The 144179-nt window shown below is 34.9% G+C and overlaps 6 protein-coding genes and 1 long non-coding RNA gene across 17 annotated transcripts in view; 4 read left to right on the forward strand and 3 right to left on the reverse strand.

Moving 5' to 3' along the window:
• Nucleotides 1-16544: 16544 nt before the first annotated feature.
• Nucleotides 16545-23430, reverse strand: LOC126827112 (sec1 family domain-containing protein 2). Its single transcript, XM_050556313.2, has 9 exons — nucleotides 23410-23430; nucleotides 22339-22466; nucleotides 21520-21735; nucleotides 20707-20800; nucleotides 20119-20182; nucleotides 18961-19063; nucleotides 18127-18282; nucleotides 17528-17660; nucleotides 16545-17288 (listed from the first exon to the last, which is right to left on the reverse strand). The coding sequence occupies exons 2-9, from the start codon at nucleotides 22455-22457 to the stop codon at nucleotides 17202-17204; spliced, it is 972 nt and encodes a 323-aa protein (XP_050412270.1). The 5' UTR covers nucleotides 22458-22466; nucleotides 23410-23430; the 3' UTR covers nucleotides 16545-17201.
• A 6868-nt stretch (nucleotides 23431-30298) lies between these two features.
• LOC126827100 (putative methyltransferase C9orf114 homolog) lies at nucleotides 30299-40136 on the forward strand. Of its 2 annotated transcripts, none has more exons than XM_050556297.2 (11): nucleotides 30299-30402; nucleotides 32852-32891; nucleotides 33040-33165; nucleotides 33577-33671; nucleotides 34266-34336; nucleotides 34590-34729; nucleotides 35589-35719; nucleotides 36784-36853; nucleotides 37287-37488; nucleotides 38621-38768; nucleotides 40039-40136. In XM_050556297.2, the coding sequence occupies exons 2-11, from the start codon at nucleotides 32858-32860 to the stop codon at nucleotides 40111-40113; spliced, it is 1092 nt and encodes a 363-aa protein (XP_050412254.2). In that variant the 5' UTR covers nucleotides 30299-30402; nucleotides 32852-32857; the 3' UTR covers nucleotides 40114-40136. The 2 variants fall into 2 exon arrangements, with proteins under 2 accessions (XP_050412254.2, XP_050412260.2); XM_050556303.2 differs by lacking the exon at nucleotides 30299-30402 and adding an exon at nucleotides 30421-30528.
• Nucleotides 40137-41210: 1074 nt separating this feature from the next.
• LOC126827048 (selenocysteine-specific elongation factor) lies at nucleotides 41211-44526 on the reverse strand. Its single transcript, XM_050556222.2, has 2 exons — nucleotides 42944-44526; nucleotides 41211-42382 (listed from the first exon to the last, which is right to left on the reverse strand). Exons 1-2 carry the CDS (start codon nucleotides 44430-44432, stop codon nucleotides 42357-42359), a joined length of 1515 nt encoding a protein of 504 aa, XP_050412179.1. The 5' UTR covers nucleotides 44433-44526; the 3' UTR covers nucleotides 41211-42356.
• Nucleotides 44527-44572: 46 nt separating this feature from the next.
• On the forward strand, nucleotides 44573-56244 carry LOC126827132 (probable RNA-binding protein 18). 5 transcript variants are annotated; one of them, XM_050556382.2, is made up of 8 exons: nucleotides 44573-44838; nucleotides 45325-45372; nucleotides 50544-50609; nucleotides 50983-51080; nucleotides 51616-51742; nucleotides 52710-52793; nucleotides 52972-53045; nucleotides 53541-56244. In XM_050556382.2, exons 3-8 carry the CDS (start codon nucleotides 50595-50597, stop codon nucleotides 53746-53748), a joined length of 606 nt encoding a protein of 201 aa, XP_050412339.1. In that variant the 5' UTR covers nucleotides 44573-44838; nucleotides 45325-45372; nucleotides 50544-50594; the 3' UTR covers nucleotides 53749-56244. The 5 variants fall into 5 exon arrangements, with proteins under 5 accessions (XP_050412339.1, XP_055957141.1, XP_050412318.1 ...); XM_056101166.1 differs by lacking the exon at nucleotides 44573-44838 and having other exon boundaries at nucleotides 45272-45372; XM_050556361.2 differs by lacking the exons at nucleotides 44573-44838; nucleotides 45325-45372 and adding an exon at nucleotides 48810-48902.
• Nucleotides 56245-58372: 2128 nt separating this feature from the next.
• On the forward strand, nucleotides 58373-64033 carry LOC126827155 (uncharacterized). 2 transcript variants are annotated; one of them, XR_007682591.2, is made up of 5 exons: nucleotides 58373-58540; nucleotides 60481-60611; nucleotides 61525-61616; nucleotides 62571-62766; nucleotides 64019-64033. It is a non-coding gene; the product is annotated as an uncharacterized LOC126827155 (long non-coding RNA). The 2 variants fall into 2 exon arrangements; XR_007682590.2 differs by lacking the exon at nucleotides 64019-64033 and having other exon boundaries at nucleotides 58375-58540; nucleotides 62571-62777.
• Nucleotides 64034-64611: 578 nt separating this feature from the next.
• On the reverse strand, nucleotides 64612-118453 carry LOC126826959 (choline transporter-like protein 4). 5 transcript variants are annotated; one of them, XM_050556128.2, is made up of 24 exons: nucleotides 118285-118453; nucleotides 116735-116802; nucleotides 84928-84976; nucleotides 84525-84598; nucleotides 83959-84037; nucleotides 83356-83443; nucleotides 82876-82986; nucleotides 81984-82044; nucleotides 79360-79489; nucleotides 79030-79080; nucleotides 76322-76405; nucleotides 75146-75258; nucleotides 74416-74532; nucleotides 73064-73163; nucleotides 72463-72555; nucleotides 72011-72143; nucleotides 71427-71479; nucleotides 70572-70748; nucleotides 70142-70270; nucleotides 69113-69182; nucleotides 68829-68902; nucleotides 68359-68518; nucleotides 67635-67719; nucleotides 64612-66943 (listed from the first exon to the last, which is right to left on the reverse strand). In XM_050556128.2, exons 2-24 carry the CDS (start codon nucleotides 116772-116774, stop codon nucleotides 66837-66839), a joined length of 2178 nt encoding a protein of 725 aa, XP_050412085.2. In that variant the 5' UTR covers nucleotides 116775-116802; nucleotides 118285-118453; the 3' UTR covers nucleotides 64612-66836. The 5 variants fall into 5 exon arrangements, with proteins under 5 accessions (XP_050412085.2, XP_050412084.2, XP_050412083.2 ...); XM_050556127.2 differs by lacking the exons at nucleotides 116735-116802; nucleotides 118285-118453 and adding exons at nucleotides 96952-97052; nucleotides 103278-103510; XM_050556126.2 differs by lacking the exons at nucleotides 116735-116802; nucleotides 118285-118453 and adding exons at nucleotides 88315-88446; nucleotides 95717-95828.
• A 20419-nt stretch (nucleotides 118454-138872) lies between these two features.
• Nucleotides 138873-144179, forward strand: part of LOC126827015 (probable chitinase 10) — a 10110-nt gene continuing 4803 nt past the window's right edge. The window contains exons 1-4 of the mRNA XM_050556171.2: nucleotides 138873-139652; nucleotides 142184-142204; nucleotides 143357-143457; nucleotides 143647-143714. Of these exons, the coding sequence (XP_050412128.2) occupies nucleotides 139565-139652; nucleotides 142184-142204; nucleotides 143357-143457; nucleotides 143647-143714 (278 nt within the window). The 5' untranslated portion in view covers nucleotides 138873-139564. The remainder of the gene's footprint in view (nucleotides 139653-142183; nucleotides 142205-143356; nucleotides 143458-143646; nucleotides 143715-144179) is intronic.

Consider the following 144179-nt stretch of genomic DNA (forward strand, 5'->3'; position numbering starts at 1 on the left):
TGCGTATCAATGCGTGTCGTTGTGTGCCATGGGAATCCACTTCAAGCGGCAGACATGAACAATACGCGAACAATACTTAACCTATGAGTAAACAAGTAGTGCCATTACGTCTTAATGCCTACCAAATGTGATCCTTTCTTGACCACGCATAGACTGTGCATAACTTATGCGTGTACAATGCGCGAACGGGGTGCAAACACAGCTACCACAGAAATGGTACATTAATTAAGCCAGGCTGACACTTGCACGACTTTTGACCACGATTTTGTCGTGCCAAGTCGTGCCATTTTGGGGCACGAACTGGGAGGCTCACGCACTGTTCACGACTAGTTCACGCATAGTTCACGACGAGTTCACGAATGCGTGCCCATCAGTGTCCACATTGACACGGACTGGCACGACGAGTTCACTCATAGTTTGCGTATAGTTTGCGCATTATTTACGCACTTCCCACATTGGCACCACGAGTTTGCGCAATTCGGACGGTGTTGTGCCGACTTGGGCACGCCCTATAAAAAGGGAGCCTCCCAAACCCCTGGTCATTTTTGGATTGGCTGTGGAAGAGACAACATGCTGAATGTCAGAGACACAATCATTGCAGGGAAGAGAAGATGCCTATACCTGGCAGCTGCTCTAGCCATTGTTCAAGAGCAGCAGAAAAGGCTGGAAGAGGCAGAAGAGCAAGAAAAGGCAACCCCACCTCGAAGAAAGACACAAAGGAAAGTATGGGTCAGGGAATGGTTGACCCGAAGGCAAGAGTTTGAACAGTATGACAGTTTACTGACTGAACTCCACAAGGAAGATCAAAGGGGCTACAAAAATTACCTCAGAATCACACCTGACCTGTTCCAATAGATGGTTGAGAAGTTAACCCCTCGCCTCCAGAAGCAGTCCACCTTCATGAGGGAACCGCTTCAAGTTGGACTCAAGCTAGCTGTCACCCTTCGCTTCCTAGCCACTGGAAATTCCTATCCAAGTCTGCAGTACAGCTTCAGGGTTGAAGCAAGTACCATCTGCAAGTTCATACCCGAGGTGTGTAAAGCCATCATCGCGGTCTACAAGGACGAAGTGCTGCGCTGCCCCAAAACTGAAGAGGAGTGGAAGGAAGTTACTGCCAGGTTCAGCTCCAAATGGAACTACCACAACTGTCTGGGGGCTGTGGACGGCAAGCGCATCGCCATGAAGAAGCCACCCAATGCTGGCTCTTACTACTACAACTACAAGGGCTTCAACAGCATTGTTCTGATGGCAGTGGCTACCTACAAGTTCCTCTATGTGGATGTTGGGACAGAGGGTGGTGCGTCGGGTGGAGGAACATGGAGTGACCGTTCCCTGCATGATGTTGTAGAAGAGAACAGAGCTGGAGTGCCTTAACCAGAACCACTCCCTAATGATGACCAGCCAGTGCCCTATCATTTAGCGACCGGGTCGTGAACTATGCGCAAACTGTTCGTGAACTATTCGTGGTAGTTCGTGACAGTCGTGGCATGGCGCGCACTGCCACGCACTGGCACGCATCCTCCCGCATCGTCCCGACGAGTTCACGAACAGTTTGCGCATAGTTCACGACCCGGTCGCTAAATTTTGTCGTGACCAAAATTTTGAACATTTCAAAATTCTCGTCCCGACATGGCACGCAGTCACGACGGGTTTACGCACACTTCAGGCCAGTTTACGACTAGTTTGCGCACTGGCACGACTCGAGTCGTGCCAATGCGTGCCACGGAATCGTGCAAGTGTCAGCCTTGCTTGAGTCTTTACCCCGACGCATTGCGTGGCATTGCGGTGAAAAAAAAATTGTGCAAGTGTCATGGTGGCACAGACAACTTTATAATGCGCTCTCGATAAAATAAATGCTCAGTAATATCGGGGCTAATTAACATTCTTAGCTTTGTTTACCTGCTTAATAATTCAAGGTAAGAAATCCCGATTGAAATAAAAGACATTGTAGCAAAACATTTAATTAATTTAAACTACTACACATAGTTATAGTTCGTCTGGTCCTAGTTTTCATCTTAGGACCATTTGAGTATAGTTAATGATTTACAATTCTCTAGAGGAATATGACCGTGTTTACCTGAGAACGAGTGGAAAAAATGAATAAATGAAAAACAATTGATCGAAGAGAGCTAAGCAACGGAATATGGAAAGAAAGAGGAATTGTGACTAAGACGGATAAATATGTCACGTTATTACTGTAAATGTCATAGAGGTTGCTATTCTCTATGGACGCTGATAATTCAGATCCTAAATTTCGTATATGGTTTTTGGGGCTTTTTTCTTATAGAAAGTCATTAGGCGTCTACTACTAATGAATTTCATCTTATTTAATCAAGTGTGTGGGATAGTTTGTCGGAAATTGTATTATTTAAAACAGCTTGTTAAAAAAACCAAAAAGATATATACAGGGTGGCCTGGGTGGGCCAAGAAAAAGTTACCCATTCCGATTGTACACTACTTTTTTTAAAATTTGAATACATTAATAATTTTTTTTTTTTAAAAATGGCACAGAAGCATGAAGTTTTTATTGGATACTAATAGTCTCCTATTTTGTCACTATTTCTGAAGGGATGTGGTCATAATTGCCCTAAACCATAACGGCCAAAAATGGTTTTGGGAAAAACGGCCGCACTTTGGTCATAACGGGCAAAATATTTCCTCATATCGGTTAAAAAATTATTAATCATTTTCATATGGCGTAAATGAAAGATGCTCGCCTTCAACATGGTTGTTAGTTCTTATGAAATTTAAAAACAGAATGGTCCATCCATTAACGTTGAATATACTCCATTAATTTGATCAAATCGGGAGATCGGCTATTGGAACACTTCCAATATATGTGATTTGAGGAGAAATGGCAGACTCATCAGTTTTCTCACAAACTCTGACGTGACTTTATGGGGTTTGTATTTTTCTGAATTAAAAAAAAATAAAGCAATAAAGCACATTACAAAAAGTACAATAAAAATATTTAAAATCATGACCAATATTATGACCAAAAGTTTTGGTCGTTATGGTTTAGCGCCGTTATGTCCATAACCTCTTCTGAACACGGTTCAATAATTCCATGCACCCCTTCTCAGAATGGGTAACATTCGTTTTCGCCCACCCTGTATTTAATAGTTTACTTACTGTACTTTAACAAAATTTTGGTGGAATAAAACGCTCATTATATCAATAATGATGTAGGATGAAACCTGACATACCGACAGACGACCCAACCCTACTCTTGGGATCGATATTTATCTCAGTGGCGGTAGACCACTGACTCACGCCGTCGATTTAATAAAAGGTCTATTTTTTGTAGTTCGGCCTCCCCAAAAAGTAAACACCATTGCAAAGTCAGTAATGTTTAGGCGCATAAGGTACAAGGGAGCCTCCTTGTGTATTTTAGCAGTGCCAAACTCCGTAATTTAAACAACAAAACTCTAACATTTCTTAAATTCTTTAATACCGGTAAATAACCAAACACAATACGACTAATTTGATATCCAATTGTACAAGTTACCATAATTGATGTGACTCATTTCCAATCAGTTATTTAAAACAAGAGTGAAGAATGGTGAATAAATCAAGATGACGATACAAGTTGACAGAGGAAACTGATGAAATTTGTATATAAAAGCAAGGAAAGCACATATGTACAGTAACGATTTGAAAGTTGATAGGGATGGACGCCGTTTAAACGAGGCAGGATGGTTATTCTTAAATTGTTTCAATGGCAATAGTAATTGAACTGGAATATACACGTCACAATTCTATGCCGTGCAAGAATATCATCAACACGAGGACACACAGATAACATGAATCCATTCGGATATGAAAACACAAACCAGCGATGATGACAATATTATATAATTATTTTGCAACTAGGCGAAGCAAAATATGTTCTTTCACATTAACAATTAGTGATTAATATTTAATAATCGCCTCCTCATTATTTAAGATTAAAAATCTATATTATTATGATGCACAGGATTTCAATCATCTCTTTTAAAAATGACATTTAATAATAACATTACTTTGCTTTCCAGAACGTTAGGTCTATAGAGTGGGTGTTTAGGCGAACAGCGATCACTCGTTATGTCCGGGTTGCTGCATCAAATGCTGTTGAAAATGACGTATTGAACCAATATTCGGACGGAGGAAATGATATTTTTCCATTGATAGGTTGGTGTCTAAGAATTTTGACAGCATTTGCAGGCTTAATGTTACATTGTACAGATTTTAAATGGGTTATATCACGCATTTGTAGACAGCATAGATGTACAAGCAATAGTATTTCTGTTTTTGTCGTAATTAAGTTCAAGGAAATTATTTATCATCAAGCCTTTCACATATGTTACACGTGTTTCCATTTTCACATATGAAGGTGAGTAACTTATTTCGAAGAAAACTGGAAATTATTAAAAAGCGTTCGTACCGTCTGTCCGCCTTTTTATCTGTCTGTCGCGCGTTTTGGGGCATAATACCTCTGATTCTAATTGAGCTACAATATTCAAACTTAGTGTGGATGCTGATTGTGAATGTTTTGACTGCGTTTAGTGTATTATGCTAAGGCAAAGCAGATGTCCTTCACACCCTTTGGAACACAAAAACTATGCTTCAAATTGAGGTACAGTTTGTTATATGAATGTCGTTGACCGAGTTGGATGCTGAACATTTTCCGCTTCTTATTAAAGATACAGTATGGGAGATTAGATAAAGAGCTGAAAGTTCTCACTATAATAGCTAAAAACTAGATGTAAAGGGAATTTGCTGAAAATTTCAGTCAAATTGATCCACTTTGAACCGAGATTTAAGCGATTGAATTTTTGGCCTAGCCTCGATCAGTATTACTAAAGTCAAACGATAAAAACATAGTCTCGATTATCCATTTCATGATTAAATTAAGAATGAAAGTGGAGCAGCAAATGGTATCCTAATCCAGTAAACATCCCAGGCTAGCGTTGACATCGAGAGTTGATTATGGTCTGGATACGTTAATTTAATGTCTACTTAATAATTTAGATAACATTTCCCGAAATCCCAATTAATGCTCTCGAGATCCACTAATGATTTTCTCGAGATTCTCCCATCCTGTGTTAACAATCTAGAGATTTCCAACTCTCCACGACCTGTCATTCCGAAGTTATCTCCCCTTTGCCGGAAACCTTGTTAACACGACAGAGGCTACAGTTTTTAACAGATTTTTTTTCAAATTTGGTGTGAAGCAGTGGTGCCACGAAAAGACGACCCTTGTCGATTTTAGCACTCCGCTTCGTTCCGGGGCTACCCCCACCCTTTCGAAAACCTTTTTTCAAATGTGGTATGAAGCATTGGGGCCAATCTATTTTCAGTAATTGGCAAACTTATGTTCCAGAGTTACCCCCCTTGTCCGTGATCTTGTTAGCGCGATTGAGGCTGCAGATTTTGTAGAGCTATTCTGCCAAGACCTGTTTTCTTAAATACACAATTTTATTGAGAGCGTCGTGTTAAAGAGGTAATAACGTGATGAGAAATATTACATTGTGATTGATGAGTCTGATCCTAGTTCGTTATATTTGTTTTATAGAAATGAAAAAAGGAATGTGCACAACTTTTTCATATTACGAACAGGGAAAACTATATTTTGACATTACAAGTATTCACTAGAGTGTTTCATTTTATATATTTTCAGAATTATGATAAATTCCTAAGAGCTTGGTATTACTTTTTAGAATTAGCGATTATATTCGGTTTATCTATCCTGATAATACGCTATTACGTCGGGCAATCTGCTTGAATTTGCTTCATAAATTTGACCAAAATCCCTCTCTCTCTCTGCTTGAATTTGTTTCTTAAATTTGACCAAAATCTCGCATGGATTAAACATACATTATGCAAGAGCTAAATCTGCCTATTGCAAGTCTTTATTTTGGCTTCAGATGTCATAGAAATTATTAAAGATACATTATGGGAGATTGGATAAAGAGCTGGTAGTTCTCACTATAATAATTAACCAGCGGCTGCCAGACCATCTTCAATAGAAGGCCTGATCTCGCTTTAACTACGTACATCTTATCAAGGCCTTCACGTAATACCCTGCATATTGCGGCACTAATTTCGATTGGGTACAAGCCCAACTTGTGAGCCTATCAGATTCCTCGATCGTCGCGAATACCAAGTCTCGCGCTTTCACGCTAAAATGTCTACCTGTGATAATCGAGTTGCAAAGTTCAAGGTTCATTCAATGTCAAGGTTTCCGTAGAGGTCGCGATGTCACAACCTCTGATTGTACGCTACTGCTCACGTGTCTATAGATAACATAGTTCGGGAATTATAACAAGCAACGGACAGATGTTGTGAAACTCGCAGTCGTTGCTTCAGGAACATACTGCCAGGCCGGATACGCATACATTTTGTAAGAGATGGATAGAGAACAAGCTAAAAACAAACGTGATTTTTTTGTACAATCAGGGGCAATAATCCAGAAAGTTTTGGTCTGAAATGCGCAAATATCGAAAGGGACTGCGATCTTTGGGATATAAAGATATGTTTTAAGTTTCATCAGAATCGGATAAACATTGTGACCTGTAGAGGGTCCACAACCTTCGTATTGCATACTTTTACACCATTTGCGTACAAAGAGCAGCCATTTTGTCGGTCAGTTTCATTTTGATTTTCCCGAAATTCGAATTCAACCTTCAATATGGTAGAATCGTGAAATATTTAAACGGTTTTTAAAATCGGAAAAAATATTGTGACCTCTAGAGAATCCGCAAGCTAAAAATGCGATTTTTCGAACAATCAGGAGCCATAATCCAGGAAGTTACGTTCGGATATACGCGATTATCAAAAGGAACCAAGATCTTGGTGTGTAATGATGATATATTCAAATGTTTTTTTTTTAAATCGGATAAAAATTGTGACCTCTAGAGAATCTGCAAGCTAAAAAGGCGATTTTTCGAACAATCCGCAAGCTTGATATACCAGATGCTATACACTATTTGCGTACGAGGGGCGGCCATTTTGTCCGGCAGTTTTGGCCCGATTTTCACACTCAATAAACAATAAACTCAATAAACATTACGGTGTAACAGTGATATATTCGAACGTTTAAAAAACCAGCGGCTGCCAGGCAGGATACGCCCACATTTTCGAGAGATGGATAGAGAACAAGCTAAAAAGAAAGTGATTTTTCCTTCAATCAAGGGCCATAATTAATGAAGTTACAATTCGATATGCGCAAATATCGAAAGGAAACAAGATCTTTGGGTTATAAACATGCATTTCAAGTTTCATCAAAATCGGATTAAAATTGTGACCTCTAGAGCAGTGATTCTCAACCAGTGTGCCGCAAGATGATCTTAAGTGTGCCGCGAAATTTTGAACGGCACACTAAGAAAATATAAAAAAAACACGTGATCACAATTGATAGTTCATAACTGTGGTTTTCTTTATTTAGTTTGAGTCACTCTATGTTCATAACTGTGGTTTTCTTTATTTAGTTTGAGTCACTCTATGTGTATAGTCACTAGTCCATGTCTACGGTTGTATTCCGTCTGACTTATCATTCAAATATGTTTCATGTATAATATTTAGCCAGGTGTGCCGCTGTTTTTTCACGTGTTCCAAGGTGTGCCGTTGGCAATAAAGGTTGAGAAACACGGCTCTAGAGGGGCCACAACATTGATATACCATATTTTTACGCTATTTGAGTACGAGGGGCGGTCAGTTTTTGGTCCGATTTTTACGAAATTCGAACTCAACCATCCTTAGGGTATGACGGTGATATACTAAAACTTTTTTTTTAAATCGGATAAAAATTATGACCTCTATCGGGTCCACAAGCTAAAAACGCGATTTTTCGTACAACCAGGAGCCATAATTCGGGAAATTACTGTCCGATATGCGCAAATATCGAAAGGAACCAGGATCTTTGGGTTATAAACGTGCATTCCAAGTTTCAACAAAATCGGATAATAATTGTGACCTCTATAGGGTCCACAAGCTAAAAACGCGATTTTTTGTACAATCAGGGGCCATAATCCATGAAGTTACGGTCTGATACACACAAATATCGACAGGAACCGAGATCTTAAGGAGATAAACCTATATTTCAAGTTTCGTTGAAATCGGATAAAAATTGTGACCTGTAGGGTGTCCACAAACAATTGTGGTCGGCCAGACAGGGGCGACGACAATATACGTCCACATGAAAATGTGGGCGTATACAAACTAGATACTGTAAAGGGAATTTGCTGAAAATTTCAGTCAAATTGATCCACTATGAACCGAGATTTTAGCGATTGAATTTTCGGCTTAGCCTCGATCATCATTACTAAAGTCGGTAGGATAAAAAAACATAGTCTCGATTATCCATTTCATGATTTAATTATAAATGGAAGTCGAACACCAAATCGGAACATAATCCAATAAACATCGCACGCTAGCGATGCCATCGAGAGTTGATTATGGTCTGGATAAGTTAATTAATGTCTAATTATTAATTTAGATATCATTTCAGGCCTAATGAAAGACCTGCAACAGGCAGATTTAGCTCTTGTATATGTATATTGTATGTTTAATTAGACCTTTATTTACACGACAAGCTCAAAATCAACTTTGTACACCCACGGATGGCTTGGATACAGTTTGGATTTAAACAGTCGTCCATTTAAAATCAAATCAATAAATGGCGGACCAAGCTAACGTGTACCGTTAGTCGCTGATGTCACTACCGGAAACTGGTGATGAAATGCCTGACAAGTGCGGCTACCATAGTCATTGAGCATGTTACTTGATAATCGAGAATATGTGGGTGAAGTTATCGTCTATCAATCAAACGATCGCCAATTCTCATAGACCGTGCATACACAATTGATGCTTATTTCTAGTCCAAACTTCCAACCGTGACAATTCCGTTGAGTGCAAAGTAATTTGACTGAAATATTCAACATTTTCTTTTATTATCATCTATTTTTGAATTATTATAGCAGGAATGGCCAACTCGTTATAAAACTCCTAACTAATGTATCTTTAACTTTGTGCTTGAATACGACCACCTTAGAAACGCCGTGCTATATGTATGCAAATCGATGATTGGTTTCCATATGTAAACTGTGTTGTGGTTTTATTAATTATAGAACGCGGGTTTCTCAGCTAATCATAATATTGTTAAAGTTCAAGCTAGAACGCGACTTTTAACATCAAATTCACAGATTTATTTAGTCAATCCCAATCCTTTCTTTTTTTACATGACTCGATCGCTTTTATTTAGAATCTACATTGTAAATGAAATGAAATGAAATGGGGTTTAACGTCTTACTGTTTTGCTCCGAACTGGGCTAATGAAGACGGGCATACGCCATACAGTGTGCTATGAGGGTAATTTTGCCCGGACAGCGGTACTACGGCCTACTCTTATATCGAATTCCAACTGTCAAGGGATCTTTTACGTGCACGCCAATGTGTACACGGGACCTCGGTTTTTCGTCTCATCCGAATGACTAGACAGCTGTCCTTGTCAGGCCCTCCGTCCTGCATCACTGACAAGGGGGAACCACGCCGGAAAATCTGGATGAACTTTCTCGGCCAATGCAGGGATCGAACACCCGACCTTCAGGCTAGCGAGCCAGCGCCTTACCCACTTAGCCACCGTGATCCCGAATCTACATTGTAGTGTCGAGGCAGAGTATGCTTACCCCTTTCAAGTATGAGTTTTTAAACGGATATTGTCCATTTTCGATTTGTATAGTCCAATTACTATTGTAATTATTATTCCTTATTATTCTTCTACTACTACTATACCAAAATAACTAACTTGAATGGCCACGCCTACGTTACAACATTGGATCTTTTCAATATCATATATTGGATATTTTTTAATATCATAATTGTTTCCGTTGGTTGCTTTGACAAGATAGCCCATTTGGGTTTTTATCTAAATCGGACCTACTAGTGACCACATTACATAGTAGATTGGGTATTACAAAAATGTCCATTATGTTGATTAATTAACGAAGATTACGTGCTAAACAAACATGAACGATTTCCAACTTCCCGTCAAACTTTCAACTTGAGACAAAATAAAAGAGGAAACACTGGGTGTCATTTAGTCAAGACGTAATGCAAGTCCAATCAACTGGCGACGATCAGTGTGTTTACTCTGCTCTTCAACATTGACGTTAGTTCTAACTATGTGTCTGTTCTATTCTAACATATTGTCTTACCGAGATAAATAATATAATTATGTCTTATAATACCCATTGATTGGAATTTTCTAAACCAACTGCTTCTCTATCTTTATCACATATCCAAACATTTATTTTTCTTGAAATAATTATTAACACTACGTAACATACTTTTAAAAAAAAAAACACCCACGAACTTTATCATAATGATTGAAGCAGTTCTATTAGATATCAGGTTTTATTATGTAATAGTAATAGATTGAATAGATTCTACAGTTACTGTGGTTAAATAAATAAATTAAAAATAATGAAATTATTTTCCAGCATGTATAAGCTACAGTAATTAAATATCACCGTGTAACCACTTTCTTGTTTTCTATTAGATTTGTATTAAATATCATCAAAATAGATAATTGATCAAGCAGTATCCGCAAGTACACTTATTGCGCCCTTCGCATTACATTTCAGTCCGTATCACATCTGCATAATATCATGCACTTTCTTGTCGTTAAAGGCAATCAGAAATTACCGATCATCTAGAAGGAATGTCTCTTGAAATCCGGTTAGTTGGAAGTCTTACTTTTGTGCACCAAACGGGATAATTAAGACGGGCCTGCGTCATGCAGTATGTAATAAGTGATAGTTTGTCTGTGATCATTTCCAAGTCAAACATCTTGGCCAACACCAGGATCGAATAAGGGACCTTCAGGCTAGAGAGCCAACGTCTTACTCACTGAGCCACCGCGGCTCCCTTAACTGAGAATAGATACGATACATCTCTATAAATAAAATCAAAGTTGTCTGTGTGTATGTTCGCCTAACACGCTTCGTCGCCGCGATTCACCATACACCTGTGAATGTTTTAGATCATGATTCGGTTTAATTTGGGTCCCGGGCAAAGCGGGGTATCCCACCTAGTACAAAATAAAGCACAGAGGAAAAAACTATATTACAACGGAACTGAGTAGATCATTGTTAATAGTACATATAATAGCAATGAAGGTGGGATTCAATGAAATGATCATAAACACATTATTGGTGTATATACTACTGACGATCGTGATCAAGAAAGGGAAAAGAAATGTGGTCCAGCGGCTTACTGTTCCTCACAAACTGGTCTAATGGAGACGAGCATATACCATACAGTGTGGTATGCTGGGAATTTGTCTTGCCAGCGGCGTTATGACATACCCCAATCTGGTTAAAACACAAATCCTATTTCGTTTCGTTTTTATAGTTCAAAATTTCGTTTTACTTGTCTTTACTACACTTGGATCTGGAAGAGTTGTTATTTAACTCGTGTTCTGAATGGTGTCAGGGATAAGCCAATGAAACGGTCTGTTACGGCGAGCTTTAGGCGTGTTTTGCACGGAACTGTGGGTAATCCACTAGTAACATCAATGCTGATTGGTTATTCAAATGTCTGACATCATAAGGTCATAAGTCGGTCTTTTGACCCCTGACGTGACCTATCTCTATAACTTGTCAGATCTTCATGTAGGGTAGGCCATCGAAAGTTTAAAAAAACGAAATGAAATATAGAGCTGTATTTTAATCAGATTGGACATACCCGTACTCATATTACAAATTTCAACGTACAGTGGATAATCTTTAACGAGCTGCCAAAGGAAAAGGCCAGGGTCCCTGTTCTCAAAGTTACATTGCCGTAAATGAGATTTAGAGCACTTTCCTGTGGGTTTAGAATAAAGTTTAGATACTGGAACCGATGATTTCGTTGTCCAAATCTGTGGATAAAAAAATGAAATTGTGTTTGCAGTATTATGTATAAGTCAGCATATCTGAATGTCATGCAACCTAAAGTATTCCACATCAAAGTGCCAAGTCGTTCATAAAACAACCCACGTGCTGCATAAAATAATGCTTGTTATCCATAAAGCATCGACCACCTCCAAAACAACCTCCTCCTCCATAAAACAGCACCGTCTGTACACTAGAACCCCTGTCGTAAATGAACTCTCGCCCCCTCAAAACAGCCATCGTCCACTATAACATTCCCCGTCTTTCATAAAACACACCAGATCTCGCACATGTACGTAGCCTAGCCTTTGAAAACTGTATATATATAGGCATTTAAAAGGGAATTCTGTAAACTGATTAATCTATTAACTGGACTGAGGTTAACACATGACACAATTATATGGAATACAAGTTACTTGAAGAGTTTATTTCAGCGACGTTTCGAAGAGGATTCTCCCGTCTTTATCAAGCAAATAATGACAACCATAGTACAATGAAGATAGGGGGGTCACGTGGCTAAGTGGGTAAGACGCTGGCTCGCTAGCCTGGAGGTCGGGTGTTCGATCCCTGCATTGGCCGAGAAAGTTTACCCAGATTTTCCGTCGTGGTTTCCCCTTGTCAGTGATGCAGGATGGAAGGCCTGACAAGGACAGCTGTCTAGTCGTTCGGATGGGACGAAAAACCGAGGTCCCGTGTACACATTGGCGTGCACGTAAAAGATACCTTGGCAGTTGAAATTCGATATAAGAGTAGGCCGTTGCGCCGCTGCCCGGGCAAAATTTCCCTCATAGCGCACCGTATGGCGTATGCCCGTCTTCATTAGCCCAGGTGAACAGTAGGACGTTAAACCCCATTTCATTTCATTTTACAATGAAGATGTATACAAAATATATACTGAGGTTATTTTAACTGTTAAACTAATACTCACTAAATACAGATTGTTGCTAACAGTGTTCATGTTCAGATCTTCAGGACTTAATCCTTCAACCAATTGTCAGTGTACGGTATGTAATGGCTCAGATATACGTCAAATCAATTCTAACATGTCCGACAGAACCAAAACTTTCCTGGTGCTGCCCCTCTACCTACCTCCTTGATATGCCTACCCTCCCTCGGAGCCCCCAGCACGCCCCGTGACAATCTGCGCCGTTTTGAAGCAGATCCTGATAATTTTTTAGCCAGATTTTGTAAGTATGGATGAAACCTGTTTCCAAAAATGAAAAAGAGTCGGTCGTCATTTTCCTCATGACGTCATGTCAGCTGTGAACGGTTTTTTTTTTAGGGTGGCTGAAGAAAATTTCTTTCTGATCGGCATCCACACCTTGCAACATCGTTGGCAAACGTATGTACACCTCGAAGGGGGCTGTGTAGAAAAATAAATGGAAACCATCGACTTTGTGCAGGTCTTTCGCAGATAGGCTTAGAACTTTTCAGCCAGTCCTCTATACTCAATTTCTGAAGGACTTGAAGCATAGTGTACAATGTGCGTGCAGTCTTCCCAAACTAACAAGTTTTCTGGCTTTAAATGGATTTCGGTGTTCCATTTGCTTCTGTTTCATCTGTCATTATGGTTAAAACACGTCCAGAAAGGTTTACTAATACAGGGTCGACAACTCCAACAGATTTACATGGAATTGATCATATTAGATTTTTATCGTCAGCTGTAATCTCTTAATCTATAATTTAAAAGATCATAGATAACATCATTATCAATTTGTTAAGATAAATAAATTATCGAATGAAAAATAGAAAATAAATAGACCCGTGTTATCTCACAAATCAATCGGCCATTTCTGACTATGAATATTTAAACTTTAGTTTAAAGATATTTATTTTGTTCTTCCTAGAAAAAACAAAAGAATTATATATATAGATGTAAAACATAGAGAATAATTGGTAAATTTCCGTCATCAATAATTTCTTCAGTCCATCCATGGAACAATTATCTTTAATTCTTTTAACCCAGCATCTATTTATATCGTCCTATTTTCTCCTTCCTGCCATCTTAATATAGTTTTACTATTTTTATCTACAATCCATTTTTACTTGTAATGTCTTTTACCTTCTTCTAATTCAAGACGAATTGTCCAATGTCCAGGTAAATATTTGACAGCATTAATGGCACAGCCAGCTTGCCAGTTACCTAAAAACCCAACTATACCGATTCTTTCATTATAGTTTAATACTATATAATGTGTAGTGACTTGAACAATACAACCATTATGTGAAACAGATGATGATATGGTCAAAGCGCTGGACTCATCGCGACATACAATTGAATTGAATCAAAATCGGAAATGATGAAAGTTCATCTAAAAGTTAATTCCGTTTCTTTTTTGAAAATGAAGCTCTACGTAATCATCTGGCATTTGGTCTATTGAGTCTCTTAGGGATTTAAACCATGTCAATAATAGTATATGTTACAGAAGGAAATTTGCCGTCAATTCTTGTCGGGACTGGAAGCGATTTCAACACAGGTGTAATATGACAGAAAAATTTATTTTAGTTTATATTATGTCACAGCAGTTTTGATTTCGTTGGTGATGTTGATATTTCAGGCGAATAGATAATAAATAAGCTCATAGGCGTAGGAGCCGTTTAGAGAAAAAATATAACTAACTTATTTCTATGAGATCCACACTGCCCGAAAAGTATTTTCTCGTCTTTTTCTTGTCCACTGCATATGCCCGAAAATATGCCCGAAGCTCTCTTATGATAGGTATGCCCGAAAAAACGGTATTGCCCGAAAATAGGTATTGCCCGAAAAACGGGCATCGGGCCGGAAAGCGGCAGAGGAAACTAGCAGTAAAACGCGTTTGCGACCGTCAAATATTCCAAAATTTTCTTGGCGGGTCATTCGCCTCTCAAAGAAAACCGGCGCCGCTGTCTATAAATCCGAAATTTTTCGGGCATTTCTAGTTTTGCTTCCCTAACTGTCATCGAGCCCTAATAAAACACTAATTTTACTTTTCTTGTAATTGAATATCACGAATTTGTACTGAATTGACTATGGATTAAAACATTTTGTCTGGAGCCACTCTGATTTGTGCGACATTTTTCAGGCATCGATTATTATTTGTGAATGCAGATGCAACAGTCTGATTGGATGGTTAGAATTAGAGTGGGATTTCAGTTACAAAACCATTGGATACTTTTGGAGTTGCTTACACGGGCTAGAATAGCAGAAAACGCATTTACGGTGATTAAATTTTCAAATTTTTCTCCGGGAGGGTGAGGCCTCCAAATACCGCGCGACGATTGATTGGTTGTTTGGAATTCGGGTCAGCCAGGTAGGCTATATTGGACCAAATTGAAGTTGCTGTATTCACAGACTGGAATAACAGGAAAACGCGTTTGCGGCAGTTACATTTTCCAAATTTTCTCCCAGCGGTCCCGTCTTCGTTGACTGTAAACGATTGATTGGAATTCGAGTCAGCCACCTTAATAAGGCTATAATATATATTCGACCACTTTGAAGTTGCTTTGTTCACCGGCTGAAATAGCAGGAAAACGCGTTTGCGACAGTTAAATTTTCTCCCAACGGTCCCGTCTTCGAGGACTGTAAACGATTGATTGGAATTCCGAGTCAGCCACCTTAATTAGGCTATATTAGACCGCTTGAAGTTGCTTTGTTCACTGGCTGAAATATCGGGAAAACGCGTTTGCGGCAGTTAAATTTTTTAAATTTACTCCCAACGGTCCCGTCTTCGAGGACTGTAAACGATTGATTGGAATTCCGAGTCAGCCACCTTAATTAGGCTATATTAGACCGCTTGAAGTTGCTTTGTTCACTGGCTGAAATATCGGGAAAACGCGTTTGCGGCAGTTAAATTTTTAAAATTTACTCCTAACGGTCCCGTCTTCGAGGACTGTAAACGATTGATTGGAATTCCGAGTCAGCCACCTTAATAAGGCTATATTAGACCACTTTGAAGTTGCTTTGTTCAACGGCTGCAATAGCAGGAAAACGTGTTTGCAGCCGTCAAATATTCCAAAATTGTCTTTTGGGGTATACAAGGTCGCTGCTGTCTGTAAACCCGAAATTTTTTCGGGTATTTCGGGTTCTGCCCCCCTAACTGTCATCGAGCCCCTACGCCTATGAATAAGCTGCTAGGATAATCATAGTGAGATGTCTTATGCTTCAAATATGGTTTATGTGGGAGAAACATTTGGAGAGAGATCATCAACTTGTTGAGCCATTTTTCTTTTAAAAGAAAGTGAGAAGTTTATTGTTTCTGAACCAGTTTTAAATTCATCTTGGGTTGACACGTATTTTGAGAGTCGAGATCTTGGACCAATAACCACTGCCTCAGTTTTATCTTGATTTAGTTTCAACATATTATAGTTTAAGCATAAAGTCGTGTATCTCTGCATAGAAATGGTGATCAAGTGATAAAGAGGCCCCAATATTGCCCAGCTGCTTGGTATACACATAACCTCTAACAGCTATGTCTTATTTCTTTTTCATGTTTCACTAGTGACTACTTTTCATGATCTTATTGATTTCTCCAACCAAGCCGATCCCCCATAATTCTTTTCCCACCACTCCACCCAATTCGTAAAATATCCTTGCGAAAATGTGACAAACATTATGGAGAACATAATTATGAAAATAAGAAAATTGAATAAAGGTATATAATTGTTTTATTATACATGTATTTACAAAACAACTCTATAACAAATTCCATAAACAACTTTTAAACATGAAACTTTGCACATTTTCCCTCACACCAAATATGAATTGCAGATTTAGAAAAACAGTTCTTCCACTAGAAATAATTATTTAATTTTTTCATCTTCATTATTGTTACAACAATTTGCTTCATTGGGAGAGAGAGAGAGAGAGAGAGAGAGAGAGAGACAGACAGACAGACAGATGGTGTTTAACATCCACTGGACACAAACTAGGTCATTTCGGGAGTAACATATAGTTTAATTTTATTTCAATAATTCGCTTGCGCGTAGGGGTCTTTAGCAGTGGGAGGAAACCGGAGGACCCGGAGAAAACCCACGAGGTTGGACAGGCTTTTTTTCATTGAAATACAACTCCCAGATATTTTACACAGTGGATGGATAAATAATTCTTTAACTTTTCCAGATGATGTGTATTAAAATTAGTGGTTTAGTTGAGACTATTCAATTACTGACATAAAGACAGTATTTTATTAAGTTTGAAATGTAACATTATCAGTGGATAAATAATGCTTAAACTCTTCCAGATGATGTCTATTAGTGGTTTAGTTGAGAGTGTCAACTTGAGACTATTACAACTACAGAGACAGTATGTTTTTAAGTTTGAAATGTGACATTATCAGTGGATAATGATGATAAAATGGCGTCTGTATTTCTCAGTAATCTTGTACTACCAATAACAACCTGAAATAAAATATAATTCATAATTATTTTAAAACTAGATTCAAAATAGACTGGAACAATATTACCTGCAATATATCAACTGTATATTCAACAGATTAAACACAAATATAATTCAAATTTAACTTATCAGTATATCAAATGTAGATTTAAACAATAAACATAAATTATAACTAAAACTTATCAGATCTAACATTATATTTTGCTATCTCAATACTAGGCAAATGAAATAATTGTCTCACCTGTATATGTGTTTTAGATTTATGAACTATATCTTGTATATGTTTAACTTCTGTAGGTGTTACACCTCCTACTATATATAGTAATAATAATGGATGATCACTTGGTCGTGGTTTACTTACATTCATGAATAACCTAATAACAAACAGAAAATAAATACTACTCCTGTTCATTTCATGATATTTTTATAAATACGGAACCGAAGTGAGTCATGTTTCAACAGATATTTTTAGAGGGTCATTTTCCACAATATAAAAATCACTCAAATGATGGTTAGCAGCTTCGATTAATATTTTCTAATTTGTTTTTTTTTTCCAAAATCCTTTTTAGACCAGTCAATCTAAGTCTTAGGAAAGCCAATGGAGGTGAGAATTTGGAGATTGGATGAAAAAAACAGGTGACAACAACTTCCCTTGTAATACATGTAGTTTCAAAAAGTCTGAGCATGACCAGCTAGTAACATCAGCTTTGATCTTATAAGACCAGGCTAGGCTGGTGGTAATATCAACTTAATACTAAAATCAAGATTAAAGACAAATTCACTCAAATCATTTTTCAATTCAATTATAAAACGTTTCTATTGATTCTCTATTAAACTTACCCAAATCCTGATTTAAGAAGATCTTTCATACCACTTTGTTTATATTTAATATCTAATATTTCTCCTTTAGCTGGATTTAATATTTCTTCTATAATTTGATTTAACAATGGTTTACATTCTGTTGGAGCCATTATACCTCCTCTTTCATATACAGAACTAACAAGGGGAAAAAGAACAAGTTACATATTTGATGGAAATAATGAAACTAGATCTATAGTAACATTATTCCCTTTTTAAAAGTACAGAAAGCAGTGGCATCTTTCCCCCTTTCCGACATATTTTAAAAATTGAAAAAAAATATATGTAAAAAATATCAGATTCTTGTAAAAAGATTTTCCCCCTTTCCGGCAGATTTTAAAAATTGAAAATAAATATATGTAAAAAAATATCAGATTCTTGTAAAAAGATTGAACTATATAAAGATGTTGTGATTAAATCTTTTGTAGTTACAACTAGGTAACAAATCTGTAATGCATTAAATAATATAATTTTTAGATATACATATTAATAAGATTAGAACAGCTTTTATTTCTACGGTTCTATATATTAATTTTCAAATGTATTATTAAAGAGTTAAATAGGCATTATGTAAGAGCTAAATCTGTCTATTACAGGTCTTTATTTTGACTTCAAATGTTATATATATTATTATTTAGACATTTATTAACATAAGTTAATAATCAGCTCTCTACACTATGGGATGGCAGAAATTTAAATGTTAAAGTAATACAAATTAAATTTTCAATATGTTCATTTTTTGTTATCTAGTTTTGAACTATTATGGCAAGAACAGCCAGCTCTATATCTAAATCTTACAGTATGATTCTTTAGTACCTGAATTGTTGTAAATTTTGTCTGGCTGTACCTATTGCAACCAGTTTACACCAGATATCTTCTACTATAGCCATAACTATACTTCTATTTATAGTATCTCCAACTACAAAATATACACATTTCATCAAAATATACACACATTTCATCAAAATATACACACATTTCATCATAATCTACACACATTTAGTCAAAATATACACATATATCATTTAAATATCACAAATTATATCGGCAAAAATAAATGTTAGCTTTCTTCATGTTACATAACACACCGTCTACAAAATCAACTTATCCATAAAATTTGGGTCCTGTATAATTTTAAACTAGTAAAAATATTATCTCTCAAGCAACCTCTACCTAGCCCCTATTAGTCTGGTCACCAAACCCAATATTTCGAGTGAACCTGGAAATTGTATACAAAGTTTGTTTTTATGATTGATTTTAGTAGCCTATGATGTCCTCTTTCAGAATCTGCCCGGCGAACCTCAGTGACCCTTGAGTGTTTTGTGAAATTCAAGATGGCGTCCAAGACGGATGCAATTTCAAATAATCCCCTATAACCCCTATGGTATTTAGTCTTGGGTGATAATTTTGGTTTCTAACCATATGTTTCTGCGGTCAAGTAATACACTAAAATCGTTAAAATGACAGACAATATGGCCCTTTAACTAGTTAGCGGACGCTCAGGGCCATTATTTCACCTAACCAAACTATATCTAGAGACAAACTATATATTTCTGGATAATGGAGCATATGAGTGATATGACAACACCACATACATGCCTATCAGAGTTTCCAGGGCCACATGGGTCAGCCGTGAAAAGAGAGGGGGGGGGGGGGGTGTCAGGCTGTTTTGTGAACATTTAAAAAACCAAGTTTTACCTGCAAAACACAAAAATGTGGACGTATAAAAAAAAAATTGTGTCTAACTTTGTCCCTTCAAGCCACCCCTGCCCTGGCTCATTATGGCTAATAAATTTAGTTGAGCATGCTTGAGGAAATCCATCAAGCAGTTTAAGAGAAGAAGTAAAAAATGTATGAATTTGCCCCTGTGTGGTCAGTGTGTTGAAAATGTATAAATTTGCCCCTCTGTGGTACCCCTGTAAAAAATGATGAACTGTTCATAACAGACAAAAAACTAACTGTAAGATATCTTACTTATAGCTTTCAGTACTGGGGGTAAATCTTCTTTTTCTTTTATAATGACTTCTATTAAATCAGCCTGCAATAATAATAAAATAATTGTTTCAGATTTCAATCTACAATGTAGGATGTCTACCATTCATAACATATACTAGCTTATGTGTCTTCCATCATTATTTCCTACAGAACTACAGCTACACATTTGTAAATTTATGTAGTGAAATAGTCATAGGCATGTACCTGAATAAAAATATTGTTTTAAGATATTGAAACAAAAACGATTTATACCCTTTAAATAGTGCAAACTATCAATTCAAATGGATGAAACAGACTAATCGAGAGTACATTAAGGGTATTAAAAAATGTCAACATATGACTGGTTATGCTAAACAAACCCAATTAATTATCCTTCACAAAATGTTTTACCTTTACCTTTACCTTAGTAGATTAAGTTAAAACAGTTTGTAACAGATATATTTCTCATCCAGTGTTTGACCTAGGACCCTAAAATTCTTAATCCATCCATGTCTGGAAACTATGAGATGTGATATTAAGACAGAATGGTCTCTGACCTTGTCCTATCTTTCACAATAATTAACATACCTGAAATTGATTTTCTTCATCTTCACTAAAATCAGCACCAGATAAAGAATAACTAAATATCAGGAGTGATAGAATATCATCTAAATTTAATATTCTGAAAAATATATATGATGTATAAATTACAGTACATATATGGTCAACGAGGAGTGGTCAAGTGGTAGCTGGCACTGGCTAGTTTTGGGATCCACTGTGGGCCAAGAAGAAACTTTAGGATTATTCATACCCAATTCTCACTTTTCAGGGGTGGCATCTGAGTGGGTTAAAAGGAAAGAAAAGGAAAGTGTGCCTATTCATTCAGATCCCTTTGCAGTTAGAGTTTGTATTTTTAGTTCATGTATTTTCCGGCATGGTTCCCCCTTATCAGTAGTACAGGATAGAGGGTCTGGCAAGAGACAATGTATACTCATTTGGCATTTGGAATTCAATACAAGAGCAGGCCATAGCGCTGCTGTCCAGGCAAAATTTGCCTCATAGCACACTGTATGACGTATGCCCATCTTCATTAACCCAGTCGTATGCCCATCTTCATTAGCCCAGTCGGCGCAGAACACTAGGACGTTAAACCCACAATTCATTTAATTCATGTAATTATCTACAAATACCCTTACTGACTGGATGTTCTGATCAGTAAAAACCTCAATGTTCTTCTTGATCAATGTTAAGATTCAATTCTGAACATTCAGGTTGAGTCCTATGTCCTCACCACAGTATCCCATGCATGGTCTTATAGAAAAGAAAGGTAATAACCTTATCTATGTAAATGTACACCTGACAAATGGTTTTGAGTTGTTTAAGTTTAACATGGACATTTACCTCTCTGATATAGGTTTTTGAGATTCTGTCTTCAATATTTTGGTTAATTCGCAAAGAATACTAGGACTGTCTTTATCGCCCACCATTTGTAAAATTTTCTTTTCAACACTAACAATATTATCTAAGTTGCCATGCTTTTTGTGTGATATAGTTTGTGCTGTTGCCATGGCTACTTGTAGAATATCTAAATTAGGCTGAATGGCAGAATAGTTTGCTCTGAAATAGTAAATAGAAAAACATACAAACATGTCAACACTGTTCATATAAGTTAGGTGACAGTTTACATTTGAGGGTAATAATTTGTTTAAATTAATTATACTTTAGGCAGACTGGGGTTCGTTTCAGGTGTTGGCTGAAAAAGCGCCTCTGATTTTCCAGCCTGGTTTCCCCTAGGCAGTGATGCAGAACAGGAAGCATGGCATGAACGGCATCTAGTCATTCGGATGGGATGAAAACTAACACCCTATGTATACCATCATGGCAGCACATTAAAGATTCCCGAAATAAAAATTTCACAAGACACAGGGTTGGTACAGAAAAGTAAGATACGAAATCAGATTTCATATCATTTTATATTTTTGTGCAGTCATCCTGCATTGTCAATAGCTTTATTTCATATGTTCTCAGGGCTCTGTAGCAGTGTGAAGAAACCAAAGATAAACCTATTAGGTTAGATCAGCGCAAGGTTAGACCAGCTCATTGCCATGTATAATCGTAGTATAAAACTTGCAGCTTCCATAGAGGACCTGTGATAAATATCTGAACCAATAGCCACCAGTCATGTCATTTAGTATTAGTAAATATAATATAACTGAATACCTGAATAAATTTAATGTATCATATAATACATTAGGTGTAACACGGCCTGGTTTACCACTAAGTTTTACTGGTAGTTTTACATTGGATGCTGATTCTACTAACTGTCGATTAACATCCATTAATCCTTCCTTTAATAAACAGTGAACAAAATAACATCATAACTTGAAGGAGAAATCCCAGATATATGTGTCAGTAAATAAAACTTGTTAATTCTATATAATATGCAAAGCTCTTACAATCCTTTATTCTAGTCTCAAGTAACAATATGAAATGAAATGGGGTTTTAAGGTCATACTTTTTTGCACCAGGAGCAAGTAAGTAAGACTCTGGCTCGCTAGCCTGGAGGTCGCGAGTTCCTTGGGATTTTCCGGCGTTGTTTCCCCTTGTCAGTCGTGCAGGATGGATTGCTTGACAAGGATAGCGATCTAGTCGTTCGGATGGGATGAAAATTCAAGCTCCAGTGTACACATTGGCACGCACATAAAAGATCCCTTGGCAGATCGAATTCGATATAAGAGTGGGCTGTAGCGCCGCTGTCCAGGCAAAATTATCCTCATACACACTGTATGGTATATGCCCTTCTTCATTACCCAGCTGGAGCAGAACAGTGGGACGTTAAACCCCATTTCATTTTTTGCACCAATCGAGCTAAGGAAGACAGGCATACAAATTACAGTGTGCAATGACGGAAATTTTGCATAGACAGCAATGGAATTCCAATTGTCAAGGGTTCTTTAAAGTGTCACCAATGTTTACACAAGACCTTTGTACCATCCAAACAACTATTTGCTGTCCTTCCCAGACCCTTCCTTCCACATCAAGGACAAGGGGGAACCACGCTGGAACATTCTGATGAACTTTCTCCTCCACATCAGGATTGAACACCACCAGTGAGCCAAACACAGCACCTCCAGCTAGCCAGCACAAGCTCATTTACCACAACTCTAGCATTTTCATATTGTTGGAGCTTAGCTGCTTCAAATGCCAGAATTGAGATATATATATGGCTGGCGCAGAAAGATAAGATTCCATTTCATTTATTCTTCAGGTTAAATTTTTATACTGATTAACCTTGACTTTTGGTGTGACTAGTGAATTAATTTACCTTGACTTTTGGTGTGACTAGTGAATTTATTGGTGAAGACTGGGATAGAGATTGACTACTTCTAGCTAAACAACCAGCTTCTATAACAGTTTCATCTACTTCACTAAAATATACAAATACACTTACAATATTTAAAAATAAATCATATTTCTCCTATTGGTTATGGAGCAGAATGCACAGCATAATTCTAACTTTTAACCTAGTAAATAATAAATATAATATGCTTACTTCTATGAAATACTACTTTTTTGACAAATATCTTACTACATACAAATTTATATACTCGCTGAAAAAATATTTCAATAGCATGTTCAGAAGTGTTAAAAGATATGTCCAGCAATTGCAGATTCTTTATTAATCATCTAGAATGGAAATATGGTTTCCACAATTCTCAACCCAAAGTACACATTATTCTATAATTAATTAATAAATAAACTTGCTGTCTGTAACTGAGTAACTGCAGTATAGTGCGATCATCTCTTTTTGTTTATAAACAGTAAATGACAGTTACCATCATAACACTGTAGTTGGCATCTTCAGAAATTATTTGTAATTAAAGTTCTGTAGTATGGAAACTATTTTAACACAAGAAATTAGAGAAATAAAATATACTCGTTAGACATATGCATGTCAATTAAATATTCTTTCTAGAGAACTGAATATCAACTTACTTTTTAACAGAACAGAGACTACTCATATTTATCAAGGTATCATTGTTATGTCCAGGTAACTTAGGTAAAATGTTGATAATTTTATCTAATAAACAATCATACTGATGAGTGACAGGTGTACATAGATCTAATGTTCTATCTATGAATACAATAGATGCCTTGCCTTTAGCTACCTGTAATATGAAATGTTTAAAAAAATGCCTGAAAAAATTGTATAGCAAAATTGGATATTCATTTTTATCCAGACAAAGAAAATTAAATGAACTCGGATTTCTTAACTTTGTAAATTTTAAAGTGCTTAGTACATCCTTGTAATACATGTTTCTTAAAGCACTTGATAAAGTCATGTCTTATATACAGACTCTCAGTCCTATTATTCTTACCACAAATTAGTACTAGAATCTTGACTAATGTAGGGTCAATGTTTGGAAATTTTTATGAACAAAAATTAAAATGTCTTACTAATAAAAAGGTATTCATACTTAATGTCTTAGAAAGAAATAATTTACCTTCCTTCTATTACGAGCAGGAGTATATAGATCTAATTCATTAGCCAGCCAACGACTGGTATGACCTATATAATAAATATCTTCTTTTACATCCAGACTTTCGAATAAACCATTTAATCCAGAAGCAAACATCTACAAAAGTGAAATTCACTAAAATTTCTTTTAATATAAAAACAAGAATACTTTTCTAGGTGGTTCCATGCAAACTGATTATTAATTAAAACATTCATAATCTAAAGGGCAACACTAAATATTATTTTGAAATCAAACTACTGGTTTTGTTTTTCATGATATTTGTGACGTTGTTTATATTCAAAAATTCACCCTTTTAGTCATGACTTGTTAGATATAAAATTACTTTACCTTTAGCAGTGTTAAATAACTTTTAGGCAAATGGTTATTTTCAATATCACTTGGTTCATCAAATGTTTTCTTTTCTGCCTTTGAAAATAATGTAAAAAAAAATGGCTTTCACATTTGGGACTAACATGGTATACCTTTTTATTTAATAATAACAAAGATATGAAGGCCATTTCTAACAAATGATTTTGTCCTTTCTTGAAATATATATGTAAATTCAATCATAAAGTTATATAAACATGGTTCAAATTTCAAAAGAAGCTTTTATCAAATTTTCAATAGTTTTTACCTTATTTAAACAATGAGAATTGTGAAGTAATTCAACCCGTTTAACATCTGTGGCAAGTAGTGGAAATAAACTGGAGAAAGCTGGTGTTACAAAACATCCACTGCTGATTTCAGCAGTAAATAATGGCAGTATCATTATTTCAGCTGTATAATTCTATAAATATAAGAGTTACATAGAATAATCACATATTTATGTTTGTATACCTGCAATGCCAGTATCTATCTGTAGGAGAACTGGTCATACATTTGGAATTTCTACTTTACATTGCTATACTGAAGTTAAAACACTTAAGATAAAGCTATTTTTTTTCATTTGCATTTATCATTGATAATTACACAGATTAATCCACACTTAAAAGTATTTGAACTGATTATTTAACATTTATTTAAAGAGCACATAAGGTGAGCAAGCAAACTTTTCTGTACTTATAGCCAGTGGTCACTATATACACTTTACGGCAAGCTCACAGCAATCTGATTAAAATTATTTGACATATTAATGTTTTCGTATCAGACACCTGAAAACACTTTTCAATTTTTCAATTACAGCCTTAATCCGGTTGATTGGCCGGTGACCGTGCATACAATATACACTAACTATTAAAGTCACTATCCATACACACCACCAGTTGACTAGTGTGTATTGATGGTTCAATTAACATACTTACTGACCTAATCATTAATTGATTATAACTATCTACGTTTAAGCTACAAATCACTATAATTCAAAGCATTTTTATAAGCGGACCTTTCTCGTCTTGAATTGTAATAAATTACATACTTGTGACTGGAAATTGTTAAGAGTGAATTTTAAAATGCCATATTATCTTTGTGTTGTTGAGAGTTGTGGAAATTCCAGCAAAGAAAAGGTACATAATGTGACGTTGATTCTCTTCCGTCCAAAGTAAAGACATTCTTGATCATCAGCATACTGCATACTGCAATCAACATGAATCACCAACTAACTATATTACACCCAGCTATCAATTTAGAAGGGAAAGAATTCCAAGTCGATTACATTGCTAGTGTCAGATTAAATGAGAAAGGTATAATGGTGAGAGGAGACGGTTTGACAGATACACCTGACCACAATTAGTCCAGGTAAGTCTTAATTTGTATTTATCAAGATGCAAAGTCAAAAAAATAATATCACAAGGTTTGTGTGAACCTATTTCTTTTATTTGGCCAACATACAAAAGATAATTACCTAATCAGCCTTCTTAATCCCGCCAGCACTCATAACATCGAGGCGTTATTTAATTTATGCAACTTTTAGTTGGTATTGATTAATCAGAGATTACCGACATGAGTACACTAGCACAGACACTTGTATTAATATACAAATATATAGTCAGATGCTTTTTTTTGGTGTGAACTTGCCTTAAAGTGCATAAAGTGGCTATAAGCACAGAAAAGTTTTTTCACTCATCTTATGTGCACTTTAAGATTTAAGAAAATAGAAATAAAATATCAATGTAAGAAACAGTTTCGATTCAGTGTTTAAAAAAAAGGTCCATCAAAATATAGATAGCTGCTATTGGTTTGTGTAGTACTATGGTCTTTGCGACCATACTGTATCTTTAACTAATTATTGGGTTCACATACATGTATTGTAGAGAAGTCATGTCTCATGTACTTAAAAAAAAATGATTGGGTTGTTGAAGCCAGAATATCATGTTTATCACTTGTGTTGCAAAATTCCTATTGCATCATTTGGCTTAATAACCAATCGTTATATTAATTACGTAATATTTGTCCAATTAAATAATTGACAGAGCTGTCTCAAGGACACTGTCAATGTTATAAAACTGATTTAGGTCCTATAGATTTTAGACAGCTGCTAAATTCAGGAGAGAACGCCAAAGTTCAAGAGACACCAGCCGGATGGAGTGGACCCCATTGATTTGTAGGAGAGCCATATGATGTTGGCATCCGCCAGTAAACTTGATCTGCAAATTAGGGGGTGGGGAAAAAGACAAGTTAATTTTAGGCATTGTATATATTGTAATCTATGCTTGTAACTTAAGTATCCTTAGCTTAATATAAAATGTAGAAGCGAACTGATGCATTGTTATTCCTAGTAAGACAAACGTCTTAACTACTGAGATAGTAAGAAGAATATACACAACGTGAGTCCTAAGAAGGGAATAAGAAACAAATATAACCAGAGGCAATACTAGACGATCTCAAGGCTATTAAAATATGTAGCAAAAGAGAGTATATATGTGTCACAAGTCGGCTGTGGGGAGTTTCTATGTGTCTGGGCTTTCCACATCTAACCACAGACACATAGCATTTGGCATAGTAATACATGTGTTTATATCATCTGCACAGGTTGAATGTTGGGAAATTATAAATTCACCATACATGTATCTATGTAACTACTAAACAGAATTGAACAATTTTTGGGTTCAGATGGGACAAAAAAACAAGGTCCTGTGTACACATTGCCATGTACATAAAAGATCCCTTGGCAGTTGGAATTTGATATAAGAGTAGGCCATAGCGTTGCCATCTGGGCAAAATTTCTCTCATAGCACACTGTATGGCATATGCCTGTCTTCATTAGCCCAGCTGGAGCAGAAAAGTAGAACGCTAAACCCCCATTTCATTTCTGAACAATGTTTGGATTGATATTCCTTTCAGAGATTCAAATTTCACAATATTGTAGTGTGCAACAAATTCAAAATCCCTCAAATCACAATGAGCACCTTTAACATTTTAAGTTTTGATGATTAGCCTATGACAGATCACATGTTATTGCTTCATGTAATTGATGTGACTGATGATGGGTCAATTTAACACATTAATCTTTTGCTCACATAATTAGTTTCCTTATTTATTTGCAACAGAATAATTACCATATTTCCCATCCATTGTAAAAGTTTTTCTTCGTACTTCTCCATAATGGCCTGCTCATCTCCTTCAGTAGAACCAGTTTTATTATATAGATGAACATGAGAACCAACAGTACTAACAACTATTACATACTGAAAGTTACTAGATGTTATGATGTCTTTTATTATATCACCACCCACATCATATAAAGGTGTACTTAATATAAACACTCCTTTCATCTGAGATTTACTGCCACTCTGAAAAAGCAAACATGGGTTGTCAGGCAAACGAAACATACATCCACCAAGGTCAGTCATCCAAGCAATTATGTGTGAAACAAGTCATATAAATTTCAGAAAAATCAGATCATAATGAAAGACTCTAAGTGCTAACAAAATTTCATGACTAAGGGGAACAACTCATTGAAAATCAAAAGGGTTCTTTCTTTCAATAGCATAGACCACCAACATAAATTCAGAAAGATTAGTTAATAATTATTTCTGCCTATAAAGTTCTAAGAGGGTTTTTAACAAAGGCTTCTGTTTAGAAATTCCAAAGCCAGTTTTGATTTCGTATTATTTGACATAATATGCCATTGATTTCAAACTCTTGTCTTTTAATCCCCATTTTTTTTTAGATTTTGTACTTTGGTTTAGGGTATACTATATAATTAAGACATATAATTTTGATGACATCAATTCCAAACTCTTGACTTTAATTCTCAATTTCCTTTCAGGCTGTGAGATTTTAACTTGCACTGTACTCTAGTATATTATTTACATGTAATAGTACTGCAGCATTGCAATCTGACATATCATACCTCAAATGAAGAAAATTCCCTGACATCTTGAGCACCTGCAGATAAGAAACGGTTCATTCCTCCATTCCAGTGAAGCAGTTCCGCACAAGCATTGTCTATAAATACTACACCATGGTTTAACTTAGTTTCTATTTTCTCCCACAATTCTCTGCTACACTGACCAATAGACTTCATTATTGTTATTAAATATTACAGGTCCTCTAGAACAACAATCATCAGGTACAACCTAGGATTTCAGCTTATGTTTGGATATCTACAACAACCTAATATAGAAAAAGGTTTTATTACAAGATTGTTCAAAATTATCTTCCATGACGGAGGGTGGGGGGGGTAGCCTACAACTTAATTGTTTCTTCTCGGGATGCTCAGCACGAATTACAAGTAGGCTACACCCTCATTAACTGAGTGAAAACAGTGTCTATAACTCTTCCATAAAACCTTAGACTTAGAGGACACTAGTGCCACATATCTTATATCAATCGAAGCATGAGTACTGACTGGTAACATAGGGTCTTTATTTTGGCTTCAAATGTTATATAAACTATTATTTAGACATTTATTCATATGACAAGCCTATAATAAACTCACTACACCATCGGATGGAGCAGATTTAAACGGTTTAAAACGGTCACCATTTAATGATTTAATCTAAAAATGGTGAGTTTAGGTTATAATAAGTCTCCAATAACAAATAGGCATATCATTGTTACGACAATAAACAATTTATGCCACATCTTGTCAAAACTGTGATAACTTCGCTCAGAATAAAGTAATTTGAAAGAAATTTTCAATATATTATTCATTTTGCATTATCTATTTTTGATCTATTATTATTATAGCAAGAACGGCCAGCTCGTTTATCTAAATCGTTCATAATGCATCTTTAATGAGTTTTTAAGTCAAAAAGGCCTCCAATCGACTTTTCACTTTTGTCAAAAAATGGTGCATGTGATAAAGTTTAGACTTTAAATAGTCAGGCCATTTCATCTAGTTCAGATCCGGGAGAATGTGAATTAAAATTGGTCAACGATCAGGCCTGTGTTACCATTTCATAGGCCGTGTAATTTACTAATTATTAGACATTACCGGTAGTATAAGTTAGGCCTATTTTTATTTAATTTAGATGAGGACTATTACAACTTACAAGTTCTAGCTCCTGCTTTTATTAGTCACAGGATGTTCCATATTTATATGCTTATTATGCGATTGACGGAGGGTAGATTTACCACAGACGTTTGAACGTTTCCCTTTTCATCTGTAAAAAGACGAATGGGGTGTTTGATGAACACTTTCTAAAAAACTGATTTTTGGATTTTTGCAGAAGAATGAAGATCAGAATACTTCGACTTTTTCCACGTAGCATAGAGTTATCTTCCCTTGATGTGAGTTCTCTAAAGAAGTGAGTTGTATATAGCCATTGCAATACTAAGGTGCTTCTTTTCGGAAACGCTGTCCTATATTTAAACCCAATTGGTAATTAAGAATTATAACTTGTATGTATGATTAGGTGGACATCCCCGACCTTTCACAAATGTGACAAAATGCTGCCTATAGTGTCAAACACACAATAACCGTCCTTGGGTCATTTGGAAAGAAAAGGCAAGTGCATTAACGCCGGCAAGACCTATGTGAATGCACAAACAAATTATACTATTCAAAAAAAGTAGGGGATATTTGATTTTTAAGTGTTATTAAAGTCACCTAATGAAACTGACGAAGAAACAAATGACAAAATGAAATGAAGTTCACATTCATCGATTTATTCCAAATGATCGTTAGACTAAGTAAGGCACAGACTGACCATTATAAGGGTAAAATGATACCCGGGGTCAAACAGCAAAGTTACCACAGCATCACAACCAAGTCAGTAACGGGTAAAACCTCCTCTGTTTGCCAAACAAGCATTGATCCGACGTGGCATACTCCTAATGAGACGTCTAAGGTCATTTTGGTCCAGATTGTCCCATTCCTGTTGCAACACAGCAGCAAGTTTTTGGACATTGGCAGGACGTTGTTGACGTTGACGTAACCTCTGTCCAAGCATGTCCCAGACATGCTCGATGGGGGAGAGGTCGGGACTCAGTGCTGGCCAAGGTAATGTGGTGATGTTCTGTTGTTGGAGGTAACCTGTAACGATCCTGGCCCTGTGACATCTTGCGTTGTCATCCTGGAAGATGAATCGGCGGCCATGACGTCGTGCGAACGGCACAACATGGACTGCCAAGATGTTGTCCCGGTAGTACTGGCCTGTAACACGCCCTGCAACAACATGTAAAGCCGTTCTTCCAGCAACAGTGATGCCTCCCCACACCATAACAGAACCACCCCCAAATCGATCATGTCTGATGACGTTAACGTCTTGGAAGCGCTCGTTTCGACGACGCCACACCCTCCTACGTCTGTCCAAAAAATCAACAGTGAACCTTGACTCATCTGAAAACATCACATTGCTCCAGCGTCGATTATCCCAGTGTTGACGATCCCTACACCAACGACGTCTTGCCTGGATGTGATGATCTCTCAAACAAGGGATCACGCGAGGACGTCGGGCGCGAAGGTGACCCCTATGCAGTCGATTCCGAATCGTCTGGCCACTCACTCTCACACCAGTGTCTGTTTGAAGACGAGCGCTGATCTGATTTGCTGTGATGACACGATTTCTCAAGGCCAAGGTACGGATAAATCGATCCTGGGCTTGAGTTGTCGCCCTTGGTCGACCTGAGCGTGGTCTGTCCTGTACAGATTGTGTATCACGGTATCTGGACCATAGCCTGCTTATGACAGACTGAGAAACATTCATCGTCCGCGCCACAACCGCCTGTGTTGTGCCGATCTGTAGCATGCCAAGGGCACGTAACCTTTCATTTTGGGTAAGCCGACGCATATCAAAATTTGTTTTCTGGTCACTAAAACAATTAAACTGATGTTTCCACCCTGGAATTCAATGCCACAATGACTGTAACATTCAAAGTCAGAGTCGTGCAAATCTTGGGTTGGACCCCCATGATGATCCCAAGCATCACCTGCATTCCATGCGGTAGCTATTGGTGCGTTTGGGCGTCACATGTAACTGGAAATGTTTCTTCTGTTAGGTTCTATAGTGACTTTTTTCGTAGTCATTTGCATATTTTAGTATTATGCCCCCAAAATCAAATATCCCCTACTTTTTTTGAATAGTATATAAATTACAGTCACTGACTGTTGGAACCTTCGTAAATTTTAAACGGGTATCTTCGATTATGGACAAACTACTTAACTTTGGTTTTTATAAACATACCTGCATTGAAAAATATAATTCCCATTCCAGTAAAATCTCTGCAAAATTTATAGCTTTAGCTTTTTGAAATATTTTGGTTTTTTATAATCATATTTTTGGTTTGAGAGTTGGATGGGTGAATTTTCTTTTGAACACAAATGCGGCACAAAAACAATGACATTCGTTTTACAGGCCTTAAATTTTACCCATGATTCGCCATGAATATCTTTAATATGATATATAATATGATAGATTAAATGTATATGTACAGGGTATACATTACAATTATGGGGTGATTTAAGAATTATTTACAAGAAATTAAAAGATAGTTGATGATAAAGAATATATTTACATTATGAACAATCAAATATTGCACCATATCACAGTACAGTCAAAACTGTCAAATCTAGAAGTGATTGCGCACTTCTTACGAGGTCTTACAGGTTGTTTTTTTTAGCATTATTGGATTGAAAGAATGATATCAAATTGATGATACACTTGGAAACTTGTAATTGTCTTCAGTTCATATTTTTCATTGCCCAAACTAAAATGATCGCACTTTGTTTTGATTGCAACACAAGTTAAAACAATAAATAGATGGAATTAGGAGAAAAGAAATGTGATTTAAATTTCTTTCATTCTCTCTATTTAATTTTTTATTGGCAGGTAAATATGGAATCAAAAAAGATTTTATCCTGGACTGAAAGTAAGTATCAGACATACTGCTACATTCTGTGTCTAATTTGAAAGGCTATTTATGACTTCTGGTCATCTCATTAAATCTACAATACACTTTGCAACTCTGGATATAGTTTTGTGAAATTTGTCTTATTATTATTTTTCCTTGTTTCTAGAAAAGGCTTTGAAACGAAAAAGACTTGAAGAAAAGTTGGACAAAGATATTAAACAGAAGAAAAAAAGAGACCAACTTGTAAAAGAACAAGAAGAAAGAGTGAACTCTAGAGATTTGAATCTATCAAGTACCATTATAATGTTGATAAACCATATAAAAAGATATTCTGGTTCTCAGATTAGCAGATGATAGACGAATGTTGAGTGGAGAAGTCCGATCTTTGTTAAAATTCATTTAGGTACACTAAAAAATAAAATAAAAAAAGTGCAAAGAACCCCTCTCCTGTATCACATTTTTTGGAATGATTGTCTGATGACCAGAATATATTTTTTATGGCCTAATTTTTATTACTATAAACATAAAATCCTTTCTTACTAAGACCAGTTATCCAAGCTGCATAACAATATTATCTGTTAAGATGTATCTTGGTGTTATAGTAAAGAGATATCCTTTGTAGTGCCCTAGTGCTAAAACTGATTAATTGAGAATGAATCGTGTCTAAAGTGGATCTTGTAGTGAGATAACTTGTATATTTCAGGTAGTGGCCGACATTATACCATCTCACTAGCATTACCAGGCTCTATTTTAGAAAATGCACAGTCTCGTGAACTACGAACATATTTGGCTGGACAGGTAATTTTGTAATTTAGTAGTGAAATAAGAAAGTAACTATTTTCTTTAAAGGGAGATAACCTCTATGTTCGGAGTCCAAAGTGAAGTTTGACAGATAAAAACAAATCTTCTACTTGATCACTTGTCAATGCATATTCTCAAAATAGTAATATTAGATCTAAAATGGTTCAGGTTAAAGGGGCTGTTACAAAATGGATCAAGCCAGTTCTGTGTGGAAAACTTTTAGAAACCTTTATTCTAGTCCTGTAACTATCCTCAAATTCTACTTTATTTCCAAATAACTGGATAACCATTTTTATATAATTGCTAATGTTCTGGTAAGTGATTGTCTCTATTTCCAAATCCCTCATACAGTCACTTCTGAACAGCTCAATATTTTGAACTGAAATTTTCAGACAAGCTAATTGGGCTATTTCTTCACATTTTTGCGCCCATTTATATCAAAATCTGGGACTGGTCCTTTAAGAAATTTAAAGCCTTAACATCAGATACACTATGTTAAGTATAAGGTCATGTCCATTGGCTAAGTAATGTGTAAGTTTATAATTTATTATGCATTGCTAACAATTTATGTTATACTGTTTGTATTTGTAGATAGCCAGAGCAGCAGTTGTATTTAATGTGGATGAAATAGTTATTTTTGATGAGTCTGGTGCAGGTTTAAGGTAAACTCATCTCATATACTTTGTATCTTTCTCTTTTTTCTATACACCCACATTTTAAAGATATTTGTCATATGTGGGTACCTGGTTTGTGTTGCATAGACAAACCTTGCATAGGTGTTACCCCCTCTCTTCTCTGTTGAACTCTAAAAGGTTTTTGACAATAGCACCATCAAGTTTACAGATTATGTTCTTTCTTATATAGTATAATTGCAGTATATATATTATTTTGACCTCTTTTCATTTTTATTTATAGTGAAAAAGATAGTTATGACAATTCTAGACTTAAAAAAGGCAAAGGAAATGTTCAGATGGCAAGAATTCTTCAATTTTTAGAATGTCCTCAGTACTTACGTAAAAACTTTTTTCCTATGCATGAAGACTTGAAATATGCAGGTATAGTATGATATTTCAAATAGAAGGATAGCCAGTCATGTTTCTTTTAGTATGTACATTTAGGATGCACTGGTAAATAAACCTAAAAATTTCACTTTATAAGACAATGCTTATCATTAAATTTTTTATTTAAAGAGCCAATGCATATGTTGGTTTCTTAAGAGTATTGAAAAACATCAATACCTTGACTAAGTTCGATAACGAGCATATTCTGCTCAGGTTAAGCAAAGTAATAAGCAATTTGATTTTTAAGTGCTTTATAAAAAGATAAATGAGTTATCTATTCATTCTTTGGATTGAGTTGGGGAACATCAGCATTACTGGTGACTTGTAGTTGAAAACTCACTAGAATAGTTTTGACTAGTAATATCAAACTGTATCAAAATATATATTTCCACATCAATTATGTGCAGCCATTGCTCTTGTCAACAAGGGGGGTTGGATGGCTGAATGGTTAGCACGTGCATGCTGTATCATAAAGTCTGTCATTGAGCCTACTGGCGTGGTTTCGAATCCCTGGTTGTACGTGACAAGGAGTAGGGTCGCCTCTCCAACCTCGTGGGTTTTCTCTGGGTCCTCCGGTTTCCTCCCACTGCTAAAGACCCCTACGCGCAAGCGAATTATTGAAATAAAATTGAACCGTGTGTTAGTCCCAAAATGACCTAGTTTGTGTTGAGTGGACGTTAAGCCCCATTGCTCTCTCTCTCTCTTGTCAACAAGAACTTGTAATTAAAGTCAGGGTTATTAAAAGTTTTTTTTTTCAAACTTACTGGGATTCAAAGCTTCAAAAAATTAAACAGATTTATAAACATCTGGATTGATTAAAGTTGTAAGTCACAACCTGTCTTTATATTTGTAGGGTTATTGAATCCATTGGATAGTCCACATCATATGAGGGCATCTGATGTTGTAGAATATCGAGAAGGTGTGGTATTAGATAAACCTCCAAAATCTGGAAAATCTTTTGTTAATGTTGGATTATATCAAAGAGTAGGTAGTGTTATTCACATTTTATTAAACTTCTTTGTAAATTAGTTGGCAAATATATTGCAGTCAGATGCACACTGACTGTCAAATTATCAAATGGTCATGGGGATGGATTGTTAGATGCACATTGACTGGCAATTAAACTTTCCGATGACAGGTAGATTGTCAGATGCACATTGACTGACAGTAAATTTCCGATGACAGGTAGATTGTCAGATGCACATTAGTTGCATTTACACTTGGCAGCGATAAAACTGAAGATGTTGAACTGGTTACATTGCTATACAATAACTGTTCCTGGCACACTAAATGTGGAACTCTTCACAGAAAAGGTTACCCCGATGAAAACAAATGTGGGTGATAAGGTTACATTTATTTGGCCCATTCATTTTCTGTATTATTGAGAATTATGGAAAAAATTCCATAGAAATTAGTATTTTTCGAGCGACTTGATGCTCATCTTGAATGTGTTAGCAGTCTCACTAAAATGATATCACCCTACGACAGCCTATGAGAGTAGACGAAAGCGAATAGTCATATTGTTTATAAATAGCCTGCATTGCATTGTTAGCAGGAAATAGGTTCCAAGGGCCAAACTTGATATTCACCCATGGACAGAAAACTGTTCACAGAAGAGATACCATTTGCACTGCAAGACCATTTCACTTTGACAGTCCAGCTTGGAACTTTTCTCAGAACAGAATACTTACAATTGACCAATTTACACTACTAAAAATTTAAAAATGGTAATGTATGTGAATAGGGTTTATGACAGCAAAATGGTCCTATTGAGAACCCTGTTTTGTGACTTGCCAGCTCGTTAGTCTTGCATAATTAATGAAAATCTATGTACAGTATAAGAGTAAGGTATTATGCACTACAACTTGCAATTAAAATGACTGTATCTTATGAGTATTGTCTGAAAATTTTACATACAACCTAATTTAAACACCCTTGTAAATGTGTAGTTAAATCATGTCAGATCAAAACTTACTTTTTACCCGAAACCAACAAAAAAAAGTCTAAAGCACTGATGCCAAGTACTGTAGTATGTTTGATATTTCTAGGATGTATTAATAGATAGACAGCTAGAAGCAGGTGTTCGTGTAACTATACAGTTAGATTTAAATACGTCTGGTATGTACTGGTAATTTATTACTGTAGTCATTTCATTGATCTAGTTAGAAAATTAAATATCAACAATCAGAATCACTGGAAATTTGGTAAAAGATTGGTACTGAATTCATACCTCAAAATATTCTACATCTGCTTACTTTTTCTAGAATACCTGTCCAGATACCACTTCTCATTTAAGAAGTCCAAATCGGCACACAATTTTGCAAATTTACCTTCGCAAAAACAGATTTACAAAGTATGACTGAATACATATGACCTCATTTGAATTTGAAAAAGGGCTTCCCTTCTCCTATTCTCCTAACACCCTGCAACTAAAAGCATTAAGCAAAATTTGACAATATATTTGTGTTGTGAAAAGCAAGATGATCAATACCTTGCCCTAGAGCTACATATTCTGGGGTTATAATAAATACTGTCATTTTGTACTTTGCAGATGAAAAACTAATAAAAGGTAAAGTTGTGTCTCCATCTACACCTAGAATAGAATCTGGGCTTTACTGGGGTTATAATTTACGTCTAGCAGCCAATCTGTCATCAGTTTTAACACAATGTCCACATAAAGGCGGTTATGATTTAACTATTGGAACTTCAGAAAGAGGAGATTCGGTTGATGATTTTGAACCGCCTACGTTTAAGTAAGTTTTTTGAATGCCATTCTTTTTGTTCTCAAATCAAGTGAATGTAGTATTGTCTTATTTACCAATATGGCAATACTGTAAATCAAGGAAACATTAGTGCATGAAAAGAATGTAAAAAAGGTGACCGATCATAATATTGCATCTCTGTTTTTTATTTCCTAGTACTGGTAAAAATAAATTTATAGTCAAAAGGACAGCTTTATATTCTGATTATCACCATTTTAATTTAACAAAGCATGGCTTCAAAGTTAAAAGTACTCTTTAGCACCATCATCTCCTATATTGGTCCAGCGTAGTGTAGTAATCAGTCATTACCAAGCAGTAGTCATTTTGTGTGGTGGGGATCACGTGGCTAAGTGGATAAGACTCTGGCTCGCTAGCCTGGAGGTCAGGTGTTCGATCCATGCATTGGCCGAGAAAGTTCATCCAGATTTTCCATCGTGGTTTCCCCCTTGTCAGTGATGCAGGATGGAGGGCCGGACAAGGATAGCTATCTAGTCATTCGGATGGGACGAAAAACCGAGGTCCTGTGTACATATTGGCGTGCACGTAAAAGATCCCTTGGCAGTTGGAATTTGATATAAGAGTAGGCCGTAGCGCTGCTGCCCATCTTCATTAGCCCAGTTTAGGAGCAGAACATTTCATTCCATGTGTAAGGCTACTAGTTTTAGGGGAGCCACAATGGCTAAGTGGGTAGGACGCTGGCTCGCTAGCCTGGAGGTCGCTTGATCGATTCCTGCATTGGCCGAGAAAGTTCATCAGGATTTTCCAACATAGTTTCCCCTTGTCAGTGGTGCAGGATGGAGGGCCTGACAAGGACAGCTGTCTAGTCACACATTGGCGTGCACGTAAAAGATCCCTTGGCAGTTAACTCGATAGAAGAGGAGGCTATAGTGCCGCTTCCTGAGCAAAATATCCCTCATAGCACACTGTATGTATGGCGTATGCCCATCTTTATTAGGCCAGTCGAGCAGAACAGTAGGACGTTAAACCCCATTTCATTTCATTTCTACTAGTTTTAATTGAATTGATTAAGTTTATGGCCTATCAGAATAATTGGACATATTATGAATGTTTGCTTAATGTTTTGGTTATTCTCTAACATTGTATTATAACGTGTTATTTATAGGCATGGTATTATTGTCTTTGGAGGAGTTCAAGGTTTAGAAACTAGTCTAGCAGCTGACAGTACACTCAACATTGATGATCCTTCATTATTATTTCAACATTATCTCAACACATGTCCTAATCAAGGCTCTAGAACAATTAGAACAGAGGTATAAATCATTCTATTTATCAAATGTACATAGTTTCCCATAGTAGATTCTTTAGGAAACTTGACTGAAAAATTTGAATTAGACCTTACTTACAAATACTGATATCAAAAGCATGATACATTCAGAAGTCATAAGAAAACTATTTTTTGAAAATTCACCCTTACTTATCAAGACATTTTATGTTATTTTTTTGGTGGCTCGGATTAGCTATATAAATCATGTGATTTCATTGCAGTCACGGTTGTCCAACAAATTTCTTATAGCATGCCAGCTTGATTTCTGCTTATGGTGTGGTGAATATCCTTATAGTGTGCTGGCTTATAGTGTGCCAGGTTGATATCGGCATATTGTTGTGAACGTAAACAATATGGCTAAGACTGATTTGAAAACTGTTTTTTGATTGCTTCGCAGACTTAAGCTACGATCAAGGGGAAATAATTTGAATATGTCAATACCCCATAGATTAACCCAGGACATAGGGGACTAGCACGGAATGAGACAACTGGGGATACAGAGAATGAACCTGATATTTTACTGCAGTCATTATATTGTAGACATTCATTGGCTAGCACACTAGGCTCACTAGCCAATAGGGGCATATATCAAAAATACTGGTCTTAGAATGCACTGGTTCAATCAATCTGATTAAAACACAGATCCAATTTCGTTTCGTTTTTTATAGTTCAAAATTTCGTTTTTACTTGTCTTTACTACACTTGGATCTGGAAGACTTGTTATTTAACTCGTGTTCTGCTTGAAATGAGGGGTCAGCCAATCAAATGGTCTGTCGAATCGAGCGTTTGACCTTTTTTGCGCGGAACTGTGGGTAGACATTACCAGCGATAGAAATCAAAACAAAGCAAAAGTAGATTTAAAAAAGCATGGCGGTCGCTAATTGGTTAATCGAATGACTGACGTTATCGGGTCAAATGTCACTTGCTTAGTACCTGACGTCATAGAACGTGAACTCCCACTATAACTTGTTAGATCTACATGTAGTGTAGGCCATCGAAAGTATAAAAAACGAAACGAAATATAGATCTATATTTTAATTAGATTGTGGTTCAATTGAGAGCGTTTACATCTAGTCCTCGTATTTGACAGATGCTTTGACCCATTCAATCAATATCCATTTCTTTGGAGCACCAGACGACATTGGATCGAAGAAGTAATATAGGTTTAAGATTAATATTAAAGTCACAAATCAGGTTACTTACGTATGTATGCCTACATGTACATAAATGATACGCAGATTAATTTTGTTTTTCAGGAGGCCATCTTGATAACCATGTCAGCTCTGAGACCAAAACTTATATCATCAGGTTTTAAACCAGAACGCTCTTGACCAATAAAACTTTTAAATATTAATTGAGCTGTTGAGTTATATTAATAGAAAATGAACATTGTGGCTTATTGATTAGGTAAACTAAGATTTCCAGGCAACGGAGACAGCCCACCAAGCAGCTTAAAGCCCATCCTTTTTTATACGCCCACATTTTTATGTGGACGTATATTGTCGTTGCCCCTGTCCGTCCGTCCATCTGTCCACAATTGTTTGTGAACAGTCTACAGGTCACAATTTTTATCCGATTTCAACGAAACTTGAAATATAGGTTTATCACCCTAAGATCTCGGTTCCTTTCGATATTGGCATGTATCGGACTGTAACATCATGGATTATGGCCCCTGATTGTACGAACAATCACGTTTTAAGCTTGTGAACACTGTAGAGGTCACAATTTTTATCCGATTTGTTTTAAACTTGAAATCTATGCTTATAACCCAAAGTTCTCGGTTCCTTTTGATATCCGCGCATATCGGAATGTAACTTCCTGAATTATAGCTTGTGGACCATATAGAGGTCATAATTTTTATCCGATTTAAAAAACACGTATTATTATATCACCGTTACACCCTAAGGACGACTGAGTTCAAATTTCGTGAAAATCAGGCCAAAACTGAGAGACAAAATGGCCACCGTTCGTTCTCAAATAGCGTAAAAATATGGTATATCAAGGTTGTGGACCCTATAGAGGTCACAATTTTTAACCAATTTTGTTGACACTTGAAATGTAAGTTTATAACCCAAAGATCTCAGATCCTTTCGATATTCGCACATATCGAACCGTAACTTCCTGAATTATGGCCCCTGATTGTACGAAAAATCGCGTTTTTAGGTTGTGGACCCTATAGAGGTCATAATTTTTATCCGATTTAAAAAAACGTATTATTATATCACCGTTACACCCTAAGGAAGACCGAGTTTGTTTTTTGTGAAAATCGGCCCAAAACTGACAGACAAAATGGCCGCCCCTCGTTCTCAAGTAGCGTAAAAAAATGGTATATCAAGGTTGTGGACCCTATAGAGGTCACAATTTTTATCCGATTTTGTTGAAACTTGAAATGTAAGTTTATAACGCAAAGATCTCGATTCCTGTCGATATTTGCGCATATCGAATTGTAATTTCCTGAATTATGGCCCTTAAATTGATTGTAGGAAAAATCACTTTCTTTTTAGCTTGTTCTCTATCCATCTCACAAATGTGGGCGTATCCTGTCTGGCAGCTGCTGGTATTTTATTCTAATAGTTTCGAAGTGGAAGTCATTTTGCTTTTAATTAAAATATTAACATGTCAGCTTTGATGTATGAGAAAACTGTAGCATAAAGCTAGTTATATACAAGTAAACATGTGGCTTTTGTTTGTTTGTTTATTTACAGCAACTCATAAGATAAAAGCAAAATGATTTGTACTTTAGATTTTACAAACTAGATCATGAATAATATATTAAATCAGCTTAGGCTGGAGTTCTCCTTTAGTCTCATCTACTCTTTGGATGACATAACATTATTCAGCCAGTTTTTTATTCTTTGCTATGACTTTCTAAGAAATCTCATCCAATTTACTAAGTTGTAAGGGTTTGCACATTAATGTGACAATACTTATTATCAAACCTAATTCGATTGCTTGACTTCCTAAAGGTACTAGTAAGCTGATGATTAATTCAAACAAATTTCTGAACTCTGGTATGTAGAGGATTGGGAGGTGTGGGGCAATAACTTTTAAGTTCGAAGTTATAGTTCTTTACAGTTGACAAGGGCTAGACTTAGCTTGTGTAAGGCTTTCTCAGCATGAAGCTGATCCAGATACATGTAGCAATAGTGCCTGAGCATCATAAATTGTCATAGCATAGCAAACACGAACAAGGAAGAGGAAATTGTTTTAAAAAAGGAATGGAAAATATTTGTCATGATTTACAAATAATATTACCCAGTTTCCTGGATAGTTAGCAGGTAATGTACATGTAAAGACCCATGCTTCCCTCAGTTTTCTATAAATCACTTTGCTGCCATTTTGTAAAGAAGTCTGTGACAGCTGATTATATTTTCTTACAAGTACTGTAGTCTTAAACATCGGTCATCATCCTCAGCTTATTTCTATTGTGTTTAAAACACATCTTCCTCTAGTCTTAAACATCGTTCGTCATCCTCAGCTTTGCTCTATTGTGTTTAATATACATGTCCATCTTCCTCTAGTCGTGAGGGTTGAGTAATCACGGGGCCTCATAATCAACTTGCGATTATTTGATTCAATCTATTCTGCTATTGTCACAGTCTTGCAGATGCAAACAAAAATGAAAAAATTTTGATTCAATTAAAATTGATGAACCAGTGCATAAAGGGATTGGCTTTGCAAGATGGGTAACGATACATGTAATTTTCTACATTTAAAATTTTATATTTGTAGATTGATACAACCAATTTTTCATTCCATAAGTCCAAAATAAAAAATTAATAGACTGATAACCAGACATTTGTTTAATATTCCTGAAATGAAAATTTAATCTTATAGAGCTTGTCCTATCAATAACACACAAGAAAAATCCTAATTAAACAACACTTTATTTTGACCCAAATTATATATTAAGGTCTTGCCGACCTTTTCGCCTTAAAGGTATATCAACAAAAGGGAAACGCATATATCAAGTTTGATACATTTTTTTTTCATTGTCATAAATGAATCGCTTAAATATAAGAAATATTTTAACCGGTTCCGTATCTTTTGGATCATTTTCTGGTTCATTATCACCTTTGCCCTTTCTCGACTTTTTTGAGCCTGAAAACCTTTGTATTACAGCTTCAGATATACCGTTTGGTATTCTAATTTTAACCTTACCACTTGTTCCAAAACTTCCTTCAATTGTTCCATTTTCACCAGTGGATAGAACAACCTTTAAATTGGTAAACAAATCCATATTTGTTGTTTTCTTAAACAAATTCTTTCCAATAATTGAATATTCATCTGCCACCCTATCAATGCCTCCTTCGCGCTTCTTAATTTTAAAAATCTTGAGTTTGGGTAACGATTCTTCTGCATATTTTGCACTTGTAAATATTTCTAATAGTCGACCATAAAATGCCAGGCGACAGGTATTTGCATGAACGTCTGTGTCCAATTTAGAACCAATCACAAGTGAATTTATGGCACATGTGACTGGTTTATCCAATTCGATTAAAGCATATTGTTTTATAGGCATCATTCTGTCGTCTTGGCCATCACACATATCCTTAGTCAAATAACTATCTTGATACCTGTATTCCTTTGAAAAATCAAACTTGTTGTCACCACTGTCTTGTTCACATCCAAAAACAGTAATTTTTCCCATAACTGTTTCGTGTCCTAGTGTTATATGAAACTTAGCTTTTGTGTTAATGTTACCTTTAAAGAAAGCTATTTTCTCAATAGACACAATAGCTGCCATTATGGTGGGCAAGGCCCCTGGTGTACAAACTAAACCCCTTTCCATAAGCTTGGCATCAAATTGTGTGACACATATTCCAGCTCTATCTCCCTGGACTATCTTAACAGCTGGCTTTTTAAATATTTGGATGGATTTTATTTTCTTTTGAACTGAAAGTGATGGAATTTCTAGCGTATCGTTGATTGAAATGGAACCCTGCAAGCAGGTGCCAGTCATTATAGTGCCTTGACCTCTGATTGAGAAACAGTGATCTACTGAAAATATAAATGGTCCTATTTCATTACGATTAGGTAAATAGGTATGATTTTGAATGGTTGTGATCAAATCTTCTACTCCAGCAGAAGAACCACTATCAGCATCTGAGCCTCCAGGTTTGGCTGATGTACAAACAATTGGGCAGTCTGCAAATCTTGTCCTTTCTAATGTTTTCAGCATTCTTTTCTTCATTTTTTCAATTGTTGGCTTTCTCTTTTCTTCTTCAATTAGGTCTGTTTTATTTAGGACAACTATCATCTTTTCACAAAGAATTTCCCCAATGATTAAGCATTCAGCTGTTTGTGTCTGCATTCCCTTAACAATATCTACAACAAGTATCATCAAGTCTATGATGGCTGCACCACCAATAATTGTTCGAATCAGACTTGCATGTCCAGGACAATCCACCAACGTGTACTGAACCTTTTCATAGCTCCCCAATTCATTTTTCAAGTGAGGTGGAATATCAACAGCAAAGGATGAGAAGCCTAAATCAAGAGTTATGCCCCTTTCCTTACTCTGTGGATTTTTATCAAAACTCGCCGTACTTGCCACTGTACTTAATGCCTTTGATAAACTTGTTTTTCCGCTGTCAACATGGCCAAGAACTCCAACATTAAAATTAAACAACTTTGCCTCGATGTCCATGATAAACAAAACAAAAGAACGATGAATGAATAATTTCAATAAACCAAAGTCGTGGGTTGCACAACAACCGGGCTATAATTGAAACCGGAAGCTACTGTTATCGAAGGTCAAATGCCCCAAGAAAACGAAAACAAATCGAAAGTAAAGCGGGGCGTTCTTTTGGAGAAAGTTAAAATTGTAAAATTGGGGGGTTTTCCCCCCAGACTATTCTCCTGCAGTTTTATTGTTCCGGCCAACACTGTCTTAATTTTAATATGTATTATGCAACAATTTCACTGATTGAAAAATTAAACAATTTTCATAAAGATCCGATCTGAAATGTTTACAAGATTTGATAGTATTAGTAAGACAAATGATCTTCCCTACTTGTGCCGTGGTAATGCTGTAAGATATAGCCGGGAAAATTGTAAGCTTCTTCTTTTTACAAACTGAACATATTAAAAAGGCAGGTCACAAACTAGGGGTAATCCACTCTGGGTGGTAGATGGACGTTCACCCAACAATGCTTTTGTCACAGTTGTTAAATGAATTTAGGTAATATTGGCACAGTTAAAAAAGGAGCTGTCTGGATAGAGTTATTTATTGCTGTGGCCAAAACATTATACATTCCTTTTGGCACCAATAAAAAGATCCTGCAAAAAGACTGTGGAACATAAATAAAAATCTTTAGATTGCATTATCTAAAGATTTTGCATTTAAGTCTTCACTGGACTCGTCTACGCAGATATTTTCAACTACATTTGGCAATCATTTACTCTCATTTCCTGCCTTATTTTTAGCTGGAACAAAGTTTTGGGGAAACAATACTGTTTAGTGTGGTTTCATAAAAGTATACATGTACTGTTGAAACATAATTTTTTCTTTTTTTTTTAAAATGTTATAATTTGTTTAGCCCAGATGGATGTAATAAACCTGATTGGTTAAAAGAATAAAGCACAAGGTATTCAGATATTAAACATATTTATTTGCTATTTTCATTTTCTACTCCAATGCATAATCATACCGAAAATATTACATGCATTAGAAATATTGTTAGTGAAACTTGTTGTGCTTGTATAATTATGAATGAATAGTTATTAGTCCTGCAACCTTTAAAATGATTTAATTATCAAAGACTATATTTCTTTAAATATTATTCAACATAATAATACAATATTATAATGAAGACAGACATTACACAAAATTTAAAACTGTACTTAATTTAATACTAATGGATTCATTTTAATGGGAATCACTATAAACTGGCTTAAAATCTGGCCAATCTGAACTGTTATTTTAAAATGAATTCACCTCTTTGATTTGGGTAAAATAAAATTGTATTTTTCATTGGATTTAATATGTTGATTTGTTCTGTGGAAGGAATGTGTGTCTTGGTTCAATTGACCCCAATACTGGCCATTACTAACTGAAATAATACATCAGATCAACCCTTCAATATTCTACTCTGACCTAAATCAAAGAGGTCTAGTCATTTAGAATAAAAGTGGGTGGGGGAATTCTCTCCTGCCTTTTACAAATACATATAAAATACGTCAACAATTTAAAGATATATCTCCTTAGCAATCGCAAATCCTAAACAATCGATTTGAAAACAAATCCACGACCAGAAACATGTATTGTCACTAAAAAATATCGCATCTTTTGAGAAACTACAAGAGGAGTTGTTTTAGACAATCTTCACATTCATTTTAATGAAACTACCATTATGTAGAACACATGTAAGATGATGAATGAAACAATCGCTAAAATTACTGAGCAATGTGGGAGTAATGCATATGCCTAAGTTGATGCTCTGTAATATCTGACTTAACTGAAGGCTCATTATGCATTTTCAGTTTTATTTTGTCATCATTAACACAAATATACTTTCAAATAAAAGTAACCTTAGAGGATTGAACATCAGATGACCTAATTATATTTGAGGGAACACATCTTTAAATAATTACAATTTAATTAAACCTATAAAAAGACTATTTAATTAAACCTATAAAAAGACTATCTCCACAATGTCAAGGTATAAAAATTTATTAAAAATATAAATAATTGACATGGAAGTGTTAGATTAGAACACTGGGGATGAGTTCCACGGTTTCAGATTCTACTCGCTCTTTCAAGCCTGATTCCAAACTTTCGGTGGGTAACTGCCAAGTACCCAACCTGGAAAGTGTTATTTCGATAGAGAAGAAAAAAATTAAACAGATTTGGAGTGCACATAAAAGATCAGTATTTGAAGAAAAGATAAAAAGTTCATGACAGTAGAATTCTCCCACCTCTCACATTCAATATTTAACCATTGCAATTACTGTGTGTTGTGACTTGAATGGTTTCCTTGAAACTGTGTATGACTGCCATATCTTCTTGTTTTTATAAAGAAATTTATTAGCTTCCCTTAAGTAAAACTTGTTAATCATTAGTTTTAGAACATAATCTATCTTGTTTGAATGTTTTAAATTTCACACATGTATGCTACAATATCATAAAATAAAAAAGATTCCAAAATGTACTAGTTAATAACTCTTTCTACTGCATTAAGTAAGGATCACATATCTCCATCCTGGCTAATACTATTTCTGTTGTTGTATTCTATCGACCGTTTTACTATCAATTTTCTATTCTCTAAAGTATGATTTTCCTGGGATAAAACAGCCATGTGGTCAATTTCATTTTGAAATTGTACAAAACCGTAAGGTTGAGGAAATCCAGTTTTTTTATCAAATGGAACAGTAGCTACTCTGACACGGCCAAACTGGGAAAAATATGTTCTTAGCTGTTTGCTACTGACAGTCCATGGTAGATTTGAAACCATGATCCTTAATCTATTTGCAGACATTGTAAATTGTGGAAACTATATCTGAAAAAAAAGAAAATTTTTGAATAGTGAAGAATTGGTTAATTTTCTTTCTGATTTACTAATCAAACTAGCCTGTACATTATATACAGTGCCCCACAGCATATTTTTTTTATTAAATTACAAGTTAACCCAGCTATCTATCAACTCAAATATTGGCAACTTGGTAAAAGCATGGACCCTATAATACATAGGGTCTATGTTAAATGAGTGTTTATTTGCCTAAAAATAATGTACAATTATATTCAATTAATTATAATATCCATGTTATGGCTAATTTCATTAATTTTATAACCATCATTTAAATTTTAATTATGCAAATAAGTATGCTACTTTTGCCAAAACTTAAAGATACATTATGGGAGATAAGATAACGAGATGGCAGTTCTCGTTATTATAATAGTTAAAAACTAGATAGTGTAAAGGTAATTTGCTGAAAATTTCAGTCAAATTGATCCACTATGAGCCGAGAAAGAAGCGGGTGAAATTTTGGCATAGTCTCGGTCATCATTACTAAAATCATTAATTAATATAAACAGCTTAGTCTCGATTATCCGCTTTTATTGATTTAATTATCAACGGCCGTTAGCGGCATGTAGGAATCTAATCCAGCCAACATCGAAGGCTAGCCTTGACATACAGAGTTTATTATGGTCTGGATAAGTTAATTAATGTCTAATTGATAATTTAGATAACATTTCAGGCCTAAAGAAAGACTTGTAATAAGCAGAATTTGCTCTTGCATAATGCATGATTAAGTTATGTATACAATAAAAATATCTATTTATTTTGTAAAAAAAATATCAATTGCAGGCAGTCCGGTAACTATTATTAGGCTACATTTAGTATACATGTACTCATGTAGTGATGTAACATGACATTTATTAATTATGAGTTAACCTGTTTTAGACAAATGCCCCGTGTCATAGTCCATACTCAAAATATAACCTCGGGCCTTCTAGACCATGCTTTATCTTAAAACTCTTTTACCATGTATACATGTGCAGGGCTGCACAGCTACACGTAGTTCCTTTAGGAACTGTCCGATCAGAGACAGTTCCTAAAGGCAAAGGAAAGAACTAATAAGGTACACGGACCGAAATGCTTGTGGGCACAGATAGACTAGAGGAGATCAAATTTTAATTTACCTTGCGACAGTCTCTAATTAAAAGTCAACTGATAACAAACATAAATACCTATGACAATTTTTTAAAGAGAATTTTCCAATAGGCCTACAAGTATTTGTTTGAAGTATTTCAAGGACAAGCATGTGCGTTCAAGGGGGGTTACTCTAAAATTACATCGCATGTTTTATCTACGGTAAGGACGAGAACAACAGATTTTTATTTTATTGTTTTACAAAAGTTCTGTTCCCAGTATCAAACTTTCAAAACCTCTTAATTTAGATAATCATCAATGTTGGGAAATCATAAACGTGGCATAGAAAGGAACCCTATGAGAAATTAGGTACGGTATTTGTATCCTCTAAAATCCAAGTTTGAATTTTGGATTATCTGAAGGAAGTAGCCTATATTAAACAGTTCTCTTTTTCTTCTGCGATTGCTGTAATTCCAATTGACCGTCTTCAGATTTCTGGAATAGAAGACTTAGATTTTATGATCGTAATAATAATTCTACTTCATCTTGTGTAATTAAACCATTTCATTCCTGTAGGCTCATCGGTTCTCGATAAGATTCCTAAAGATGATTCTAATTTCTAAAACAAACTGAAAATATGAACAACCTAATCAAATAGATGATACTATTACTTATATTTATATGTAAACGCATTATGGTACACGATTCGTCTTAAATATTGTATATTAGATGCCCATCTTTTCCCGGTAAGATCACAACATCAATGTTGATTAAAACTGGCAAATAATTCGTGTTTTCATTGTCGAAAGTTTTGAAGATATTGAGTTAGAGACTTAGCTACTTTAAATTGCTGTCTGGCAAGATCTAAGAGTAAGAATAAATAATGCAGAAGAACTGCAAGAAATGGTAAAAAATTGGAAATATAATGAGCTATATTACTTTTAACTTTAGTAACAGTGCCAGATGAATTGATAGAGGCTAGCCCCTCACTCAGTCTCACCGTTACTATCTCTCCTTATACCCATTTAATATGAAAATAACGCTTTACACCACCTCAGTTCGAAGGCTATTTTGGAATCCCTACCATCTATTTTTCACTGTGATTCTTCTTTGATCGCCAAAAGGAATCATTTCTCGACACAAATTTATAATAATTGAAAACTATATTCAAGTAGAATTTTGCGATTCAAAAACACAAATAAATTCCTTTGAATTGATCTGCCATGATCAAACCTGCATTTGTGCAGACCAGAGGTCACAGGTACAAAGCTATAGTTAGCCAATTCAACATCTAGGAATAGAATGTTAGCCTCTATATATAGACATTGTTATTAAAGTAACTAGAGCTATGCCAAACTGTTTGGCGTTAAATTTTTCTTTGACCCTTAAATTCACTGAGAGGATGAAATACATTACACCATTCATTAGTGCTAATGATGGAGCTAGCAATACTCAAAATTATTCTGAAACTATTTTTAAAATTATTATTCAATATAAAGATATGATGTATTTTAAAGTAGATTTAATTTGAAACAATACTGGAATTAATAAAACAAATTGATATGGTGTTAGGTTGGGCCAGGATATTGTTACCCCTGGAATGTTTGTCCTTAAAGTGAAAGAGACAAAATGGTTGTCTAAAATCATTGAAAGGATAATGTATTTATTTTTTTATTTTTTGAGAAAATTGTTACATGTAAAAGCCTAAATTTAACTAATAATTATAATCTTCTTTGAGCAGTATTTAGCAATTGACATGTAATAAACACAAAAACATAATATGGAACACAATTATAATGTTCTCCTTCAGAGTTCAGAAAAGTAGATTTCGATCTACACCTGTTCTTTTAACTTGATTTAAGATGCAATGTTCTTTTTTTTTGTTTGTTGTTTTTTTTTTGTTCATATTATTATCAAACCTTTGAAGGTTTTTGTGTTTTTTGAGAATTCCTCAGAATCTTTGAAGGTTCGGAAAAAAAGAACCCAAAATACCTTCTGATTGCTCTGACCTTTCCTGGCCATTAACCAACAGAATAGTCATCAATGAGGCTATATAAAGTATCCTGTCATTTCAGACTAATGTCATGTGTCACTTCTAGATCTTTTATTTATAATTAAGGCCAAGTTATAATATATAAAATGTATGTTGTGTTTCATTCTTTCAGGTCATTACAAATACATGTATGAAGTATTTTTATTGAACATCTCATGATGAAATGGCCCAGTCAGAGGTAACATCAACTTATATTTATAAGCATCTAATTAGTAATTATGTTTTACTTAATTTAAGATTGATTTCTTGTTATGATTGTTCATATTTCTCCGATGTATTTTAGATTGTGGACCCTCTGGAGGTCACAGATTTTTTATTTTTATTTTTGAAACTGTTACACCATAATCATGGTTGAGTTTAAATTCCAGTCAAAATCTCAGCTCTCCATTATGCAAACTGTGGAAAAACCAAACTTGTGTTAAGGATCAAAAAATCTTGGATGAGTTTGATTTGAGTGCGCATCTTACGTTTTCATTCTGGAGTTATGCCCCCACGTTATTATTTTCCATCTGTCTGTTATATACGCTCTTATTTTTATTTGTATTTTAAAGATTGAGAGAGAAGATTTGATTCCGGTACCAGAAGATCCTTATCCTCAGCAAGATCAATGTCGTCTGTGGATAGGAAATATTGACCCAAAAATAACAGAGTAAGTGAATAAATTGTATATTAAGAACATACATGTATATACATGGTTGATAGATGCTATATAATTGAAATCAATCGTGACTTTTTCACTTCATGATTTTAGTTTTGTTAGTTTAAGTAAGTTTTTTTTTTCGAATAAAAACAAATCTGATTAATTCCTTTGACCACAATCCACAAAATCTATGCTTTTTATTCTACAGGATCATATGAAAAAAATATAGTACATCGATCCTAAAGTGCAATCAAATTTGAAGTCAGTAATGACAGTAAATACAAAATTACAAACCTGTATAAGTGGTATGTGCAGTTTACCACTAGAATGTATCAAGAGCACAGACTTTCCATTAAAAAAAAGTATTAGCAGGTCTACTGGAAAGAGGAAGCATACACTGTTTTGTGCACAACACCCTACCTGTATATATTTATTCTCTCTGGAGAAGGAGAGTTTGGAATGCTAATAGATTGAAAATTGAATAGTTAACCAGACTTTGTAGTGAGGAAAAGATGTTTTGTATGTGTTTGTATGTATTTTTCAGATTCACCATTTTAAAATTGTTACAGAAATTTGGTCAGTTGGTCAGATTTGATTTTTTATATCACAAATCTGGGCCTGATAAAGGCAAGTCAAGAGGCTATTGTTTTGTTAGTTATAATACCAAAGAGGTAAGTTTTGTTTTTGTTATGAATGGAAGGTCATTATAAACAGTGGTCTTTCATAAATTTGGAAAAGGAAAAGAACACCTCTGAAATATTTGGCATAATTTTGAAGAGCTCTTTTCCAAAATGAAATAAGGGCTAGTCAAACCTTGCCTTTTTCAAAACTAATTTCATTTTCCTCTGACCTGGAATGAAACAATTGGAAAAGTCACTTGGTCTGCTACTCTCAGATACCCTTGGTAATAGTCAGGCTAATTTATGTATGTGAGTCATGGACAAACTTGGTGTTTGATTTGTTTCTGATTACAAGTACTGAAGCTGTTAGCATAGTATTTAGGCTTGATTAGCTCGATCATCATAAAGTAATACAATAGAGTTGATAGTTGTAGTCTAACAGTCAGCTTGAAATTTACCAAGGGAAACTAATTGTACCAGACCAAAATGTGGCAAAAGATACAAATAAAACAATGTTTTGAATTCTTAATATAGCTTCATTCATTAGTATAGGAATTAAAAAATTATGCTTGATCTGTTGCCAAATTCTTGAACCTAACCTAGGCACACAGAGGGCCAGGCTCCGGGTTACCTATTTAGGGTGCCAGTCTCTGGGTTACCTATTTAGGGTATTTTCCGGTATTTAGTGTGTTTTCCAGTATTTAGGGTGTTTTCCAGTATTTAGTGTTTTTCCGGTGTTTTCCGGTATTCAGTATAACATATTGTTTTCCGGTAGTTTTCTGGTGTTTTCCGGCATATAGTATTGTCGCCCATTTCTGTCCCCAAGTCCAAGTTTGTAACCCATTTCTCAGCCCGCTTCAAAAGTCTTTGGAAATCACATAATTTTATTTGAGGACAAATATTATTGTTCCAAGATTTAATGAAAAGCTTATTTGTCCACCAAAGTTTGAAAAACATTGTACAATAATGGGAATAATCTATATGGATGGATATACGTATAAAACCTTTTATATTACAGGAGGCTACTAAGGCTTTGCGTAAAGTAAATGGTAAATTTGCCTTAACAAAGAAACTTGTTGTCAGATGGGCCCATATTGAACCAGTAAGTTACTTGTTTCTTACTAATTTAAATGGACTAGTTAGGCCTACTCAATTAATGACTTTTATTTTGAAAAAATCAGCTTTTAAACCTGAATTTGACATCTATTTTCATTGTCTGAACATATTGTTGTTTTCTATATTTAATATTTTTGAGGATAACAGCACATATTGTATTTCAGGACACCAGTATTGAATCAAAGAAGAAAGCACCACAGACTGTGGTAACAAAACCAATTGAACATGCAGAAGTTAGGTAAAAATATTTGGTTCAAAACATTGGTTTTATAATAAGCTTTGTTTTGAAGGTGGTAAAAAAAACACCCTTATTAAATGTAAGCTAACGGTTACTACTGTATTCAGGATTAAAAATGATACTGAGGTATGACCACCTAAAAAAAGAGACAGAATGAGCCCATTAATTATCACACTTCGAACTCACCGCAGAAAAGATGTTTTGAACTAGAGATTGGACTGTGTCTGGTCTCAAAGACAAGAACTTACATGTTCATAATCCAGACACTTGAATGGTCCCACACTGCAGCCCAGCAAAACATACGGCAAATAGTACACTATCCCAGCACAACAGTTTGAGTAATCTTGAAAATGCTGCTTTCCAAAATTCTACTCACTCTCAATGCATACATTTCAAAACAAATCTCTATTTTAGTCAGAAATTTACCTAAGTCTGTTATTGTTGACACATTAAACCAAATTCCATTTTCTAATTTACATGTCTTTTATATTACAGCATTCATAGTAAAATAAAGGAAATAGAGGCCAAACTACATTCTATGAAAAAATCACAAAGTGACTTTTCAATATCAACAGAAATTAATGCAGTGCCAGGAACAAGCAAATTAAGTGCAGTGAATGTTATATCGAACACTAAGAAAAATCAAAACTATAAACCCTATGATAAATCAAGTAGTCGTGCACATCACAATAGGAAAAGATGATAGTGTTATTGGTTTACAGTTTAATATATTACATATAATACATCAATTAGATTAGATATGATATTTTCTGTGAAAATCATACAAAATTAGACAAACAGTGATCTGGTTAAGAGTAGAATACCAAACACAAATTTTCTTCAAGTATGCCTTTTCTAGGATAATAAGAGTATCAACCAGGCCTTGGAGTCTCACTTCCACTTTGGTAACATCTGTAAAGCTGTGTATACACTAGCCAAATGATTCGGTCGAATCAATCGGCATCTAAATTCGCCTAGTGTGTCCACTGTCATACGGACGAATGATTCTCCCAAATCAAATATGTTTGATATATTCGACCGAATTTTCATTCAACCGAATTATATTCGTCTAGTGTGTCCGTTTCGATGAAGCATTTGCACGATTGTAAAATTCATTAGCCAATCACCACTCATCATTGCCTCATATCAAGAAGTCATGTGATTGTTTGAAGACACGTTCTCCGCCATGTTCAATCATGTGTCGGGAAAGGTGATGCAATCAACTGGTGAATTGGGCGAATGATTCGTGTAGTCTGTCCACTCATTCAGACAAATAAAATTCGGCATTGATTGATTCAGGCAAATGATTCAGCTAATGTGTCCACCTCTTAACATATAAATTTTGTTAATTATCAAAATTGATTTCAACTAATATTTAATCTTTCGAAAACCTAAACAGGTGTTTTATAGTCCGCATATTAGAATGCTTCTCGCTTTGGTGGATATGACAATCCATACAACTAAAGCTAAAACTAGAGAAAAACGGTTGTGTTAGATACCATTAAAAAATCATAATTGTCCAATTGATGAAATATTTTACGCATGTATTTATTTGTTGATATTATAAGAGATTATGTCAATTTTCTTGTGCCATGTGACTATGAGTGTGATCTGTAAAACTGTGACATGTTTATGTAGTGTAGTCTGTATGTTTTAATGTTCAGTTCCAAAATGCTACACATTATTTTTTTTTATTTTTTCATATTATTGTTACATTGGGAGCCTCGGTGGCTCTGTGATTAAGATGTTGGCCCGATTACCTAGGTTCTGTGCTCACCAATTTGATATAATTTCCTTCATAGCACACTGCATATCATATGCCCGTCTTCATTAGCTCGGATGGAGCAGAAAAGTAGGACGTTAAAGCAAATTTCAATTCATGTTTCATCAGACTTTTCTGGAATTTTGATATAATTTCCATTATACCACGTAACCACACTGCATGGCATATGCCCGTCTTCATTAGCTCGGATGGAGCAATAGAGTAGGACGTTAGAGCAAATTTTATTTCATGTTTCATCAGACTTTTTTATTTCTTTCATTTCTTGTATATTTATTGTATTAAAGATTAAAATCAAATAATATTGTACGTATTTACATGCCCACATTTAAATGTGATCTTATATTGTTTGTCTTTTGGAGGGTTGTTACAGAGTAGTGTAACTATTGCCATTTAGATCAAATGATCTGTCATGAAGTGAAGTGTCAAGATTTGCATGTGACAAGAAGTGAACTTTCTCCAAGTTCTCTAGTTTCCTCCCACTACCTAAGAGCATTGTTCACAAGTTTGACTGACACTGACTGATATTTTTAGCCAAACAAGTCTAGTAAGTTTGAAAAACAAGATCTCAAATACTCTGACCTGTTAAAGCGAGAATTTCAAATTTTCTAAGAAAGTCAAAACATAATTATTTCTAGGTCTTTTGCTCAATAGGTTATCAAATCACTATTATACGATCATGGGCATTATTTCCCACCCTTAAAAATCTATGACACAGGAAATAATAACACAATTACCTCTCCTGTTTTGCTATTGACAACATGGGGCAGCCATTTTCAAACGTTGGAATTTGAAGTTAAAAATGATATTTTTGCCAATTTCTCAGCTGGCAATAGCGAATTATAGGATTATTCTTTAACAAGGTAGGACTGTTTATGGATACCATCTATTTTAAGGCTTTATTTTAATATATTTTAAAAATATAACTTGAAAATTTGCAATTGCAACTTTAAGCATTTACTAAATACAAGGTTTTGGTGACAAGAGCATATATTTTGTATATTGAGGTTGGTTGCCTTTTAGCATCATTGTTGCTATATTTTTGCAACATTCTCAGAGCTGTGTATATGTCTTTACCTGGCAGCAATTGTTTAAATTTTTAGAAATTGAATATAAATTACATATACCACTTATTGCTAATATGTTGCAGACAATACAGAAATACTGCTCAACAAAACAGTGTTTATTAGCAATTGATGGGGGACCGTACCACACACAAACAAAACCCATAAAACAAACCTGCGAAGATACAAAAACTACATAGAAATTGCAAACAACAAACATATATATAAAATCAAGTGAATGGATCCATGGGCTAAACAAATCATTGGAGGATAATTAGCAGTCAAAACAACACTAGTAATTTTGTTAATACAATGATTTGTATAATTTGAATTCTAATAAAAGTGGTTTTCCTGATATATATTCCATTATTCATGTTTCATCAGACTTTTCTGGAATTGATATAATTTCCATTATACCACACTGCATGGCATATGGCCCATATTTACTTCTTTTTAAGACCATTTCGACCATTTTTAGGGTTCATTTTGATTAAAGATATATTATTATGGGAGATTAGATAAAGAGCTGGCAGTTCTCACTATAATAGTTAAAAACTAGATAATGTAAAGGGAATTTGCTGGAAATTTATGTCAAATTGATCCACTTTGAACCAAGATTTTAGTGATTGAATTTTCGGCCTAGCCTCAATCATCATTACTAAAGTCGGTATGATAAAAAAATATAGTCTTGATTATGTAATTTTGGATTAAATCATCAATGAGCGTTGAGCAGCAAATCGGATTCAAATCCAGTGATAATCCGACACATAAGATGGCATCGAGAGTTGATTGAACCATATGTTAGTCCCTAGTTTGTGTCGAGTGGACGTTAAACCCCATTTCTCTCTCTCTCCCATTGTTTCACATTGTTGTTAATTAATAAATCGAAGAAGTCTGATGAATAGCATCAATTTCAGTTATTAGTACTGGAGTTATGGCCCTTTTTTTCACTTTGTTAAACCTTGTGAATGTTCAAACGACAAAACTTATCATCTGTATGAAATTTATGCATAATTTAAATTAGTGAAACAAAGAAGCCTTTTGAATTTCAGAAATTTCTGTTGATTGTGTCTAGAGTTATGCCCCCTTGTATCACCTTGTGAATGCTCTAACAACAAATTGAAGTTATGATCCGATCTGGGGGGTGGGGAGATGGGACTAACACATGGTTCAATTGTATTTCAATAATTCACTCGCACATAGGGGTCTTTAGCAGTGGAAGGAAACCAGAGGACCCGGAGAAAACCCACAAGGTTGGACAGGCAACCCTTATGATACAGCGCGCACATAACCATTCAGCCATCCAACACCCCCATCCATTCTGTATGAAGTTTATATGCTTAATTTAAATCCTTGTGGGTTTTCTCCGGGTCCTCCGGTTTCCTCCCACTGCTAAAGAATCGTATGTGCAAGCGAATTATTGAAATAAAAAAATTAAACCATGTTAGTCCCGAAATGACCTAGTTTGTGTCGAGTGGACTTAAAACCCCAATTCTCCCTCCCTCTTTATTTAAATTAGTAAGACGAAAGAACCTGTCAAATTTGAACAATTTCTGTAAATTACTTCAAGAGTTGGGGCCTTTGTTTCAGTCTGTAAAACCTTTGAATCCCCAAACGACTGAAATTATAATCTGTTCTGTATGAAATGGTCTTGTAAATGGCCTACAAATGAATAAATATGCAACAACCCTTGTCCACTACCCAGACGATTTAGCTGCTTTGGGCGTATGTTTTGTTGTCCCGCATCCTATCTTTATGAAATCATATCATTATAGCTCCAGAGATATATTAAGGGTTAATGATAAATGATGATTAGGTATGGACCGTGGTTTAGGATACCATGGAATACCATAAGGTCGATGATATGGAATTCCATGATTTAACATTACATTACAAATAAAAAAAAGAACTACATGTAGCTAAGTGATTAATTTCTTTCAAAGTTATAATGCAATCAAATTCAACTGCTAAAGGGTTAATGATTAATGGAGGCAGACCACCATTAAATTTCAGTTCGTCTATTTATAGCAATTCTCTCTCTCTCTCTTTTCTCCCCTTTTGCATGCCCATTTGTGTTGATTTTTTGGTCTAGAATGGACGAAGAGGGTTTGAATTAACATTTTCTGCCAGGTTTTGGTAAATATTCATGATTTTGAGGCGGAAGGATAAGAGGGTTATCAGGTTAGCTACGGCGATATGTACGGCAACTAGTTACATGTTTTTAGTATGCTTCTTCAAGTTTGTGTATCTCAAAATTTTGGTGGTCAACCTCATACAAATTTTAGTGCAAAGACATGACCATTTGTTCCTCTGTCTGTAGTGAAAAGCATTCAGCCCAACGAAAATTTGGGGAAAAGTTGGAGGTGGGCAAAGAGGCCAGAATTAACATTGAAGTCAATGGGGAAATTAATGGTGGTCTGCCTCCTAATATCGTTCGGGAGTTACTGGTTATTTTAGTTTCCCGAATTTTCCACCAGACGGCGCTGCTGATTGTGTCATTTCTTAACGTAAATAGTAAACACGTGTTTTTTTGTTGACGAAAATATTTCTGTTCCTTTGATTTAATATTAATCTAATTTCCATTTAGACATCCGTACACTTTGTTACGGTAAACCTACAAGAGCATGTTTCATACCATCAGAAAAGTCAAGGTTTGTTTTACATGATTTATGAGAAAGTGTAATATTTTCTGATGCATGAAATTCTGTCTGTTTCACTTTCAGTGTTTGTGGTTGGGGAAAGGGGAAAGAAGTATTAAAGTAGCTAAGTCTCTAACTCAATATCATCCAAAATCTTCAACATTGAAAACACAAATTATTTGTCAATTTAAATCAACATTGATGCTGTGATCTTACCGGAAAAAGATGGGCTTCTTCTGATATCCAATGTTTAAGACAAAATAAACATTTTGCCATTGGATTGGTATACGAATCGTGTACCATAATGCGTTTCAGCCCCAGTTGTAGCAAGAGACTCGAGGAACGAGGCTAGACATATTGCACCAAACCAAACGGTGTGTGTACACTGGAATAACAAGACGCTAAAAATTTGCATTCGATTGAGACTTCGGGCTTATTTCGTGGAACATAACTGATTTGAAATTAGAGTAAAAACGGAAACCATTGAATGTATATCAGTTTATATACATTCATATTACAGTATGATATGGGTTTTGACCCACTTGTGTCAATTTCTAGGTCCTTAATGTTAGCGATTTAGCTCCTTTAAGCAAAATTAAATATTGAAATATTGAATATTATTTTAATTATTCAATTAATATATACCTGAAGTTTTTATATACTATATAATATACAAAAGTATAGTAGATGCCGTATATGGTATTTGTGCAATAGTGGCTGTCAATTTAGATTAATCAAACCATGGACCTTATGTTATTATACCTTGTCCATATGATCAAACCAGAAGGGATGTGGAAAGAGTGGTTTATGATAATGTGTGCTGAGAGCATAAGATCTGTTCTTAAAGGAGCTAAATCGCTAATATTTGGGACCTAGAAATTGACACAAATGGGTCGCAACGCATATAATAATGTAATGTGAATGTATATAAACTGATTTACATTCAACCGTTTCTGTTTTTACTGTAATTTCTAATCAGTTATGTTCGGCGGAATACGCCAGAAGTCTTAACTGAATGGCAATCTTTAGCGTCTGGTTATTCTGGTCTACACCGATGATATTTATTGTGCATGCTCTCCAGATAAGAATATATAGCGTCACCTTTTGACATGACTTGCGGAATATGTCTAGCTGCGTTCTTTGAGTCCCTTGTATCAAAAGGCGCAGAAACGCATTATGGTACACGATTCGTGTACCAATGGTAAAATATTTAATTTGTCTTGAATATTGGATATTGGAAGCCCATCTTTTCCCTGTAAGATCACAACATCAATGTTGATTTAAATTGACAAATAATTCGTGTTTTCAATGTCGAAGATTTTTGATTATATTGAGTTAGAGACTTAGCTACTTTAAGTGGTATGGTTTGGATGCCAAGCTTGTACATGTAAATGTATGTCACAAACATGTCAATAGGGTCGACAGCCCAACCTCATGTAGGCCTAATATGTTTCTTGTGCCTTCCAGTTTCCTCTCACTACTGAAGACAGACCCTACCACTACCAGAATTGATTTTCCTTTATTGAAATGAAATTATTCCATGTTAGTTCCGAGTTGACCTAGTTTGCGCCAGGTCTTTCTTTATCTGCGCTTTATGTCTCACTTTAGTCTTAATTAAGAGACTTAAACTATGTTAGAGGACAATATCACTGTTAATATTATACTCTTGCTCTATTCCCAGTAGCAATTATTTATCCCCATACCTTTGAAAATTAAGCTTGTTGAGCTCTAGTCAAATTATTTCAAGATGATCAATGGTATTATCCAAAGAAATAAATATAATTACTTTTGAATCAAAAATAGAATCTTACTCCTACCGAATTAATCCATATTTTATATTTTATAATTAACTCAACAATGGACTTCCACACTTTCAGATATATATTTATCAAGGGAATAATTACCAATCACAGTTGTATTGTGTGTACTATGATTTATGATAATTTTTTCAGAAATACAGAAAACTTTTGTTGACTGAAGGTGTAAGAAAACGAAAGAAGAGACGAGGAACAATAACTAAAAGAGATTTTGTTGCCTGTGCAGATCCACAATTTCTTAGTAAATCACAAATTAGAAATAGAAAGTATGTGTCTATTATAATTAGCTTGTTTTTCATGGAATGTATTGAACAATATGGGAGCCATATTTGCTTGGGATTTTAACCTGATCTTGGCATTTTACTATATATATTTGAGTGAAAGAAATTGCATTATATTGGGTGGAAGACTTGTAGACTTTTATCCTGGTACTGTACACCTACAGTGTATTTGAAGCTATCTTTGGAAGGAATACAAACTTTCATTTTCCATGTGGGCAAGGGTAATAACCAAAAATTCTCATATTCATACTGTGTAAGTGCCTAGATAACCACCATGTGTATATACTATAAAATCTTTGTTATCAAGTTACTAATACATGTATAATTGATGAATGAAATTCCTGCTCAGTATTTTGAATGGCAAAGTAAACTATCTATATTGTGGCATTTGGTTTACATTAATAAACCAACTTTTGTTTATAATGTCTTGTGAAATCTAGTTGGGACTTTCCCTTTAAATGTTGTATTGTATATGATGCCATGATGAATACTATGATTAAACATACATTATGCAAGAGGTAAATATGCCTATTGCAGGTCTTTCTTTAGGCCTGAAATGTTATTTAAACTATTAATTACACATTTATTAACAAAACAAGACCATAATCAACTCTGGATGGCATCAGATACTCGCGATTTTAACTAGATTAGAACGGTTCGCCATTTAAAAATTTAATTTAAAAATGGGAAAGCGAGGCTAAGTCGTGAATATACCAGTGCGCTAGTTACCACTATGCACTCATCTTGTCAAAACAATAAACAGTGATAATTTGGCTCAGAATGAAGTAATTTGGCTGAAATTTTCAATATTTTCTTTTTTTTCATCTATTTTTGAATTGTTATAGCAAGAATGACCAACTTTTTATTAAACTCTTAACTAATGTATCTATAATTTTAGAATAAATAGAAGTGTTAATGTTTCTGGTAAAAGAAGAAGAAGGATAATGAAGTTACTAGGAAGACAGGCTATAGTTAAAACATCAAATACAGGTACAGTTTATAGTTCACAGATCAAGTAGAATTCTTGTTAATTTTAATTAAAGTTATGTACTCATATTTCCCGATGATTTTTCACATCTGGTTCCCTCATGTCTGGGGAAGTGTGCCTGCTCATTTGGTGGAGCACAAACTGTCATCCAATGATGAGTAGAAGGAAACGTCACCGTCTCGGCAGTGACCATAGAAACAAACTAACTCTATTAACAGAATACTGTTTTGGCAAGAGATTAAATTGCATTCAGAAGGAGCATATTAAAGTAGCTAAGTCTCTAACTCAATATCATCCAAAGTCTTACATGTTGAAAACACAAATTATTTGTCAATTCAAATCAACATTGATGTTGTTATCTTACCGGGAAAAGGTAGGCTTCTAATATCCAATATTTAAGACAAAATAAACATTTTACCATTGGTACACGAATCGTGTACCATAGTGCATTTCATCGTCATTTGTAACAAGTGACCAGAAAGAGCGAGGCTAGACATATTCCACAACTCATGTCATACGGCGACACCATAACTTATCTGGAAAGCATGCGCAATAGACTGGAATAACCAGACGCTAGAAATTTCTATTCGGTTGAGACTCATGCTGTATTTCGCTGGACCGAACTTTTGTTTGACATATTAAGAACAATAATTGTTAAATAATCTCATATTTATATCTATATATATACCTCATACCAGCTCACGTTATTGGTAGGGTTATGAGTAGTCATTGTATTTCATTCCTTTATAATCTTGTCAACTTTAATTGCTCGAGTTTTCAAGCTATGCAAGTGTTTGGTAGATTCCATTCTTAGATCTTCTTCACACTGTCCAAAGTATAAATACGGATATACATGTATACACAATCTTGAAAAGTTTTTAGTTCAAAGTTCAAGACATCTACAATAACACCTGACTTATATGCCAAAACATAACTAACATATTTTATCTTTCTAGAACCAATGGTTACAACCCAAACAAAGAGTCAGAAAAAGTCTAAGAAGAAAAATAAAATTGTACCAGTAGATTTATCAACACCAGAAGATAGTGAAGAAGATGTTGAGATGGATGATGAAGAAGAAGAAGAAGATGAGGATGCTGGAGTTATTGATGAAGTTAAAGCTGTATAAATTATATCTCTATACAATAAAATGTAAATATTTATTATGGTAAAAATATAGTTATTCATACAACTTAAAAGGCCAGATTTGCTAAACTATACATGGGGGGAGCTGGGATATTTGTAAATATGAAACAAGATTATTATTCTGGATTGAATTCTTGCGAGAGGAGATAAAACCTTATATGTCGAAAGTTAAATTCTCTATTTTTTCCTGATTCAGTTTTCTGCGAATGTCGGCAGATCATCTGCGAATTACCTTAGATAATATGGATATACTGTATGTCTGTGTGATGGCTCCATGGTATATTCCTATAGTCTACACTTATTTGGAATTCTTAGTTGGAAGATCAGAATTTGCTACATTTTTTTGAGTTAGAGGTCACACAAGAATTACAATCCTAAGATCATTACCCGTTTTCATCAACCATAGAACAATGCTTTTGCAGACCCAAATTTTTAAGCTTCACTTTTCAAAATACATTACTGGTATGTGCATGTTTTTGTTATAAAGAATGACTAAAACATATACAACCTATTCATATTTCAAATTCCAATTGTCAAGGGTTCTTTTACGTGCACATCCCATCCGAATAACTAGACATTGTTCCCTGCCAGGCCCTCTGTAATAACCCTCATGAGATCACAGCTGTTGAAACTTGAAATGATCTGGACTTCACGCTTTGCAATGCCCATTGTGGAAATTATTTAAATACTAGATAATGTATCGAGTAAAAAGAATCTGCAACATTGACTTCTCATTTAATGTTACAATTAGGTCATCAAGAAAAAATATTGTTTCTCAGACAATCGTTCCTAAAAATTTCAAGGCACCACATTTGATCTGGTCACGGTGATAATTGTTTATCATCCAGAATCATTCATAATCATTCATGATTGTCAAGAGCATATATGTCAGGTACATTTCCAGATTCAGTTGAGTTTTTTTATAGACTTATTTCCTGTGATCCGAGGAAAGCATTTGTGGCTCTTTTTAAGTAAAGTGGGAGTATCTGAGAACCAAATCCCCGGTTGTACGTGACAAGGAGTAGGGTCGCCTGTCCAACCTCGTGGGTTTTCTCTGGGTCCTCCGGTTTCCTCCCACTGCACCCCTACGTGCAAGCGAATTATTGAAATAAAATTAAACCATATGTTAGTCCCGAAATGACCTAGTTTGTGTCAAGTGGACGTTAAACCCCATTTCTCTCTCTCTATCTGAGAACCAGAATATATGGCTTTAGTCTTAGTGTCAAAAATCAAAAGTGTCTCTTTGTTTGAATTTTAGATATTGATTTTCTTTGGGAGATGACAATCTAGAGTAGGGATGGGCGATGTTTGGATACCCTCACTGTTAATTCAGTCAGTGCTGAACTTTATGTCAACTTGAATAAAACTGCTTTCCAGCACAATAACTATATAGACAATACAATCTCTGTTCAGCGTTACAGCCAGTATTTTTTCGACGTTCGTTGTGGGGTGGGATTGTGGATGGCACTCTCGATTTGCCCCCCCCCCCCCAACCCCCTTATGCTCTGCTTCTAGATCCGTTACTGTTCGTGAGGAATCCAGTTTTTTTCTAGTAAGACTGAATATCTGTACTTTCCATATATATAGCGTTACTGGCAATGACTACCCTATAAATACTTTTGTGGGAAAGTATATATAATCCAATTCAATTCTTTATTTTAAACCTTTATGGCTACTGGAACATGTACGTCATGGAATGGCACGTTGTTTACTGGGAGACCATGAGATTTCTTTTTTGCCTGGAACACCCCTAAAAAAACTCAGTCTGTGCCTTATGTACGCATGGCTTAATCTGCCGAAAAATAGGGTAGATAATATGTTGATCCCTTATACAAATCACACAGCTGCATGAACATTTGAAAGAATTTATTGTGCACCAAATAAATCACACATAATATCACATGATAAAATTAATGAAATGTATTAGAGATAGAAAATAAGACATTTTGATCATACAAGAATACTGATATTAAAATACTTTCTTTATTGATAATACAGTAACAGGTGGTCATAAGTTAAAATAAAGTAAGAAAGATATACTATATCACATGTTTAATTGTCCAATTTTCAACAAAGATTAAATTATTTTCCAATTTTTTTTCTTTTTCTTGCTCTTCTTTATGACCTAACCTTTATAAAGACAAACGTTTATAACTGTGGTTTCAAAAAGAAACAAATTTCTTTTTTAAATTCTACTTGTTAGATGACCCTCAGGTCGTAAATTGATGGTGTGAGATGACAAATTAAATGTTTTCTGAAAATAGTTGAATTTACTTTTTTTTATATATATATATATACCGGTATATATAAATAGTACAGTAAAATGAAGCAGGGGTTACACATAGGCATAGCTTGTTCCCCAATCCAAATTCAGATTTACTGAATAAAAATATTGTTTATAAAAAAAAAAGCAATGGAGAGCATATTTATGAAAATATAAGCATAATTATGAAAATGGTGTTAATTTAAAGGGGGTAATTTTAAAGGGGATTAAGCAATGATATACTTATAATGTTCAGATTTTACTCAGGAGCGCACAGCACTGCATCGTTATTAATTTAACAATTAGAAAGATAAAGTAATAGTATAAAATATAAGTTTATTTAATATATAAGTAAGCTACTAAATACTTAAAGATACAAATGGTTTTATAGAATGATAATGATCACAACAATATAATCAACATTTATACACACATTTTACTTATCACAGAAGTTCTTTTAGTATTATAGAGAGAATAAAAACTATGACCCAGTAAATTACTTTACAAGATTTAATTCTATGGGCGGTTTCAACGAGTTTTATTTGTTTTTTTTGGTCTAGCAAAAACATTTAAACCATAAACTCAAGGCACATATGTGCCCATCATAAAATTATAATACTACATATAGATGTTGAAACTTTAAGATAACAGTTCAAGTGATTTCTCACTATGCAAGATTGTTTATAACGATTATCAGAAAATATGTCATTTCAGTTTACATCATGGAATCTCAAAGGTTGACATGGCTACCAGTTTTATATTGAAATGGTGTCTGTTCATCCTTCTGCCCCAGTTATCTTTACGAAACTTTATACACACATAAGTATTAGTAGTTGTGTTATTGCTAATTAGAAATTTTCTCAGTTGAATAGTTTTGTCTTTCAATGGAAACCAATTTTATTTGGGTTTATTTGGGCAAGGTCATCGGATGTTGATGACCGAGTCACATTGTTGATAGTCACATCACTTAAGGGCATGTTTTGTTTAGACTAATAATGGTTCAAAAAGTGTGCATTATTGGACTATGATATAAAAAGATATATTTAATTTGTACCTTCTGATAACCGCTATTACAGCAGTATTAAGTTTGACATTTAGCCTCTAGGTACTCTAGAAGGGGGAAATAAACAATCTTGTAATAGGTCAAATTCTCACAAATATAATACATGAAAAGTAACAAAAACAAGAGTCAACAATGGATTTCAGTATATACATACGTTTCTTCATCAATCTTGTTTATTAATATAACGTTATTGTATTATATACACAAATATATCATTATAACATGTAGTTGACTTAGGCTCCCCCTCCTAATCAAAGAGTGAACGGGGTCATTCAAATTCAAATTAATGTAGGAAAATCCAGATATCTTAACCAGTTGTTCATTATATTACTTTTACAATCACACAGTTCAATAACTGATTTATCTCCTTTCATTTGAGATATTTCTTGTACTTTTGCATGTAAAACACCGGAAACAGAAAATAAGACATTTGATCAGAAACTTTTCATTAAGTACTACAGTCACAGAAATCAGAACGCTGATCTAATTGTATGTTCGAAAATTAAATAGTACTAACAATTGAACATTTCTATAGAGTTTTATAGTAAAATGTTTGTTTATAGTAAAATGTTTAAGTCTATGTAGTTCTGTGTTTTTTAAAAGAATACCCATGGCTTTATAGAGACAAGTTACCAAAACAATAATTACATAGAATATAATATAATAATGTCTTTACAAAATGGTTCTCTCTATATATACAGATATCTAACAGATCAAAAGGTATCAATATTCTTTGTCAGCAGTTTCTTTTTAATTTTTATCCCCAACCACATTTTTCTTGCCAATTATTTTCATCAAATCCTTACTCATGTAGTATGGTTTTCCTGTTGATCCATCATTTCTTTCAAGATCTTCCACTGTAAAAAAAATAATACAAAGAATTTGGAAAGCTGCAAAACATGATATCAGCTACTGAGTTCAGTATATTTACAGGTACTGTATACTAGACAAAAGATAGTATAGCCAGACAATAAATATTCCCAGGGACTGAGTTAACTATCTATTCATGTTATGATGTAAGTCAAAAGGAGCAATAACTCAATTCAAAGGGTTTTAATGGCACGGGCAAATACAAAACCAATTGATGTATAACTATCTTGATATGGTTTATCCTTCTTAACATGAAAAATCACATTAAGTCAACACAAAATCTCAGAAAAAATGTTTCTTGCAGGATAGTTTTTCACAGAAAACACCAATACTTAAGCATTTAACCCGGAATATTAAGTACTGAAAAAAACTTGTGAAACTTTCTCAAAATAGGATGAGATACTAACATATAAGTAATAATGTTTCAAAATGATCAATGCCTAATTATTGAAGACATTATGATTTCACATCCTTTTAGTGCTATACCCAAGGAGCACATGTAACCATTTTGCACTTACTGATTTCACCAAGTCATTACCACAAGTTCCATTGAAAAATTGGTGTATATAAATCATTTGTAAGAAAACAAACTCTTGAAAAACATATGCCAGATTTCAGTGTAAAATTAATTAAATCTAAAGTCTTTGAAATTCTGAGACCGTTGATATGTATACTTACAGAAACAGAGAAAGAGTGTATCTACCGCCATATTATAAACACTGAAGAAACAGGAAGCAATAATATATGTTCCTAATACCACAATCTGTAAACAAAATCATTATAAAATCTGTAAAAATGTTAAAAGATAGATATACTAAAATAGCAATATGTGTCTACTTTATCTCTTCCTTTTCAAAATCTTATTTGACATAAAAAAACCTTTAAATAATTATCAGAAAGTTTTTTTAAATCAAGGATTAGAATTTAGAATTATTACTTAATCAATTAAGAACAGATAGGCTAAAGATGCAGCATGAAATCCATAGAAGCTAATATAAAATGGCCATTTCTTTTGTTTGATTTAAATGATTTTAATAAATTGTGGGAACGAGAGAAATGGAGTTTAGCGTAAACTTGACACAACCCCTTTGGGATCATCATATGGTATGTGCATGTTTCAGTAATTTGGTTGCTTGTAAGGGTCTTTAGCATTGGGAGAAAACTGGAGAACCCTTAGAAAATCTATGAGACTGGGAAGTGAACCCTACTTCCTTTTACGTTTAAACATTGAAGCGAATCCATGACAACTGACTCAATGACAGACCACTTATTATATTATAAGGTATCATCTTAGACTCTGTTTTGACTTTTATTCTGACATGTTGTCCCATTACAAGTAGTATTTAGGTATCTGTTTAAACCAGAATAATCACATAAATGATATCTGTAGTAAAGTACTTACAATGATAGGTACGAAGTAGAAATTTAGAGTTGGGGTGTATTGCGTTAAGAATGTTATTCGACCATCAAAGAAGAAGAAAGCAGCAACACCAGTTAAAGCCACCACAACCAATTTGCTGACAAATAGTAGAAAATCTGTAACTTTATCAATAACCACCACTCTGTAAAATATTAAATACATTTATATATTGCCAAAATATGAAGGATTAATAAAAAGTGAATTTGTGGAGAGCTAATTTTTAATATATAATAGATGAGATATTTAAAGTAGGCTAATGTATATAGTAAATATTGTTATATTAACTGGAAAACCTTTTATGTACATCCATGTAGAATCGTCCATTGTTTTCAAATATTGCACTTATATATACCTGCTCTTATTTTCTTTTAATCGGATGCTGATCTTAAAATTGTAGTTGCATCATTGCATATACAGTACTCTACATACTGTAGACATAAAAATTGTCTTACCTTACAATATTTCTTAATATTAAGCTGAAGGCATTTTTAGCCGAAATACAGAAGTTTTTACCATAAATAGCAGTCTGAAATGGAAGAGTTAATATAAATAATTTATAAAATTTATTTGTTCAATATCATTTACTGAAGAGTAAATTCATAAAAATTATGAGCCATGTTAAAACAATTTCTAAGCATGTGTTTCAATTCTTATGGGTTTTTTTACATGTGAAAGGTAGACATATTATAGAAATCTAAACCTTTGTTATTAATCAGAATATACAACTTAGACATACCATAATATAAGCATTTTTATTTAAAAATTTCAAAAACTTCTCCAAACACCAGAAACAGCATTTTAAACACCTAGAAAAGAAAACACAGATAAAAATGATAGATACATGTAACTTTCAAAGAGGTATTAAGACACAGTTTACTTTAACATAGAAGAATATATTATGTTAAAATTACCATATTTCTGGTGGGTGGTGGGAACAATATGAAAGGTTATGTGCAATGACAAAGATTAGTTAAATATACTCTTCAAAAAAAGTAGGGGATATTGAAATGCAAATACCTATGCAGGTTGTGATATGATAAATAGTCATGGACACTTGACATGCTTTGAGAGTATATGTTCACAGATGAAGAACTTATCGCCCCAACAGAACCACTGAGCTGCACACGCAATAGGACCATACACGTGGGAGGGGTTGGGTTGATGAAAACTGCCGCGTGCTGGTTTATCTATCCATGTTTGCTTTCCTATCGGTTCTTGCATAAGATTTACTGTTTAGTGTATCTTTGCTTTAGTGTGTTACGGTTAATTAGATCGGGAGACGTGTTCGTCGAAGTCAACCGACAACACTGCAAGAATTGGCCCTGGCACAACAAGAGGAGAGGTCAGATTGCCCCAAATCGTGATTGGATGGTTGATTAGGAGCATGCCACGACGAATTGCTGAATGTCTGAGGATTGGTGGAGCAATTACTCATTATTAAGACAAAAATCAAAAACGTTCATTTTCACTTTTGACAGTATCTCTTTGCAAGTGAAATGGGGCCGTCAGATAAGCCGCCCATATGAACTGTTTATGTTCATGTGTAGGCAATTAGCCTGTTATTAACATACACTGGTTACCTCTAATAAAAACAGCAGTGCATTTCCGCAGTTTTGTATTGTTTCGGAATATCCCCTACTTTTTTTGAAAAGTATATTATGGTAGCAGACTTTTGGTGGATGATGTGAACAATATTAAATCAGATTTCTTCTGAATTTCTACAGTCAACAAAATAAAAATTTGAAAAGAATGAAGTGCAACTTACTTTAAAAGAAACTTGGCCGCAGGATTTTCTGTTCCTTTAAGTTTGTGGTCGACATATTCTAGAAATACTCGAATCAATTGAACAATAGCAATCAATAGTGAACCAAAGGCCAAAGTTCCCAAATGATACCTGAAACAGACAATTAGATAACATAGTAAATTGTCCAATTTTATGCATAATCATAAAATATATATTTTTAAAACTGGCAAGGAAAAGTGTCTAGTCATTAGGATGGGATGAAAAAACCAAGATATGTGTACACCTTGGCATGCACATACAAGAACCATTAACAGTTAAAATTCAATTGCTGTCTGGGTAAAATTTCCCTTATAGCACTCTGCATAGCATATGCTCCCTGATCGCTAAACCCAATTTCATTCATTCATTCTGCAATACAATAAGATATCCTACAGGTAAATAATTTACATACCTGAAGCATCTATAAAAGGAACTCAGTAGAGGGAATGTTGGGATATCACTTGGTTTATTAAAAGCCCAGTAATATGAAGCAAATGCACCTGCTAACGTCATCTGTCCTAATGCTACGACAAAGTTAACCAACCAGAACAACATAAATAGATTATAGATTTGAAGGTAGACTGTATAACTGAAAATAAATTAAAGGATTTAAAAACATGAACATGTTATTAGTTGGGTGATCAGTGTTCTAGAAAAGATAAGGGATACCAAAAAGCACACAAGCCATAATATTAACTTAAATCTCATAAAGCTGTATATATACTAAACAGCAAAAGAAACGTCAGGTTGGTAGGTTACTCTAAATAGACGCATTGCACAAAACTTGCCAAATGTTTTTATTGTATATTTGTGACCACATCTCCAACTTTACCTGAGCAATAAGGTTCCTTCCCAAACACAGAGTTGAACTCAGGAAATGTTCTCAAAATCATAACCTGACTTTTGAGATAGTAATGTGTTCTGCATGATTTTCATGCAACTGATGCTGCATGTGCTGTTCACCGGGATCATACCTGGTTGAATCATTCACACTACAACGTCAGCAGCATGCCACGACTCACGACAGCTCAGAGGAACCAGGCGCTTGGAAGACTCGACCCTGCCAAACTGCCCAAGCAGTTGCCAATCACTTCCAGGTCAATTTTTATGTGTTATCAGTGGGATCTGATATAAGAGATGGTTTTCCATTGTATCTCAGTATACATCACTCTTATTAATTTTAACTTTGTATGCTTCCCAATTACTACCACCACTTTCAGAAATCCAACCTACACCCCCCCCCCACCACAAGACATCTTTAACTTACTCTCCTTCTCCATACTTTAGATAACCACAGACACTGTTTCCTGTACTGTTTGTCTGAAAAATAACATCATATTGATAAGTCTTTGTTGATAAAATAACTAAATTAAGCCTATTATTAGTAGTGACAGTTAACCCTATTATTACTAGTGATATCAACCCTATTATTGATAGGGATGTTATTCATAGTTAACTCTATTATTGATAGCGGTGTTATTCATAGTTGACCCTATTATTACTAGTGATGTTATTGATAGTTAACTTTATTATTACTAGTGATGTTATTGATAGTTAACTTTATTATTACTAGTGATGTTATTGATAGTTAACACTATTATTACTACTGATGTTATTGATAATTAACACTATTATTGACAGTGGTGTTATTGATAGCTAACCCTATTATTGATAGTGATGTTATTGATAGTTACCCTATTATTGATAGTGATGTTATTGATTGTTAACCCTATTATTAACAGTTTAACTCTAACAGATAATAAGAAAGCAGACAAAAAACTCCACAGCAGTTAATTAATTTGATACAATCCAACAACCATAAGTGGACTATTTTATGATAGATATACTCACTGAATTATCACATGGTAAGCTTTGAAAGAGGTTCTCTGACTGCTTCTGCACCGCAGCTTCATTAATGCTACCATTTGGATAAGTCACATTGTTATCTGCTAAATTCTGGCCCCTACCTACTGATTGTAAATAGCTAACTCTTGTTAAGATTTAATAATCAAATCAAATAATATATTGATATAAGCCTACACATTGGTGTGCATGTAAAAGAACCCTTGAAAGTTGGAATTAAAAAAACCAAAAAAAACATAGACCATAGCACTGCTGTCCTGGCAAAATTTCCCTCATAGCATACTGCATGGCGTATGCCTGTCTTAATTAGTCTGGATGGAGTAGAAAAGTAAGATGTTAAACCTCATTTTATTTCATTTTTGCTAGCAGATGAAATGACAGAACAGCGTTGCGGGCATCAATCTTGGGATAATTTACTTTAAACCTCAGAAAAAGGATACACAGCTACGGTACCCCAAAATGCAACAACCAGTAACTGTAGAACGAATGGAAATATAGGCCAAACCAATGTAAACATCATTGTACCAACAGCTCTAAAAAGAAAAATATCAAAATTTTTTATGTATTAAATCAACCATCCCAATCATGTAAAATATCTAATAATTTTTTCATTGGTTAAATGTTTTTTTTAACATTAAATTAAAGTCATGATGCACCATTTTAGTGTCATGGGAATCATTTGCAAATATTAGGAATGATAAATCTCTGATAGGAATCCAGTCAAAAAATTGTTCAATTCCATTCAGTATTGACAAAGATATTTGGAATTGAAATTTCATCAGTAGAAGCCGGAGGATGCCCAGTGTCGCTCAATTTCTAATCCATATCTTTGTATATAATGAACAGAATTGAGCCATATTTGGACTGATATTCCTCTTAGAGATTCAAATTTCTCAATATTGCAGTTTGCAAGGGATGGAAGGTCCTTCAAATGTTGATCAGTTGCTTTAACAGAAATGATGATCAGCAGATTTTACAGACATTTGTTCATAAATCAAAGATCATAGACAGTACAAAACAACATTGAAACTTAAAACTTACTTGCTTCCTTCCTTTATAAGTGATATTGCTATTCTGATTCTTTGACACAAGAAGAGTAGAATCAAAAATACAATAGCAAATATAATTCCAGCTGTGATACCTACAATATAACATCATCCATCATTTACTGCATATCTGGTAGCTAATAAGAAACTAGAGTTTGGAAATTAATGCAAGGGCATGAGAACATATCCATCAGAACTCAATCAAAAAGTAATTGACTATTTCCAACTTCAGCTGCACTTGGAAGAAAATTCAGCTAAATTGTTTAACCAACTACACCATATAATATGCTTTATCAGTTAATTGTGCAAATGGACATTAAATAAAAGCTATATTTTTCAACATACAGCTATCAGAGACCATGAAAAGGGTTAAGACAATTCAGATTATCGTTGCAGGGGTGACTGGTCATACAAGGGATGCTACTTTGCCAAGATCATGTGGTGAATGATATTCAACTCATCTCGATTATCATTGATGATAGCCAGGATTGATTAGGTAATTATGTGATCAACTGTTTTATGGTGTTAAACACCTACCTTAATTGATTAACTACTTAATCTGCGGGAGCCATGTCGGCTCAGTGCGTATGACATTTGCCCGCTAACCTGGAAGTCCCGTGTTCGATCCCTGCATTGGACGAGAAAGTTCATCAGGATTTTCTGGCATAGTTCCTCCTTGTCAGTGATATAGGACGGAGGGTCTGGCAAGGAACAACATATAGTTGTTCGTATGGGACAAAAAAACCACTAATAATTCCTTAGAAGACCAAAAGTTATTATATGAGACTGTGGGAGGATATCTGACAATTCAAAAAAATAATTGACTGTCACTAGATAAGAGAAAACAAGAAAAATAGAAAAAGTCTGTGCACTGCTATGTTTTTATTAAATATAGAATGAATAAAAGGAAATGTATGGACTATTTCTATTTTTCTCGTTTTCCCTTATCTAGTGATATTCAATTACTTTTTTGAATTATCAGATATCCTCTTACGGCCTCGCATAACAACTTTTGGTCTTCGAAGGAATTATTAGTGAGCAGAAATTCGCCCATGTATCTGTTATCACTCTTCACTTCAGTCAGTTACATAGAAGGATAACTCATGTTTTCCTTTTGTGTTCATCACTTCCCTTTCTCGATCCTTTTGCACCTATTTTTTGGTATTCAGGACACGATATGCTACATAATATAAAAATATTTGTAGTTGAAGTCTATTGAAGGAAATGAAAGCTTAGTGACTTCTGGTGACCTAATTCTGGCTTCTATTAACCCCAACTAAAAATGGCCGACAAGCAAAATTTTGAAACAGCACCCCTGGATCGTACTTACAATGTAGGCAAACTTACCTGTGCCCAAGAAGAAATCGGCTTTAGAGAATGTTAATTGAATAGTAGCTAATGTAAAAGCAAACTGGTCATCTTTATCTCTGTATATTAAATACTGCCAAATACATACTCCACATGCTACAAATATACACAGGATATATAAAACATACAATTACGCAGAATCTACATTGTCATGGTTACTGATATACTAACTAATGCAACTAACAACACATGAGCTTGGGTGAGATCCCAGTCTGGATTTAGTAGCGAGAGGTAGGCTGCTATAGGCCGGCCTACAGCTCAAGCACCTATTTCATGCTTTAAAAAAAAATGATATGTCACCATCAGAAGCAAGTCATCAACAACATTTCCATTGCAGGAGCTGATAGAGAATATAGACGATATTCCAATAGAACTATGTGCAGATGTTCATTTATGAAGAGAGAGTGAGGGCGACAAGTGAAGTTTACCATCCAATCAATGTAGTATGTGCTTATTGCAGTAATTTGCTTGTATGCAGGAGTCTTTAGCTGTGGGAGAAACCCAGGATTTTTGCAGGTGACCCTATGCCTTGTCGTGTAAAGCGATGGATTGTACTTTCAACACTTGTATTGATGAAAGATCTAAAACAATTGCATTGATGACAGATCTAAAACACTTGCATTGATGACAGATCTAAAACACTTGTACATGCAGCTATTTTCTCAATGCTGTCATATTACATGTTAAAATGGTGAGAATTAGTTATTACCTCCAGCAAACAGACATACGAAAGATAAAATAGTCAACCATATCATAAAACCAGCTATCCATCTCATAAGAACAATCCATATAAAACATACTACCATTCCCAGAAACAGTAATCTAAAAAATAAAAATACACAATTATAAATGTTATGAAACTGAAGGGCTAATTGGAGATCTTGGATTTTGTTTTTAATAACTGTAGAAGACCATTTCTTTATTCTATAAAGGGATGCAATAAGTGTAGTTGATCAGATTTGAGAATCTGTCCACAGGTAGTGAACAGGTAGAGATGATGTAAGGCCATGTCCGTTGTAAACAAATAATCTGTGAACAGATTCTGTAATCATTTTCTTGCATGCTTCTTTATCAGCAAGATGGTACTTAAACATAACTCTTTCCAGTTTTGAACAAGATAGGGAAATCTCAAGCCTATTACCATGATATATACTGTGAATGGAAGGGGGCTTAGTGTCTCATCAACACAATACTTTGGTCATCCAGGAATATGGTCATTTTCATACTTATTTCTATGTCTACGAGAGAGAAAGAGAGATAAATGGGGTTTAATGTCCACTCGACACAAACTAGGTCATTTTGGGACTAAATGGTTCAATTTTATTTCAATAATTTGCTTGCGTGTAGGGGTCTTTATAGTGAGAAGAAACTGGAGAACTCAGAGAAAACCCATGAGGTTGGTTTAACATCTACTCGACACAAACTAGGTCATTTCGGGACTAACGCATGGTTCAATTTTGTTTCAATAATTCGCTTGCGCGTAGTGGTCTTTATAGTGAGAAGAAACTGGAGAACTCGGAGAAAAACCACGAGGTTGGACAGGCGACCCTACTCCTTGTCACATACAACCGGGGAATCTAAACCATGCCAGTTGACTCAATGACAGACCTTATGATACTGCGCGACCGTGCAAACCATTCGGCCATCCACACCCCCTCTCTATGTTTACGAATGCAATCAGAAGGAGCACAATTTTGCTTGTCTCCTCTTTGATAAATTTCAACTTTCAAGGGTTCTTTTATGTTCATGGCACTATGAACACAACTGGACCTCGTTTTTTCTTCTCTTCCAATAGATTCCCCTTCCTTGTCTGCCCCAAGGTAGTACCACAGCCCCCTAAATATTGTGACACCATAAGCCCTTACTTTATGTATTTAAAACTTACGCTACTATTATATACCATGTTGAAGTAATATCAGATATAGCCTTTTCTGCATATTCCTGTGCTTCTAAAAACTGATTAAAAACACTGAAAAATAAGCATATCTATTATTAGTAAACAGATCACAATTCCATAAGAAACAATAGACACTCAAAGTATTGATTACAAAAATAGAGAATGTCACCCGTATATTTTAAGGATGCAATGAATATTAATTTACAACTAATTGATTATTCAAACCCGCATATTATTATGGACAATGTCTTTCACAACTAGGAATGAAATGGTACAATGAAACTCCAGCCTATTCAATTATATACTGGATGCAGTTTCATGGGATTTAATGTCCATTAGGCACAAAACAGGTCATTTTGAGACTAACATATGGTATATTTTCATTTTAATCATTTGGTTGTGGTGGGAAACTAGAGAAAATCCACAGGGTTAAGCAGGCAACCCTACTCCTTGTCACATACAAACCCAGGATCAAAACTCATCAATAACATGTCTTATATGAAGCAACCTCCCAAATCTGATTATAGTATTTAATATATTTAGACATACAGAGATAATTAATATGAAGATAAGTATCGATAATACATGATTAATATATGATTTCTATAATACAAGAGGAGCATATATAAATGACAAGTTCAATCAAACAGTTGTATAATAAATTCAAAATTCTATTAAAGATATGGTACATATATATTGGGATAAAGATGCATTTAGGTAGACAATATAACTTTTGATCTATCTAATATTCTATGTTAACCCTGAACCCTTCACCTCACAACAGGTCTAATACATGCTTTATACTCCACCTTAACTACATGTAATTAAAATTCAGTGCAACAACCAACCATAATGTGATCATAAATTTTACAGGAATAAATTAAGAAAAATCAATATAAATCAATCTAACTTTTATTTTGCCCATGTCACTTGTTGCAAAGTCTTTATGGTACAGACAGAATCTTTGTTCTCCTATTTTCTCATGAAATACCCTGTTAATCCAGACATTTAAATTTTAATTTGGTTATTTCTTTTTGAGTAGACTGACATTTTTGGAAACTAGAGTTAAATAGGTGCTAATTACTGGTTAGGGTCAGAGTTATGGTTAAACACCTCTAGAGCTTAAACTTTGGTGACCAAAATGCTGTGAATTTTTTATGGATGATTGTATACTATTTAAAACCTAAAATCATAATGCACATTAAACTGGGGCCATTATGTCTAAAGACTATTACTTTCGTCTTTGTATTGCCCCCAAATTTGATAATCTCATTTATAAACGTAATAGTCTTTAGACAACATTTTTGAAAGAGATCTTCCATGTTACAGACACCTGTGGAAATATGCAGTCATGCACAAATTGCTATAGCTACTGCTATATAAGGTCCCTTTCCGCAGTCATCTTGAGTTTCTACAAGTTTCAATATACTGATCAACAAGACACACAAAAAATTAATAAGTCATGAAATTAATGTGTCATGGAATTAATGAGGCATGAAATCAATTGGCCATGTGTATAATGTGTGACTTCTTGTAGCTTTAACATATGCATGTATAAAATAAGACATTAATTACTGGATAATAAAACAATTGTCATGTTGCGTTGATTAGTGTAGCATCTCATTAACCACTGTTGATTATAGTATTTTCTCGGCAATATTATTGACTTACACATAGAGAGAAAGAGGGTCATTTCGAGTCTAATACGCTTATGCGATCACCTAATTGTCAGATTAAGTGCAGGAATGAAACGGTACCAAGCCACTTGACTCAATGACAGATCACATGATCTAAAGTGCATGTGTGAGGCCTTTCCACTGCCTAATCCCCCACTTATATACAAGCTGTGTTTCATTTTATGTTAGAGAGCCAAAATTGGTACTGATATTAATACATCTAGTGATCGACTGCATTTAATGCATCGATTTCGATCTTGTTTTAAAGTAGGCCTAACTGTGGTCTGGATTAAGAATCAGAATCTGGAAATTGAAACATTCAAGAAGATGTAAATGACGAAAGGGTACTTTCTATAATTGAGAAATGTATAGGCACAAAATTTATCTATACGTCAATTGTCTTAATTATTCTGATTTTACTAGGCAGGAATAACAGGATAATGTACTCAGGCGGCATGCATTATTTTATATAAGTATTTTCAAAACTGATTCAGTACTCTTTATATATCATAAATGTATTTTAAACTATATAATATCAATTTCCACATTGCCATTCTTACTGAACATGTAACCAGAATGTATTTAAATACACGTCACATGATTGTACTTATATAAACTTGTCTGAGTGACACACAATGACTGAAGCTCAGCATCCAACACTGGTAGCCAGTTTTAGCATAGAATTTCCCAAAAAGCAACAATGTTGACTTATCCAAATTTGAAAGCATATAAAATTAATCTTTACTGGAAAATTTTACAGTCGGCAATGTTATTTCAGTGTTTTGCATAATAAGACTTAAATCAAATGTATTTTTTTTTTTTTAAGAGAAAGGAAGCAGAATTTTATTCTGCAAAAAGAAATCTTGAAAATTTTCCTAAAAGCAAAAATCTAAAATATCACTCATATTCTGATAAAAAGATATACAATACAAGTTCTGGTAAAATGCCCATTATTTAAAAATAATAAAATATAAACCAAACAAAAGAATAAACTAAGTCATTCTTAGAAACAAAAATTACTTAATAGCTTTATCCATTTCTTCTGGAGTTAACCCTAAAACTTTTGTTATACTGAAAATGGTTAATAATGATATCTATATTAATATATGATAGAGGGTTCAATTCTTTCTCAAAATAAGTCATTATTTTCTTTTACACTTCCAGTCTGATCCTACAAAAAAAAACATACAACGACCAGTCTGATCCTACACTATGACCAAATGTATACCAAATTATTAATTCTACAATGTTAGAATTTCTCCACAAAGTTTAATTTGACCATAGCCCTGTTAAATGATGACACATGTGAGACTTATATAGAGAAGTCTAAGAAACAATGACATCACTTACTTAAGCGCTTCTTTGACTTCCGTTGATGTGACATTATTATTTTCAGCATCTTGTAGTGTGTTATTACCAACTTTTACAACACCATCTGCTAAATTCAGTAACTCTTCAATAGGTAAACATCGATTAATCACTGAAAGAACAGAACACAAGTCATGGTGATTAACAGCCTACTTTTATTTATGCACCAAGCAGGCTAAGGAGGTAGGCATACACCTTGCAGTGTGCTATGAGAGAAATTTGCTTGGATAACTGTCAGGTTTTTTTTTTTTATGTACATGAAATGAAATGGGGTTTAACGTCCTACTGTTCTGCTCCTATACTGGGCTAATGAAGACGGGCATACACCATACAGTGTGCTATGAGGGAAATTTTGCCCGGGCAGCGGCACTATCGCCTACTCTTATATCGAATTCCAACTGCCAGGGGATCTTTTACGTGCATTCCAATATATACATGGGACCTAGACAGCTGTCCTTGTCAGGCCCTCCGTTCTGCACCACTGACAAGGGAAAACCACGTTGGAAAATCTGGATGAACTTTCTCGGCCAATGCAGAGATCGAACACCCGACCTCCAGGCTAGCGAGCCAGCGTCTTAACCACTTAGCCACCGTGGCTCCTTTTTTATGTACACACCAACATGTAGTGTAGACAGGACCTCAGTTTTCTGCCCCATCTGGTAAAGTAACTACTGTTCCTTGCCAGACTCTCTATCTTGCATCATTGAGAAGGGGAAACCAAGCTGGAAAATCTTGAGGAACTTTCATAGAAAACATTGGGATCGAGCATGGGACCTCCTTATTAGTGAGACAGCACCTCATTCACTGAGTCACTGTGGCTCCAAATAAGAATTTGAAGCCATTTGAAGAAAGAATTATAAATGTTAACATGCAGGTGCTGCTAGTAATAAAACAGTTGTTCTTGAACCATGTTCTTTATCCAGTGGATGAAACTGGACAAAATGAATCAATAACAAGTAGACGTTTTGAACGGAAAAATCCCACTTGAAAAGTGGTCTGTAAGTGCATTATTTAAGAGAATCAGACTTTAGATCATATCTTAATATACTATTCAAAAAAAGTAGGGGATATTTGATTTTGGGGGCATAATACTAAAATATGCAAATGACTACGAAAAAAGTCACTATAGAACCTAACAGAAGAAACATTTCCAGTTACATGTGACGCCCAAACGCACCAATAGCTACCGCATGGAATGCAGGTGATGCTTGGGATCATCATGGGGGTCCAACCCAAGATTTGCACGACTCTGACTTTGAATGTTACAGTCATTGTGGCATTGAATTCCAGGGTGGAAACATCAGTTTAATTGTTTTAGTGACCAGAAATCAAATTTTGATATGCGTCGGCTTACCCAAAATGAAAGGTTACGTGCCCTTGGCATGCTACAGATCGGCACAACACAGGCGGTTGTGGCGCGGACGATGAATGTTTCTCAGTCTGTCATAAGCAGGCTATGGTCCAGATACTGTGATACACAATCTGTACAGGACAGACCACGCTCAGGTCGACCAAGGGCGACAACTCAAGCCCAGGATCGATTTATCCGTACCTTGGCCTTGAGAAATCGTGTCATCACAGCAAATCAGATCAGCGCTAGTCTTCAAACAGACACTGGTGTGAGAGTGAGTGGCCAGACGATTCGGAATCGACTGCATAGGGGTCACCTTCGCGTCCGACGTCCTCGCGTGATCCCTTGTTTGAGAGATCATCACATTCAGGCAAGACGTCGTTGTTGTAGGGATCGTCAACACTGGGATAATCGACGCTGGAGCAATGTGATGTTTTCAGATGAGTCAAGGTTCACTGTTGATTTTTTGGACAGACGTAGGAGGGTGTGGCGTCGTCAAAACGAGCGCTTCAAAGACGTTAACGTCATCAGACATGATCGATTTGGGGGTGGTTCTGTTATGGTGTGGGGAGGCATCACTGTTGCTGGAAGAACGGCTTTACATGTTGTTGCAGGGCGTGTTACAGGCCAGTACTACCGGGACAACATCTTGGCAGTCCATGTTGTGCCGTTCGCACGACGTCATGGCCGCCGTTTCATCTTCCAGGATGACAACGCAAGATGTCACAGGGCCAGGATCGTTACAGGTTACCTCCAACAACAGAACATCACCACATTACCTTGGCCAGCACTGAGTCCCGACCTCTCTCCCATCGAGCATGCCTGGGACATGCTTGGACAGAGGTTACGTCAACGTCAACAACGTCCTGCCAATGTCCAAGAACTTGCTGCTGCGTTGCAACAGGAATGGGACAATCTGGACCAAAATGACCTTAGACGTCTCATTAGGAGTATGCCACGTCGGATCAATGCTTGTTTGGCAAACAGAGGAGGATTTACCCGTTACTGACTTGGTTGTGATGCTGTGGTAAATTTGCTGTTTGACCCCGGGTATCATTTTACCCTTATAATGGTCAGTCTGTGCCTTACTTAGTCTAACGATCATTTGGAATAAATCGATGAATGTGAACTTCATTTCATTTTGTCATTTGTTTCTTCGTCAGTTTCATTAGGTGACTTTAATAACACTTAAAAATCAAATATCCCCTACTTTTTTTGAATAGTATATTTACTTATACATTATTCATGAACTTACCGGATTTGCTTTTTAAATAATATGCTGAACAGTCTTCATCTACCACCAAATCTTTTACACTCTAAAATGATTACAATATTTTATTTTATTCAAATCCTTCAAGTAACATTCAAACTAATAATATATCTAAACTACAGAATCTTGAATCCATGAATTCTATGAAAGGAAATGAAATGAAATGGAGTTTAGCATTCTACTGTTCTGCTCTAAACTGGGCTAATGAAGACGGGCATATGCCATACAGTGTGCTATGAGGGAACTTTTGCCCGCACAGCGGCACTACAGTCTACTCTTATATCGAATTCCAACTGCTAAGGGATCTTTTACATGCACGCCTATGTGTACACAGGACTTGGGTTTTTCGTTCCATACGAACGATTAAACAGCTGTCCTTGTCAGGCCATCCGTCCTGCACCATGAATTCTAATCAAATGACACTATGTGTTACCCTATAATAAGATCGGTTACACTTTAATAAGATGTCTTACATTTTAATAAGATGTGTTACACTTTAATGAGGTGTGTTACACTGATGTGTTACACTATTGATAAGATGTGTTACACTAAAATAATGTGCGTTACACTAAAATAATGTGTGTAACACTATTGATAAGATGTGTTACAGTATTGATAAGATGTGTTACACTACTATTGAAAAGGTGTGTTACACTATTGATAAGATGTGTTACACTATGATAATGGGTTACACAATGATAAGAAGTGATACACAATAACAAGATGATAATATGATGAACTTCACTGTAAGTTACCATATACATATCACAACTTGGAAGAATAAAACTAGATAGGGCCCCACTCCTCCTTGAATCAGCCCGTTCACAATTTACTTATCTAATCATTCTCTTTATCACAGTATTAAATTAATGCCTACCTTAGCTGATTTGTCTGTATTATATTTACAATATAATAATTTACTTTTATCATTATCTATTAAATTTTCAAAATATGCATAGTTAGTACTTGGACAATCCGTTACACAGATCTGAAAAAAATCAGACAAAAATATTCATTATTCAATAATATAAGTAAATGTAATTTAACAATCAATGTTTAAACTTTTACTAAAGAACCTGCCAAGACATGACTTAGGAGAAGAAGTTAATTGTTTATGCTGGCCTGCCAGAGAGATAAAATTCAGAAGTGATTACGACATAAATCTGATAGGATAAATGCCAAGTTGTTTCTTAGAACACTTATTAAAGCTTTGAATTTTAACATTCAGTAAAGCCTAACTTTTGTGCCCATTTGAATAAATAATTTTTCCTCATTTGTTTCAAGTAGGTTGGTTGGCTCAACATATAAAGTGCATTGAATAATTAAAGTGTAGTGGTATTAGTTTACTTCTGTTTACCTGTGGTGTAGGACATCCATTTACAAAAACACCGGGTCCCATTCGACCACACTTCACCAAATCAAAGAAATAAAGTTTATCTTTTCCTCTGAAATATGTAAAGATATCAAAATTACCGTTTCACGACTGACATTGCTTCCATCATTCACATTGCTTGTATTGCACAGGTTAGAGTTCACGTAGGGTATAATGTACAATAGTTTTAAATGACAGCTTCATATTGTTCATTCCACATTAACCCTTTAAGTGTGTAGACAACTGCCACTCACTGTGTGTAGGGCGTAATATAACGCCTGGAGGTATTTTCCCCAACCTATTCTTAGAACATAGTTCGTCACTTGGGGGAATCCCTTGGGAATTCCCCCACAATCGCAGCATGTGTAGGACGTTATATTACGTCCTGGACAACTGCCACTCACTGTGTGTAAGGCGTAATTTAACGCCTTGGAGGTATTTTCCGCAACCTATACTTAGAACATAGTACATAGTTCTTCGTCACTTCGTCAAATTAATTACACAATAGGGGGTAGTTAACGTTTTAAAAACGTCATGCTTAACGGGTTAAATATGGGTTTATAAAAATTAATTATCTATGAATCTTACCTCATATTACCATATCCACAGAGATTTCCATCCGAATCCTGTGGATATAGCAGTAACTTTGGGTCCCCATAGGCATACCCTATAAATCAGTAAATATTATAGAATTAAAATTCTAAAACTATACAAAAGTTTGGATGTTTGAAATTGGCATTGGGTATCACACTATATTTTCAAAATATAAATTCCAAAACTATGAAGAATAACCCTCTTACTGTATGTGCAAAAAATGGTTGGAAGGATACCTGGTACACTGCATATTGATATCAGGGATACAGTTAGGCTGATAAGGAAAATCCACAGGTAATACTCACAAGAAACAAATCTGAGCGTAGCTTATTCAAGATGATAAAAATCCTATACAATGCTATCATTCGAAATGCATCATGGATTAAATTTTTGATATCTTGTATACAGTCTTACTGGCACAAATTATTTCCCAAAAATATTTTACATGTGCATGTTTGTGAGATTACAGACATCACAGAAACATTTATTAATCACATGTCTGATCCTTTCTAATTTTGGGTGCTGTTAAATTTTTAATGAAATTTAAATTATCTACTTACCAAAGTAGGCCACTACAGCCAAGCCCAATATAAATACTACAAAAACTATACAACATATTACATCTGTACATGATCTGGAATATTTGATACAAATGTTATAATGTGGTAATTTTATGTAAGAAATTTATATATCAATTTTAGCTTTCTTAAATCTATAGCCATTGAAATATTTCAAAATTTACATTATGATATTCTAAATATTCAAACATGGTAATGTTCTGAAACTTATAAACATTAATCATCCAAAATTTAAACATTCATAAACTAAAATTTTATACAAATTTTGTTTGAATGTGGTCTAAAATTTATTATTTGCTGCATTTTGATAGGTGATATTTAGACAACACGTGGTTAATGTTTAATGGTTTCACACTTTAAAGATTGGAAGGAAATTTATTTGTACCTATTTTTTATTGGTCCATTAAATGTGGGGTCATATTTTAAAGGTTTACCTGAAACATAATAAAGAAAACAATAATTAAAACAGATAAACATTCTGATTAAAAGTTTGTTAATCATATATTTGTATAAAATTATTTTTGGGGGTTGTGTGGTACATTTATGTATATGCAAAAAAATATTCTGTTGTCTTAAATTTGTGAGGTATTTTACCATTTACCATGTTTATTTTGTATTCTTGTTTATACAGACTAATTAAAATAGTACTCAAAGTATAGAAATGAAATGAAATGAAATGGAGTTTAACGTCCTACTGTTCTGCTCCTAACCTTGGCTAATAAAGACGGGCATACGCCATACAGTGTGCTATGAGGGAAATTTTGCCCGGACAGTGGCACTACGGCCTACTCTTATGTCGAATTCCAACTGCCAAGGGATCTTTTACGTGCACGCCAATGTGTACACGGGACCTCGGTTTTTCGTGCCGTCCGAACGACTAGACAGCTTTCCTTGTCAGCCCATCCGTCCTGCATCACTGACAAGGGAGAACCACGCCGGAAAATCTGGATGAACTTTCTCGGCCAATGCAGGGATCGAACACCCGACCTCCAGGCTAGCGAGCTAGCGTCTTACCCACTTAGCCACATGATCCCCCTCAAAGTATAGACCTTTCTCAAAAAGTGGATAGGTGGGAGCAAATACATGTAGTCACACTTTATGTAATGGACTAAATAAGAAAGATATTTTCAATGGAGGAAATTTTGGGAATTTTGTTCCCAAAATTGCAGAACTTGCTGATTCATAAGAATGATCCATACAGAAATTCTTAGTTTTCTTTTGATGGGCAAACCTAAAAGGCTTGTGAATATACTCCAGGACATTAAAGACTTTTCAAAGGTTCTTACTGGAATTTTCTGAAACTATGGATCGTTTATGGGGATAAAAAGGGGTAAGTCATGTTATAAAGACATTTTCAACTGCAAATATATGGAAACAATATAATATGAAACATATTTATTTTAACTTTATCTGTGATAAAAAAAAATAAACTGGTGGAACTGTTAATTGTGATATAATTGATATATTGGATTCTACTTTTTAAATTTCAACTAGTCATAATAACAATAAATTTAACGGTTGAAGGTGATTTAATTTATTTCTCCCCTTAAATCAACATTTTTCATTTATAAATTTAGAAGAATGACAACTGGACTGGTATTTAATCTTTCGATCACTGCCTCCAGGATAAAAAATCTGAAGAACACTGCCGTAACAGCAGTGAGGTAAATTGTGGTCTAAAATACGTTAATTGTATGTGTACTGGTATAACGGTGACAAAATGTAAAATATTATGTAGGATTACAGAAAGCCTTTCTTACCACAAGCCTTTGTAACCTTGAACCACAGACTTATTTATTTCACCAAATTTTTTTTAATAATTATTGCACATGACATTACCATGAATAGAAATGAACATTTTCTTCAAAACCATGTTTAAATCTCTCTTACCTGGACGGTAACTAGAACTAGCCAACCAATCCCAGCAAGTTTGAAAATAAAATCTCAAAAAAATTGATCTTTACACAGATGAATAGATGGAGCGGAGCTATGACAATATATTTCCCACATGAAATGTTGGCATAAAAGAAATTAAGCAGTGGTCTTGTCATGTCAATAAAATGTCTAATTAATAATTTATATAACATTTAAGGCCTTCAGAAAGACCTGCAAAAGCCAAATTTAGCTCTTGAATAATGTATCTTTAAGATTTTGTTAAACTCAATTATATGAACAAGGTTATGCCTGATACTGTCATTTTGTTTAAAAATGTTTTGCTTGACAAAGCACACTAACTAAACATCCTCATTGCCAGTAGTCTACATACCACATATTTAACAAAGCCAGATTTTTGTGAATAAAAAATGAAGATATCTTATAACTATCTAAAAACATATCGTTTTATGTGTTGTCAGTGACTAGTGGTAAAAGTTGTTTTTGAAATCATTTATTTCAAATATTTTCAGACATGATTAATTTCTTAGAAACCTTATTCTTCAAACCTTATACTTATTTTACTAATCATTCAGATTTTACAATCAATGTCAACTATAACGATTCACAAATAGATTCATTTTACCTTTTTTTTTCATTAAATATTAATTTCTAGATTCAGATTTCATCTGTATATTCAAATTAGTTATAAATATATAGATAAATTTGCATTGGTATTAGGAATAACAATACATCACGTCCCATTTAACAAATTTAATTATGCTGAATCACTTCTAAATTTAAATAAATTGTAAGGCAGCAGTCACCACCAATATATCTAAATAATTTTCACAAAAGACAATACTAATTCATGTATTAATATTTTAACAGGTTAAAAAACACCAAAGAATTATAAAGTAAGACACTTTTCTGGAATCTTCAGGGAAAGAAGAATGGGTGTAAAAATGCCCAGTTTACTAGGTCATATTAGGGGAGAGAGAGAGAAATGGGGTTTAACATCCACTCGACACAACTAGGTCATTTCGGGATTAACACATGGTTTAATTTTATTTTAATTCATTAATTCGCTTGCGCATAGGGGTCTTTAGCAGTGGGAGGAAACCGGAGGACCCGGAGAAAACCCACGAGGTTGGACAGGCGACCCTACTCCTTGTCACGTACAACCGGGGATTCGAAACCACGCCAGTCGACTCAATGACAGACTTGATGATACAGCGCGCGCACGCTAACCTTTCAGCCATCCAACCCCCCAGGTCATATTAGGACTAACATATAGTCCATATATTATTTAATTAAATATCTTTCAATAAGAGGTTTTTTGTAGTGGATGGAAAGGACAGAAAAGCAAAGACCCTATAGACAACCCACAAGATTTGACAGGTGACACTAATTCTATGTTGTGGGATTGGATGGTCGAATGGTTCAAGGTTTGTCATTGAGTAAACTGGCATGGTTTCAATTCTCAGCTTTTTTCGTGACTAGAGTCGCCTGTGGGTTTTCTCTGGGTCCTCCGGTTACCACCTACTGCTAAAAAGATCCTGACACTTACAAGCAATTTATTGAAATAAAATTAAACCATATGTTGGTCGAGAAATGGCCTAGTTTGTGTGGAGTGGATGTTAAACCCCAATTCTCTCTCGACATGATCCACAACACATTGCTTCACAACATTCATGCAAGCACATGTCTGCCGATTCAATGTAACCTGATCACTGGTCAATCTAGACTTTGAAATCACAGTCTTGATCAGGAATTGTTAGCACAACATCACTCATAATGAGACTAGGATCAAGAACATTGGGATGACAATTTCTAACCTGCTTCAGAAATCAAAGCATAAAATTATTTGATATTCTCTTATGAATAAGATTATTCTCACCTCCTCCTTTTTTTGTTGAGCCATTCGCATCTTCATTAAGTTCAATATCATTCACTTTTTTATCCTTTTTACCCATAATTTACACTACTTACAATGTCAAAGTTTTATAACTCTTTTGTTTAAAATATAAACCTGTAGATATGTGCAATTATACAATTAGACACCATAGCTTTTCCTACCTATATAAATTTACATGATATATTTACATACATATGTGCATGTGTAGATTTTGTTAATCCAACAGTCACGACAATTAAACTTTGTGTGCATTATGTATACAAACCAAATATAAACTATATAATTTTAGAACAAGATTATTTGCAGTCTTTTTTTATTATCTAAGAATAATAGTTAAATATTTTTATTTGTAACTCTAGTTTCAGAAGAAAAAAAATTCAGAAAGAGAAAAGAGTATCTGCATTTTTTGCATAAAATATGAAACAATTTGATAAAATGCCACTGGTAATCGGAGACAAAAACTACTTCCATGAACAAATACTAGCAAGAGTCTGTTGTCTAATTCTGATTCAAAACCTTCAATTTAAATCAAACATTATACCCACTATAATATACTGTGCAACAGTCCAGAAAATCATACTTATAAATCCTATAAATTATGAAAACCATTCCTGAATATTTCTACCACATCATGCTACATCATTTTCAGGTTTAATATCAAATACAAGGTAATATCAGCCATATAATCATTTGCACCGATAACAACACAATTCACCATTCTGTCAATATAATTAATCATCTACATCTAATTTAAAGGAACAATTGAACAAGATTGTTTTGTGTTGAATGAAGGTTGTATTAATATTTGAGCTCTCTGCCCTGGAAGACAATCTTCAAACAAATAACAAACACAAGAGGGTTGGTGTGAAATGTCATTTTATTAAATGACAGTATTTAAATGTAATTAGATTGCATTTAAGATATGTGCTTGCTAAAATTATAAAGCAATTACCCGAAGAACCTCGTGCTTCTGAAGATTAACCAATCGTTGGGCTGAATCAAAACCCATCTAAACAGCCATATCAATATTAAAAGGACATAACCTCATGTGTGGATACAGGTTTGTTTGTTTAGCTCGATCCGCTCAACTGTCTTTTCTTACATCTCTTTATCAGAAATGTTGCTTGAACAAATGCAGTGAAAATTAGAATATCACTGTTTTAATGTGCCAAATTCCCCTTTTTAGTCAACCTTGCCATGTATTCTAGTCTATTAAAAAATGGATAGAAAAGTTCCAAAATTTGGTTTGCACATGCCCGGTAAAGAATTCATATGAGCAATCTAATTAAAATATAGATCTATATTTCGTTTCGTTTTTTATACTTTCGATGGCCTACACTACATGTAGATTTAACAAGTTATAGTGGGAGTTCACGTTCTATGACGTCAGGTACCAAGCAAGCGACATTTGACCCGATTACGTCAGTCATTCGATTAACCAATTAGCGACCGCCATGTATTTTTCATCTACTTTTGCTTTGTTTTGATTTCTATTGCCGCTAATGTCTACCCACAGTTCCACGCAAAAAAAGGTCAAATGCTCGATTCGACAGACCATTTGATTGGCTGACCCCTCATTTCAAGAAGAACACGAGTTAAATAACAACACTTCCAGATCCAAGTGTAGTAAAGACAAGTAAAATCAAAATTTTGAACTATAAAAAAACGAAACGAAATTGGATCTGTGTTTTAATCAAATTGTCATATGAGTGTCTTTAACATATATTCAATGTATAATTGCATGTTGTTTTCTGATATCATGATAATGTATTAGTTTGCTGATAAGATAAACAAACATTTGTAACTAATACTGCAGGGCCAGACTAAACTAGAAATCAATAGATAGGCCTAACATGGTCTTTTATCTTGACGACAAAAAGAAATATTAATGTAATGTCTTTATTGTTGATCATTTAAAGATAGGTTGCCAGACAAGAAACAATGGTGCATTAATATGAAACTATGACAAAATCAAGGGCATTATCTCAATAATTAATTATCAGAAATTGTTGAAATTAGTTAGTATTATTTGTTCAACTATAATATTTCAATATATAATTATATCAATGGTGCATTGACAAGATTCTATGACATCATCAAGGGCGATAACCCTATGACCAATTATCAGAAATTGTTTATTTCACTAATCTGGACAATGCATATGAATTTCAGAAGGAATCATAACTTTTGCCACAAGAGCGATCACAAGGTTCTGCAAAGTCAAAGGGCCACATCTTGGAAGTAATAACAGAAATTGTTGGCTTGATAGGCTTATATACCACTAATTTGAACAAAGAAAATTAAATTTCAAACAGATACTAAGATAGCATGATGACTTTAATGATAACAATAATATCCAGCTGAAAGGAGCTAAATCGCTAAATTTTGGGAACTAGAAATTGACAGAAATGGGTCGCAACGCATATAATAATGTAATATGAATGTACATAAACTGATTTACATTCAATTGTTTCTGTTTTTACTGTAGTTTCTACACCAGGAATCTCAATCGAATGGCAATCTCTAGCATCTGGTTATTCCAGTCTACACCGAAGGTATTTATTGTGCGCATGCTCTCCAGATAAGAATATGGCATCACCGTTCGACATGACTTGTGGAATATGTCTAGCCTCATTCTTCAAGTCCCTTGTTACAAATGGCGCTGAAAAGCATTCTGGTACACGATTCGTGTACTAATGGTAAAATGTGTATTTTGTCCTAAATATTGGATATCAGAAGCCCATCTTTTCCTGGTAAAATCAATGTTGATTTAAATTGAGAAATAATTTGTGTTTTCAATGTCGAAGACTTTGGATAGTACAGAGTTAGAGACTTAGCTACTTTAAATGAGAGTGTATACAAATTTGTGGACAGATTCAGCAATCATTTGGAATTATTCATATTTTCAACATAGGTTATGTTTATAAGCTAACATATTATATTCAAACATACAGTCTAAATACAAATACAACAGCTTTGTTTGTTTACCCAAGTCATTACCAATAGCACAACTTTGATCACTAGTCAAACAAGTGATTTTGGATAAATATCTACATGTTTAAATCCAGGATAGTCTTAACAGCATTATAGACCCCTCTGGCCAAAGTAGTGCACTGGGGCTACTACCTACACAACCACCGAAAGGACTAAAAATTAAACAAATATTTATTATATTCTTACTAACAACAAAATCAGTTTTTAAACATTTAAAAACATGATGTACATAGATTAGCATAAGGTCCCCTATACCTGTAGGAACACCGGGCAACTACCCATGTGTCCATGTGTTAAGGCCACCCTGTTATAAACACTGAAATGTATGTCCTGAATTAAATGAACATTTAAAACTGCTGATTAAACCTGGAAAAATTCAGTTCAATGCTCTTTCTTAGAAGTATAAATGCTTAGGCCTACCCATGACAAAATATCTTCACATCCACAAACAAACTTTCTTGCTCACAGTGAAGTACACATATCTATGACAGAAAGACTGAAGGAAAACTGAAATCCTAATCAAGTGAACTGATCACAGTGAATATAAATCAGATTGAGTATATTATGACCAGGTAGTTTTTAACACAGCCATTCACCCAATATTAAGGTAGTAGACTTAAACCATAAATAGGCACCCAAGATGGATTATCTAAAGTAAATTAATAATGGTCAGCTATGACAGAGATAATAGACAATAGTAGTAATATATATAACACATATATAAACATTACATAATCAAGGCCCAAAATAGTCAACTTAGTAAATGAATGAATGGATGTCACTTACTTCTTAACAACTATAAAATATTATTAAGTTTAAATCTATATATATATAGAAAGAGAGAAAAATGGGGTTTAACGTCAACTCGACACAAACTAGGACATTTCGGGACCAGCATATGGTTTAATTTTTTCATTTCAATTATTCGCTAGCGCGTGGGGGTCTTTAGCAGTGGGAGGAAACCGGAGGACCTGGAGAAAACCCACGAGGTTGGACAGGCGACTCTACTCCTTGTCACATACAACCAGGGATTCGAAACCACGCCAGTTTACTCAATGACAGGCTTTATGATACAGCACGCAAGTGCCAACCATTCGATCATCCAACACCCCTTAAATCTATATAATTAACATTTATTGTTGATTGTTACCAAGTTTCCTCTACTATATTAGAGGAAGATTGTAGATTGTGAGGGTGGACCACAGGTAGGCAGCAGGACATACGTATTACTGAAGGGCAGGTCTCTGATAAGTTATTATTTTGATGCTGTTCCTTATTAGGTTACCTAGCCTGTGGGTCAGTATTGTATATATATTATTATTGTTTAAGTTTTGTGACAGAATATAAGATTAGACCAAGAAGAAGTGAGTTGTTGAATTATTGTATTACTATGTTCAATCTAGCTTACAACCCAAAACTAGATTGAACATACAACCCATCGTCAAAGGTTGGACTATATGAGCAGGTCCATAAAACCTGGATGATAATATCATGAACTATCCCTGGGGATTATCTCCCTGATTATTCAACACAAATACTGACTTTGATATAAAAACATAATATCATGATAGCAAACAAGAATCAATTTGTTGGATATTTAGATCATTTGACCAATCTATCATTTTCTAATTAATTATTGAACTATAGTAGATGTTGTTGTTATGGTTTCAGCTTTGAAAGCCCTGGCCTCTGACCTGTATTATAATCTTGTAAGGTTTCATGGATAAAGAGTAAGTATCTGAAGAGAGATAGAGAAATGGGGCTTAATGGTACACTGAACACAAACTAGGTCTTTTTGGGGCTAACATATTATGTTATTACTCTTATTTCGATAATTAGTGTAGGGGTCGTTAGCAGTGGGAGGAAACTGAAGGCACACAAAGGTTTGGCGCTGGTCCTTGTCATGTACAGACCGAAACCACACCCCTTTACTCAATCACAGACCTTACGATTTAAATTTTACTACTCAGCCAAATAACCCCCTGTAAAAATGTGGTAAAAATATTAAGAGATTTGAATATCAATAGAACACAAGGAAATTTAGTCCTCCATAGAAAATTACCTGCCAGAGATCATAGAATGAATTAAAATTAAAACACTCAGGAACACTAAATTTCCAATGATTAAAATATTTATGACCTGTTCAGTGTTATCAAAGACATAAACTACTGTAAACTGAGTGTAGAACACCGTTATTCTAAAATAAATATAATGAACTAATTATCAACCCTTCCAAAACCACCAAAAGAACATCACGGGCAGAATGATGGCAGCACATCACCAACAGCAGTATCTGAACATCCAAAGCTTTAAGAACGCTGTTAGATTAATATATTATTGACAAGATTAACACAGAACACAATTGTAAAATTTGGGGACATTATATTATAAAAACATTTTTTAAAGTAAAATATTTGCCCTGAATACAAAAAAAAATATGGCCTGATTTAGATTCTTATAATTTACAATGTTTGTATAAAAAAACAATTTAATATATCATAAATTAGTTCAAACATTTGTCATATTGGTTACACCTTGCAAGATAAGCTATAGGTATTTCCACTTAGAATTAGATACTACATATTACTATATGAGTATAGTAATAAAAACTTGTTTAAAGATATGATTCATTAGAACCTATAGGTCCTTGAAGTTATTCATACTGTATATTGTAAATCGTGATGTACATAGTCTAAAATTAATCTATGACCACATCAAAAAGGTTCATCATAGTTATAAATGAAATTGACCACATTTTTACATAAAATAATTTATAAGCTAATGACTGACCCTTTTTTACTGCCATTGTTTTCTGCAGTCTTCATAAAAAAATATAGAAGAAATATTTCACTGATAAAGAAATATTTCTAAAATTTGTAACAATATTAAAGATACATATGGTGATCTAAATTGACAAAATTTAAATTTGATTCACAAATGCTGCAAATATAAACCTTGTGGGTTTTCTTCGGGTCCTCCGGTTTCCTCCCACTGCTAAAGACCCCTATGCGCAAGCAAATTATTAAAATAAAATTGAACAATGTGTTAGTCCCTAGTTTGTGTCGAGTGGACGTTAAACCCCATTTCTCTCTCTCTCTCACCCTTAACATGTGGCAAAGTCATCTGTGCTAGATGTAATATCGTTGTCAATAAAACCAGTTTTAAAATTATTTCATTATGAACTCTGTCTAATTTGATTGTAAAACTGTGAACAGAAAGATAACTTCACAAGATGTCTTCAAAATTTCCATATACCCTAATCGAGCAACGCCAAATGCATTAAAAATTATATTCAGAAACCTCTCCTGTACCACGATCACAAGTCTGAATATAAATGGGGAGATAACTATTCAATTTGTACCATAATTAGAAAATTCTGAATTTTGATAGGGTTCTTCCAGATAACTATATGAACTTCTGCAAATCAAAAAGAAATCTGTCAAGAGCTCTGACCAGCAGATTGTTCACAAGAAATTATTGTGGACGCACTAACCAAATGTCATGTCGGACGTGCATCACAGCATTATACATTCACAATAAATGTGGACTTATAAAAATAACCTTTTGATAATGGAAACATGTATAATAACTGCCAATATATTGATAGGCAAACAGCCATCAAACTATGTGAAATATTATGTCCTATTGGTCTCAGTGTCATGGACTTCGGCTTTAATTATAATAATATCAGTTATTTACTTCATCCATGAATGATTTTTATAGATTTATACACAATTTTTCAATATGAAAGATCAATAAATTGTATTGGTAAGAGACATGACCAGCTTAAGAAAAAGATTTCTGAAGTAAAAGATGCCACTTTAAAACAGACGATTGTCGACAAATCAGAAGCCAACACCTGCATAACATTATAAACCAAAATACACCATGAGGACTTTCTTAATTTAAAATTACAATAGTCCATACATATTATACCCATGTGTTCAACATTACTTTGCTACTTTTCAAATTTATAATGTTGTGACTAGTATTTATGGACTCATTTTTCAGTTTAGGTAAATATACTGAAACCACAAATATCCCAATATGTAATTTAAATGTACTAATAATAATTATTCCAGGTTTATTAAACAACAAATTCCTGGACAAAAAGACATGTCCACTTTATGGAAATTAACTTACAAAAACAATTTCCAAATATATTTTCCCCCATTTCATTTGTTTGAAGCATAAATTAATCAATAAATAAGTATCACTTTATATCTAATAATTTATCTAACTAAAGAAATTTAAAAATGAAACTAGAGCTACATATCTTAAAATAATATCAAACACTTTAATCAAAATTTTAAACTACATATACTAATCCTATACTATTGTTCTAGTATCATTTGTTAATATCTTCCAATGCACACACACACATATTCACCTGTAAGATGAACTATATAATTTCCTAGATAAAGTCTTCTTTTCCAAGTAATCGAATGAAATAGGCCCTATGACCCTTAAAATATATTACAACACATCACAACGCCTAAAATAACTCCATATACCGGTACAAAACACAGTTCCTTTAAATATACCTACAAAGAATCGCACAGCGTGACTTTATACTCAGGGTCCCCTTACTGTTGTCTTTTATATCTAAAGAGAAAATTTCTTTTATACAGGTATATGAAATGAGAATGAAGAGATATATCTATAGATTGTATTTTACATCCTGGTCAATGGTGAACAAGGACAAGGTGATCAAAACCTTTAAATCATTGAGCTTGCTATCAAGTTACTTGGTTATAAAAATAATAAATTATTTACCTTTGTTATTATCTTATCTACAGTAAAACATGGAAAATATGGTTCATACATATCTATATGATATCTATATTACGAGCGAACATGCAAAAAATGGATTCAGGTTTTCTCGAGCAGATTAATTTATCAAATATGGACCTTTTATCAAGATTTTTTGGGGTGTATTATAATTCTACTTGAAATCGGTAAAGTAGCTACATCAGTGAGGTTTACTTGATCAGATTCTTTTAATAACTGTTGATCACAAAGTCAGAGGAGCTTTGTTAAAGTAGTACGGACTCAAAAATATTTCTGTATGTAAGTTCATGTTACAAGTTTTATGAGTTATGAACTAATTTCTTTAACATAAACAAAGTATTGCCAGGCAACATATATACGCCCATAGCTATGGGAGAATGCTGTAGAACCTGGGACAAAGACTGTTACACAGGCAACTCTATACCAGAGGTCTATTAATTGGCCATGCCCAGAATAGGTTTTAGGTGTTAATGGAGTGACCAACCAGCTTTGAATAAAAATTTCACTGAATATAATACAAATGATGGGCTACCATTTATCTATTTGGCAATATGAATTCTAATTTATTATCCACACTTAAAGAGTAGATCAAATGATTTTCATGTAAATGTATATGACATCTGAATAGTTTACTAAAACACAAAACAAACAATCGGTAATGTCAATGTTATTGACAAAGCCTTGAAAAAAATATATTGTACCAATACCAACCGAATTACAGGATGTCAACATATCAATGTGTTTACCCGGTCAAAGTGGGATAAAATAAATGGGATTAATATTTTTTTTTTCATTAAGATAACCCGCAACCACTGAAATAAAATATCAGCTTACTCTCATCTACAGTTTCAAGTGCTTCATCTTCTTTATTCGTCATATCCTATTTCCAGGTAATCCAACAATACAGCTAGCTATATGACAGACACCTCCAACTTCTATTAATATATCCAATATGTATTAAATGTTTATCAGAAAATTTGTGTACTGATAACGATTGGTAACAATATTACAGTTTGTTTATTGGTATTTTACTCATGTTACCAGCCTGTAATATTTCATTTGAAATAAATCAAATGGAAATTAACCTAAAAGTGGTTTTATTGATATCTCAAATTTATATAAAGTTGTAAATATATAAACATATTAATTAACGATGAAAAGAGCATTTAATAAATTCAATAAAGCAAAACAATTAATTCAAAACTTGCATAACAATATATATGCCATCTTTAATTTGAATTAATAGAATAAGGACCTGGTTTTCTAACTGGGGTTCCACACACAAGTTATCTATTGGAACCATGAAATAGAAAAAAAATGGTTCTAAGAGCATATGAATTTATATTCAATTTTTGAAAAAAAATATGGTAATTTCTAATCAGCGATGTTCGGTGTAATAAATGAACAATTCAAATTGAACGACAGTCGTTTACACCTGCTTAGTGCATTGTACATGTTTTTTTTAAATTACTATTTTGTCGTTTGTGCATCAGCCTTTACTAATTACTTCCACATTGTGTTGTAGGATATGTTTTTATTTTTTCATTACAAAAATGGCACCCGAAACCATAGGGTACACTAATCGTGTACTGATTATAAAATGTTAATTGTGTCTTAAATATTGGATATTAGGATCCTATAGTTTCACAACAAGATAACAAAATCAATATTGATTGAAACTGATCAATATTGGAATCTAATTCGGGTTTTTAATTTCGAATATTATGGAAAATATTGAGTTAAAGACTTAATAGCTCCTTTTAAACTTGTGTCAAATGCAATTATTTTTATTCAGATACATATTATTTCTCAGAAACTACTCATGGTATCACTTCAAGAATTTAATTTCCAACATTCGTCAAAACATGGATGCAATTTAAGAGATAAAACTATTTTGAAAAGTCTGTGCATATCACCATGCAAACTCTTAGTCCATGTGACAGGCAGATATTCATTACCAATTTGGTGAATGGGCATTCCCACCAAGTGTCGCTAGTAAAAACTTGGTTCCACGTGACCTTATCGATGGTAAGAGAACCGTATCGGTATTAAATTCCATATTAACGACAAAAACTAACGTTTGTCAACAAACAAGTTCGTAATGAATGTACAGGAAAACTGTGCTATAAGGTAAACAATGAGGTCACGTGGGACAGCCTCGCCTATAAATTATGTCCCCTAGCGAGGACGCCCATTGGTTTTACTATGATTTTCAGTTAGCCTTAGGTCTAAAGTGTCCAAAATTGGTTGATGCGCCATAGTCATTATAGTACTAGGCTTAGTACGAACTCCTATGTTATTTATCTTACAAGTCCCTGTGGTCAGTTAACCACGTGATGTTGTGTTCTTCCGGTTCTCTCTGTATTATTACCGCCATTAAATAGTCTTGTATTGTTTGTCGCTGTTTGTGTAATTAATCCAATCCGGTGATTATTCACCGACTGTCATGGTGGCTAGAGTTGGATCAGACTCCATTCTTCTAAAGGTATTAACTTTTCGTAAAGGAAAAATCGCGCCATAGTCATTAGTACTAGGCTTAGTACGAACTCCTATGTTATTTATCTTACAAGTCCCTGTGGTCAGTTAACCACATGATGTTGTGTTCTTCCGGTTCTCTCTGTATTATAACCGCCATTAAATAATCTTGTATTGTTTGTCGCTGTTTGTGTAATTAATCCAATCCGGTGATTATTCACCGACTGTCGATGGACTTCCGGGTCACTTTGCCAAATGTCAGTTTGGCGCCCATCTTTAAAATTGGCCGCCATTTTTTTTATTTGAAATAGCTAGTGCGAGTCGGGGAAGCCTTCATAACTCCTCAAGAGTTTCTCCTATGAATATGTAATATAGATCAAAATGTTCATAATATAATTCTGCATCTGCTGGTATATGATATATGTTGTTTAATCAATACTATCAGTTTTAAAATAAAAGATTAATCTGAAAAAAGCAACATTTTCAATTTTTTTCATGTCTGTTCATAAGTTTACTAACAAATAATTTTCAGACCCATATAAGCCAAATTATCTATTTGGTCAACTAAAGTGATTTAATAGATATCAGAAACATTGATCATAAAAATAATTTCTAATATGAGTGTCCCAAATCCAAGATGGCGGAAATTCAAAATGGCGATTAAATTTCTTAAAATGGCCAATTTGTCAGATAATAGTCATTTCATTGTTTGATATGACATGTACTATCCAATTGCAAGGGTGCTCAGTGTTGCTGAACTTACAATTAAAGATACATTATGTAAGATTTAGATAAAGAGCTAGCCATTCTTGCTACAATAGTTCGAAAATAGATAATTTAAAATGAATTAAATAATTTGAAAATTTCATTCAAATTACTCTATTGCGAGCAAAGATATTAGCCTTTGAAGGTTTGACAAGACGTGTGCAATAATTTCAACCACTGTACTGGATGTTGGAAGCTAAGTCTTGCTCCTCCATTTTTTGACTGAATCAAAATATATCTGAACTGTTCTAATCTATTTAATATCAGAGAAATCCGATGCCATCGAAAGTTGATTATGGCCTGGATCAGTTAATTAATGTCTAATTTATAATTTAGAAAACATTTCAGGCCTAAAGAAAGACCTGCAACAGGCAGATTAATTAGCGCTTGCATAATGTATGTTTAATCTAAACAAAAGTTTGAAAAATTCAAGGCGACGAAAATTCAAAATGGCCGCCAGAATTTCCGTAAAATGAGTGACTTTTTTTTAGAAAATCGTCAACTTTCTGTTTTATATAGCTTAGCTTATAATATCTCTCTATAAGGTTTACAGAGTTACTGATAACTTGAATAAAAACTCAAAAATGAATGCTGAAAATGATGGTAATGATAATGCTAAAATTAACACATCTGATACGACCTTCCACCCACCCCATAAACAATACAATGGGGCATATGGAATTGATTATACTGGATCTCACAGATCACAAGATATTTCTCCAAAATAATGAGGCATTTTAATTTAATCTCCTATGTCTTTGCACCATTTTTAGCCGTACTGAGAATTATTTATGATATATCCAGTTGTTACGAATTTAAGTTCTTTTATTCGTTCTTTTTACATTAAAGACTCTATATGCCTGGCAACTCTTGTCATATAGTCTAGTAGGCCTGCAGCTAAAATTTCTAGCTTGCTTAGAAACACAGTTCCGCTGCAAGGTCCTCCCTACTAAACAAACTATACATTTTTGGAAAGCTTATAACACCAGGAACACAAATCCAAGCAAAATGTTTTAAGGGCAGGTGAAAATTGTGATAATTGTCAAGTAAATGCTATATTTATACTCACAATTGTGAAGATGAATTAAACTTACACACACGATACCTAGGATAGGACAGGCTTATCTTTGCTCCGTGAGGTGAACGACAGGGTTCTCTCCAACCAGACTCAAAATTTCTTTTGAAAAAACTGACTGTAAATGGTGCTTTCTAGAGTATATCCTGGTGTTTTTAGCTTATGCATATATTTTAACAATTTCTAGGTTGTGTAGAAAGATATGGTGCTTAAATGTGTTGCAAATTTCCATATTACATGGTAGACTTCAACTTATCATATAAACAATTGGTATTTATTTAAAATTTCTGTTTTATCGAATGAACAATTATTGTTCATTCGCATAGAAAGATATGATGTTAAACATGTTACAAATTATTAGTTGAGTATTTTACAGCTACAAGAAAGTTTACGTTTAATCGAAAAATTCCAATAAATAATTTATTTTTAAGTTGAAGGGAGAGTCCTACAGGTGGTAGACCATATTAAATGCTTTTTAAATGTGTATTTTCATAAACTTTGTATGCAGATAGATTATTATACTGAAGGGCCGTCTGAATAGAAAATAAGATTTTGTGTGAAACAGGTGTCCTAAAAAACTGGGTTCACTAATATATGATTCATTCAACAACAAGTATCACATAGCAGCAGATGAAGCATTATCTTGCGAACATTGTGAGCCACATTCCATATCCATAGGTCAATCTGTTCAGGAGTTATGAAGGTTTCCCTGATGCGCTCAATTTAAATGAAATAACGGCGGCAATTTTTAAAAATGGCCGCCAAAATGGAATTTAGCAAAGTGACCCCGAAGCGCATCAACACTTCAGCCACCAGGCTCACTAAAAATCATGGTTGAATTTATTCATCAAATTGGTAATGATGCTCCAAAATTCGAGGTCTGTCACATGGACTATCTTTGAAATTGATAATTTGGCACAAATAATGCATGGGAAGTGATGCAATTCTAAGAAAATGTGTATTTTTGTCATTTTTAGAACACTATTGTAAATATCATTTTGTCTCAGTAGAACTAATGATCACACAGAACTTGATTAGAGCCAGCATATAATCCAGAATCTGACTATGGTTACGAAATAGCTGGCATGAAAAGTACATTTTTTGAGGTTTATTTTGGTACAATTTGTTATTTCAGCACATTTCGCCTCTATCACCATTTGTGTTTGAAGTATTTAAAAAAAAGAGTTATTCTCTCGACACTAAAACACACTGATTACGAGATAATGCTCTCCGAAACTTGTTGAAGACTGCCATATTGAATTATGTTAGTTACGTCAATTTGCCATGGATGAATTCGTCCGAATTTGTGTATGGTGTTGTCTGATGTACGTATTATTGAACCAAACTGTATTGTTTTCTTTTGCAATTTGTTTGGGGTAAAATGTTATCCCTCCCTCCCTCCGCATACAGGACAAAAATGTAAGGGTTTCCCTAACCTGTAACCCAACGATTAGGGATGTCGACTCGAGTGACGTCATAGGTTGTACGTGAAGGTACCACGGCAGCCAAGTCGCATGACACAAACATGACTTCTTTTAATAGATTTTTTTTAGCTTTGGGCATTTCCTAGAGAATACAATGTTTTGTGAATGATGTGAAGCAAACTTTGATAGATTAATTAGTTTGAATATGTTTTTAGTCCAAATATATCATCAAATCACCCAGTTTGTACCGTAGAAGGTATCTTTAATGTGTTATTTTCTAATATAAAGGTAACAATTATTATTGTGATAAATATATACATGTAGATTGGTTTTTATTAGCGCCAGGAATATGTTGGCTAACTTCCTGGTGCTGGAATATGGGCGAGAGATTCCGCTCGGTTGTTAAGATCATATTTTTATACTAACTACCTACATGTACATCATTGTCTTGATAATGTAATCATTCATTTAGAACCATGTCAATTTGGCCTTGATATATACAAAAATGGCCCCACAATTCAATGTACAAAAGTAACCCGATGATTTTATTGGTGCTTGTGTCTGTGTAGGCTAATATATGCAAAGTCGTTCTGTATTTGCAGAGCCAATGAGTTATCCTGCTGTTCATTTTATAAATGTATGATTTGCAAAGACTCTGGTGCATCATCTATCACAACACAAAATCTCTTAATATTATTTACGATTGTATATAAATTTCTAACCATGCGCTGTCATCTATGTGAACTTTTGGGGACACAAACTATACAGGTGCTGCCAACACACATAAAAACAATTGTTTATTTAATCAAATGTAGACATTTATAATAAATTGATTAAACACAGGCAAATTATTTTTTTCAGATTTGATTACTGGGGTTTCATGTATCATGTGTTGCCCACAGCAAATAAAAATAATTGTTCATTAAAGTGGCTAAGTCTCTAACTCAATATCATCCAACACTACTACATGACTACACTCTGTGTAATCCGACATATTGTTACGATCCCGTACGATGTCGGATGTGACAGAGTGCACTGTATACTGATTTTAAAATGTTCAATATCTCATATTTTTTTGGCAAGATTACAGCATCAATATTGACTGAAATGGACCAATATTGAATTTTAAACCATCTTTTTAATTTTGAATTTTATGGAAAATATTGATTTAATGGTTTATTTCCTTTAAACATTCTGATTTTTTCATTCCAATCAACAAGTAGAATAACATAGACATCGATAGATAAAGAAATAGTTTTTATTTTATTTCATCTGTTTCTAACAATTTTCAAGAAATAATTATGTACATTTACTCGATTTAAAAGGCATTAGTGAAACCTAGAGCTGCGTCGCAGGTCTATGTACTTTCTTTTTTTTAAACACCTTGGCAATTATGAAAAATATGCTAAGTCTGTTCTCACCTGGCGTGCTTTGTAATTGTTTTCTAAAAGTCTACAAATGCTTCTTTGACAAGAAATATAGCAGTCCATAGTCCATACCTCTGTAAACCGATATTTTTGTGAGAGCCTGTACTGCAATATTAATTTATATAATGTTCTCAGCAATCCTTATACAGTGTCAGATTCTCATTTACAAGAAGAAACCTCTCTATCTTTGCAAACTTAAAAGATTATTGACTCACGATGGCATATTTTGTTAAATTGCGTAGTCACACATGTGCTAATATAGTTCTAGTGGATTTGTTAAAAGAAACGTTTAATACTTGAACACCTGTTAAAGATATTGAGGACAGTTTGTCTGATCAATGAACATAAAATAGAATTGCGTTCGTATGTATAATTTAATAAAGAATTCATTATAGTGATACACAATGGTTATGACATAAGCATGTAGACAGTATTCTAAAAATTGATTTAATCAAAACCTTTTATTTCTTTATTTAAATATCATTACAATTTAGGTAGCATTTTAATGTTAAATGCTCAAAATGTTCAAGAAAGCACTTGTGAAGAGTTTGGGAGAGGTGGTAGACTCATAGGTGCCTGAGCACGGAGTGCAGGGGGGGGGGGGCAGCTGCCCCCTCTAACTTTCAGACAATCTGCCTTTTCGGGCAGACGGGTAAAGTGAAAACAAAAATTATCATTTCATCTAGTTGGCAAAATAAGTGCTGCGGTTACGCCGCTTGTAACCTGAAAATTTTTTCGAGCATGTTAGGTTCTGCCACTCTACTATTCAGCGAGCCTGTATGCCTATGGGCTTACTTTTGGGCACTGAACTCGCAGTTATGCTGAAATTTCCCAAGATTTAATAATAGCTTACTAAATATAAACTTAATTACTACTATTTCTTGGCTTAGGTAACAGATTGTTACAGAACAGAATGCATTTATAAGTATATATCAAGTATATTTAGTTTTGTTTGCACTCTTAATTTAACAAAGCTTGCCTTCATTCTATAAACATATTATATATATATATATGCAACTAAATTATTGATTTTACAAAGCTGTTTAGAAACCAGAATAAATAACCTAGTGATGACTAAAATATTGGGGCGGATCTACTATAAAACTAATGAAGGACTACTTGTATTGGTTGGAACATTACTTACCACATTGTGAAGTTTTTTTAAGGGTGAAGAGCTATAGTACTACATAACATTATATTCCAGCCAGACTGTAGTCTTTTCTAGGTTTTATATTCCATGGAATGGAAATGAATAACGGTTAACAAATCGTCATCAGTGGCAGATTCAGGTGGATACCTCTCTTTAAATTATGGAATAAAAAGTTCACTTATCGTTTTGTTTCTATGAAACGTGTGAATTTGAGCTTTTTATTGGTTGGGGTGATGTAGCTAATGAAATTTAAAGGTTATATTTGGGTGCGTATGTGCAACAAATCAACAATGACACCCCGATTTGTCAAAATTTCCTCGAAAAACCTCCGGAACTCCCCCACAACCCAAGTATCTGTTTGTCATCACCATACTTCAGTCATTTTGAGTCATATATTTATATGGTAGCTTTTATTTCTTAGGTTTGTGTGCAATCCTTGGGGGGGGGGGGATTTTTCACCTACTCTTTGTCAATTTACAAATTTACTTCATAGTTATTTTATGTACAGGCCAATATGTACAAGGGTGAACTTTAGGTTTTCAAGTGACTATGTACACTCTCCTTGTTATCCCTGTGGGCATCAAACCTGATAAGTGAATGCCAGGCTTGAAAAATTGTGACAGATCTTCTTGGTCCATGCTGAGGTTTGAACTAATAGTCGAGAGTCCTGTGCCCTAACTGCTCATATACTACAGCCTTCATCAACCCAATAAGTGTTGGGTTAATGGCAAACTTTAAACCAAAGAACATGTGATATCTATAAGCATTGAAATTGTTTAATTGAAATAAATCAATAAATATAACTAAATCAAAATTCAAATATCAATTGAAAAATGTGTTGATGATATTCATGCATGGATGCTTGGTTAATGATGTACTTAATGATGGTAAAACTGAAGTTATACATTTTCATTCTAAGTATAGATGTTGTGATAAATTAAAAACGATACAAATTAGCAATGAGGAAGTTCTTCCATGTTCAGCTGTTCGTAATTTAGGTTTTTATTTCATCTGGTCACGTTACTAAAGTATGCCAGTCAGCGTTTTTCGCGCTGCATAAAATTGGTCGTATTCACAATGTTTTAGACCGCACCCCTACTGAATCACTTGTTCACGCTTTCATCACCTCAGGCCTTGATTACTGTAATAGTCTTTTGCATCATCTCTATCCTAGCTCTCTAACTAAACTTCTCCAGTTTATCCAAAACTCTGCTGCACGACTCGTAACACACACCCGTAAGAATGAGCACATCACCCCAATTCTCCACGACCTACACTGGTTACCTGTGCACAGCCGCACTGAATTAAAAATCCTCACTTTCAATTATAAATGTTTCAATCAACTAGCACCACCTTATCTGTCTGATCTTTTAACACAGCTGGGGTACTTCTTATTGAGCCAGCATGACCGATCCCCCAGGTGACGTACAGCAAGCATGCCATCGCTAATGCTGCTCCTCGATTATGGAACCCTATCCCTCTTTCTATTCGAAATGCCTCCTCCCTGGACTTATTCAAAAAACACCTCAAAACACATCTTTTCCAAAAGCATTACACTGATTGATTCACTTACACTACTATTGCTTTTATTTTTGCTTTGTTTTTATGTTGTATTATATGTTTTTATGTCATATTATATGTTTTTATGTCATATTATATGTTTTCATATTATATGTTTTTATGTCATATTATATGTTTTTATGTCATTATATGTTTTTATGTCATATTAGTTGTTTTCATTTCATATTATATGTTTTAGTACTACGCATTGAGATTGTTTTTATGGTGTAATGCGTATAATAAGAAATAAATATTATTATCATATTATACAGCAATAACAAAAACATTACTAAATTAATACAAAAAATAAATTTCATTCAATCTCCAACAATTGTCAGTTATTTGAGTCTTTTGTGAAGATAGTTTAGATTTTAAAAGTAGCTTTTATTTAAATAGAATGAAATCAATATATGAACACATGTTGCAATCTATTAAATTCCAATTATTATCTTTTACATACAAACAGACATCAAGTTTTAATGTTACATATTGGAAAAGTATTAATATCATATATTTGTATCTCCATTATCGTCTGTGTTTCAGTATAAGACACAGGATATGATTGCTTTCCTATACTGTTTTGGTATAAAAGGAAAAAAACCCAATCCTAAACACATTGTTTTAGGGTTGTTTTAGGGTGAAGGTAAAAAAATCCTAATGGCACATTAAATCCAAGCCAAAAATGAAATAAATATATACCATAGTAATAAATGTATATTGGATTTTATACTTTAGTCTACATGCCATGAACTACAATACAATTGAAAACTAAAAATTTAAATGAGATAATTGGTGACAGTGCTAGGCTGTTCCAGTAAAAAGGCAGAAGGGGTGAACAATTGACAGAAGGTCTATGGAGTCTACAACATGAAATTTCCAAAAATTCCCGGCAAAGTTTGCAATTTGGAACATACACTGGATAAGGAACAGTATCACACCACATATCTGAAAATACCACTGAACAACCTTTACTAAATTCTTTTATGCATATTTACTTCCTATACCCAGTATCTCAAAATTTCAATGACTAATCACACAAGCTTTTAGAGCAAGACATGGCCATACATGGCTCCATCTGTGGTGAACAGTATTTAGCCAAACAAATGTCTGGAGCTGGAGCCAGGAAATTAATTAACATTAAGATATCAGTGGGGAAAAATTAAAAATTTATCTGCTTCATGTTCAGATCTTAAGGAGTTATCTCCCTTAACACACTATTTTAATATTAACTCCTTTTTCGGGTTTTGTTGCAAGTAGATCTGCAGCCTTTCCTGGGGTTTATATTTGATTAAACTGTGACAAACTGTGAAATTTATAGCAGTACTCATTTTAACAACATTCTGTATTTGTCTTCAGAGTTACAGTGCCCAAAGAGTAGTCTCTATCATTCAGACAAATATTCTACGATTATTAGTCTGGATGGGGGTTGTCAACATTTGAGAATAAGTATGTTATTCGCTCGATTTTCCGGTCTTTACGTTTTCAAGCAGAAAATCTACTCCTTTTCACTCAGAGACAGTCAGAGAGCATCATAAGGGAGGTACATACCTCTAAAACAAGATGTCGACGCCAATGAAATTAATTTAAGAATTGCCATTTCAAAAAAATATATTCAATATCCTAAATTTTCTAATGTAAAATTTCTGTCTTCAAGGATCATATCTATGGTTTTTATTAATCTTAAGTTGTGGTCACAATTCATGTGTGTTTATAAGAACACATGAGTTATGGGATTGATTTCCTGAAGGGACCTAACTAGTTCAATTGCCAATGGATAACCGGGAGGGTTTTTTTTTATGCAATAGATTATCCACTAAAAATTCCTCAAATGTGGTTAACTGATCCAGCCCCTCTGTATGTTGAAAACTATGAGGCTCTGGGTGTCCGAGACTACCCGAAGAGTATCTTTGGTATATTTGCTAATTGACATTTCCCCTCATGACATCGCAGCAGATTGTTAATTAAAGACAATGAGTTGGAGAGGGATTCACTTGTCCATGAGAGAGGGGTTCACTAATCCGCGGATGCACTAGTCCGCCACAATAAAAAATACTATACATATGGGTATAAAAAAACCCAGCAGATATGGTGGTTGATTGGTATCATGTCATTATTTCGTGGTGTCAAGTGTCGCCCTTCATAAAGCGACAACCCGACATCACAACATCCGCGGATGCACTAGTCCGCCGCAATAAAAAATACTATACATATGGGTATAAAAAAAACCAGCAGATATGGTGGCTGATTGGTATCATGTCATTATTTCGTGGTGTCAAGTGTCGCCCTTCATAAGGCGACAACCCGACATCACAACATTTTAACTCAACACCACAACATTTTAACCCGATCACGGGCGTGCTCTATACAGTGTACTATGAGCGAAACTTTGCCCGGATAGCGGCGCTATCGGCCTACTCTTATATAGAATTCAATCAATTCTTGGAAAAATAATTTAATACCATTATCAGTGTGGATGTGATGCGTATACACGTATATAACATTGTCATGGTTGGTGCATTACATTGGTGTATTACATTTCATTGTCGGTCGGGGTTGGTGCTTTACATTTCATTGTCAGTGTGGGTGCATTACATTTCATTGCCAGGGTGGGTGCATTAGTATTATTGCTAGAGTCCGTTAAGGGTACGCATTTACATGTGATCATCCATCATAAAAATGGCAATAATAGATATCATCAGACTAGTGCACCCTTGGACTAGTGAACCCGCTGACTAGTGAACATTCCCCATGAGTTGTACTTCAATTTGCAAATTGTTGAAACCATTTCATTCTAGATAAAGAGTAAAATATTTTAAAAATATGCATTTAATTCAAAGCCACAATTTTTTCTCTATTTTTATATTGTTGTCACCCTATCTGTCAGTCCATTCATACTTTGTACACTCTAGAAACCTCAATTATCATAATACTATTTTGAAATTTTAAACAGCTTGTAGAGACTATTGAAAGGAAAGTAAGTACCTATTGATGTCATTGTGCAAACAATGGGTGCATATTATAGTCATGTTTATCCAAACACATATTCAGTCAGGTATATTAAAAAAACTGGTCACAACCACATCAAGAAAACATAACTAAACATAATCTCACAAAAAACTCACATCAAATGCCCCTGTGGACAAATTTACAACCCACGTCCTGTTCGAGTGTAACCATTTGAAACAAAAAAGAATCATAATAAACAAGTTGAATGAAAAAAGCAAAAACTTAAATCTAAAAATATTACTATCACTCTGGCCAGGATACAGATAATTTACCGTCAAACAACTGTGGGATTATATTTACCAAATAAGATTAACTAAAAAATTTGAAAAAACTAAATAACTAACGAACAATGAATTGAAATGATACATGAAAATGTCGCTATGAATGCTAACCGCTTATATATAATGTAAATAATTAATCTGACATAGCTAGACACAGGGTAAAAATGACCCCTAGAAAATGCACCAACCGCCGGCCATTGACCAAACATTTTAAAAATAAAACAGCAGTGCAAAATAGAAAAATGTCCTCACTGAGGGGAAATGTGATCAGATAACTAAGCAAAATGGGTTCGAAATTTTGACATTCAATTTCTGCCTTATGCACAACACAAATTTTAAGGAGTAGCGATATTCAAACGTTTGAAAATGAAGAGGAAAATGATATTTTTGCCAATTTCTCAGCTGGCAATAGTGAATTATAGGATTAATAGGATTATTCTTTAACAAGGTAGGACTGTTTATGGATACCATCTATTTTCAGGCTTTATTTTAATAAATTTTAAAAATATAACTTAAAAATTTGCAATTTCCGCTTTGAAAATTATCACATTCACAAAATTTCATATTTCGATCACAGTAAATCCAGATTCGATTAATTCGACCAAGATCGTTCTATTTATTTCAAACTTAGCATTTAGGCGAATATTTATTCTAGGTGCAGCAAATTTTAAACATTCAGTTAATATAAACATCTCATATTATATATCGAGAGTTTACAATCTTTGCTCTTGTAAATGATGGAGCAGGAATATGAATTTCCAAATTCATCTTTCGTAATCTCCATGTTGACAAAGGACTTATAACTCTCAATTTCCTACATAATTGATACAAATATGCACATCACGTAATGGTAAAATCACATCATGTAATGTGTGCACATCACATAATGGTAAAATCACATCACATAATGACAAGATAGCATAAAGTTATGACAAAATCATGTCACATAATGACAGAAGCACATCACGTAGTGTAATCTAATGCCATAACCACACCACATAATGACATAACCACACCACACAATGACATAACCACATCACATAATGACATAACCACATCACGTAATGACAAAACCGCATCACATAATGACATAGCCACAACATGTAATGAAATATGCACATCACCTAATGAAATAGCCACAGCGTGTAATGAAATATGTACATCACGTAATGAAATGACCACCTGGTGTAATATCAACATCACGGCATGTTGACAAAATCACTAACTATAATGACTGAACCACCAGATGTAATGTCAAAACAACCTCATATGTCAAAATCACCGAAATGAAAATGAAATACAATGGGGTTTAACGTCCTACTGTTCTGCTCCTAACCTGGGCTAATGAAGACGGGCATACGCCACACAGTGTGCTATGAGGGAAATTTTGCCCGGGCTGCGGCACTATCGCCTACTCTTATATCGAATTCCAACTGCCAAGGGATCTTTTACGTGCATTCCAATGTATACAGGGACCTCGTTTTTTTGTCTCATCCGAAGGACTAGATAGCTGTCCTTGTCAGGCCCTCCACAAAATCACCGAAATTGACAATAGAATCACCTCGTGTAAGGACAAAACTACATATATAATCATCTAAAATATAGCCACACAAGGCAGTAATGGGCGTTCCATAGCGGTGATTAGAAAAAATGTAACTGTATGGCTATGATTAAGGTTTTTGACACTTTGTAGCTTATTCCATAGAATTAAGATGTTTCATTCACTATGTATACTATTCAAAAAAAGTAGGGGATATTTGATTTTGGGGGCATAATACTAAAATATGCAAATGACTACGAAAAAAGTCACTATAGAACCTAACAGAAGAAACATTTCTAGTTACATGTGACGCCCAAACACACCAATAGCTACCGCATGGAATGCAGGTGATGCTTGGGATCATCATGGGGGTCCAACCCAAGATTTGCACGACTCTGACTATGAATGTTACAGTCATTGTGGCATTGAATTCCAGGGTGGAAACATCAGTTTAATTGTTTTAGTGACCAGAAAACAAATTTTGATATGCGTCGGCTTACCCAAAATGAAAGGTTACGTACCCTTGGCATGCTACAGATCGGCACAACACAGGCGGTTGTGGCGCGGACGATGAATGTTTCTCAGTCTGTCATAAGCAGGCTATGGTCCAGATACCGTGATACACAATCTGTACAGGACAGACCACGCTCAGGTCGACCAAGGGCGACAACTCAAGCCCAGGATCGATTTATCCGTACCTTGGCCTTGAGAAATCGTGTCATCACAGCAAATCAGATCAGCGCTCGTCTTCAAACAGACACTGGTGTGAGAGTGAGTGGCCAGACGATTCGGAATCGACTGCATAGGGGTCACCTTCGCGCCCGACGTCCTCGCGTGATCCCTTGTTTGAGAGATCATCACATCCAGGCAAGACGTCGTTGGTGTAGGGATCGTCAACACTGGGATAATCGACGCTGGAGCAATGTGATGTTTTCAGATGAGTCAAGGTTCACTGTTGATTTTTTGGACAGACGTAGGAGGGTGTGGCGTCGTCGAAACGAGCGCTTCCAAGACGTTAACGTCATCAGACATGATCGATTTGGGGGTGGTTCTGTTATGGTGTGGGGAGGCATCACTGTTGCTGGAAGAACGGCTTTACATGTTGTTGCAGGGCGTGTTACAGGCCAGTACTACCGGAACAACATCTTGGCAGTCCATGTTGTGCCGTTCGCACGACGTCATGGCCGCCGTTTCATCTTCCAGGATGACAACGCAAGATGTCACAGGGCCAGGATCGTTACAGGTTACCTCCAACAACAGAACATCACCACATTACCTTGGCCAGCACTGAGTCCCGACCTCTCCCTCATCGAGCATGTCTGGGACATGCTTGGACAGAGGTTACGTCAACGTCAACAACGTCCTGCCAATGTCCAAGAACTTGCTGCTGCGTTGCAACAGGAATGGGACAATCTGGACCAAAATGACCTTAGACGTCTCATTAGGTGTATGCCACGTCAGATCAATGCTTGTTTGGCAAACAGAGGAGGATTTACCCGTTACTGACTTGGTTGTGATGCTGTGGTAACTTTGCTGTTTGACCCCGGGTATCATTTTACCCTTATAATGGTCAGTCTGTGCCTTACTTAGTCTAACGATCATTTGGAATAAATCGATGAATGTGAACTTCATTTCATTTTGTCATTTGTTTCTTCGTCAGTTTCATTAGGTGACTTTAATAACACTTAAAAATCAAATATCCCCTACTTTTTTTGAATAGTATATTTGGAATAGATCCTTTAATATTTCTAAAAATTTCTCGTAGGAGTCAATTGTTTATATTTAATCTATCATAGCATGATTTTCTAATAATGTAGGGGTCATCTGATACATTATATTTACATATACTACAGTTTGATACATTGATTATGTATATTGATTGATACATGATCAATAATAGAAGGATTGCTAGTTAATAGGCTATACTAGGTCTACAAATAATAACAATCACCAGTTCAATACCCCCAACACAGAGCATGTCCTTGGGTATTCAACATCAAGAAAGCACAATGTATAATAATTATAATATGAAATGTACTTCTAAAGTTATTGTGGGGTTGGTTATATTTGCCTTTTGTCAAGAAACAATAATCACACATGATCAATAGCTATACATTAAATTAAGAGTTTGTTTTTTTTCCTCCATACTGCAGTAAAATATGCTGAACAATTAAACAAATATTCTAGGCAGGTGTATATAAATAATAGGATAGTGTTCCATAGATGTGTTTTTTGGATTAGTTATCAGGCAAGCTCCATACAATCAAATTTTTGTTTAAAAAGATTAAGCTAAAGTTTTTAAAATTTTAGTTTCATTTTTGGTCAACTGAACATTTTATTTTTATTACAGCAACCCACCACTAATACATTTCCAGCTTAACGTTTGAGGGGCAAGTTGGGAATCTTTTCCCTAACTGCACTTTCTTATTTTCTCCCAAATGCATGAACAGTAAAATGAAATGAAATGAAATGGGGTTTAACGTCCTACTGTTCTTCTCCTATACTGGGCTAATGAAGACGGGAACAGTAAAATGATGATGGAATGAAATATAATTATATATTTATTGTATTTTGTTCAATCACCATCCCAATTATTTCAAATTGAGTCACACCTGGTTAAAATGTCACACACCAGAGAAACAATATTTGGTGTTCTAAGGAAAAAAAGAAATTGAGACTTTTATTCAATGTACCGGTATTCATATTTTACATCAATAACATATGCTGGAAGTATTATGTCATTTGCTTTAAATAAAACAAGGAAGGGTGTCTTATGTGCTACTGTGCATACTGTAAATCTACTAGTAAATATTAACATGACATTATTTTTTTTAGATATCAGATATTTAGATCAACTTGAGTAGGTTGTGTTATTGTAGTATTGATCATTACAGACAAAGGAAGTATATTAGGTACTATCTCCTCTACTATTATGTATCCTAGCAACATTATATACACACACAGTCACAATCATGTTGATTAAAAAACCACCAAGTTCAAGGCAAAATAAATAAAGTAATCTACTAAAGGCTACTACCTGTTTCATATCGAACAAGATTTCTATTAAGGCTATTTATTATATACACAACAAAGTCAATAACGATCTAATTACATGTTTCTGATCTGTTTCGGTGTTTTTATTATTACATGTTTCGGTACCTTCGACATATGGTATATAGCCCGAGATGTTATCTTTCATTTTCAGAGACCTTATTCAATAACATTTTCAACCATTTGGCCGCCATATTTGATTTTACAAAAAACTTTCAAAGCGATCGATATTCAGCCACCATTTCATTCCGATTTCCGAAAACATTTTTTTTTTTTTTGAACCTACTCCAAATGGCAACAATTCTTTGGGAGCCAAGTTTTGAATTTCGATTTCGTTTACTTCCGGTTTCACTTTGAATTTTGTTCAACTTTTGACCTTCTATCTGGTGACCTAACCTTTCAATGACCTTGACCTTTGTGTATATGATAACCCTAATGTCAACTAACAGTATCAAAAAGTTCAGTCTTGAAGTATAACTTCCGGTTTTATTAAGAGTTCAAAGTTCAAAATGACAGGTTTTTCCACTTTAATAGGTATTGGCTGTTACTATACTCAATAATTCATAGTGTAACTTGATTGTTGACGTGACAAGGCGTGCTGAAACACGTCAGTACTCCTTCCGAGTTCTATTATTGTATTTCTTATACTCCCACTCTTCCCTTTTCAACTATAAATCATATCAAATATTTTTTAATCTTGTCAATCATCATGGTCGCATTGTGAATTTCAATATATACAAAGTTGATGTAGAAAGTTTCTCGCACCCAGTTATCGAACCCTAACCAGATAGCTAATATTAGATCCTATTTAACCTCTGATGGGGAAACCTCAGTCTCACTGTAACCCAGGTATCATTTAATCTTGTGTATCTAGCACTAATTTCTTTCACATTCATTTAATATCAAATCTTTTTTAAAAATTTGTGAGAGGGAGAGAGAGAGAAATGGGGTTTAACATCCACTCGACACAAATTTTATTTCAATAATTCGCTTGCGCGTAGCAGTGGGAGGAAACCGGAGGACCCGGAGAAAACCCACGAGGTTGGACAGACGACCCTACTCCTTGTCACGTACAACTGGGGATTCGAAACCACACCAGTTGACTCAATGACGGGCCTTATGATACAGAACGCACGTGCTAACCATTCGACCATCCAATCCCCCTTTAAAAATTCGTAAAAATCATTTAAAATTACCAAAAATCATCTAATTAAAGCCGACTGATTAATTTTGATAATGAGTGTCCAATTTACAAGTATTAAATTTCCTGATCACTGTTCAAAAATTAATCATTATACATCATTAATCAATCAATTGTTTATTTTTTAACAGTGATTGAGAAATTAAACACTTGTAAATTGGACACTCATTATCAAAATTGAATGGTCAGCTTTAAACTGGACAGAAGTACAAATTAAACAATTTATGATGATTTTAAACAGTTTTTACAAATTTTTAAACAAAGATTGGATATTTAACGAACTTTTAAAAAAGATTTGATAATAAATGAATGTGAAAGAAATTAGTGCTAGATCGATACACAAGACTAAATGATACCTGGGTTACAAGTGCCCAAAGTCATAACACTGTTCTTTTTTAAAAGTCTGTAGATATAAATCAAACTTAAGAGTAAATAACAAACTTCTGGAAAATTAACTTGTCTACTAGTTCGTCTATTGATTGAATTTAATGTAGCACTTTAAACAGAAGAATATATTATTCAGTAGAGCGTATCAGTTATATTGATTTGTGCATATTGAATTGATGTCTGATATTGTAGCCTACTGTATAATCTGCAAGTTTTAATCTGATACAGCCTGTACATAAAAAAACATAGATTTAATGTGGATTTCCAGCACTACTCTATTCAATCACTCAATTATTCACCATATCCTATCAATTTACTGCCTATGGGAGACCTCCAAAGCACTAACGAATGAGATCTTAAAATTACTCTAAAAATATCGCTGCTTGAATAAAAGTCGGACAGACTCATCTTATTTGTAACCAAAATGACTGAAAGTTTGGGCTTAGATCTTAGCCTGAAAAATGTAACTTGGGTATAGGGTTCTATGCTTTCTCCAGGTCCTTTAGTTTCCTCCTACTGCTAAAGACCCATACATGCAAACGAATTATTGAAATAAAATTTAACCATATGTTAGTCACAATATTACCAAGTTTGTGCTGAGTGGGCGTTAAACCCCATTTCTCTCTCTCTATGTATTAAAGGTATGGAAATAGAGAATTATAACAGTAAGAACTGAAAATGAAACAAACAATGGACATTCAAGCTAAAATTATTGTATTATTATAGTCTGCTAAATCACTATACTCAGAAGAAATAGATAGACACATTCTGTTAACAATCTACCAAAATAATCATTTAGTAATTTGGCTTTATCTTTCATGACAACAATCATTCTGCTGTAACCTAATTAAGTCATCTTAAATGGGCAGCCCCCATTATTCTTTTATACATCAAATCACGTGGGGGTTGGTTTCGATTCCCTGGTTGTACGTACAAGACCCCTACATGCAGGTGAATTATTGAAATAAAATTTAACCACATGTTTGTCCCGAAATGACCTAGCTTGTGTCGAGTGGACATTAAACCCTATTTCTCTCTCTCACATCAAATCAATCACTTATTTGATGGGAACACTTGATATATCATAAAATAAATGGAATAAATAAAAACCGTGTCTTGCTTGTAATAAACTGTTAATATACGTCAATAACACAAATATATCAACATCAGTGTTATCTAAACATGACATTAAAGGTAGGCAATACCGCTACAACCGTTTAATAGAAGTCAATAATAGGTTGTGTACGTGAAGTCAACAAAAAGTTAAATACTTACCGTTAGTTTCTTTTTCATCAGCTACTTTATTTCCCGTCATTTTTCTATCAATATTTCAACTCTTTATTCTGTAAAAAATTAGAATCAATGGCTGTAATATTCATTTATTTCCGTAACATAGGACGCTATTTAATTCAGACATCTTGAATCAATTACCCTTTGCGTGAACAGTCGAGCTTTATCTTTCAGAAGCGTATCAGTATTTATTGTAGTCACGAACGTCTCGTTGTAAACAATGAAATAATAAAAGAATGAGCGCACCCATAGTAGTCTCGATCATACTCTAAAACAACTTTGGTATATTGCAAATATACTCTTTAAAAAAGTAGGGGATATTGAAATGCAAATACCGATGCAGGTTGTGATATGATAAATAGTCATGGACAATTGACATACATTGAGAGTATGTTCACAGATGAAGAACTTATCGGCCCAACAGAACCACTGAGCTGCACATGCGACACGCAATAGCGTCATATACGTGGGAGGGCGGGTTCATTGTCAAATTTGACACTTCAAGGAAGGGTTGATGAAAACTGCCGCTTGCTGGTTTATCTATCCATGTTTGCTTTCCTATCGGTTCTTGCATAAGGTTTACTGTTTAGCATATCTTTGCTTTGGTGTGTTACGTTTAATTTGATCGGGAGACGTGTTCGTCGACGTCGACGTCAACCGACAACACTGCAAGGATTGGCCGTGGCACTGCAAGAGGAGTGGGCCAGATTGCCCCAAATCGTAATTGGACGGTTGATTAGGAGCATGCCACGACGAATTGCTGAATGTCTGAGGATTGGTGGAGCAATTACTCATTATTAAAACAAAAATCAAAAACGTCTATTTTCACTTTTGACGGCGCAGCCTATCTCTTTGCGAGTGAACTGGGGCCGTCAGATAAGCCGCCAATATGAACTGTTTACGTTCATGTGTAGGCACATACACTGGTTACCTCTAATAAATACAGCAGTGCATTTCTGCAGTTTTGTATTGTTTCTGAATATCCCCTACTTTTTTTGAAGAGTATATTTATATTTTAATTCATAGTGATTTATATTTGTTATAAATATCTATATTCGTAAATCACAGATAATTGAACATTAAATCTTCTATCTATCTTTTTATTTCAATACGTGCATTTACTAACACGGGCACCCGACAATTTTAACACGAATGCCTAGTTTTTGTTTCATTTTCAATTTCTACCATATTTTTCTAGCCTAGGCCATCCGATTTCATTCTTGGAAACATGCTCCTTTTCTAATAAATTTAGTTTGGTCGTAACATGTTTTTAAAAAATATGTGACGTTGGCGTGTTGAATTGTGGGGTATAGGCTGGTAGGAGACACTCCAACCTGAGCAAAAAATTCCGAAACAAACGATTTTTTTTTTTTTTTTTTGTAACGATGTATGTAAATAGTACCTGGCGCAAATCGTGATAGTGGGAAGCAAGCGTAACACCCCACTGATTTGCACGAATAAAATGAATAGTCAGAGCTTTTATGCTACTTCAGCCCTTGAATACAACAACTTCAATGTGGTCCAATATAGCCTACCTTAGCTGTCTTACCAGAATCCAAAATCCCAAGCAACCCAATCAATCGTCGCGGGGTATGGGGGTCTCGCGCTCCCCGAAAACCTTTTGAAAATTTAACCGCCGCAAATGCGTTTTTCTGCTGTTCTAGCCCGTGAATTAAGTAACTTCAAAATTTCCAATCGGGTTACAACCGAAATCCCAGTCTATGCGGACCTGAATTCCAACAATCCAATCAAACTGTTGCAGCTACATTCACAAATAATAATCGATGCCCGAAAAATGTCGCACAAAGTAGAGTGGCTCCAGGCAACATGCATTAATCCATAGTAAAATCAGTACAAATTCGTGGTATTCAATTAAAAAGTAAAATTAGTGTTGTATTAGATTTCGGGCACTTTATTTTGCCAACTAGATGAAATAATTTTTTTTTTTTTCACTTTTCCCGTCTGCCCGAAAAGTCAGATTGCCCGAAAATTAGGGAGGCACTTGCCCCCCCCCCCCCCGCCCATCTGACTCGTACGCCTATGCAGGGGGGTGGGGGGGTCAACCTAGCTGAAAAATGTACCAATTATCTCCTATACGGTATCAATGCATGCATATCTGAAATCATCAGAATGTAAGCCTGCCGGGTATCTAGTGGTGGGTGTGGTGTTCCACGCCCAAAATACCGTGCCCCCAGCTAGGCTAGATTAATTCAAAAGTGTACATGAAAGTCGTACAGCAGTGTGCGGTACATCTTAGGTATTACAAAAACCCTCTGACAGACATTTTTATAGGGGTGGGGTACCCCTGACCGAGCTATGTAATTGCCAGACATTTGTAGCGGTGGAGTATCCCTGACAAGAGTTATCTAATTTCCAGACCACAGCTAGGCTAGATTAGCTGAAATCTGTACCACCTATAAAACTTCGTTGAAGTTGTTCAGTACAACCACAGAAATCATGAATGACCAGTTTGTGCGGTGGGTTAACTAACAGACACGCCCAAAATGCCACCGCCCCCAACTAGGATAGATTAGCCGACCTTTTCCAGGGGATTAGGTGGATTGGAGGGAAACTGATGGATGTTAACTTACAATTAAAAGACTCTGCAATTAAACAGCGGAAAGGGTAGTTGACAGAAATTAATTAAGAATTTTCTTAGGCCTCAATATGTATGATAAATGGACAGTAAGTAACGAAAAATACATTCTGAAAAAGGGACCCTTCCTCAATGACTTGAGCGGACAGACATGTCGTCTAATAACAGTTTATTAATAGATTGCGGTATCTCCCGACGAATACAAAGATTTGAGAGGGATTTAAATAAACTTTTGATAGATTAATTAGTTTGAATATTATTATGTTCAAATATACTATTCAAAAAAAGTAGGGGATATTTGATTTTGGGGGCATAATACTAAAATATGCAAATGACTACGAAAAAAGTCACTATAGAACCTAACAGAAGAAACATTTCCAGTTACATGTGAAGCCCAAACGCACCAATAGCTACCGCATGGAATGCAGGTGATGCTTGGGATCATCATGGGGGTCCAACCCAAGATTTGCACGACTCTGACTTTGAATGTTACAGTCATTGTGGCATTGAATTCCAGGGTGGAAACATCAGTTTAATTGTTTTAGTGACCAGAAAACAAATTTTGATATGCGTCGGCTTACCCAAAATGAAAGGTTACGTGCCCTTGGCATGCTACAGATCGGCACAACACAGGCGGTTGTGGCGCGGACGATGAATGTTTCTCAGTCTGTCATAAGCAGGCTATGGTCCAGATACCGTGATACACAATCTGTACAGGACAGACCACGCTCAGGTCGACCAAGGGCGACAACTCAAGCCCAGGATCGATTTATCCGTACCTTGGCCTTGAGAAATTGTGTCATCACAGCAAATCAGATCAGCGCTCGTCTTCAAACAGACACTGGTGTGAGAGTGAGTAGCCAGACGATTCGGAATCGACTGCATAGGGGTCACCTTCGCGCCCGACGTCCTCGCGTGATCCCTTGTTTGAGAGATCATCACATTCAGGCAAGACGTCGTTGGTGTAGGGATCGTCAACACTGGGATAATCGACGCTGGAGCAATGTGATGTTTTCAGATGAGTCAAGGTTCACTGTTGATTTTTTGGACAGACGTAGGAGGGTGTGGCGTCGTCGAAACGAGCGCTTCCAAGACGTTAACGTCATCAGACATGATCGATTTGGGGGTGGTTCTGTTATGGTGTGGGGAGGCATCACTGTTGCTGGAAGAACGGCTTTACATGTTGTTGCAGGGCGTGTTACAGGCCAGTACTACCGGGACAACATCTTGGCAGTCCATGTTGTGCCGTTCGCACGACGTCATGGCCGCCGTGTCATCTTCCAGGATGACAACGCAAGATGTCACAGGGCCAGGATCGTTACAGGTTACCTCCAACAACAGAACATCACCACATTACCTTGGCCAGCACTGAGTCCCGACCTCTCCCCCATCGAGCATGTCTGGGACATGCTTGGACAGAGGTTACGTCAACGTCAACAACGTCCTGCCAATGTCCAAGAACTTGCTGCTGCGATGCAACAGGAATGGGACAATCTGGACCAAAATGACCTTAGACGTCTCATTAGGAGTATGCCACGTCGGATCAATGCTTGTTTGGCAAACAGAGGAGGATTTACCCGTTACTGACTTGGTTGTGATGCTGTGGTAACTTTGCTGTTTGACCCCGGGTATCATTTTACCCTTATAATGGTCAGTCTGTGCCTTACTTAGTCTAACGATCATTTGGAATAAATCGATGAATGTGAACTTCATTTCATTTTGTCATTTTGTTTCTTCGTCAGTTTCATTAGGTGACTTTAATAACACTTAAATATCAAATATCCACTACTTTTTTTGAATAGTATATATCATAAAAATCACACCGTTTGTACGCTGGAAAGTATCTTTAAATGTTGAAAAAAAATAATTTGAGATTCCATTATTTATGGAGGAGATCGTGGTCACAAGTATAGTCTCGGTCACCCAGAACCTCCTAGTCTTCAACGTACAGAGGTTCTGGGACCGTTGTCAATATTTGACAATATTTCTATGATGGACGTGTTCAGACGTCGTAATTTTGGCTAAATCTATTTGTTAAGGCTGGCTCAGTTTTTGTCAAGGTCGCTGAGATGTTAAAAAAAAGGTTAGGGCACGTGATTGTTGGCGATCGAGATTGTGGGTTAGGGTTAAGGTAAGCATTGGGGCTAGGTCCAACCCTAGCTCTAACCTACAATCTTGCCAACAATCACGTGTCCTAACCTAATAACAGTTTATTAATAGATTGCGGTATCTCCCGACGAATACAAAGATTTGAGAGGGATTTAAATCAAACTTTTGATAGATTAATTAGTTTGAATATTATTATGTTCAAATATATCATAAAAATCACACCGTTTGTACGCTGGAAAGTATCTTTAAATGTTGAAAAAAAAAAAAAAATTGAGATTCCATTATTTATGGAGGAGATCGTGGTCACAAGTATAGTCTCGGTCACCCAGAACCTCCTAGTCTTCAACGTACAGAGGTTCTGGGACCGTTGTCAATATTTGACAATATTTCTATGATGGACGTGTTCAGACGTCGTAATTTTGGCTAAATCTATTTGTTAAGGCTAGCTCAGTTTTTGTCAAGGTCGCTGAGATGTTAAAAAAAAGGTTAGGGCACGTGATTGTTGGCGATCGAGATTGTGGGTTAGGGTTAAGGTAAGCATTGGGGCTAGGTCCAACCCTAGCTCTAACCTACAATCTTGCCAACAATCACGTGTCCTAACCTTATTTACATCACACCGACCTTGTCGAAAATTGAGTTGGCCTTAACAAATAGATCTAGCCGTAATTTTGGGGAATAAAACTGGAGTTGCCTCCCTTGCTTAACTGTCCGATGTATTATCTTTCATTAAAATGACATGCTTACATTTTCTAAAACGTATTAAAAACTAAAAAAAAAACAGGATTCACGATTCTCTGTGATAGCTTTTAGAAACCCACTCCCCAGCACCAATTTATAATATTCTAAGGTATTGATAATCGTCCTATATGTTTAATGCTTGGAAAGTACGCCCTTTTGACATCGCATGGGTAATCAAAGATTAATGCCCAGAATTATATTATGCACCTACAAAATTGTTGTTATCACACCCATTACCTAACATCACTTATGCTAACTATCTTGGTATCGAAGCAGAAGCTGCTAAAAGTTGTGTGTGTGACGACCCCTTCTTTCCTGTACCCGTTTAGTTTAAATTATGATGTTTGATGAAATGTTCCTTGCTTCATATCAGATGTGGAGTTTGTTTTCTGAAGGAAAGCCAAGTTGCATGTAAATACCCGAAATATCGTTCATGGAAGATAACTCTTCTTAATCTGTAGTATTCTATATCAATCATCCTCAACATGTCACGACAGTACACTTTTTTGATATCACGACCCCTTCGAAAATGCACAAAAAAAAGTTAACTTATCTAAATATTCTCATAAAGGGGGTGCACATGACGCCCCCTATTCCAAAAACCTTATGTACGTAATAGAGGCTAAAGTATTAATGGATTTGTTTAAATCTCAGTGATTGTAGCGGTCTAGCGAATATTCAGTGCTTATCAATATGCAATTATCCAACTAAATAATAATAATAATAATCCTTGATATTTATAGCACAAAAACACTTTTTAATAGTTTCTATTGCGCTTTGAAATTAATGTAAATAAGCTTCGTGAAAAGGCAGGGGTTTGATTTGTTTTTTGAATGTTTCAGTTGACTCTACGGATTGAAGATCCCTAATATTTTTTAGTGTTTCGTTCCACAATGAATTAGCAGAAAAAGACTGTGGAATACTAAGTTGACTCTTATCTAAGACATCGACTAGGTGGGTGTGGAGTAACTGAGTCTATCATATCCGACGGAGTTGCATTTTTCAGTACTTTGTATGTCATTAATAGGATTTTAAACTTGATGCGTTGTTTAAGTAATGGGGTTATATGGTCATATTTTCTGGTTGAAGTTAAAAATCTTGCTGTTGAGTTCTGTACATGTTGAAGTTGTTGGATGAGATAATTCGCCAGTTTGTATAAAAGTGTGTTGTGGTAATCTAGTCTTTTGGTAACAAAGGAGTGGATAGAAGTTCTTTAGAATTCAGGAGAAAGACACTTTTGTATTTTGGCAATTCTATGAAGTTGAAAGTAGGCTGAAGAATATATTGCTGTTATGTGAGATTTAAAACTTAGATGCGAACCAAAAATAGCACCTATATTCTTTGCTTCTTCTGTAGTGTAGATGATCTGTTGTTTAGTTCCAAGTAGGAGATGCTCTGTTTTATTCTGGATTTAATTGAAGACGAGGGCACGTCGTCCAGTTTTGAATTTCTGAAAGACATTCTTCAAGCTTAGTTACAGTTTCAGTTTCTTTAGCAGGGCTAATCGATATGTGGGTTTAGATATTGTCTTCATATAAATATATATTAATCCATATTTTTCTGCAATTTTTGTGATGGGGTTTGTGAAAATGATAAATAAAACCGGACCCAAGACAGAATCCCGTGGAACACCACAGAGCATAGGGAGGGAGTCTTATTTTACATTTCCTATTTTGACGGTTTGTTTACTATTCGTTAGGTGTGATTTAAACCACTCAAGGGTAGTTTCACGGAGACTTCTGAAAGTAAATCTGTGGAGTTTCAAATGGGGCCGATAGGTCCAATAAGATCAAAATCATGCAATTTTGTTCCTCCATGACGCAGTAAATGTCGTTGGTAATCTTTATTAAAGCTGTTTTGCTGCTATGGTATTTTTTCTATGTTGAGTGTAATGGATTGTTTAGTTTCGCTATATGGGATTCAAGTTGGATAAGAACACATTTTTCTACCAGTTTAGATATGAAACTGAGGTTGCTGGCAGGTCTGTAATTTTTCAAGATGTCTTCGTCCAATCCAGAGAATGTTCATCGTAGATCTGAAAATCTGACCTCGTAACAGGTCCACTATTTTTCTTGCTTAGCCCTGTTTTAGTAAGAGGGTAATGTCTGTATCTGTATCTCTGATATATTCTGTTAAAACTTTACATAAATAGATCGGATATTTAAAAGACACAGATTAATTCTGGCACTTGATCCGGATTATATAATCTGTGTTTAGGACTATGATTTTTCTGAGAAATTTTTTGCCCTGCTCTTTTCCCTCTTCTTCGAGTTCTGCAGTTTATATTCAAAGCTTTTAAAGAATTTAAAACATCAGATTAAATGTGGTCAGTGTTTTTGTTGATTTGAAGTAAACTGTTTTAGTCTATAATCCAATGACATTGATGAGTTTCTAATCACTAGCTCTTCAGTATTATTTGAAACAAAGAAAACACCGCATTTTTGATGAAAACACATCAAATATGGCAAACTTATGCACAGTAAATACATCCACGGGTTCTTGATATACTCGCACAGGTACACACAAATGTGCCGGGTCGTAACTTCGTGGATTATGGCCCCTGATTGTACAAAAAATCAAACAATCGCGTTTTTTATTTGGGGCAGTCTAAGAAAAAGTCTTAATTTTTATCCGATTTTGATACATGAAACTTAGCATCTCGTATGGGTTCGATTTTGGCGCGTATTGGCGTGTAACTACCTGGATTATTGTCCCTATGTTTAAATAAGCCAGCAACAAAAATACCGTTTGTTGCAGCGGCGTTATAAATAAACCTTCGAGAATATTACAAGTAGCGGAGCTTAAGCTTGCGATTTCTAGAAGAATATGCATATTGAACATTCAGCGAGATAAAAGGGTGATTACTGACAATAAAAAAAAATCCAACTTCTATAGACCCATTGAAATCGAAATCTCCACGATCAATGTCAGGGTTAAGATATTTATATTATCTTGACTTGATTATTGAATATTATAACAGTTTCAGTTGCACGTGAGCAGCCTTTAGATGTTGACGATTTTGATAAGTAAAGAAAAGAGTCGATATACGATAGACAACAATAGAAGTAATTGTACCGTTCTCTCTATCTCGAGATGATAGTAGGATAATCATGCATGTATGTAAGCCATCAACCTGTAGTCAGATGAGTTATGAAAAACACCCAATCCATGACGTCAATTGACTGACAGCTTATCATGAAATTAACAGAGGAGAAAAGCCTTTAATAATAATTATTCATTGATTTCAGATAATTTATTAACTGAAACCATAATTGTTGGGGTTTTGTATATATCAATTTAACGGTAGAATTAACTAAAATTAAACTTTATTTTACTCAATTAAAAAGACATAAAAACAATAATATTATTATCTTACAGATTATTGTGTATAACATGTTCAGGTGGATTTTTCGTGTGTGTGTGTGTGGGGTGGGGGGGGTTGTTAGTCGTTCGGATGGGACTGAAAATACGATACACGATACACAGTAGCCCAAAACGTCACTCAATTTAACGGTAAACTTGATTTCTAGGTGAAATTAAACTTGATTCTTGTATACCCTGGCGAATCTCTATTTCTGGACCTTCCGAATGCCAACTGCTAATTTGTATGAGCGCTACCATTTTGTTTGCTGGACTTTCGATTTCTATCAATTGGTGCGACTAGACCACTGTCAACCAGTCCTTCAGGTGAGCGATAGGCATCCCAAAATCCAGCAGAAATTCAATTGTTTTAATGGAAATCCATTAATGCTTTAATTTTAATTGATGTCATCATTAATGTTGAACAGAACTCGACATTGAAGCCGTGTTGCTAAAGATTCGGCTTAAAATAATTCTTATCATTTTATACCCCTGTAACTTTGTAATTTATAGCTTTTAGGATATGTATATAATTTTATGATCCATGTTATGTTAAAGGAGCTAAGTCGCTAATATTTGAGACCTAGAAATTGACACAAATGGGTCGCAAAGCATACAATAATGTAATATGAATGTATATAAATTGATTTACATTCAATCGTTTCTGTTTTTACTGTAATTTCTAATCGGTTAGGTTCGGCTACATACGGCAGTATTCTCAATCGAATTTCAATCTCTAGCTTCTGGTTATTCCAGTCTACGCCGATAGTATTTATTGGGCATGCTCTTCAGATAAGAATATAGCGTCACCGTTTCACATGACTTGTGGAATATGCCTAGCCTCATTTTTCGAGTCCCTTATTACACATAGCGCTGAAACGCATTATGGTACACGATTCGTGTACCAATTGTAAAATGTTTATTTTGTCTTAAATATTGGATATCAGAAGGCCATCTTTTCCCGGTAAGATCACAACATCAATGTTGATTTAAACCGACAAATAAATCGTGTTTTCAATGTCGAAGATTTGGGATGATATTGAGTTAGAGACTTAGCTACTTTAAATCCGAACCTTTCTCGTAAAATTAAAAGTGGGAACTGCCCTTTTGTGGAATGTTATTCTGAGACAGTTCCTCAATCAGTTTAAATACTAAACATATTTGTGGCTATATGAATTGTCGTTTGTTTTGTTTTCGACATGTACGTGACAGGATTTCCTTAATCGTGCCGCTCATTAGATACACATATGACATATTTATACCAGGGTCTATAGCAGGTGTTTTATTTGAATTATTAATAGACCCTATCATAGTATATGATAGGATGTACATCAATCAGAATAATCCTACATAGAATTAATATACATGTACAATACAAAAATACTCCAAAATACAACCATACTATTAACCCAATATTTATTTAAAACGAAGGTGAATATGAGAAATGTAGGCCCAGTTTATGGTTTTGTTTTTTTATATCTTGCAAATAATATTATATTTTAAAGAAAATAAAGTAGTGTTCTTATTTCCTTTACGCACCGAACATTTAAAAAAAGTATAAAATATATTTTACAAAGCAAGGCAACGAATATACCCAAATCAATATATTTATTAAGGAAGAGCAACAAGTCGTGTTAAATAATAGTTTCAGGGAAAAGATCGCGAATCAGATTTCATTTATTGGTTTGCGCACTGAGTCATTATAGCAGAGTACATGCGATCTTACTCGTACATCGCTGACAGACCTTATGATCTATAGCGCATTTTAAAGCACCAACCTAAAACACACACACACACATCACTAATTATGACAAAATATCAGTATGTGTACGCAATGTTCAATGTGCTATCAGGGAAATTCTGCCCTGAAAAGTTTTCTCGGAACATCGGCTTTTCCGCCTACCCTTAACCAAATTCCAACGGTCATAAGTTACATTGTATTCATGTCAACGTGTATAGGCTTACGCGGGACCTCGATTGTTCGCCCCATCCACAGGACTAGACCTAGACTCTCTTTGGCAGGCCCTCCGTTCTGCATCACTGACACGGAAAACAATTTCTCAGCCAACCGCGGGATCGAAATCAGAACCCACTGGCTAGAGAGGCAATGCCTCACCAAACGGGATACACTTACATAGTATTTTATTTTATTTTTTTTAAAAAAATCTAAATTTTCCTGACCCATCAATTCGATGATATAGACAATAATCTCCTTAACCTGAGAGATTCGGAGCGTTTACAGCATTTTGGGGACATTAAGTTTATATACGTGACTCATATCATATTGTGACGTAGGGATTGAAAGAAAATTCATTAATTACCCAAAATTCTCCTACCTAAATATGTTTAAAAGGATTTCTAATTAACTGACATGATCAGCGCCATGTAAGGAAATATATACTGTTCTATAACCATTTCATATTTGATATACCTGTGAATGACGGGGCGGAGCTGAATAGGATCGGCCTGCAGCTGATGGCATACCGTATATATATAAAGTGCCTAGGGCACTTCACTGTCTTTATACGCTGTCTTCCATATTACATTGTCATTTTATTAGTATCTTTGTCTTAATGGTCTCGTCAATTCTCTTTCATTTTCACATCGTTATACCCACCGACTCACTTCTAATTGGATTAAGACAGGGCATTTTATTTTTCTTTATTTTGTACTGAACATTGGACGATCATGGCTTGGTTTTTGATTCAAAGCAAAATCTGTGACAGCAGTTTGGATTTAAATTATTGTGGAGTTTGATTTTGATTGAAGATACAAGAAGTTACTAATGAGATGGCACTGCCACCACCATGGGTTAAACGATTTGACAATTACAATAAACCGTTAAACAATGAATCTGTCAATAATTACGAGCAATCTGTTATTGATATACATGACAATCCTATCAAGAATTACCGGTCCCAATCATTAATTCCACTGAATGAAAATTCCTGGCATGACCATCGAAGACATTCGGTAAGTATTCATTTTTTTTCTGTTTGTTATTAAAATATGTCATGTCACTAACTATTCTTTAATGTAATAGTTGTAATCCATGGAGTAGAATAGATTTAATGGCTAATTTTCAAATAACATGGTTATTTAATTTCCATGGTTACATATATTTCAACTACTAATTAAAATATATATATATTTCCTTGGTGAATTGTATATTCGGTTTGATGGCTCGATTGAACAAAACCTGCAGAATAGATTGACACTGTCATTTTGTGATGTGTTATATAGTTGAGTTGAGAGAACGTTCAGATCTTCTCGTCAAGACATTTTTCTACTTTTCATCCGGTTCCGAACGAAGTTAAGGGAGGGATGCTGAAATGAGCTATTCACCCCAGTTTTATTTCTGGAACAACAACCGCTGAAAATAGGTTTATTTAACTTTGTACACACATCTACATTTGTACCATTTGCTAATTGGAAATTTTATTGAATTTAACACTTTTTAAGATTCTACGGAAATGGGCACGGAATACTGATCACCGAGTCGTCTTGATTGTTTTCGTTTTCAAATCTGACCCCCCCCCCTCCCGAGGTCTACGTATTTGAAGAGAGATGACATCCCACTGCCCAGACTAAATAATTCCCTGATATTCATACCACCAATGCGTTATAAAATAGTCTTTTATGGAATTTCTCGATTTATACGCCGGTCTTAAACCATTCATCTATTTAAACAGAAGGAAATATGTCATGATGGTATAGGTCTATTTATAAAAGTTAAATTTGATATAAAATAAATACTATTAAGAATCAGATATGTTAATGACTAGGAAACTATTACTCGTATACTAAGGTAAACCCCTTTTAGCGGAAATGTAGTATTATGTTTGAGAGTTAAAATTTATGAAAGGATACAGCGGGCACCCTGTGTCAACAAGAATAAAACGTGTAGATAAATGTATATCAGTATAATATAGGTAAACTGTATTACTTGACTCGTGGATGACTTTACTCTCCTCATATATAAATCCTTTATAGTGGACTTTAATATTTCTTCAAAGCCTTTGTTAACTATGGATACATTTTTCATAATAGAAATTATTCAAACTGGTAAAACCCGTTAACATTAACTGGCAGTAGCTGTATCGTCTGGGGAAATAAGGTGGTCAGGTCAACTCTGTACAGCCCCATTTGTTGTTTTTTTTTGGGGGGGGGGGGTTAATATTTTGGACGGATTATTGCTGAATATCATTTAGAATGATAATAAAATAAAATAAAACCAAGTACGAACAATCCAAACCATAAGACAGAATTCGTAGTCCTAAAAAACGTTATAGGCAAAATAGTGTATTAAAGCAAAATAGTGTAATCAGCAAATGTCATATTCTACACACACTTAAACTCATCTAATTATCAAACATCAAAACTAAAGCCCGTTAAACACCTAGAAAACTAATCTAAATTTTGTATAATATACGATTTTCCCAAATGTGAATCTCCACGAAGGTTCGGAAGTAATTTTTGTGGCATAGACCCCCCCCCCCCCTCATGACATAAATTTTTATTTTTGATCTGTTATCATTTCCAAGTAATACGTATATGTTAGACCGGGTTCAAGAATAACAAACGAAAAAGAACCACTTTACCCAATACATTGTCATGTTTATTAAAACAAAACAGTGAGTAATTAACTTCATTTGAATTCAAGTTGTTTGTTATGTTTATTTATGTACAAAACAACATAGTTTTTGTACATTAGGTTTTTGTTGATGTACTTTATATATAAGAATAAACAATAATTGTTACTTTATATATAGAAAACACAAACATGTATAGCTGTAATGTGTAAAATAGAATCTAACTACATTTCTATGTAGACATTAGTCATGTCTCGACTATATTAAAACATGATTAATGACGTTTGTCGGCTTACACATAACTGTCATTTATGTTCATTGTATAATTCATCGATAATCTAATAGTATAAAAAAGTGGAATTTTATTTTTATATATTTCGAGGTAGAAGTAGCTCTTTTCCGGGGGTGTTTGGTGGTCGTGGTGCGGGGTGTTGGGGTTGGGGTTGGGGGTAAGTGCAAAGCATAGGAAATGTGCAGTGTACCCATTTTTCAGTTCAAACTCCACTTCAAGAATCCCGGGATCTACGCTTACTCGCCGGATCTAGTGATTAGATTATCAGTGGATTTGATAAACAACAATGTCCTTACGCTAAGGTATATACGACAACCACTTGCAATTGTTTTTTGAATAATTGATTTGACTATTTTCATCGAATTGGACATTATTATTTGTTATTAATACAACCCGGAACACATCGTGCTACGCCATCAGGACATCTCTTTCTGGCGTGATTCATAACTAGTAACAAAAAAATTGTAAAGGGCTAACACTTATAAATATCAAAAAACATTGGATTTGGCGTCTCTTATCAATGTCTGAATACACAGTGCCGCGGTGGCTCGGTGAATAAGACGCTGAGTCGCTAGTCTGGACTTCTCGGGTTAACTCCCGGCGTTCGCCGTGAAAGTTCGTCGGGATTTTCTGGCGCGGTTTCTCCAAGTCGGTGGTGCAGGACAAGGCCAACTGTCTAGTCGTTCGGATGGCATTCGATATAAGAGTAGGCCGTAGTGCCGCTGTCGGGGCAATATTTCCCCAATAGCACACTGCATGGCCGTATTCATTGCAGAAAAGTAGGACGTTAAACCCCATTTCATTGATTCATTCATTCTGTCTGAAGACCATAGTGTATATTTTCCTTCCAGACCTAGCAAATTGTAATCAACACGGTTTCGATTGAATGATAAGTTAAACTATTTGAGTTAAACGGTGGGATACACATACTGTCCCCCAAAAAATAACGAAACATATTTAATTATTTCCCGAATTACACCAAGAGTTTTTGTGTTTAATTTATAGGTTGTATAAAGACTACATACTTGAAAATATTTTCTTAAAGCCGACTTAATTTGTTATTCTTTAAATATTGCCATTTGAAAGTATTGTTAAATATGAGATTTGATATTATCAATGACCTCTAAGCGTATTGGCGTTTATGTAACGCCACGGTTGTTCTTGATATACATAGCCTGGAGTCAGACCGGTCTAAAGTTGGAGTTTTATCTTCGAACATAGATTGCTATCTGGTTATTTCATCTTACTATTATGACTTATCCCTTTTGCCTAAAGTCTTTCTATATCGATAAAATATTGTATTCTTCTTTACTTAAATATATATTAAACTATTTACTTTACTGTTTTATAATCTAACGGAACCCAACCCAAATATTTATAGTTTATTACTAGAAATTATCGACATGAAATTATACATCGTGTCATCTTATGGTTGAGAAAAAAATTGGTTATTCGTCTGCTCATCGGCCACACTCCCATTTTGAATAGGAAACGTTCCGAGATTTAATCTGATTTTGATTTATACTTGTGCAAGAAAACGGCGCCCTTTAATATAACTGTACTTAACGACCGAAAACATACATATGACACACGACACTGCATCTTTTACTTATAATAAATGTGGCATGGTAGATCAAGCAAAGAAAAAAACCACAACAATCACAAATATACGTCATAATATAAACTTTAACGTATATACATGATCAACATATAATTTAAAGGCATACAGATGTAAAACGAACCGGTGGCAAACCAACAACAATTAATTAACTTTATTTGCTTACCTAATATCTAACGCCTTCAATGGAAATTTTCCAAATATTTGCAAATATCTGAACTCATACATTAAATAAATATTTTAACTAATATTTTTCTATCGAATATTATGTTTATTATTATACGACAAAAACATATACGAGCCGGTTGACCTGTTTAAAGTCATAAATTAAAAAACCCCTTGACTCGTTACGTATCAGCCTAATTGAGACAGTCAACTGTCTCTTTATGAAGATTATAAACGAGTCGGCCAAGAATAAAATAAAAGGGGATTTTAGTGGCTGGCTCGACTGAGCCCTTTAACCAACTTATCAACAGTTACTTGATGCGAACTGTCGTTTCACCAGGTTTATGTGAAATCTTTATTAAATGATATTATATAAAACTGTGTTTGCAATGATTGATAAAGTGTTCTGTTACGCCATATTTCATCATTATCTCCCCTTTCTTCAATCTAAAAACATGTTGATAGCAGATGCATGAAGTTGATGCTTTATATAAATCCAATTTAATAAAAAAAAATGTTATAAGAATTTTGCTCTCAGAATATGTTCTCTTCCTCACGTTTCTAGCTTATGCTCAAATTTAGCGTGTGGTAATTTTGCCAATTCATCAAAAACGACGTAAATGACTCAAAAGGGGCCTCAAACCAAATGAGAACAGCAACTTCGTCAGGGGCCATCAAGCCTACTATACTCACATGTTCTTCTCGGTCCAGCCCGGCAAACTAGGTTATTTCGATACAAACATAATATTTATTCCAATTATTTGTTTGCTCACATCGGTCTTTTAGCAATGGAGTCGACGTGTAGGGACCCCGGGAGACCCAAATAACGACACGTACATCGATGACAGACCTTGTGATTTCAAGCACACGCGTGAGACTACTTATTAATCATTTGTTTTATTTACCCGGACCTTGTCTGTATCAAGCCACCATCCTTATAATGACAATCGTTGTCGTGACACGCGTCACCATTTACAATGTAATTTTTAATACCACTATCATTTTCATCAGTGATACCTGCATAGTTGACTTTTCATCATTCATATCAACTCCAAAATTGTCGCATTATCACGGATACAAATATAGTTGTTACTGATAATCAGGATCGCTGCATTATCACCATTAACGCATAGATATTACTATTACTATCTCCAATATTATTGATATCAGCAAAGGCGAAGTATCACCACCAGTGTCGGCGGAGGGGCAAAGCTGGAGCAAAGTCTAAGTTTAAGGGGGCAAAGGCGACAGATTCAACTAGCGGTATGTGTGTCTATGTGTGTGTGGTTGGGGGGGGGGGGGTATTTGGCAGTATTTCCGGCACTGATCGTCGAGATAAAGAGATACCGCCTGTAGCCTGTCCACTAGTTTATCCGGTCAGAGTGGAAAGTGTCAAACGAACGGACTTGATGTCTTACAGTATTCAGGCACCGATTGTCGGGGTAAATAGAGTTGACCAGATACCGCTTGTCGCCTGATCACTAGTTTATCCGACGAGAGAGAAAAGTGCTAAACGAACGTACTTGCGAACCTCAACGAAGCCTCCGAAAATTTTAAAAGTAGACTGCCGGAACTGCAGTCTGGCAATATTTCAGGCACTGATCGTCGGGATAATTCCAGATACCGCATGTCGCCAAATCACTAGTTTATCAGACCAGCGAGGAAATTGTCGAACGAAAGGAGTGAGTGAATCAAAGTGAATGAAATTTTTCGCTACGATAGTTTGAGACATAGACTGCCAGAAATGCAACCTGACAGTAGACACTGGTCGTCGAGATAAATAAAGCTGACCAGATACTGCCTGGCGCCAAATCACTAGGGATGTGTCAAACGAACGGAGTGAGTGAATCAAAGTGAATGAATATTCACCAGATACTGTCTGGCGCCAAATCACTAGTGGATGTGTCAAACGAACGGAGTGGATGAATCAAGTGAATTAAAATTCTTGCCGCATTGAACTAATACCCATTGAAATCACTATGGCACACTGAACAACAGTGAATATTCGCTAGGTCCTACATTCACTGATAGGGATGACATCGGTGCGGCTTAATGAGCCCCCAATATTAAATTTTGTTCTTCTGCAAATTAAATTCTAGAACATTTTTTTAGCATTAGAAAAATATATAAAGGTGTTTGAAGTATATCTAAGTAAAAAATATGTCCTATTTAGTGTAAATGGGTATGTAAAGGCGTAAAAGGCACCATTCTGCCCGGACCAGTAACGTCTTGTGTAAACAAAGCACGCGCCATTGGGCCAATGATTGACGCCGCGTGATGTGTTGAAAGCGGTCATCTTTTACGAGTTATTAGAAGACTATCATAATCCTCTATGAAACAGATTGTCACTATGGTTATTACTATAACCACCATTAATTTCATTATTGATCACCACAAAATGTAGTGTTTTGGTTAATCTGAACACCGCAATTCGTGGCAGAAGATCATGACCGTGATTGCATTTTTAGGGGCGGATCCGGGAATTTTTGCAGGAGGGGGTTTGGCCGGTACCTGAGACAATGTACCTGACAATGTATATTTGGGGAGATCCGGGGCCCCCTCCCCTGACCTTGAAAGATAGAGAGAGCGAGAGTGTGTGTGTGTGTGTGTGTGTGAGAGAGAGAGAGAGAGAGAGAGAGAGAGGTTTAACGTCCACGTCCACTAGGTCTTTTCGGGACTAACATATCGTTCAATTTATATTTTTATTTCAATAATTCGCTTGTGCCGAGGGGTCTTTAGCAGTGGGAGGACACCGAAGGACCTGGAAAACCCCACGAGGTTGGACAGGTGACCCTACTCCTTGTCACGTACAACCGGGGAATCGAAAACCCGCCAGTTGACTCATTGGCAGACCTTATGATACAGTGCGCACGTGCTAACCATTCGGTCATCCATCCACCATCCACTGTTGTTTACAAAATGTTTATGTTGCCGAGTGGTGCGTGTGTGTGTGTGGGGGGGGGGGTAGATCCTCCCCCCACCACCCTGGATCCGCCCCTGATTATTAAAAGAATTGATGATGAAGTCGACGATGGTTATGATCCGTACATGGTGACACTGATTATACGCAAATCGTTCGAAAATAGGAGATAAGAACAACTCGTGATTCTGTTAATTCCTGTAGATTTATGGGATTCTGGGCGCGAAAGTGGACGCCTAATACAACGATAAAATACAAAAGCTAAAAATCCTTGTAAAATAAAACCTTTTATTCATATTTAAAGATATAAATCGGATATTAATGGTTATGTCCATTTGGTTGGCATGTTATCCCGTAACATTTAAAATTCTATAATTTACAAAACCCCCCAAAAACAAACAAATAAAAAAACCACATAGAAATAAAACATATTTTTATAATGGTACTATTTATCACTAATCAGGCGTGGTATGATATATGTCACGTTTATCATAAAACATATATTATTTCCTCAATAATATGTTCTTAAATTTAAATAAGTACCCCCTTATTTTTTCATGTTTCCTTAAATTCTTAGCTTATATGGATTCAAATACCATTATCATTAATCTATTATTGAAGTTTCCTTAACTTTTGTTGATGGAGCTTCTATGAGCGTTGTCAATTTTTCCTGGTGCATTTAAAATTAAAGATTTCCTTGATTCATTTTAAAATATATCAAAACCTCGAGGGTTTTTGTACAGTACACATTTACTGTGATAAATGCATAGTTAAAGGGAATCTGAAATGTACGACCTTTCTGCACGTTTAGTTCCAGGAATCAAAAATGCTAAGGTGAGTGGACAAAAATGTAACCCACAGTGTGACCACTGACTCTTAAATGTAATTCATGTATACTTTTTTTAAAAATTTGGTTTCTTTAGGAATATCAAACAGTTTTATATAGTCCAACATGGTCATAATTACTTTTTAAAACCAAACAGAAACGCGGCGATTCTGATTCCGTAGTTTTGAACATAGTCCTATATGGAATACCTCCTGTTCTAAATCTACATTTCAGATGTTAAATATAGGAAGAGGTTATTCTGAAGTACAGTCTTTAGGGCTAAGGCGACGTTTATTAGGACACTCTAAAGCGCAAGGAGTGCTTTGCACCTTCAATTGGCTAGGGTTTGGGTCAGGTCATCAGTGCTAAAATATTCACGAGGGAATCGTAATTCACAAATACATGTACAGTACTTACGGGGTAATCGCAATTCGTTATGAATAACTTCGTCCTTAAAAATAAATAGGATTTTCTCAAAATCAGTCATGGAGAACACAAGCGTTATATCATAAATATTAATAAAATCACGCTTTTGAGAAAACGTTCAACTTCAAGATTGATAGGCACCATCTTGCCCTCGGTCCTAAATATTAATGGAAATTTGAGCAAAACCAATTTAAAAAGTTAACTTGCAAAAATATATACAAGTATGTATAGAATGAACAGACTGACGGGCGGAGGACTCGACACGTTATCGCGTGGGTGAATACAATCGTTATTCCACTACGTTGTTTTCGATTAGGACCACAGCAGATATTCCTCCTGTGTGATGTTCTTGTGTCGCGTATTCTGTCTGCGTTTTGCCGTGCATTAATCCCTTTGTTGTCAATTACAACGAAAATAATATGTCTTATTATCACAATTTATGAGACATTTGGGCTATTTTTGTAATGTTTTTTTATTGTTAGTTATATAAAGACTATGGGTATAGGGGGAGTGTCGCAATTTATACTGTTTTAGAAGATTGATTGTAGATAATTACATTTTACAGACTCAGGTCTCAAAATAAATATAGATTTTTAAAGTCTAGAGTAATGTGATCATCATTAAATTGATGTATGGTTACTTCCGATTAGACCATTCTTTGCCATATCAATTCTTTTACATAATAGTTTCAAAATAGATAAAGAGAAATGTGATCATTACATGATTAATGACTACAGTGTATTTCAGAAAAGTCTTATAAAATGGCCTCTCTGTCTCTTTCTTACATAAGCATGATCAGGAAATAATAGAAACTGTAGCTTGAATTACGACAATTATAGATTAATCAGGACTGAGATCACGACGCCGCGATTCTAATCTATATTAAATGAGGTTTAACGTCTCACCTTTCTGCACCACCCAGACTAATGAAGGCGGTGAGCTATAAGGGGAAATTTTCCCCGAACAGCGGCGATATTCCAACTATTCTTCGAATTCCAATCGCTAATAGTTATATTACGTGTTTTCGTCCCATCTGAGCTACCATAGGCACCTTTTCTTGCCAGACCCTACGTCCTACACAACTGATAACCGAAATATTGCAATTATATAAATATAACCCTTTTGGCAGTTGGGACCGAGGCATAGTTGTCTTGTCTATTGGTATGTGTACCATGGGATCAATGAAATAGTTTCCTGGACATTGGCGGTTTGGGCTACGCTCTATCATTTTCATCCCTCAGTTAATAACAGCATCTGAACGACATTAATAACCTAACATTTATCTTTCTCGGTGAATATTTTCTTTTCATATGATACAACTTTTTTTTCTGTCTTCAAAGTATGCAATTATACGGGATGTCCTTTGGCTATGACTGATTGACAGCAACGTACGTCACCACGCCAGTAATGCATCATTATGGTCATCATTGATATTCATAGTTCACAATATAGCTGCCAATAAAACTCGTCCGACTCTTTTCTTTACGAAACTTTGACGTCTATTAATTATGGACTTGTTTTAGGCGTAACGGCCAAAATATCAAGAATTTGGGAATTTTGACAAGGGAGTTTATATCATAAATTATCAAATTACAAGCTTTGAAATTTACGCTGAGTGTTTTAGTAGATATAATCAGAGATTGTGTCAAAATATTGCGACATTTGTCTCTTAAAAAGCCATTTGGTGAGAATGTGATATGATTATAATTTCTTGGTCTGTCCTATAAATCTATCCTACTTACCATTTGTTATACACGAACGGTCACAGCACAGCCTCTTGGTAATATGTTTAATATTCACGAACATTTTATTCAATATAAAAATTAGTTTAATTGCATATTAATGGTGGTGGTGTATTTACACTGAGCAAATAATTTAATATCGAAATCAAATTACACAGAGGCTACATCCACTAAATAATACGTCTTTAAAGCGATAATGTGTTTTCTAAGAAAGTCATAATTATTTAATTTCTTTAACAAAGTAGGACTGTACAGATGCCAAAAATTTAAGGCTTTATTTTAAAACATTTTAAACATGGAAAAATGCAACTATCGCTTTGAAAAAAAATGAGGATGTTGCTTTTATTGGTAAATGGGCGTAGAAACATTTTAAGTGTGTTGCTAATTATCTGAGTAGAGTGATTGTCACTTTTATTGCTAACGTTTCGATTCCCCGGCTGTACGTGACAATGAGTAGGGTCGCCTGTCCAACCTCGTGGATTGCCTCCTACTGCTAAATACCCCTACACGCAAGCGAATTATTGAAATAAAATTGAACCATATGTTAAAACCAAAATGACCTAGTTTGTGTCGGGTGGACGTTAAACCCCATTCTCCTTCTCTCTCTCTTTCATTGCTAACATAGCAAGTATTTTTTGAAGATGGTTCTTCTAGCAATGAACCTGTGAATTACTTGTTTGCCTTCAAATTCATTTTCTGTCATTTCAGTTACAGCAGCCGGTGAGGTGGCATTCAGATTACAAAACCATCGAGAAAAGAAAAGTTTCGCCTCGAAGTCCCACAAGTCCCTTAGGTACAATACCCGAGGACGGTTGGAATGACAACTTTCAACTGAAACATAAACAATTACAAAATTCTCTTTCGTACGTCGACAACATCCATAAAACACCAGATCGACACAATTCGTTATATCCCCTACCGGCGAGATCCAGTGAAAATCTGTTTGGTTCATCGACAAACAGTTTATGTAGTGATAAGTCAAATAGACGCAGAGGAATTAATCCACCCTCACGTAGTCGTTCCGAACCCGATTTGGCAGAAGTCACAGAAAGTCCTGTAAATAACAAGAGACGTAAAAGTGCAGTCCCTGACAGGTTATCCACTAATGACTTTAATTTTGATAATCGAAGCGAAAAAAGCCACCGCAGTGCAAGAAGTGAAAAAAGTACAGCAAGTCTTGCGTCAGCGACTAATAATGAGAGAAAGAAAAGTGTGTCTGCTGTTGACGCCAGACGTCAAAGTGTTGTTAACGGTGCTCCTGGATCACATATACGTCGCAGCAGCGCTGTCAGTAGTAGAGCAGCCTCTATAATATCTTCAGGTTCCGAAAAGAATTTTTCGACACCCTCCCAAACTACTACATCAACACAGTTCGCAAAAATAGAGATTCCTATAGAACTTCTAGAAACACCATCTCTTCGTTTAAAAAAGATGCTAGGACCAGTTATAATGTGTATACTAGCTGTTACACTGGCTGGTAGTCTTGGTATTGCTGTTTATTTTGCTACGGCCTTAAAAGGTAAGTTTCACAATCTGTTTTATAATCTGATCTTTTTTCTAAAAGTAGTAAGTTTAGGTCTGGCATCCTGGGCGATTTGCTTCCAGAACGATCCAGTCTCGTCTCTCTTTGCCGAAACAATATAAACAAGATCTTTAATTCACCATTAGGAGGGTCAGGGGATAAAGTAATGGAGGGTTATATAATGTCAAAAAAGACACCCGGTCAAATCAGGTGAAACAGGTTCAGCTTGAACACCTTCTTGCCTAAAATATTAGCAGATCGTTGGTGACTGAAAGCATATTTGGACCAGTAAAATATCCCAAAGCGCTATTCATCGTGTTATTGTTCTTCTCCTTGGGGTGACGACCTTAGAGAAAAGGCCAAGGCCAAGACTGAAATTTGGCATGCTTGTATGTTCCTTGAACAATTGCGCATCTATTGACAATTCCCGGTTTTGATAGCATGCCCAATTCCAATATGGCGGCGATGTAATGATCGGTTCAAGGTCCATAGTACTTTCGTAGTTGTTATTTATACGCGGGAATAGTCTGTATGATCCTGTGGTGGAATGACAGCAAGGTTGAACAAGTCCCAACTACGTTCTCTGTGTGAATTTGAATACGCATAGACATCGAGAGGGTCCACATGTTAACAAATGTGAAACCAGCTGTACACAGTTCGCAGGAAAGCAATACTTTAAATAAAAGATTATGTATCTATATTAGGACATAGAATAATAATCCCGTGGCCTTAAGTTCTTTGAAGTGACAGAATACAAGGGGGTCAAATTGTTTATTTGTAATTTGTATGAACTTACTTTGTAGTTGGAGAGCATACTAGTTGACATATATTAGACGCAATGGTCTTAAGGGTCACGTTCTTCAATCTGCATAACCAAAGGAAATGTCTTGTCTTTCGACTTCCGCAACAAGGGTCACGACCTCACTAACATTTTGAAAAACTTTTTGAGCTTTCCATTCAGCGCCGATGGTGTACTTTCATTTTTTGGCCATTCGATTGGCCATTTACAAATAATAATAATAATAATAGAAAATCATGGCGTAGGCGGATAAATAAGTGTGGGTGCTTATATAGACACAAAACACACACATTTTTGGGTCAACTCACAGAATAAATTCGATATAAGAAATTGCCCCCCACTCCCTAATTTTATATAATTCCGCACGCCTATACTTGCACTTAGTTAAGTCACGTCGATTTTTAATAAAACATTTTCCCTTTCTGCTAAAAATCAAAACGGAAAATTATCCACATTTAGGAAATGAAAAGAAATGAAATGAAATGAAATGGGTTTAACGTCCTACTGTTCTGCTCCTATACTGGGCTAATGAAGACGGGCATACGTCATACAGTGTGCTATGAGGGAAATTTTGCCCGGGTAGTGGCACTATCGCCTACTCTTATATCGAATTCCAACTGCCAAGGGATCTTTTACGTGCATTCCAATGTATACACGGGACCTCGGTTTTTCGTCTCATCCGAAGGACTAGACAGCTGTCCTTGTCAGGCCCTCCGTCCTGCATCACTGACAAGGGGGAACCACGCCGGAAAATCTGGATGAACTTTCTCGGCCAATGCAGGGATCGAACACCCGATCTCCTCCACATTTAGGAAAGAAAAACCTAAAATTGTTTACCGCTCCTAGACGGATTATTGAACTTATCTTTGACGGCGATGTTTGTATTTAAAAATACAGAATCATTATTAATAAAGTCATTAAACTACTAGCGTGTTTGATTTTTCATGTTAAACATGCACATCATATTCTGTTATTTATTGTAACATCAAAATGTCAGTAGCAATAACAACATACACCAAGATAATTAAGATACGGGTATCTTTTTTATATACACATAAACAAAATGAAGTCTTTTAAATTTTAAAAAAAAAACCCAATAAAACAAACGCCTTTGGCTATTAAAAGAAAGGCATGGGACAAGCAGTCATGCACCAAAATGTGTTTCTTATCTTAATTTTTCTCTGTCACAATGTTACGGATGGTATTTTCCTTGCACTTTTTATGTAACTTGCTATATAATAAGGATGTCTAAGATAATTTCATACTTTCTCACACTTGTTTTAATAATGTTGCCTTTATCTTATAGTGTATTACATATTACTTATGAGCATCTTCAGCTGTCAGCGTTTGTCACATCTCGTAAGATCTAGCATGTTACGTGATAATGGTGCTAATTAGTAGTCAACGTGTAGGATCAGAACTTGTTGAATTCATACATTGTAACGTAACAAATAGATAGGGATGTAAGTAATACCCCTGAGGCATGCCAATTTGCACGAGCATTAAACCGGAATTTGTAACAGACTGGCGTTATTGCAGTTCAAACTAGGCTTACGTAGATTATTTGAATACACATAAACCTATAGACATATTAAATTAACATACACGAGAGACAAGTTTACAGAAAAACAAAAATATTATGAAATTGAGGGGATAAGTTACCCCCCCCCCCCCCGAAATAGCAATTAGTTAATTAATCTATATATTTGATCCTGTTTATATTTTTCAGATACCCAAGAAAAACAGATAGGTAAGTTGTATGGTTTATTGTCAACATCATAATAATTCTATTTAGCAATTAACAAACTTTTTTGTATGGGTAGAATAGATTTCTGGCACATGGCTGGGAATAAAAAGCCAGATCATTCCCATATATCTCAAAATGTCAAGGCTATGTATTATTTTAATATAAAGACTATTGTTATTCTATAATTATACAACACCCGAATATAAAATAAACCAGCACTGGTTTCCGAAACGCATAAAATTATTATTAATCTATTTGTCGAAAGACATATAAATATGGCTATGTGAACTTAATAAAAAAAAAAAAAAATGGGTTTGACATGTTGGAACTATAAAATGGTCAATTACTTTCTTGGTCGTGGACATATTGTTTATTATCTATCATAAATAAAATAGAACATGTATGTAAGTCTCCATAAACCATTTGACGTATCTATTATACATTGTCCATCGTCAAATATAGATACCAGAAAGAACCACATGAATACATATACTTATTATAGTGTATTGGATCACAGACCTTAGTTCATTGCATAGCTTTAAACGTGTGAATGCATCAGATAACGTTAAACAAGGGATGGCACCAATAATATTACACGATTGGGCAGACCAGCAGCATTACATGTGAGAACACACCGACAAAATTACACGTAAGAACACGCCAATAACATTACACATTAGTAAGGACACACATGTTACACAACGTCAAGGCTGGGATCATTAAATTACAAATGTAATTAATTACATTATCAATACAACGACTTTTTAAATGTAATCATAACAATTACCTTTAAATGTAATCACTACAATTACCTTTTAAATGTAATCATTGTAATTACTTTTTAAATGTAATAACTATAATTACTTTAGTTAACTCTATCAATGGCTATGCGTTTTTAGTATACCTTTATGTAATCACTACAATTTCCTTTAAATGTAATCATTGCAATTACTTTTTAAATGTAACAACTATAATTACTTTAGTTAACTCTATCAATGACCATGCGTTTTCAGTATAATCCGGATCTTTCGCAGAATCATATTTCAAAATTTGAACACCAAAACCAATTTCAGTTTTCTGTAGGATATACATGTATTCATAGAAACGATGGAACATGGATCAAGATTTACAAGTAAATTTCTTTTTTTTCTTCAGATTTTCTACATGCTCATTTTGAGATGTCTATACGAAATCAAAATATAAATCAACTTTCATTTCGAGAAAGAGAAATCTTAGCCGTGTCATACTGTAAGATGGTAAGTTTTTAAATAATGAAATTTGATAGACCTAAAATATCTTAAAATCCTTAAATTTTTAAAAAGCTCAGTGATATCAATAGTGGACTTTATATTTGTAAGATGACCAGGATAACCAATGGATTTTCAGGCTTAAAGGAAGTTAATAGTTGGCGAATTTTAGAAATGTTTTCTACTTTCATTTTCCAGATGGATAAGTTTTATACAGTCAGTGAACTAAAGAAACTGTACCGCGGATGTGAAGTTATCTCACTGAGGTGAGTAACTAAATTATTCAACATACTTTCACATCCGTATTTATAAATACATGTACTATGTTACAATGCAAATCACTTTGAGTAGAGTGTAGTATGACTAAACTATCGATCTATCTATGTCCGTCTCAATCCTGTATTAATTATGCTAATATTACCTATTTCTTATTAAAAAGTGATATCTGGTGTCACTTGGTTATATGCTAGAGGCATATGTATTCATATAGATTAACAGTATTGGTTAATTCGCGCATTACTCGGAAAGAGTAGAATTGAGATCGCATTTTGGATAACATATGTCTGCCTGGAAACTGAATTGTGAAATTTATATTTTTGTAGCAATTAATGTTTTTGTTGTTTTTCCGAAACAGATGACAAATACAAAAATAGATACAATCACAGCACAAATGCCTCAGGACAAAAATTAAAGTTCTCCTTATAATGTTCAGTAATTTCACAATATTATAA

Source organism: Patella vulgata, chromosome 1, assembly GCF_932274485.2.
Source record: "Patella vulgata chromosome 1, xgPatVulg1.2, whole genome shotgun sequence".
Taxonomy (NCBI): Eukaryota; Metazoa; Mollusca; class Gastropoda; family Patellidae; genus Patella; species Patella vulgata.

What these genes read in the sequence shown, in the direction of transcription:
- LOC126827112 (XM_050556313.2), bottom strand. Translation starts at nt 22,457, where the DNA reads ATGGATGTTAATCGACAGTTAGTAGAATCAGCATCCAATGTAAAACTA. An exon ending in CCCAGTACTGAAAGCTATAA is followed by an intron (nt 19,064 to 20,118) that starts GTAAGATATCTT and finishes TATATTTTGTAG; the next exon opens with TTGGAGATACTATAAATAGA. An exon ending in CAAAATTTACAACAATTCAG is followed by an intron (nt 18,283 to 18,960) that starts GTACTAAAGAAT and finishes TCCCCTTGTTAG; the next exon opens with TTCTGTATATGAAAGAGGAG.
- LOC126827100 (XM_050556297.2), top strand. Translation starts at nt 32,858, where the DNA reads ATGGAATCAAAAAAGATTTTATCCTGGACTGAAA. An exon ending in GATTTTATCCTGGACTGAAA is followed by an intron (nt 32,892 to 33,039) that starts GTAAGTATCAGA and finishes CCTTGTTTCTAG; the next exon opens with AAAAGGCTTTGAAACGAAAA. An exon ending in GAGTCTGGTGCAGGTTTAAG is followed by an intron (nt 34,337 to 34,589) that starts GTAAACTCATCT and finishes TTTTATTTATAG; the next exon opens with TGAAAAAGATAGTTATGACA.
- LOC126827048 (XM_050556222.2), bottom strand. Translation starts at nt 44,432, where the DNA reads ATGGACATCGAGGCAAAGTTGTTTAATTTTAATGTTGGAGTTCTTGGC. An exon ending in AGGAAGTTTTGGAACAAGTG is followed by an intron (nt 42,383 to 42,943) that starts GTAAGGTTAAAA and finishes TGCATCTGCAAG; the next exon opens with ACTGTGACAATAGCAGAATA.
- LOC126827132 (XM_050556382.2), top strand. An exon ending in ATTGACCCAAAAATAACAGA is followed by an intron (nt 51,081 to 51,615) that starts GTAAGTGAATAA and finishes TGTATTTTTCAG; the next exon opens with ATTCACCATTTTAAAATTGT. An exon ending in GATGGGCCCATATTGAACCA is followed by an intron (nt 52,794 to 52,971) that starts GTAAGTTACTTG and finishes ATTGTATTTCAG; the next exon opens with GACACCAGTATTGAATCAAA.
- LOC126826959 (XM_050556126.2), bottom strand. Translation starts at nt 88,390, where the DNA reads ATGGGTAAAAAGGATAAAAAAGTGAATGATATTGAACTTAATGAAGAT. An exon ending in CTAAAGTATGGAGAAGGAGA is followed by an intron (nt 70,749 to 71,426) that starts GTAAGTTAAAGA and finishes ATTTATTTTCAG; the next exon opens with TTATACAGTCTACCTTCAAA. An exon ending in GCGGCCAAGTTTCTTTTAAA is followed by an intron (nt 69,183 to 70,141) that starts GTAAGTTGCACT and finishes TTTCTTTTCTAG; the next exon opens with GTGTTTAAAATGCTGTTTCT.